Source organism: Podarcis pityusensis, assembly GCF_964106645.2.
Source record: "Podarcis pityusensis genome assembly, chromosome: 9".
Lineage (NCBI taxonomy): Eukaryota > Metazoa > Chordata > Lepidosauria > Squamata > Lacertidae > Podarcis > Podarcis pityusensis.
The window spans coordinates 73,927,908-74,069,504 of NC_138034.1; the positions used below are offsets into that span (position 1 = coordinate 73,927,908).

Genomic DNA, 141,597 nt, shown 5'->3' on the forward strand with positions numbered 1-141,597 from the left:
GGTAAACCAGCAGAGAGGTGGTGTGTCGAATGAAAGAAAGGATGCTCTCAAGGACCCCCTCAGCAGTGGGGGCTGTTCCATTTCAGGAGATGTGGCACTGCCCACTGACCTCTGGCTTCTCCTGCCGTTGGTCTCTCTGCCACTCTCTGCCCCTCAGCCAGCTCTGGCAGAGTGTGGCTTACTGGTAAGAGTCTCAGACTAGGACCTAGGGGAGCAGGGTTCAAGTCCCCACTCAGCCATGGAGCCCACTGAGGGTGACCTTGCAAGGAGGGGCAGTGGCTGCCTCTCAGCCTAACCTACCTCGCAGGGGTGTTGTGAGGATAAAATGGGGAGGGGGAAAGTATATACACCACCTTGAGCTTCCTGGAAGAAAGGCAGGCTATTGATGTAAATTATGATAATAATAATAATAATAATAATAATAATAATAATAATAATGTATTAATAATAATACTAATCTTTTAATGAGGTTGAAAGAGGAGAGCGCAAAATATGGTCTGAAGCTCAACATCAAAAAAGCGAAGATTATGGCCACTGGTCCCATCACCTCCTGGCAAACAGAAGGGGAAGAAATTGAGGCAGTGAGAGATTTTACTTTCTTGGGCTCCATGATCACTGCAGATGGTGACAGCAGCCATGAAATTAAAAGATGCCTGCTTCTTGGGAGAAAAGCAATGACAAACCTAGACAGCATCTTAAAAAGCAGAAACATCACCTTGCCAACAAAGGTCCGTATAGTTAAAGCTATGGTTTTCCCAGTAGTGATGTATGGAAGTGAGAGCTGGATCATCAAGAAGGCTGATCACCGAAGAATTGATGCTTTTGAATTCTGGTGCTGGAGGAGACTCTTGAGAGTCCCATGGACTGCAAGAAGATCAAACCGATCCATTCTGAAGGAAATCAGCCCTGAGTGCTCACTGGAAGGACAGATCCTGAAGCTGAGGCTCCCAAGCTGTGGGAGGCAGTGGAAGACAGGAGTGCCTGGTGTGCTCTGGTCCATGGGGTCACAAAGAATCGGACACGACTAAATGACTAAACAACAACAATAATACTAATATCATAGAATTGTCCAGCTGAAAGGGATCGCAAGGGCCATCTAGTCCAACCCCCCGCAATGCAGGAACCTTTTTGTCCAATGTGGGGCTCGAACCCACCACCCTGAGATTAATAGGCTCATGCTTTACCAACTGAGCTATCTCATGCATGAGTAACAGCAGCTCTCTGGCCTGAGAATGTCATGCTGTAGCGGAACCATGATCTCCTTTGCTCTGTTGGACTCCGCAACTGCCAAAAGAGGGCCCTATAAATGGAAGAGGCTCCTGCAGAAAGAGGAGCCTGCTGCTGGGAAAGGGCTACAGGGCCTAACTGAAGTCCCAGCCCAAGGATGGCTGCCTGCTGCTGAAGCAACCTCTATGCTCAGCTCTTCACAGAGCTGTCCATGGTGCTAGCAGAGCCTTGTCTCTGCACTGCTGAGGCCAATGCTCCAAACAGAAAACGTACCTACCTGAGATCATCTATAGAGGCTCTGCTCTGACTAGGGATGGGCGGATTGAGTTCAGTTCCCCACATTTCTGCCTGGGGTTGCATTTTATTATCTTGTTAAAAGTCCTCATGAAAAATCACCAGCAGTTCAGCGTGTGTTGTTCCTAAGATCCAGGTATTTGTATGCCATTTTGCCTTGCTTGCATGTCCTTGCAAGAATTTCCCCTTAATTATAACGCATTTTCGGCATGCTTTTCCCAATGCACACATTTGGTTATTCGGTCAGAGAAGTGTGGGTTTTGAGGGCTGACTGAGTTTCAGTTCACACAGAGAGTGTGAATTAGATAGGTTTTCAAAATTTGAACTGAAGCTCATTTCTCTCCTTCCCCTAGCTCAGAGTTCCCCCTCACCCTGGTGGGTGGCCACAAGAGACAGGGGCTTCTCAGTGGTGTCCCCCCAAAAAACCCCTCTCCCTATAGAGCCTTGCCAAACAACCACATTAATACATTTTCGGTGCCAGCAGGTCTTTTTCAATTCTCCCAGAATTCTAACTCCATGTTATTTATTTAATATTAATCATCTGAGTCTCGGCTGTTACGCGTGTATCTTTTGCCCTTTTGACTCTCTGCTGAGAGTCAATGGATTTTTAGTACTGTGCTGCAATCCTAATATATTATATTTTTTATTTTCTATTACTAATATTTACTCATTTATTACACCCACATACCACCTTTTCCTCCAAGGAGCTCAGAGCGGTACGCGTGGTCCTCCCCTCTCCTCATTTAACCCCCGCAACAACCCTGCGAGGTAGTTTAAGCTGAGAGGCACTCCGGCACTCTAACCGGTGCGCCATACTGCTGGGATTTATAAACCCCCCTACGGTTGGAGAGGGTCGTGCGGGGAACCGGGCTGCTGAATTAAGAACCTAAGAAGAGCCACGTAGGTGGATAGGGACAATGGCCAACCAGATGCCCAGTATGGGAAACGCGCCAGAAGGAGCCGAGGGCACAAGCGCCACTCTCCTCGCCCGCAGTTTCCAGCAACTGGTATTCAGAAGCAGAGCCATCGTTGCATCTTTTGGGGGGCGATTCCTCGGCTGCAAATCTGCAGCGCGGGTTGGCGCTCAATTCTGCAGTCGGTGCGATGCACGCGCAAATATATCGAGTGTGCGCGTCGAGTGACCTTGCGCCTGGGTGGGCAAGCTGGCACAAACACACACACACACCCCTTTCGCTCCGGGGAGGGAGAAAAGGAACGCAAAGGGGGTGTTTTGCAAAACGTGGAGAGGTTCTCGCTGGCCCTGGTGCTGTGCCGGCTGCCTCTCTGCCCTCCCCCCCAAAAAACATGGGCGCTTGGCACAGGGCTTAGACAGAAGGGCAACGCCCCCCCCCGGCATCGCAGCCCCGCAGCCAGACGGCGCAGGAGGGGCTGCCATGGAGCAGAGAGGCCGCTTCACAGCGCACAGCCAGCTGGGGTTAGGGGTGCTTGTTGAGTGGAAGCGGGGAGGCCGGGAGCCGTGCCAAACCCCCCTCCCTCCCCACCCGCCCTCAGCCTCTTGAGCAGCTGCAAACTCCTTCCTCCAGCCCAGAGAGACCCTTCCAGTTTGGCCTCCCGCATCTCCCCTCCTCCTCCTCTTCCTCCTCCTCCTCGCCCCCCCCCGCACCCATTTCCACTCCCCCTCTCTTTTCTCTGTGGCTCCCTTGGAAATGGAGGCACAGAGATTGCAGTCAGCTGATGGGTGCTGCTGAGCTCAGGAGAAGCATCCCCTCCTCCTTTTCTCTCCATCTCACCGCCTTCTCGGCCTCCCCAGCCCCGACAAAGGGTGCTCGCTGTCGCTGGTTTCCACCCCCCCCCCCACAAGGGGCGGTTGGGTCAGATTATCCTATCCCGCCTCCCCCCACCGCCACCTCCTTGGAATTGGAGAGAGGTTTTTGGTCTGGCGCGCCTTCTCTCTCTCTCTCTCTGCCTCCTTCCAAAGGCACAGCAGATAAGAGCTGCTACCGCCCTCTCTGGGAAGGAAAGGGATTTCTCCCCCCCTCTCTCCTTTGCAGGACCCAGAACACAGGTATGGACTAAGCAGGAGAGACTGTGCGTCCCCGGGCTCCGTCTCCTCATCCAGGCGCCGCGTGCGAGGAGGGCGGCCAGGACACCTGGGCAGGTGCGCAGCCTCCGCAGACCATCTCCCGCGCCCGCTGCCATCACCTGCTCGCTCCAGGACCTGTGAAAACGGGGAGATCAGGCAGGCCAGCTCTGAAGGTAAGGCTCTCTCTCTGTCTCCCCACGGGCATGCTGTCAGGCTGATGTGCAAAATTCTCTGGGTTGGGAAAAGGCGAAGAGCGAGAAAGGATGCTTCTGCCTTGCCTTGCACAGCGGCGCACGTCTCCTCTCAATGTGGGTGGGTGTTTTTTATTTTCTCCCCCATCAAGGAGCCTGTAAAATGAACAATTTTTCCAGCGCTCGGGTCTCTGTGCCAGCCAGGTGTAGGGTTAAAAAAAACCACCCACCCCACACTGGGAGTAGGTTGGAAATGTCACACTGTGGCCTTTGAAGGAACAGGCAAAAATAAGGAGGGGAGCGAATGTGTGGATCTCTGCTCCCCCATCCCCTGAAATCTTTCGCGTCTTTCCAGGCAGAATGGAAGGATGAAAAGCAAGGAGCAAATTCTAGAGGCGAGGATTGCAGAGGTTTTCTGTGTAGCTCTCCCCGCACAGACCATCCAATTAGCTGACAGTGACTCACAAAACAGAATTCAATACGGACTCCTTTAGTCTCTGCCGTAAGAGGTTCTATTATTCCAGTTTTCTTTTCTTCTCTCTCTCTCTCCCCCCCCCTTCCCCTCTATCTGATGTAGCTGGAGAAAAGAAAAGAGCCCCCCCCTCTCCCTCCCTCCCTCCCTCTTCTCCACTCTGCATGTGCAAATTTGCTATCTCAGTATCTCGTAGTAACCGTTGCATGAAATCCAGATTGTCGGGAGTGTTATCCATAAGGCAGTTATGAATGCTCGGAGGTTGAGATCTTGCTTTCTGGAGATGCGCCGCCTCAGTTGTAGCTCCACAATCAGAGCCGCCGTGGATGCGGGCCAGCAAGGGTTAACTGGAATGATGGCTGAGTATTAATATTGCAACTAGAGGGTTTGCGAACTACTTTGGGGTCTGTAATGAGCCAGGCGAGAGAGCTTAAGAAGAGCCCTGTGGTTAAGTATGCAAAGAAAATATGGGCGATACGTTTTCAGAAATATTGTGGAAGGTTTGCAGGGTCACAGAAACTCCCCCTGTGATCTCTTTTCTCAGGGAGATATTTAATGCAAAACCGACCTTTGTCATGTTTGCATTCTGGTGTGTGTGCGTGGACGGGAGAACCAGTTTTCCGAAGGAAATTTGCTAAGGAAGAATAAAGCTCCGTTTTCTAGCTAGAAAGGGCTGTAGCTCGCTGGCAGAACAGCTGCTTTGAATGCAGAAGGGCTGGGTTCAACCCCTGGAACCTCCAGGTGAGGCTGGGAGACTCTCCTGCCTGAAACCTTGGAGAGCAGCTGCCAGTCAGAGTGGACGGCTCTGAGCAAGGCAGACAAAGCAGATCCCCGGGTTCCTAGAGCTCACTATTTTGAATGGGAGAAGGCACCGTGCCATCTTTGACTTGTGCCAAGTGCTGTACAGTATGCAAAAGGGACATGTTCTTGCACACAGAGGCTTAGAGTTGAGCAAGTGCAAAGCCTATGGGAGGAATTCCTTTTGGCGGTTCGGCTTCCGAATTCCAAGTAGTGGATTTCTGTGGAAAGCCCAGCTCCGATTTCAGCATCAATGCTCTCAAATCCCATCTCAGTCGTAGTTGCACTGCATCACGGGTTCCCTTGTTTAAGGGGCTGCAGAAACCATCAAAGGGGAAATGTGTGTTTTCAGTCATTGGGTTCTAAAACATGAGGAAACATTAGGAAACATTAAGGGAAATGCGGGTGAGGAATTCGTCCCTTTTGGATGGCAATTTTGCTCACTTCGAAGAAAGTGGTTTGGTGCAAAAAGAGTGAGGTGTTGGGAGAAAGAATGGGAAGTTGCCAAATGGCGCTCATTCATGCAAGCAGGTCTCTTAGGCAGATTCATTGAATATGTGGTATATTCTGCAATGCCCACGGGATTTTCGTGCTAGAGTTTTGAAGGGATGGAACCAAGGACTGGGTTTTTTAAATCCTTATTTCAAAGGAAGGCATTAATGTTCAAGGTATGTCATTGCTGCGCCCATGTTACAGATGAGGAACTGAGGCTGAGTGATAACATGCCCAAGTTCGCTGCTCAGCATCTGAGCCACAACCCTCTCCTTGAATCCCCTCCAATTGCTCATTTCAAAGCAAAAACATTTAATATGGTATGCGATTAGGAAAACAATTGTTGTTATGGCCTTCTTGGTAGTTGTGGCTGCCCCGTGGAATGCCCTCCCACCAGATGTCAAAGAGATAAACAACTTTCAGAAGAAATCTGAAGGCAGCCCTGCATAGGGAAGCTCTTAATGTTTTGATGTTTTGTTTTATATTCTGCTGGAAGCCATCCAAGAGACTGGGGCAACCCAGCCAGATGGGTGAGGTACAGGTAATAAATTGTTGTTGCTGTTGGTTTGGAGGGGGGGGACCTCAGCTAACAAATCTGTGATTGCTGGAGGCAAAATGGAAATCTGGACCATTTTGGAATCGTAGAATTGTAGAAAGGGAAGGGGCTCTCCAGGGGTCATCTAGTCCAACCCCCTGTAATGCAGGAACCACAGCTAACAAACCCCAGACAGATGGCCATGCAACCCCTGTCTAAAAAGCTCTAATGAAGGGAAGTCCAGGCCTCCACTTTCTGAGGTAGTTCCAACAGCTTTTAGCATCAGAAATTTCTTCCTAATATATAGGAAGAGCAGGAGAAAACAAGCTTGCTCCATCTTCCGCGGGACAACCCTTCAGATATTTGGAGACAGCTATCCTATCATCACAACAAATACACGGGATGCGGGTGGCGCTGTGGGTGAAACCACAGAGCCTAGGGCTTGCCGATCAGAAGGTCGGCGGTTCGAATCCCCATGACGGGATGAGCTCCCATTGCTCTGTCCCTGCTCCTGCCAACCTAGCAGTTCGAAAGCACGTCAAAGTGCAAGTAGATAAATAGGAACCTCTCCGGCGGGAAGGTAAACGGCGTTTCCGTGCGCTGCTCTGGTTCGCCAGAAGCGGCTTAGTCATGCTGGCCACATGACCTGGAAGCTGTATGCCGGCTCCCTCGGCCAGTAAAGCGAGATGAGCGCCGCAACCCCAGAGTCGGTCACGACTGGACCTAATGGTCAGGGGTCCCTTTACCTTTATCCTATCATCTTTCAGTCTTCTCTTCTCCAAGATAAATGTTCCACTTTGGACACTCGTCTGCAGACTTCAGAATGTGGTGCACCAGTCAAATTCAGCATCTCTGCCAGGTGTCACTTACCGGAAGGTCCCTGGGTTAAGCGGTTTTTGTGGCATCCCAGGAAGCTGGTTCAAGTTGGTTTCCCTTCCATCTGGTTTCACCTATTGAAAAGAGACTGTAACCCCTTTCGGACAGGGACTGTGTTGTATTTTGCTTGCTCTTCTGATCAAGGGGCAGTAGCTACATAGCATACAGTGGTACCTCGGGTTACAGACGCTTCAGGTTACAGACTCCGCTAACCTAGAAATAGTGCCTCGGGTTAAGAACTTTGCTTCAGGATGAGAACAGAAATTGTGCTCCGGCGGCACGGCAGCAGCAGCAGCAGCAGGCCCTATTAGCTAAAGTGGTACCTTGGGTTAAGAACAGTTTCAGGTTAAGTACCGACCTCCGGAATGAATTAAGTACTTAACCCGACGTACCACTGTCTTATGCTATGTCATCACATTTTGGGGAACCTAGGAGTGTGTATGTGTCTCTGACACTTTGTCACACTTCCCTGCATTTCACACATTGAATGAGAAGGTGTCTTGTCACGAGTTGTGCTCCATCGCATCCGATTCAAGTTCACTTTCTTTCTTTCTTTTTTGCATTACTGGGGCAGGAGGTTGGTAGCGAATTTGCGCCTTTTCATACTAACCTCTGGGGCTTGTAGTCCCAGGTGGCATTGGGTGAGAGTCTGCCCTAGGTTTGTGCATTATGCTGTTACCAAGCAATACTTGTGGATCATGCCAACTTGCTGAAGTTATCCTGCACCCTCCCCAGTAAATGTTTTGAGAAAAAGGGGCTTACGAATGATATCTGCAGGGAGCAGCAATGAGAGCAGACATTCTAGGCAGGAAGAACTAGATGCAGAAATATATGATGGGAGTCACATGGCTTACTAGCAGAACATGTGAAAATGACCTAGATCAGGGGTCCCCAAACTAAGGCCCACGGGCTGGATAAGGCCCGAGGGACTTGTTTATCCAGCCCACGGCAACCCCTGCCGCCGCCCGCTCTTACCGGCGCTGCGCTGAATGGCTGCCCACTTCCAGGTCGGAGGAGCACTGGAAATAGCTTGTGCGCATGCGCAAACATTATTTCCGGTGCACATCCGGGTCAGAGGAGGCCCATGCACAAGCTATTTCCGGTGCTCCTCCGACCCGGAAGTGCGCTGGAAATAGCGTGTGTGCATGCGTATGGGCACGCACTCCCCCACCCTCTGGCCTGCCGCACGATCGGCGCTGGAGACACTGGCCCGAGGCGCAGTAAATTTGCTGACACCTGATCTAGAGGTCTCAGGGGACCACAGGCTTAAAGTGAGTCAGCAGTGTGATGCAGCAGCAAAAAAACCTAATGATGTTCTAGGCTGCATCAACAGAAGTCTAGTGTCCAGATCAAGGGAAGGAATAGTCCCACTCTATTCTGCCTTGGTCAGGCCACACCTGGAGTCCTGTGTCCAGTTCTGGGCACCACAGCTTAAGGATGTTGATACTGTAAGCTGGAACGTGTGCAGAGGAGGGCAACCAAAATGATCAAGGGTCTGGAAACTAAGCCTTATGAGGAGTGGTTGAAGGAGCTAGGTATGTTTAGCCTGGAGAAGAGGAGACAGAGAGGATAGATGGGAGCCATCTTCAAATATCTCCAGGGCTGTCACATGGAAGAGGGAGCAAGTTTGTTTTCTCCTGCTCCGGAGGGTAGGACTCGAACCCATGGCTTCAAGTTACAAGGAAGGAGATTCTGATTAAACACCAGGGAAACTTTCTGACTGTAAGAGTTGTTGAAAGCTGCTGGGGGTGGCTGGGGAAACCCAGCCAGATGGGTGGGGTAGAAATAATAAATTGTTGTTGTTGTTGTTGTCGTCGTCAACAGTGGAAAGGTCTCCTTCGGTGGGAGGTGGAGTCTCCTTCCTGGAAGGTTTTTAAGCAGAGGTTAGATGGCCCTCTGCCATGGATGCTTGAGCTGAGTTTCCTGCCTTGCAGGGGGTTGGACTAGATGACCCTCAGGGTCCCTTACAACTCTACAATTCTGTGCCAAGGCAGACCTTCCTCCTCTTTCTTATCTTCCACAGTAAGTGTTGCTGGCTAAAACTCTCTTGCTGGTGCCCAGAAGGAATTGTTTTCTCTGACCGAGGACCAGTGGGCCCATTATTCCAGCGGGTGCAGAATGCTGCAGGGAGGCTCCTCACGGGGTCCCTGCCATGGGAGCATATTCACCCAGTGCTTTTCCAGTTGCACCGGCTGCCAGTGGAGTATCAGGTCAGGTTCAAGGTGCTGGTTTTGACCTTTAAAGCCCTTTGTGGGTTAGGGCCCTCGTATTTACGGGACCGCCTCTCCTGGTCTGCCCCACAGAGGAGCTTAAGGTCCATGAATAACCATAGTTTAGAGGTCCCGGGCCCTAAGGAAGTCAGACTATCCTCCACCAGGGCCAGGGCCTTCTCAGTGATGGCTCCGACCTGGTGGAATGCTCTGTCCCATGAGACCAGGGCCCTGCAGGATTTAACTTCCTTCCACAGGGCCTGTAAGACAGAGCTATTCTGCCTGGCTTTCAACTTCAACTTAGCCTGATCTTTTATTCCCCTTCCTTCCCTTTTTATGAAGATTACCCGCTCTGGGATCCCACAGCCAATTCTCCCCTGGCCCCCCCTCTGGCCCAAATAGGACTCATTTAGCCAGCTAGCCCTGGTGATCATCTAATGTTTATTGGATGGATTTTCCCCCTAAATTGATTTTTGAATTCTGAATTTATTGTTATTCACATTTTATAATGTATTTCATGCTGTTTTCTGTTGCATCAATTAAGTGTTTTAAATTTGTTGTTAGCCACCCTGAGCCTGGTTTTTGAACTGGGAAGGGTGGGGTATAAATAAAATTATTATTATTATTATTATTATTATTATTATTATTATTATTATTATTCAGCTAAAGCAAACACAAGACAAACGTCCATCAGGGCTTCATAAAAGAGAAAGCTCTCCACATATTTGCAAAGATCTTTCAGCATCTCAAATGAGCATGCTGGCATCAAACATGCCAGCAGCATTGAAAAATCAACCGTCAGATCACAAATACGTGAATGTAGGGCACACTTGGCATGCAAATAAACATTTATGAAGTCTCTGTATATTAATTCAGAGTAATTGCTCCATACAACCAGGGTTTCTTTGGTCTAGAACTTGTGAAGCTCAATGCCGGAAGATTCAGGGCAGAGGAAGGAAAGTCTTTCACACCGTGCATAGTTAGACTGTGGAACTCCCTGCCACAAGGGGCAATGATGGCTTTAAAAGAGGATTAGATGAATTTATGGGAGAGGAGAGAGCTATCAGAGGCTACTAGACACAATGGCTCACCTCTACCTCCACAGTTGGGGCCAGCAATGCTTCTGAATACCAGCTGCAGGAAACCGCAGGAGGGCAGAGTTGCTCCTGTGTTCGAATCCTGCTTGCGAGTTTCCCACAGGCATCTGGTTGGCGACTGCGAGGTCAGGAAGCTGGACTAGATGGGCCATGGCCCTGATCCAGCAGCTTGGCGTTACGTTTTTATGCTCCGGCTGACGGTGAGGTCTTTCCACAGCTCTGTTTCCACAGCCAGGGCCTTTTCAGTACTGGCCCCGACTTGGTGGAACGCTCTGTCACAAGAGACTAGGGCCCTGCAGGACTTGACATCTTTCCGCAGGGCCTGCAAGGCGGAGCTGTTCCGCCTGGCCTTTGGTTTGGACTCAGTCTGACCCTTATGGTTTCCCTCTCCTTATGGTTTTGACTTTTAAAATGAGGCTGTATTTTAAATTGCATTTTAACCTGTATTTTAATTTTTTTTTCCTTTTTATTCTTTATTATGTTTTTATTGAAATTTTATTGATGTTAGCTGCCCTGAGCCCAGCTTTGGCCAGGGAGGGCGGGGTATAAATAAAAATTATTATTATTATATAATTACATGACATCCTGTTAGCCGGAGGTTCGAATGACCTCGCTCAGGACTAGCTGCATGCAAAGCCCACGCTCTACCACTGAGAGCTACAGCCCCTCCCCTACTTTAATTTTAGCTCCATTGGCTGCAATGAGAAAAATTGCATAACAAATCCTGCCACTCTCACCGCAATCAATGGGATTGATGGTCAGACTAGGCATGGTTTGCAGCGATGACCCAGTGCCCGCCTGATAATAATAATAATAGTTGTTGTTTAGTCGTTTAGTCGTTTAGTCGTGTCCAACTCTTCGTGACCCCCTGGACCAGAGCACGCCAGGCACTCCTGTCTTCCACTGCCTCCCGCAGTTTGGTCAGACTCATGCTGGTAGCTTCGAGAACACTGTCCCACCATCTCATCCTCTGTCGTCCCCTTCTCCTTGTGCCCTCAATCTTTCCCAACATCAGGGTCTTTTCAGGGAGTCTTCTCTTCTCATGAGGTGGCCAAAGTCTTGGAGCCTCAGCTTCAGGATCTGTCCTTCCAGTGAGCACTCAGGGCTGATTTCCTTCAGAATGGAGAGGTTTGATCTTCTTGCAGTCCATGGGATTCTCAAGAGTCTCCTCCAGCACCAGAATTCAAAAGCATCAACTCTTCAGCGATCAGCCTTCGTGATGGTCCAGCTCTCACTTCCATACATCACTGCTGGGAAAACCATGGCTTTAACTATACGGACCTTTGTTGGCAAGGTGATGTCTCTGCTTTTTAAGATGCTGTCTAGGTTTGCCATCACCTTTCTCCCAAGGAGCAGGTGTCTTTTAATTTTGTGACTGCTGTCACCATCTGCAGTGATCATGCAGCCCAAGAAAGTAAAATCTCTCACTGCCTCCATTTCTTCCCCTTCTATTTGCCAGGAGGTGATGGGCCCAGTGGCCATGATCTTCGTTTTTTTGATGTTGAGCTTCAGACCATATTTTGCGCTCTCCTCTTTCACCCTCATTAAAAGGTTCTTTAATTCCTCCTCACTTTCTGCCGTCAAGGTTGTGTCATCTGCATATCTGAGGTTGTTGATATTTCTTTCGGCAATCTTAATTCCGGCTTGGGATTCATCCAGCCCAGCCTTTCGCATGATGAATTCTGCATATAAGTTAAATAAGCAGGGAGACAATATACAGCCTTGTTGTACTCCTTTCCCAATTTTGAACCAATCAGTTGTTCCATATCCAGTTCTAACTGTAGCTTCTTGTCCCACGTAGAGATTTCCCAGGAGACAGATGAGGTGATCAGGCACTCCCATTTCTTATTTCTTATTTCCTAATATTAATATTAATAATAATAATAATAATAATAATAATTTATTTATACCCCGCCCTTACTGGTTCAAAAACCGAGCTCAGGGAGGCTAACAACAAATTTAAAACACTTACATAATGTAAAAGCAGCATAAAATGCAGTATAAAAACATGAATAACAAAATTCAAAGTTCAGAAATCAATTTAGGGGAAATCCATCTAATAAGCATTAGATAGTCCCCAGGGCTACCTGGCTGAATTGGTCCTACTTGGGCCAGCGAGGAGGCCAGGGGAGAATTAGCTGTGGGGTCTCAGAGCGGGTAATCTTCATAAAAGGGGAGAGGGGGAAGAGAAGGGAAATAAAAGATCAGGCTGAATTCAGATTAAAGGCCAGGTGGAATAGCTCTGTCTTACAGGCCTGACGGAAGGAGGTTAAATCCTGCAGGGCCCTGGTCTCATGGGATAGAGCATTCCACCAGGTTGGAGCCATCACTGAAAAGGCCCTGGCCCTGGTGGAGGATAGTCTGACTTCCTTAGGGCCCGGGACCTCTAAACTGTAATTATTCATGGACCTTAAGGTCCTGTGCGGGGCAGACCAGGAGAGGCGGTCCCGTAGACACGAGATCCCTAAACCACAAAGGGCTTTAAAGGTCAAGACCAGCAGGAGATCCCCAAGCCCATTCGGACCCCAGTTTCCTCAGTGAAAAGGAATTTTGTCAATTTGTCAGGAGAGACCCTTCTCTGCTAGAAGCCCCTTGAGAAAACTACCAGTCAGAATGGAGAACTACCGTATTTTTCGCTCTATAAGACGCACCAGACCATAAGACGCACCTAGTTTTTGGAGGAGGAAAACAAGAAAAAAAATATTCTGAATCCCGGAAGCCAGAACAGCAAGAGGGATCGCTGCGCAGTGAAAGCAGCAATCCCTCTTGCTGTTCTGGCTTCTGGGATAGCTGCACAGCCTGCATTCGCTCCATAAGACGCACACACATTTCACCTTACTTTTTAGGAGAGAAAAAGTGAGTTTTATAGAGCAAAAAATACAGTAATTTATATTCAATCTTCTCCTCCAAGGAGGTGAAGGCAGCATACATGGTTCTCCAGTCCTCACACAACGACCCTGTGAGGTAGGTTAGGCTGAGAGGCAGGGTCACCCAGAGAACTTCGTGATCTCTCAGGTCCTGATCCATGCAGGAATCACAGAACTGAAGAGTTGGAAGGGACCCTGAGGGTCATGTAGACCAACCCCCAGGAATGCATTAATCTCAGCTGGATGTTACATGGCAGGTGGCCGCCCAAACTCTGCTTGGCAGGGGGTTGGACTAGATGACCCTAGGGTCCCTTCCAACTCTACAATTCGATGATTCTATGAATAATCAAGGCAGACTCTTGTTTCCTTGCCAGGGAGCAAAATCCCAGGTTTCCCCCCCACCTTCCGCTTTCTTGTCTCTATGTGCCGTTCACAGCCATTTCCATGACAACCTTCTTCACCTGTCGTCTTCTTCCAGGCATAACAATTTAGCACTTCCTCCGTACACCTGGGCAATTGGGTCCCCATCGCTCAGGACCGGGGTGCATGCAGCAGGTCGGGTGTGTGATTTCCTAGAACAGGGTGGTGCCCACCCCCCGGTCGCTGCTGAACTACAACTCCCAGCAGAACCACACCTGGCATGGGAGGTTCAGTCCAAATACGACCGGAGTAGGGAACCATGTTGGCTACCCCTGCCCTAGAATCCCAGGAGGCCTGAGATCTTGGATGTCTATGAGTTCTAGAGCAGAGAAACCTCCAATCTGGTGCCGGACAGATGACCCGCCAACGTCTGACCAACACCAGATTGGGGGAAGCTACAGTAGACAAGTAGGGACACGGGTGGTGCTGTGGGTTAAACCACAGAGCCTAGGGCTCGCTGATCGGAAGGTCGGCGGTTCGAATCCCCGCGACGGGGTGAGCTCTCGTTGCTCGGTCCCTGCTCCTGCTCACCTAGCAGTTCGAAAACACATCAAAAGTGCAAGTAGATAAAAAGGTACCGCTCTGGCGGGAAAGTAAACGGCGTTTCCGTGCGCTGCTCTGGTTTGCCAGAAGCGGCTTAGTCATGCTGGCCACATGACCCGGAAGCTGTACGCCGGCTCCCTCGGCCAATAAAGCGAGATGAGTGCCGCAACCCCAGAGTCAGCCACAACTGGACCTAATGGTCAGGGGTCCCTTTACCTTTATCTTTACAGTAGACAAACCCTGGTTGTATGGAGCAGTTACTCTGAATTAATATACAGAGTCCTGGTTTCTGATCCATAATTGACTTCTGACTTCTGCTCAATGATTGAAACTAAGACCTTCACATTGAATCTGACTATGGACTAACATGAACTTATCTCGACTCATAAACTCTTATCTCTAATTCTGTAACAAATTATTGTGTTATACATATCCTCATGAGTTTGAGTTTGTAATCTCTGTTAGAGTTTGCCAGAATACACACTTTTGAATGGATTAGTTTTTGTTACAATTCACTATTGATTTGCGAGTAGGGCCCACTCCCACTACTGAAACTTACATTGGCCAGAGTTCTTGGTGTGCTTTTTTCTTGGTATATTTAACAACAAGAATTCCAACTTATTTAAAGTCAGTTTAGAGTACCATTGAATTGTCGAGTTGAAAGGATCCCCGCAAGGATCATCTAGGGCAGCGTTTCCCAACCTGTGGGTCTCCAGATGTTGTTGAACTACAACTCCCATCACCCCTAGCTAGCAAGGCCAGAACTCAGGGATGATGGAAGTTGTAGTCCAACAACATCTGGGGGCCCACAGGTTGAGAACTGCTGATCTAGGGCACCCGCAGTGCAGGAATCACAGCTAAAGATTCCTTGGCAGAAGCCCATCTAGCAAACGGGTCTCCATCACACAAGGGCAGACTTTGATAACCTTTCATAATATGGCATCCTTTATAAGAAGAAAATTCGGCATCTCCAAATCGATCGTCTCTTTTATGGGTCCTCTCAATTTTGCACCCTTCCAGGCGCTTGGAACTGCAGACACTGCCCTCAGTCCAGTGCTTCCGAGGCTCTTAACTTCCCAAAATCCTTCCTGATGTTGAGTCAGAATCTCCTTCCTTGTTATTTGAATCCGGTGCTCCCCCCCCCCTCAAAAAATGTTTAGTAAAGGTAAAAGGACCCCTGACCATTAGGTCCAGTCATGGCCGACTCTGGTGTTGCGGTGCTCATCTCACTTTACAGGCTGAGGGAGCCAGCGTACAGCTTCCGGGTCATGTGACTAGCATGACTAAGCCGCTTCTGGCAAACCAGAGAAGTGCATGGAAATGCTGTTTACTTTCCTGCCGGAGCAATACCTATTTATCTACTTGCACTTTGACGTGCTTTCGAATTGCTAGGTTGGCAGAAGCTGGGACCGAGCAACAGGAGCTCACCCCGTCACGGGGATTCGAACCGCCAACCTTCTGATTGGCAAGCCCTAGGCTCTGTGGTTTAACCCACAGCGCCACCCTAAACAAAAATGTTTAGGAGTACTCTAATGTTGACTCAAGGAAATCACCATTTTATAGTTCAAACAGGGAAAATAAATACAGTAAATGGACAAAAGTACAAAGAACATGCATTACCTCATATTACACAGCTGACAGCTCACAGTAGCTTCCACACTGGCATGAGGTTGTGTGCGCTAACATCTTCCCGATTCCTCTGCTTGCTGTCGGTGTCCGTCGCTAGATGTTGTCCTTTCAAATAGTCATTTTCCTATGGAAGTGAGAGCTGGACCATAAAGAAGGCTGATCGCCAAAGAATTGATGCTTTTGAATTATGGTGCTGGAGAAGACTCTTGAGAGTCCCATGGACTGCAAGAAGATCAAACCAATCCATTCTGAAGGAAATCAGCCCTGAGTGCTCACTGGAAGGACAAATCGTGAAGCTGAGGCTCCAAGACTTTGGCCACCTCATGAGAAGAGAAGACTCCTTGGAAAAGACCCTGATGTTGGGGAAGATGGAGGGCACAAGGAGAAGGGGATGACAGAGGACGAGATGGTGGGACAGTGTTCTCAAAGATACCAGCATGAGTTTGACCAAACTGTGGAAGGCAGTGGAAGACAGGACTAAATGACTAAACAACAACAACACTCATATTAAAATACTGCTCCTCAATGAGGACAGATTTTCATCAGTAAAAACACCACACATCCACATTCCACACTACTTCACATATTAAACGCTTGCTTCCGTCTGAGACTCAGGAAACACTGGAAAAGGAAAGGAAGCCGCCATCGGAGGTGGTAACAATGAAACTGACCAATCACCGTGCTAGATTCCAACTCCTGCTTCACATATTAAACACCCGCTTCCCTCTGAGACCCAGGAAACACCATGACAGGAAATGAGGCTGCCATCGGGGGTAGCATTCTACAGAAGAAACTAACAATTTTAATTTTTTTTAGCTTCTTCTCCTGTTAGATTCACAAAATGTTTAGGGGTACGTGTACCCCTGCATCCCCCCAGAAAAAACCACTGTTTGAATCCATTGATTCGGGTCCCACCTTCTGGAACAGCAGAAAGCAAGTTTAGCTTATATCAGCCAAACATCCGCATCCCTGGGACTTCCAAGGTTTGATAACAGTGGTTAGGAACCCCGTACCCAGGGCCAAATCATAGAATCAAAGAACTGTCAAGTTGGAAGGGACCACAAGGGCCTTATAGTCCAATTCTCTGCAATGCAGGAATCTTTTGCCCATTGTGGGGCTCGAACCCACAACCCTGAGATCCTTCCATCTCTCGGAAGACCACCCATTCTCTTGGCTAGGTTGACTGTAATCCAAGGGAAATCAGAGGACCCACTGTGCTGGGCTGCTACATACAACATTGACCTAGACAAGAGCTTTCCAAACTGTGTGTTGTGACACGTTAGTGTGTCGGCAGCAGTGTGTACAGTGGCGTCGCAACACGGGGGTGGAGAGCAGTGCGCCTCGGGTGCCATGTCTGTGAGGGTGACAAGAAGGAACCCATGGGGGCTTAGGGCGGCGCGAGCAGCTATTGCGCCATCGCCGCATGTGGAGGGTCCTCCGTTCGCGGCTGCAGAGGATCCTGGCGCCAGTGGTAAACTGCTATGTATAGCGCATGTGCGGTGTCACTACGTACGGCACATGCATCGTACATAGTGACGCCGCACATGCGCTGTACATAGTGACGCCTCGTCCTGGGTGTCACGACGCCTTCGTTCAACCCTGAGTGTGTATGTAGGTTTGTTGCACAAACCTGCACTCTTCCCAGGACTGGAAAGGGGCCGGTTCAAACCTCTGGTTTGCTAGTAAAACTGAATTACTGCGTCGCAAAATGATGCCCGTCTAAAAAGCCCGTTGCCAACATGAAAAGTTTGGAAAGCTCTGACCCAGACCAGTGGTTCTCAAAGGGCGTGGTGGGGCAGGAGAGGGCAGAAACTGTGGTGGGGAGATTCAAGGACAATCAAAGAAACATTTAAACATTTCAGTGCAGTGTAGTATAGCATCTAAATTTTTATTATTTGCGGAATATGGATCAATACCTTTTCAAAATGAGAGCGAGAGCTCCAGTGATACCAAGGCCAATCCTAGCTGTGTTTTCCAATGTATTTCTTATTGGTAGACAATTCGGCGTGGTGCAAGGAAATGTTTATTCTGAAAGCTTTATACCTACAGAACACACCTCTATCCTCCAGGTAAGCCAGAGCCACTTCTGCATTTTGTGGGTTTTTCCAGCCAGGACAGGAGTAGGGTCTGGGGCAGGGGCAGTGAGGGCTGTGATAGCCCCAAAGGCCCGGTAGAGGGGTCCGGGGGTGGGGACACAGTTTGTCCACAGGCCTGAGGTCACCAACCCGATATAATAGAAAAGCAGCCAAGGGAATCCATAGTTTGGATGTTAACAGATCATTATTATTCCTTGATGAGTTCCCTTGCTGGAGAAGCCCATCTTCCCTGCTCGTGTTTTAGCTTGGAGACCGGTTAAAGGTTTGTTTGCAGAAGGCCTTTGGGGTTTGCGGTCTGAGAAGTAGCTCCCAGGCCACGTTTTGAACGCAGAAATGCACATTAGCGGAACTAATGGTTGCTGCAAATGGGAAGAAGTGAAGTATTTTGAGCGCTTTGGTTTTTTTTGGAAGGCTCCGCATGGTGATTAGCAGCCAGAAGGATTGATTCTGCCCCAATCCTACACACCTTTCCCTCTCCAATAAGTGGAGAATCAAGGATATACATACTCCTCCGTAATACTAAAATGAATACACATCCCTACCTTGGGGAAAGGCAGTTGGTGGGGGAAGGCTCGATAGAGGTGTGTAAAATTGTGCACTATGTAGAGGAGGTGGAGGAACAAAAGTTTTTCTCCCCCATAGAATTGTAGACTTGGAAGGGACCCCAACGGTTATCTAGTTCAATGGCCTGCAATGCAGGAATCTCAGCTAAAGCATCAATGACAGACGGCCATCTAACCTCTGCTTAAAAACAGAGTTTTTAATCATAGTTTAGAGGTCCCGGGCCCTAAGGAAGTCAGATTATCCTCCACCAGTGATGGCTCCGACCTGGTGGCATGCTCTGTCCCATGAGACCAGGACCCTGCAGGATTTAACCACCTTCCGCAGGGCCTGTAAGACAGAGCTATTCCGCCTGGCTTTCAACTTGAACTTAGCCTGATCTTTTATTCCCCTTCCTCCCTTCCCTCTCCCCTTTTTATGAAGATTACCCGCTCTGGGATCCCACAGCTAATTCTCCCCTGGTCTCCTTGCTGGCCCAAGTAGGACCAATTCAGCCAGCTAGCCCTGGTGATCATCTAATGTTTATTGGATGGATTTTCTCCCTAAATTGATTTTTGAATTCTGAATTTATTGTTATTCATGTTTTACACTGTATTTTATGCTGTTTTTTGTTGCATCAATTAATTGTTTTAAATTTGTTGTTAGGTGCCCTGAGCCCAGTTTTCTGAACTGGGAAGGGCGGGGTATAAATAAAAATTTATTATTATTATTATTATTATTAAAAAAACCTCCAAGGAAGGAAAGTTGCAACATTAGATCTCACAGACATTCAAGGACGCTGAGTGCCAGGAGAGTCAGGACAGCTATCAGGAAGTTATTCATCAGGCAGCGCACAGTTAAAGTACGGAACTCCCTGCCACTGGAAGCAGTGATGGTACCAACTTGGGTGGCTTTAAAAGAGGAATAGACAAATTCATGGAGGAAGAGAGGGCTGTTGATGGCTACTAGCCATGTCTATGTTCTGCCTCCACAGTGGGAGCGTCAACAACGTCTAGGCAACACGATGACCATATACATATGTAATAGACAATCTTTATAGAATTCCTTCAAACCATAAAAAGTTCAAAATGAATTCTTTAGTCTCAAAGACTTTAAATGAAGCGAGGTACCAGACTTTGTACGATGAAAGACAGGCTGCGAAGCTTTGTGTTTTCAGCAAATATGATGTCCAACACTGAACGGTGACTCCGGATATTGACTACTGTTTCGTAGAATTCTTCGTCAGCGTGGTGGGAGGATATAGAATTGCTTCATAAACTGAAAATAAAATTTTACAGACGGTGACCTGCATGCACATATCACTTTACAAAAATTATAAACTATAATACAAACAGAAATGAGAAAGAGTATATACCCCATCTTATTTCGAATGAATGTATGTAAATGGAAATACCAAATGCTGTTGAACAGTGCTCATGTAATAATGTAGTCACTGCTACTAACAATATTTTTGAGAAACATATAAAGCAAGCTTCTATAAAGATTGTCTATTACGTACGTATATGGTCATCGTGTTGCCTAGACATTGTTGATGTTCTCTTTGCCACACAGGGGTTGGTTTGGATACTATCCACAGTGCTTCTCAAGACCAGTTCCTGGAAACCACAGGATGGTCTTGTGTTCGAATCCTGCTTGCTGGTCTTCAACAGGCATCTGGTTGGCCACTGTAAGACAGGATACTAGACTAGATGGACCACTGTCCTGATCCAGCGGGTCTTCTTGTGTCCTTATGCTCGTACTGCCCTCCCGGCTGAGGTCACACGCTGTGTTTTTGTCAGGCACGTTTTACCCAGGAATTCACTCTTTTTGCTAACATTGTTGGATCTCTTGGCATCTCTGTAACTCTTGCTGACGCAGCCAACAAGTTGCAGCACCCAGAATTAAAGTGTTGCTCCAGATTTTGTCAAAACCACCCACCCTTGGTCTCTGCAACACATGTGTGGGTTGGTTGTGGTTTTACCTGACTACAGGATACAACATCCTGATTTTTTTTTTTTATTTTTTTTTTGCATTCAATTATATAAGCTATACTGCAGGACTTGCTGGTTATATCCTGATGGGTGTAATATTGGTAGCTGGAATTTTTCTTGCCTTTCCTTGGGGTTTTATGGGTTATTTTCAGCCCTAAAATGGAGCTGTTCTTTTTAAAGTCCAATAAACAGATCACTTAATTTATAACAGACCTTTTGCAGTCCATCGCTTCTTTAAGCATCAATGGCTCAAAGCTTTGCGGTTTCCTTAAGTGGGTGGGAAGATCTTGTAGCATGATTAAAACAGTGATTAAGTATTGAAATAGCGGGTGACAGCGTTGCCTGTTTTTTCTTTTCTTTTTGTAAAGGAAAGCAAACCTGCGAACGGCATATTTCAGGAAGCCAGTTTGAAAACCTGACTTGGTTGTGGATAAACTAAGGGAAACAAGGGCGGAATTTTTAAAATAAAGCCAAGTTTTTGCTTCAATCCACCTTGCAAGATAGAGAGAGGAATGAAATGCAAATGGTTTTCATCATGGGTAGGCAAACTAAGGCCCAGGGGCTGGATCCGGCCCAATCGCCTTCTCAATCCGGCCCACGGATGGTCCAGGAATCAGCGTGTTTTTACATGAGTACAATGTGTTCTTTTATTTAAAATGCATCTCTGGGTTATTTGTGGGGCATAGGAATTCGTTCATTTCCCCACCACCACCCAAAAAAATATAGTCCGGCCCCCCACAAGGTCTGAGGGACAGTGGACCGGCCCCCTGCTGAAAAAGTTTGCTGATCCCTGGTTTTCATTGATCCGGGGCCTGTCAACAGGAGAGCTATGGGCAGAACAGGGACCGGCAGTTTGTTGCCCCGGTCATGATGAATTGCACTCCATCCCACCACTCAGGGCTAGGCTGAGCCTTGGGGGGCAGGCGGTAAGACAGGGGGACTCCATTGCACTGTGGGGCTGAAGCTCAGACTGCAAGAGGATTCCTGCAACAGGATTCCTGAATGTTGGAAGATTCGGGACAGATACAAGGAAGATACTACGGAACTCACTGCTACAAGATGGCCACCTAGACAAATTCATGGGGGCTATTGATGGCTACTAGCTAGGGTGATTCTGCTCTGCCTCCACAATGCTTCTCAGTTCCAGCTGCTGGAAACCCCAGGAAGGGAGAGATGCTCTTGTGCTTTTTTCCTGACATCATGGGCATCTGGGCAGCCACAGTGAGAACAGGATGCTGGACTAAATAATAATAATAATAATAATAATAATAATAATAATAATAATAATAATTTATACCCCGCCCTCCCCGACCAGAGCCGGGCTCAGGGCGGCTAACACTAATAAAATCACAGTAAAAACAAAGGGGGGAAAGAGAGGGGGGGAACCAATTTAAAATACAGGTTAAAATGCAATTTAAAATGCAGCCCCGTTTTAAAGTAGCTGGTAAATCAAGACCATAAGGGGAGGGAAACAGAAGTGTTAGACTGAGTCCAAACCAAAGGCCAGGAGGAACAGCTCTGTCTTGCAGGCCCTGCGTAAAGATGTCAAATTCCGCAGGGCCCTAGTCTCTTATGACAGAGCGTTCTACCAAGTCGGGGCCAGTACTGAAAAGGCCCTGGCCCTAGTTGAAACCAATCTAACCTCCTTGAGGCTCGGGACCTCCAAAGTGTTGTTATTTGTGGACCTTAAGGTCCTCCGTGGGGCATACCAGGAGAGGCGGTCCCATAGGTACACGGGTCCCCTAGGCCATTGGCCTGACCCTGCCGGTTCTTCTTATTTCCAGCGGAGCTTGGCTGCTGTTTTCAGGGATATTGAAAAATGAAGAGGCATGAATAATGATTGATCTGCGCTGTATGCTTGACATGCTTACCTTGCGACGGAGGCCAGCTCAGCTGTCTGAGTTCTGGGAAGGAAAGGGCTTGCAGCTTTCACTTGGCATCCTTCCCTCATCCCTCGCCTCTTTGCCATTCCCGTCAGGTTCCTCAGCTCACAGGTCAGCGCTGATAATCCTGCTTACTTTGACAGCAACAGGGAGAAGATCTGGCCTCACTGTATGCGACTTGAGAGAGGCAGGCTCTTCTGTTTACTGCGTTGGCTTTGCCGTAATTGCATTGTGGTTTTAAGCAGGGAGCTCTTTCCCTTCTGCTTTTCCCCAGTTAAGGATGGAGGAGAAATTTGCTTCAGTTCATGGTATTCAGAGGGACCTGCCTCATTCTCACATTGGGAAGCGATATGCAAACTAACAACGCAGGCATTCTTTCAAAAGAGCACTTCCCTGAATTTTGTAACACTGCTCTCCAACCAAAAATGTTAGGGGAAAGCATTCTCACATTGCATGCATTTGTGGAAACGTCGTATAATGCGTGTTATACATGGAGAAAGCATGGTGGAAATGTGAAGGTTAGGCAAATCGGCATACGAAAACGTGTAGATTAGGAGAAATTTGCACTAGGACGCAGGCGAATGTTCGTAAGGTCTTAAAAGTAATTCACAGGAACTGAACGGAAGATTGGGAAGACCAGAAAGGGAGAGGGAAAGAATCTTCCAGATTTGTCCAGTTGGCCAGTTCCAGAGTTACTCTACGGAACTCCCTCCCACAAGAGGCCGAGAAACCTAGATGGCTTCAAAGAGAATTAGACACATACGTGGAAGGAGAGAAGGCTATTGATGCCTACTAGTCAGGAGGGATACGCCCTGCCATTGCTGTCGGAGGCTGTGGCGTTTGCCCGTTCGTTTGAAAATGTCTGTACAGGGGGAGAGAAAGGGTTCATATGTAGACCAATAGGAAAGCCGGAGGCGGAGCCTACCTGTTTATAAAAGGGCTTGGCCCAAGGTTTGGGTGTGGGTAGTTGGTTGGTTTTAGTGGGTTGGGAAAGGCAGTTGGAAAAGAAGTTGGAAGGCAGTTGGAAACAGAGAGACAGTTAGTGCAGTTGGTTCTTGTGTGATGATCTCCTTCTACCGGTCCACAATAGAAGGTGTCCTTTCATACTGCATCATGGTGGGGGACGCTGGTTTGACATCATCTGATAGGAAGTGCCTACAGAGGGTGGTGAATACAGCACAATATATTATGGGCTGTCCCGTGAATCCACTGGATGAAATAGCGGAAGAACGTTGCCTCAGGAGAGTGAGGAAAATTCTCAGGGATGATTCACACCCTGGCCGGCACTTTCTTGATCTCCTGCCCTTGGGCAGAAGATATAGAAGCATGATTAGTTGCACCAACAGGGTAAAGAACAGCTTCTATCCTGGGCTGTTAGGCTGCTGAATGAAAAGATAACAACAGGGCAACTGACTTTCGGGTTTGGTGGGTGTGCGTCAGTAAACAAGGGGAATTCAGACTAAGCTGAGTGAGGGGTGCTCCTGTAATCTCACTGTAACAAGTTGTACTGTAGCCTTATTAGACTTTACCGATTGGTGGGCTCTGCGTTGCTCCTGGACAGGAGGAAGGAAGTCAAATGACACCGAGGGTTGGTCCAGAGAAAGAGTTCTTTATTTCTGCTCTCCGGAACAGCAGAAAGGCACCTGCGTGGTGTGTCCACAGCAAGTCCAAAGAAATGAGAGATTACATGCAGTATATATATCCTCCAGGCACCCTCTCCCCCCTTCCCCAGGAATCCAGCCACGTCAGCTTGTACACGCAGGTTGACATCACAGATGTTCCTGCTCTGGCACTCTTAACCATAAAAGGGATTTCCTTCCTGCACTCCTGACCATAAAAGGATATTCCTTTCTGTTCTTCTGACCATAAAAGGATCTTCCTGTTCCTACTCTTATCTTGGAGCAAGAGGTCACCATCTCCAAGAACACCCTCTGGCGCTGTTCCCAGACTAGGTCTGTGCGTCTTTTGTGGTCAGGATATAAGATAAGGCACAGACGTGTCTTCCCTGTTCTACTGGTACAGTCAAGGCCATCCTTGCCGTCACAAACTGATAAAGGAGAGGGCTCTAAGCACTTGTTTATACAGCTGGGTTTCGGCTCAAGAGCTCAAGTTAAAGCATTTTAGCTAAGGAAAAATAGGGATTTTGGTGCAGTTTCAAACTGCCTGCACAGTCAGTTTTGGGTCTGGGAAACCCATTCCTTCAGTACAAGTGACAATAAAGTATTTCAATAGAAGAGATAGAGACAGGATAAAATAAGACTAAGAAGGTAAAGAGTAACAGGGAACCGCAGAGCAGGAGAGTGTTTCTCATGTTCTCAGGCCGTGTTTGACGGTTTTCCTCTGTGGGCCACAGGGAGAAGAGACTGCTGGTCTAGGTGGGCCATTGGCTAGGGTTGCTGTATTTCAAAAAGCGACAATCCGGGGGGAATCCGCCAAAATCTACACTTCCGACACGGGTTGCCATACATCCGGATTTTTCCAGACATTTCAGCAATTTCTGCCCAGACACTGTATCTGATGGGCGAATCCTGGCTACGTCAGGGAAATTCCTGACATATGACAACCCTACCATGGCTCTCATCCAGCAGACTCCCCTGATCTTCCCAAGATCCACCACTGTCAGGCATGGAGAGTCCTCCCCTCCCTTCGGTAACTTCATAGATAAGAATTAGCAAGCAGTTGACAGATTTCTAGTCCTTTTATTATAGCATCATGTTGCGAACACAAATACGCAGCTCTCCACAAGGAGGGCAACTGGCTCGTCTAATCCTCCTTCCAGCTTCCGCTATCTTTTTCAGCGCCAATGGGAAGTTCCTCCCTCCCTCTGACTCCTTTGCTCTCTGATACGTTTGGACCTCTGAGTCCTTGGTGAGAGGGGGGGTGTTCCCCACGCTCTCGAGAGACGTCTCAACTAGCTGCCCCCTCCATTCTGGTTCTGTTGTCACTATATCAAAACTGGGTAACTCCTCCCTAAGCTGTTCGGCTCTGTCTCTCTCTCTCTCTCTGCTTCTGAACACGCTGTGGACGGGGGGGGCGATTCTTCCCCCTCCAGCTCTCCATCGGAGAGAAGCTAGTCTGTCATAGAATGCATTCCCCAGTCCTCATCTTCAGACCATTCCCTGACAACCATAGATTCACAGTTGGCAAGGACAGGTGGGGAGGGGGCAGTATCAGGAGACTCGGGGGGGGGCAAGGCCCCCGATTCCCAAGAAATGCTGACTTTTTTCTCTCTTCCAGTGCTGCCTGCTGTGCCCGATGCTGACCAGACCTCCTGCGGCCTCTCTGGGTCACCCTCTGGGATTCTTGCCCTCCACACCTTTGCCAGCCTGCCCCTAACTAGCAATGACCTTGTGGAACTGGCCGCCCGCCCCACCGCGCCCCCTTCCCCACTGCTACTCCTGCCCCGCTCCTCCTGCTGCCCGCATGCCTGCACCATGACAGGGGCCCGGCAGCTGGATTCCTGCGGAGGAGGGCTGCGTGGCCAGGAGCGTGGCTCGGGCTGAGGGATGGCCTCGCTGGACCTGCCCTACCGCTGTCCGCGTTGCGGGGAACACAAGCGATTCCGGAGCCTGTCCTCCCTTCGGGCTCACCTGGAGTACAACCACACCTACGAGACCCTCTATGTCCTCTCCAAAACCAACAGCATCTGCGATGCCACCGTTTTCCCCCTGGCGTCCGACACCACCCTCCTGACGCCCGCAGCCCGCCGGGACATCTTTGAGAGCACCTCCTTCCAGGGCAAGGAGCAGCGCTTCACCTGCGACCTCATCGCCACCGCCACCACCGAGGAGCTGGACCCGTCGTCCTCGCCCGTCGCTTCCCGCTACGTCCACGAGATTGAGATCCCCCTGACCGAGATCTTCACCCGCAAGGCCATGACCTCGGCCACCACGCCTCCCGCCGCCGCCGCCGCTGCGGTGGCCGCTGTCGATGCGGCCTACGAGGAAGGCCTGACCCGCCTCAAGATCCGGGCCTTTGAGAAGCTGGAGGTGGACAAGCGGCTGGAGAAGCTGACCGAGGAAGTGGAGCAGAAGATCGCCTCCCAAGTCGGCCGGCTCCAGGTGGAGCTGGACCGCAAGAGCTCGGAGCTGGAGAAGGCCAAGCAGGAGAGCATCCGTCTCAGCCGGGAGAAGCAGGAGCTGGAGGAGAGGGCCGTGGAGCTGTCCCGCCAGGTGGACGTCAGCGTGGAGATGCTGGCCTCCCTTAAGCAAGACCTGGTGCAGAAGGAGCAGGAGCTGAGCCGCAAACAACAGTGAGTGATGGTTTCTGTGGTGTCAGGGGGTCTGCTAAAGCAGGGGGTGAGGGGGTGGCCCACAGGCCTGATCCGTCTTCCTTCACCCCATCTTCTGATTTTGCCAATAGCAGCAGAGAAAAATGGAAGTATCATTGAGGAAGGCAGAGGTTTAAACACAGGAAGGGAAGGAGGGAGGGAGGGAGGAATCATGGACTGGTTGGGTGCAGAAGAGTGGTGGGAAGAAACAGTTGGGGGGCCACCAGGGGAAGAAGGCTCAGAGCCTGGGAAAAGGTGGTGGGACGACAGTGAGCGGTCAGAGGGAGAGGACTGGGAAGAGGAGGTGTCGGAAACTGAAGTGGTAACAGGGCTTAGTGAGCGGGGAGAGTCTGTGGCAGAGAGCAGCCCAGAATCAGAGGCAGGAGAGGAGGAGGAGACAGGTCAAGAAGCAGAGATGAGTCAGGCTGACAAAGAGTCACAGGTATTTCCCCCTCCTGCTGCGACCAGATCCCCTCCCCACAAAATGTGGAGTATACATTTCATGAAATAAATAATGATTTCACAGAAGGAGAAGATCGTGGTCAATAATAATTCCTGGAATACAATCAGTTCCAGCAAAAAATCATACGTTGCAGAAAATTGCCATCCACAAGTTTGTCTTTTGACATAAGTCATGAATGACCGCCAAGTATAGGTTTGGCTTCTCTCTTGGAAACTTGTAAAGGATGAGTGAGTTTTCCAGATATCACGAGAAACAAGACCTTCTTAAACCAGTTAGTCCTTCATCCCTGGGCAATGGTTGGCTGAGTGGTGACAGGCAACAGTTTTTCTTTTTTAGAAAAGTTTAAAGCAGTCACAGAGACTAAATGAGGGATTTTGATTTATTTATTTTACTTATTTCATAAAAGTTATACACCGCTTGATTGTTGAAAAAGAAAGGTTTATATCAGGTAAAACAGTTTGCAGAAACATCTACAAACCTACTTTAAATCAAAGCAGAATATTAAATCATATTGCCATTTCCCCCTGGTGTCAGAATAACAGGATGGGGCCAGATTCATAGTCTTCGGAGAGAAATGTCTTGGCATCACAAAGCCTGCACGAAACTCTCTTCCGCTTTCCCTGCCCAGCAAAAGCCTGCTCATTCTTTTCAGCTAGAGCCTGCAGTACACCTGCGTCGGAGTGCAGAAGGCAACCGGGTTTTCTTGGGGAAATCCTTTTGGGTGGCCTCCCTCTCAGAAACAGGCTGCTTCACGAAGAAAGCAGATAATGTGGGAAGGCACACAGGGGCGGAATTAATATTTGCATGATCTTAAGTAGAAAGATATCTGAGGAAATGGAGAATCAGAGGCAATAATCCCGTCTAAGAAAATATGGACTGAAATTTAATGATCCCAAGGCGCTCTGAGTATCGCTCCTCTCTTGGGTATCAGCCCAAACAAACAGTCATCACACATTCTCTTAGATGGGATTATTGCACCTCGCTCTGAATTTCCTCCGGTATTTCCAGCTTGCTCAAATATTCATTCTGGCCCTGTTTGCTTTTTCAGACTTTCTTCTCTTTGTGTGTGTGTGCGATTGGCATTGCAAAACTCATTTTTCTCTGGATTTGCAAAGAGTGAAGTCATTCTCAGATGTGGGCAAAAGACACACACACACACACACACACACATATTCCTCTGAACAATTCCTTCTGCGATCTTCCTTTGTCTTCACAACGCCTCTCGGTTTGGTATCGTCTGTGGATATAAACACCCAGACGTTTGTGCCTTTTTCTGCCTTCTCTGAAAGCAGGCGTTAAATAAGACCAGACATTTCCTACCATTCCCCCATTCTGAATCTCTTCCTTTGTGGTCTATAAGCCAACATTTCCCTCAAGCAACAGCATGTTCACCCCCAGAGGCTTAAATTAATTTTTCAAGTTGGATTTCATGCGTCGTTTTGCTGCGATCAGAACAGATTACATCCCCTTTCCTCCCAACTTCCTCACAACCCCATGGATGCGATGGGTGCCAGATAGCGAGTCGTGCTTAGATAAGCAAGTCATTTGCAAGACCTCCCACCACAGTCACTTGAGCACAAGAGTTAAATAATTGTGTCTATGGCAAAATCCATCCTGCCGTTTAGCCAATGAAACCAGGGCGAGGGGCGGGACCCAAAGTTAGCCCCTGCCTAATGAGTGGCAGATGGTTGGCTGTAGAAAAAGAATTCTAACCAATGGGGTCGGTGGGATTTATCTAAAGTCTTTTTCCTTTTCTTTTTTTGAAAACATTTTTATTTGATTTTACAATACAAAATTATAAAACATTCAAATACATATCCATATACACATCTGAAGGCAACTCTGTTTAGGGAAGTTTTTAATGTTTGATGTTTTATCGTGTTTTAACATTCTGTTGGGAGCCACCCAGCGTGGCTGGGGAAACCCAGCCAGATGGGCGGGGTATAAATAATCATCATGATGATGATGGAATATGCATATATCTGTAAGATCATCACTGTGAGGACTTCTTTGGAGAGCAAGATCTCCTTGCTCATATCCTGTCCTCTACAAGGTTTGCATTTCCTGCTATCTTTTGTGCCACCTGCAAAACTTGTGAAGAATACCCTCCCCAGCTTTCAGGATGCTGAACTCAGACCCTCCAAGTGCACCTATTTTCCAGAGACAGTCCCAGATTTACAGAAGATGCCCCAGTTTCTGATTTGATCCTGGAATGCTCCGCTTTTCCTTACGGTGTCGCTATTTTCATCGGAGAAATGTTGGAGGGTATGGAGTGATCTGACCCCAAAGCCATATGAAGGCAGCCCTGTATAAGGAAGGTTTTTTTTAATGTTTAATGTTTTAGTATGTTTTTATATATGCTGGAAGCCACCCAGAGTGGCTGGGACAACCCAGTCAGATGGGTGTAATAATAATAATAATAATAATAATGGAATAGAACGTCCCTATTTTCATTGGAAGGCCCGTATAGTTAAAGCTATGGTTTTCCCAGTAAAGTGGTACCTCGGGTTAAGTACTTAATTCATTCCGGAGGTCCGTTCTTAACCTGAAACTGTTCTTAACCTGAAGCACCACTTTATCTAATGGGGCCTCCTGCTGCTGCCGCGCCGCTGGAGCACAATTTCTGTTCTCATTATGAAGCCAAGTTCTTAACCTGAAGCACTATTTCTGGGTTAGCGGAGTCTGTAACCTGAAGCGTATGTAACCTGAAGCGTATGTAACCTGAGGTACCACTGTAGTGATGTATGGAAGTGAGAGTTGGACCATAAAGAAGGCTGATTGTCAAAGAATTGATGCTTTTGAATTCTGGTGCTGGAGGAGACTCTTGAGAGTCCCGTGGACTGCAAGAAGATCCAACCTCTCCATTCTGAAGGAAATCAGCCCTGAGTGCTCACTGGAAGGACAGATCCTGAAGCTGAGGCTCCAGTACTTTGGCCATCTCATGAGAAGAGAATCATAGAATCATAGAATCATAGAGTTGGAAGAGACCACAAGGGCCATCGAGTCCAACCCCCTGCCAAGCAGGAAACACCATCAGAGCACTCCTGACATATGGTTGTCAAGCCTCTGCTTAAAGACCTCCAAAGAAGGAGACTCCACCACACTCCTTGGCAGCAAATTCCACTGTCGAACAGCTCTTACTGTCAGGAAGTTCTTCCTAATGTTTAGGTGGAATCTTCTTTCTTGCAGTTTGGATCCATTGCTCCGTGTCCACTTCTCTGGAGCAGCAGAAAACAACCTTTCTCCCTCCTCCATGTGACATCCTTTTATATATTTGAACATGGCTATCATATCACCCCTTAACCGCCTCTTCTCCAGGCTAAACATGCCCAGCTCCCTTAGCCGTTCCTCATAAGGCATCATTTCCAGGCCTTTGACCATTTTGGTTGCTCTCCTCTGGACACGTTCCAGTTTGTCAGTGTCCTTCTTGAACTGTGGTGCCCAGAACTGGACACAGTACTCCAGGTGAGGTCTGACCAGAGCAGAATACAGTGGCACTATTACTTCCCTTGGTCTAGATGCTATACTCCTATTGAGGCAGCCCAGAATTGCATTGGCTTTTTTAGCTGCCGCGTCACACTGTTGGCTCATGTCAAGTTTGTGGTCAACCAAGACTCCTAGATCCTTTTCACATGTACTGCTCTCAAGCCAGGTGTCACCCATCTTGTATTTGTGCCTCTCATTTTTTTTGCCCAAGTGCAATACTTTACATTTCTCCCTGTTAAAATTCATCTTGTTTGTTTTGGCCCAGTTCTCTAATCTGTCAAGGTCCTTTTGAAGTGTGATCCTGTCCTCTGGGGTGTTAGCCACCCCTCCCAGTTTGGTGTCATCTGCAAATTTGATCAGGATGCCCTTGAGTCCATCATCCAAGTCGTTGATAAAGATGTTGAATAAGACCGGGCCCAAGACAGAACCCTGTGGCACCCCACTAGTCACTCTTCTCCAGGATGAAGAGGAACCATTGATGAGCACCCTTGAAGAAGGAGAAGACTCCCTGGAAAAGACCCTGATGTTGGGGAAGATGGAGGGCACAAGGAGAAGGGGACGACAGAGGACGAGATGGATGGACAGTGTTCTCGAAGCTACCAGCATGAGTTTGACCAAACTGCGGGAGGCAGTGGAAGACAGGAGTGCCTGGCGTTCTCTGGTCCAGGGGGTCATGAAGAGGCGGACACGACTAAATGACTAAACAACAACAATTTTCATTGGAGAAATGTTGGAGGGTGTGCGAACTAAGAGAGCAATGACAATTCTCTCGCTCGCTCTCCATCAGAAAAATCCACGGCTCTGCTCCCTGTGCAGGGAACTATTCTCCCAAACAGCAAATATGTGGTTTTCACATCAAGGAAGAGAAAACATCATAGATATTCACACAGCATCCTTTCTCTGCAAGAGACGGTTTCTTCCTTCCCCTCTCGCCCTTGCGGTGCAACTGCTGCAAAGGAGCTGAGCGTCTCTCTACTGCCGTTCCAACAGATCAGGAAGGATCAGGCCCCCAGGGAGGCAGTCTGAATATTCAAGAGAACAGCGGCTGCCTGAGAGCCTCTTTAGAAACAGCTCCCTCTGGTAACTCCCACCTCCCTGATCTTTACTTAAAACGGGCATTTGCATGGAGATGGGATCTGCACCTCGCTCTCAATTAAATTCACGCTGCAGGATCAAGCAGGTTCCCACCATCGCAGCGCCAAGGGAATGTTCGGAAGGGTTGTTTGGCAGGAAGCGAGACTTTCCTCCTTGTGAGTTTTTGACACCCGCCATGCTCTTTGCAAAAGTTGGTTTTAATTTTATTTATTTTTTTAGTAAAAAAATTACTTGTTTTTATATGAAAGGGGAATAGGCTGCCTTTATGAGCAAAATTACGCATTTCTTCCGTCTCGTGTTTCCGGCACAACTGTCTTTCTCCTAGCCAATCCCGAGCATGAGATGACTATGATGTCATCGCAAAGGATGCCTACCAGCTGGTGATGATGTCATCATGCAGCCGGCTCAGAAGCCACACCTATTTGAAGCCACACTTCATTGCAAATGAGAAATTCCACCCCATAAATTCCCAGAGAGTTTTGCCTGGTGCCTTCATTATACAGCTCTTTAGATGCAAAAAACGTTCCTTTTAACTAGGCCTTTGGCCAATTGACATCCAAGGCCCTTTTAAATGGGTTGTGGAAGAGGCGAGTATTGGCTCGTTCCCGTTCTTTTTTATCATGTATTTTGTGTTTTTTACATTATTTATTTTGTGTTTTTTACATTGTAATTTTATTTTGTGAACCACCCTAAGATCTACAAGTATAGGGAGGTATACAAATTAATAATAATAATAATAATAATAATACCTTTTGCTTTCTCTTGAGGTTTAAATGAGAGGATCTCTCAGCCCCGCTGCCACGTCTCGTCAACAGCCAATTACGCTGATGGACAGCTGGCTATTAGAAAACACCGAGGATAACGATTTAGTCTCTTATTGACAATGGCCAGGAATAAATACCGAGGGTTTGGTCTCCATGGTTTCCCCCTGAACTTGAACTTGCCATTTCAGCTCTCCTCCCGCCATGTGTCTGTCTCTTTCTCTCTCACACACACTTGTAGATTTGAGAGAGGAATCGTTAACAGAGGTGGTGGTGTTATTTAAATACTAACAAGGTCTAAGCCCCAGAACTCCTTTCTCTTTAAGCGCACCTAGGTGACCCTATCCCAAAACCAGTTGATTCTGCTGGGAAGTACTTTCCCTCCCAGGAACATTCAAGGGCACACAGTAATTATTATTATTATTATTATTATTATTATTATTATTATTATTAATATCCTGGGCAGCTAACATCAAAATATAGATACATTAAAACATAAAATTCAGCAGTCGACTGAAATACATCTTATAATCTGATTAAAATCAAATAATTTTAATTGGCACCAACCAACCCCCAAAAGGTTAAAAGTGTGGCCCTCACTGTAACAACTTCATGATGAGTACCGGCAACTTGGTGATTGATTGATTGATTGATTGATTGGCTCATTTGGTTGGGCAGGTGGAGGTACCATCACGAGGTCCACATCTGGATTGTGATTCCACCCTAGAACATCTGGCTCTGCAATCTGGCATTAGGCGGTGACATCCGTGCCACACCAGGGACCAAAATTTTGGACTCTGCATTATGAAAAGGGTTCTGCGCCGTAACCGATCCTACCCAACACAGAGACAGCTTCTTCTTCTTCTTAAGCACCTCATTTATCAATTTCTCTGTGTTTTAGTAGTAACCAAGATAATACAGTCATACCTCGGGTTACAGTCACTTCAGGTTGCATCTTTTCAGGTTGCAGACCGCCGAAACCCAGAAGTACCAGAACTGGTTACTTCCAGGTTTCAATAATCACGCATGGGCAGAAGCACTAAATTGCGCTTTGCACATGCGCAGAAGCACCAAATCGCAACCCACGCTTGCGCAGACGTGCAGACACGGGTTGCGAACACTGCAGGTTGCGAACATGCATCCCACATGGATCACGTTCGCAACCTGTGCATCCACTGTAGTTCTAAATGTGACCCAGTTTAGGGTAATTTATGTAGAAATAGCTTGCCAACAAAGGTCCGTATAGTAAAAGCTATGGTTTTCCCAGTAGTGATGTATGGAAGTGAGAGCTGGACCATAAAGAAGGCTGATTGCCAGAGAATGGATGCTTTTGAATTCTGGTGCTGGAGGAGACTCTGGAGAGTCCCATGGACTGCAAGAAGATCCAACCGATCCATTCTGAAGGAAATCAGCCCTGAGTGCTCACTGGAAGGACGGATCCTGAAGCTGAGGCTCCAAGACTTTGCCCACCTCATGAGAAGAGAAGACTCCCTGGAAAAGACCCTGATGTTGGGAAAGATGGAGGGCACAAGGAGAAGGGGAGGACAGAGGACGAGATGGTTGGATAGTGTCTTTGAAGCTACAAACATGAGTCTGACCAAACTGCGGGAGGCAGTGGAAGACAGGAGTGCCTGGCGTGCTCTGGTCCATGGGTTCACGAAGAGTCGGACACGACTAAACGACTAAACGACAACAAAGCTTTGCAATGGTTGGTCTTCAGCTAAGTTTAGACCTACTGAAGTCAATGGACCCAGCTTAGTCCTGTTTGTTAATTTCAGCGGTTGCAATGTACGGGCATACATTTTGCTCAAAAGGTTGAATAACCCAACTGTGCAGGAAGGAAGGAAAACGCCTCTCAGTTCGGGAAGATCCCTAAACGCTCCCTGTATGAATGCGAGTGATAACACTGGCCCGGCCATCTCCTCTCTGCGCCCTGGTTTCTCGGTGACCCCCTGGCTCTAGCTGACCCACATTCGGTGCCAAAAATACTCTGACCTTTTCAGAACCCCCTGCAGGCCTGGCAACTGCTTGGATGCCCCAGGGAGGCTGGTCTGTTCTGTGTGTTGGAGAGAGGAAGGAAGGAAGGAAGGAAGGAAGGAAGGAAGGAAGGAAGGAAGGAAGGAAGGAAAAAAAATGAGACCCTATGTGGTTCGGAAACTTCAGCTGGTGCAGAATTCAGTGGCCAGGTTGCTCACCGGAGCAAGACAGTTTGAGTATATTACACCGATCCTGGTCTGACTGCACTGGCTACCAATTAGTTTCCGGGCCGAATTCAAAGTGCTGGTTTTGATCCATAAAGCCTTAAATGGCTCAGGACCACAATAGCTCAAGGACCGCCTCTCCGCATATGAACCTACCCGGACCTTGAGATCATCTTCTAGGCCCTCCTTCGTGTGTCTCCTCCTTGAGAGGTCCTGAGGGTGGCAACACGAGAACAGGGCCTTCTCTGCAGTGGCTCCCCGTCTGTGGAATGCTCTCCCCAGGGAAGTTCGCCTGGCACCTTCATGATACACCTTTAGGGGCCAGGCAAAAACATTTCTTTTTAAACAGGCCTTTGGTTGACCTGATCAACATCCCATGCCCTTTTAAAATGTGGGTTTTTTTGAGGGGTTATTATTGGGTGATTGCTGTTATTTTTATTTTACATACTGTGATCCTTTTCTGTGAACCGCCCTGAGACCTCCGGGTATAAGTGGTATATAAATTAAATAAATAAATAAAGTAAGTAAGTAAGTAAGTAAGTAAGTAAGTAAGTATGTGTCAGGCTAGGACCAGGGAGATCAGAGTTCGAATCCCCGGTCAGCCATGAAGCTAACTGGGTGCAACTTCAGGCCAGACACTGCTTCTCAGCCTAACCTACCTCACAGGGTTGGTTGTAATGATTCAATGAGGAGTGGGGGGTGGGGGTGGAGACCATGTTTGCCACCTTGCTCTCCTGCCTCATGCGTTGTTTCTGCTGCAATAGCAGCACTGAAGTGACTTCCCCAGGGTGCAAGCCTGGAAGTCCTAGGCTGCCCAGACGGCAAGACCCCCCCCCCCTTTCGGCCTCGCTGATGGGGTCCAAAAGAGAGAGAGGTTGTAGAGAAATGGAATTCAGAATATACATACTGTACCAATTGTGTAGCAGCTATAATAACAGGAACAGGAACAGGAACAGTAATAATAATTTAGTTATATCCCACCCATCTGGCTGGGTTTCCCCAGCACTCTGGACAGCTCCAACAGAATATTAAAAACACAATAAAGCATCAAACATTAAAAACTTCCCTAAACAGGGCTGCCTTCAGAAGTCTTCTAAAGTGAGATAGTTGTTTATTTCCTTGACATCTGATGGGAAGGCGTTCCACGGAACTGCATGCTGAACAACTGCATCAAAGTTTTGCAGCGTCGGATGCCGCTGTTCACAGTCCATCAGACACACAAGCCATCTTCTAGGATGTTCCGTTCCATTTCTCTTGCTACAGGTTCTCCTGAACAGTCATACCTTGTGTTGCGTTAGGTTCATGTTGAGTCTTTTCGGCTTGCGAACGCAGCAAACCTGGAAATGTATACTTCCGGGTTTTGCCAAGCGCATGCAGAACCATTCTGCGCACTTCGCAAATGCGCAGAAGCACTCTGTCGCTCTCTGCGCTTGTGCAGAAGTGCCGCCGTAGTTGAGAACTTTTTGGGGTGTGAATGGCACCCCGGAACAGATCGTGTCCACAACTAGAGGTACCACTGTATGCCAATAAAGGAGATAGATAGATAGATAGATAGATAGATAGATAGATAGATAGATATAGATAGATTAAAGGAATCTTAACCACAATTCAAGTTTGGTTTCTGAAAACCACACGTTCCTTTGCGTCTTTCTGTGTATTATAAACCACTGTCCAGCGAAGGGTCCTTTAACTCTTCCAGCCGGGTGTTACAAAGTCAGAGGAAACTCAAAGCAAAAATTTGCTGAAAAATGGGATGGTTATAGAAGATATGTTCAAAAATGCAATAATAGTTTGGACTCTGTGCTAGCATTCGAGTGATAAAAGAAGTAAAAGGAGGTGGATAACCATTAAGGATTTATTATGTTTTCAGAATGTATTGGAAAATTTATATAGAAAGGTGTATTGTTTTGTGTACATTCGATTGTAAGATAAAACATATGCAAAGGGACTTGACAGGAAGTCAAAATTGAAGAAAAGATTTTGTAAGATAAAAGGGGGAAACTATTTACTTTCATTATTATCATATTTATGTGTGTGTGTCTGTACATATGTGTGTTTTTATATGGAATGCTTGGGAGGAAATAAGACGGTAAATAACAAATAACAAAAAAATCCAGCCGGTGTCACAGTTTGCCTGTCTCTCGCCTTCCTCCCCGCAGGGAAGTGATCCAGATCGACCAGTTCCTGAAGGAGACGGCTGCCCGTGAGGCCAACGCCAAAGTCCGCCTCCAGCAGTTCATCGAGGAGCTCCTGGATCGAGCCGACCGGGCAGAGAAGCAGCTGCAGATCATCAGTAGCAGCTGCGGGACGACCCCCAACTGCAGCCTGGGGAGGTGCAGCGTGGCTGGATCCAAGAGCACAGGAAGACCGGTACCCGAGCGACGCCCGTTCTAAGCATATAGGAAACTGCTCTATACTGAGCCAGACACATCGGTCCCTCCAGCCTCAGTGTTGCCTACGCTGACTGGCAACAGCGGCTTTCAGGCAGGGTTCACTCCCAACCCTGCTTGGAGATCCTGGGGGTTGAACCCAGGACACCTTGACATACGAGGCCAATGCCGTCCCTCTGAGGGGGCAATTCTGCCTAGCAAATGGCTCTGGAAGGGGGAGGGAAGCAGAGCCAAGAGGGGATTGACTGGGCGTGGGTGGGGTATGGTCTGAGGACAATGCCAGGGGTCAGAGAGAGAGCCTTGCGGACCACACCTGAGGTTCCCTACCCGTAAATTATATTTAATACCTCAAGGACCGCCTCTCCCCATATGAACCTACCCAGACCCTGAGATCATGTTCTGAGGCCTCCTCCTCGAAGGTCCAGAGGGTGGCAGGAAGACAGTTTGGATTTGATATCCCGCTTTATCACTACCCGAAGGAGTCTCAAAGCGACTAACAATCTCCTTTCCCTTCCTCCCCCACAACAAACACTCTGTGAGGTGAGTGGGGCTGAGAGACTTCAGGAAGTGTGACTGGCCCAAGGTCACCCAGCAGCTGCATGTGGAGGAGCGGAGACGCGAACCCGGTTCCCCAGATTACGAGTCCACTGCTCTTAACCACTACACCACACTGGCAACACGAGAAACAGGGCCTTCTCTGCAATGGCTCCCCATCTGTGGAGTGCTCTCCCCAGGGAAGTTCGCCTAGCTCCTTCATTATACACCTTTAGGTGCCAGGCAAAAAAACATTCCTTTTTAACCAGGCCTTTGGCTGATCTGATTTACATCCTATGCCCTTTTAAAACGTGTTTTCTTTTTTTGGAGGGGAGGACGCTATTGGGTTGTTGTTTTTATTTTTGTTATGTATTTTGTGGTTTTATATTCTTGATTTTATTCTGTGAACCACCCTGACACCCCCAGGTATAGGGCGGTATATGAATTCAATAAATAAATAAACAAATAAATTTACATATTTTTTCCTGCATTGCAGGGGGTTGGACTAGATGACCCTTGGGGTCCCTTCCAACTCTGCAATTCTACGCTGCTATGGTTTAAAACATGGGTAGGCAAACTAAGGCCTGGGGGCTGGATCAGGCCCAATCGCCTTCTCCATCCGGCCCGTGGATGGTCTGGGAATCAGCGTGTTTTCACATGAGTAGAATGTGTCCTTTTATTTAAAATGCATCTCTGGGTTATTTGTGGGGCATAGGAATTCGTTCATCCCCCCCCCAAAAAATATAGTTCGGCCCCCCACAAGGTCTGAGGGACAGTGGACCAGCCCCCTGCTGAAAAAGTTTGCTGACCCCTGTTTTAGAGGCAGGAATCATGTATCGCCAGGGTCTCTTCTGTGATGCTCATGTGGGGGTGCAAAAGTGGGGTGGAAATGGTTCTGCTCAAGCACTTTGTAATCTCATCCATTGAGGGGGTGAAAGAGTCTTCTGATCCCCAGTTTCTTGTCTCCACAGAGAGACAGGCACTCGGTTCCCGGAGCAACAGCACACAGTTCGTACGCGGTTTCCAACCAAAGATCATCTTCCAGCACCGGGTGAGGGATTGTTTGTTTGTTTCATAAAATTTAGACACTGCTTGACTGGGAAAACATACAACCGTTCTCAAAAACGATAAAACAATAAAATTAACCAACAAAAAATGAGAACAACAATTTAAGTGAAAATACAAACAGGCTAAAAAAAAGATGAAAACTCGCATCAACCTTCAAAACATCTGGGTAAAGGTAAAGGGTAAAGGGACCCCTGACCATTAGGTCATTAGGACGACTCTGGGGTTGCGGCGCTCATCTTGCTTTATTGGCCGAGGGAGCCAGCGTACAGCTTCCGGGTCATGTGGCTAGCATGACTAAGCCGCTTCTGGCGAACCACAGCAGCGCACGGAAACGCCGTTTACCTTCCCGCTGGAGCGGTACCTATTTATCTACTTGCACTTTGATGTGCTTTCGAACTGCTAGGTGGGCAGGAGCATGGACCGAGCAACAGGAGCTCACCCCATCGCGGGGATTCGAACCACCGACCTTCCGATCGGTGTGGTGATCACACAGGGTCCCCGGACGTTTCACCGTCTATTGATCCCTGTGCCACCACGTTATTTCTCGCTGCCACCACCCAGGCCCTACTTGGTACAATACTGAGTCCAGTCAGGGTGAAATTGGAACATAAACTTCTATTTATTGCCATTTAACAAGCGTGTGGTTTCATAAACGGTATTGGTCAATTGCAATCATGGGCTGCCTATCCAGACCTATAACTTCTGCTACCTGCTCTCACTCACTAAACCACCTCTCAGATATTTACTTGTCTTCCTAGCCCCTAACTGTTCCTGACTTAGCTTATTTCACTACACTAACTCAACCTACCCACAGACTCTATCCCAGTTCATTCCCACTCCAAACAACCACCCAGCTCCCAACGAACTCCATCCCTTCGTCCCTCCCAGAGCTGGTTTTATAGTCTCTCTGACTTCACTCCCTGGGTTCTGATTGGGCAACCTGTTTAACTATTTCACCATCACTCTCATATGTTAACGTCACAATCGGCAAGCCCTAGGCTCTGTGGTTTAGACCACAGTGCTACCCACATCCCTTGTCTAAATGGGAGTGTTTTTAGCAGGTGCCGGGAAAAGTGATGTGATGCTGCCTGCCTGATATCAATGGGCAGGGAGTTCGAAAACATAGTTCTTACAAATACAGAATAGGTATTGGCCCAGAACAGAAATGGGGCAGGCCAAGGGCTGGTCTGGATGGCCTTTGGGTGCCCCTTCCCGCTAGCGTTTCCCTTCTGTGCTTCCAGAGCCTCTAGCCGTGCCAAAGCCGTCTCCCAGAGCTCCGGCTGCTACGACAGCGACAGCCCCGAGCTGTACCAGGCAGACGAGAACGCCGACGGGCAGTCCTACCAGGGCGGGCAGAACAGAGGTTCGGACAGTGCTTTCGACAGGCCCGGTGGGGTGAGGGCTTCGGGTCTCCGCAGGCAGGCCATCCAGAACTGGCACCGCCGCCCTTACCGGAATAGCACCGAGGGCGAAGAAGGAGACATCTCTGACGTGGGCTCCAGGACCACCGAGTCGGAGGCCGAGATGTGGGAGACCGAGCCCCCGGCAGAGGCTCAGCAAGAGAATTTCTCCAGGTCCAGAAACAGCTCGAGGCTGCAAGGTGAGTCTCCTCTGTTGCGGAGAGCAGGGCATGGTGGATTTTCTTCCATAAACCATGTTTATTACAACATTTAAGGCAGCTTCTATTGGGTCAGAGCAACAGCGGCCATTGGGAACCCCCAAAAGCAAAGTCCGCGGGCCTAGAAATTCTGCTGCTTTTGCCATCCATCTGCCTCGAGAGAGCAGAGTTGAATTCCTGACCCCCAAAACATATTTTTAAGACTCCTCGCTGATTAAACTTGCCAAAATTAAGTCTCCCTCCTTAAGACGTGTTGATATTTAGAGCGTTAATTTTTTTGTGTACTATTATATTCCAAAAGATTGTTGACTATTGCTTTATTAGATACAAGTCATTCATTTTAAAGTTATGTTTGATAATGACTTCCTGCACTGGATCAGATTGTTGTAAGACGTGTGTCCTTTGTTGTATATGTTGTTGCCACATACCGCCTTGTGTATTGCAGTACAGTCATACCTCGGGTTACAGAGGCTTCAGGTTGCGTTTTTTCGGGTTGCGGACCACTGAAACCTGGAAGTACCGGAACGGGTTACTTCCAGGTTTTGGTGGTTGCGCATGCGCAGAAGTGCTAAATTGCACTTTGCGCATGTGCAGAAGCACCGAATCACAACCCATGCGTTTGCAGACACGCCGCTGTGGGTTGCGAACGTGCATCCCACATGGATCACGTTCACAACCCAAGTGTCCACTGTATACGAAGGCAGTACACAAGTACCTCAGTTTTCGGACGTCTCCATTGCTGAACTTTTCAGCTTTCGAATGCCGAAAACCCAGAAGTAAATGCTTCCATTTTCGAATGCGCCTCTAAAGTCAAACGGCTTCTGCTGTGTGTACCTGTTGTTTTTCACAATTTTCTCTACTGAATTGGCAGGCCGCTCGGCCTTGTAGCATTTCAGAAGTCGAACAGTCTTCCGGAACGGATTACGTTCGAAAACCGAGGTAACACTGTACCTACAAATTAAAAAAGTGAAAGGAAATGGAAAATGGAAAAAAAAAATGACACGCCCTAATGTGCCCAGACAACTTTATGGATCTCTTATGTCACAGCCAGGTCTGAAGGAGGGAAGGCAGTCCGGCCTGAGAGAGGCAGCCCGGCTCGCTCAAACGAGGTCATCAGCCCTGAAATCCTCAAGATGCGAGCCGCTCTCTTCTGCATTTTCACGTATCTCGACACCAAGACGCTGCTGAGGGCAGCCGAGGTCTGCAAGGACTGGAAGTTTGTGGCACGGCACCCTGCCGTGTGGACCCGGGTGCTCCTGGAGAACGCCAGGGTGTCATCCAAGGTGAGCCAAAGTCTTGAGATTGCTGTGGCTTACTGGCTTTTGTTGTCTATTTGTGTTGTTTTTCAAAAAATAATTTTTATTTGATTTTACAAGCAAAAAGTTGTAACAATACCAAATACATATCCATATATAGAGATTTCTCTGAATTCCTCGACTTCCCTCGATGGGTCCTATTGTCAACATTTTCAACTGCGTATTATTACAGAATCCATATTTTGTATCTTTCCATATTGTCCATCATATTAGTGACATTACAAGTGTTGTTAAAATCCTGCTAATGTTTTCATCTGCTTACAGTGGTCTCCTAAGGTAGATTATAAACTTTCCCCATTCTTTCTTGAAATTATTGTCTTCTTGGTTCCTGAGCTTTCTGGTCAGTTTTGCCATTTTGGCATATTCTAACAGCTTAATTTCTCATTCCTCTCTGGTGGGGATTTTATCTTCTTTCCATCTTTAGGCTAGTACCATCCTTTTTTTGTTTTGTTTTGTTTTTTTAAATTGAACTCTATGATCCAAATATTGCGCCCATTTTCTCATATGTGTATCCTGGTTCTGATCCAAGTTTAACCAGAGCTTATAGGATTTTGAAGTTATGCCTGTATCCAAGTGGGAGATAAGCAGAACGTCAGGGCCTGAAAGGATATGGAAGAGTGGCGCTTGCCTGGCATTTAATGTCCCTTGTCCTTCCACAGTTCCTGGTCATGCTGTCACAGTGGTGCACCCAAACACACTCCCTCACCCTCCAAAACCTCAAGCCCCGTCAGAGGGGAAAGAAGGAGACCAAGGAGGACTACATGAAAAGCACACGGTGAGTCAGACCGGTCAGGGAAACTGACAAGCCGGAAGGTGTGCAGAGGTGGGTGTCAGATGCTGGTGGTGGTTACTTGTGAGTAGCCAGGCAGGACTCCGACCTGTCTTTTACAGGTTTTATTCTGCAAACTATTTACAGTGCAGATCCACAAAGTTCATGTCTGTCTTAGTCACTTGCAGAATCCGGGAGTGGCCCCTTCTGGTTTCTCCCCCAACATAAGAACTTTGACACCTCAACCCTCCTCGTCCCCTCCTTGAGTTTCACCCCTCTGCGCAAGCTGGGTGACAGAAGGGCCGTGCGTCCCTCCTGGCCAGCCTGGCGAGGTGAGGCGCTGGGGCTCTCAGCAGCGTCCTTGAGCCCTTCCCCCTCTTCTCCACTGGAGGTGTGGCTTTTCCCACCGCTGGAAGAAAAACTGCTCCTCAGGAGTTTTGGAGGCTCTCTGTATCCCAACAGCCCCCCTGCCTCCCTCCCCTGTTGTGATAGCAGTCCCCTGACAGTGGGCAACCAATATGTTCAAGGGTCTGGAAACCAAGCCTGATGAGGAACGGTCGAGGGAGCAGGGTATGTTTAGCCTGGAAAAGAGGAGGAGACTGAGAGGAGCTATGAGAGCCATCTTCAAATATCAGGCTTAACACGAGTCCACAGTGTGAGGTAGCAACAACAAAAAGCTAATGCTATTCTAGGCTTCGTCAACAGAAGTGTAGTACCCTGGTCAAGAGAAGGAATAGTCCCACTCTATCCTGCCTTGGTTAGACCACACCTGGAATACTGTGTCCAGTTCTGGGCACCACAATTTCAGAAGGATGTTGACAAGCTGGAAGGTGTGCAGAGGAGGGCAACCAAGATGATCAGGGGTCTGGAAACCAGGCCGTATGAGGAACAGTAGAAGGAGCTGGGTACGTTTAGCCTAGAAAAGAGGAGACTGAGAGGAGATATGAGAGCCACCTTCAAATATCTCAAAGGCTGTCACATGGGAGAGGGAGCAATATTGTTTCATCCTGCTCTGGAGTGTTATTGGGTTATTGTTCTTATTTTGATTTTATATATTGTGATCTTTTCTGTGAACCGTCCTGAGACCTCTGGGTATAGGGTTACCAGACGTCCCCATTTCCTGGGGACAGTCCCCGGGTTTGCGAATAAGTCTCCGGACAAATTCCATCAACGGAATGTCCCTGGATTTCATCTGATGTCCCCGGGAAATGCAGCGGCGGCAGTCTCAGCAGCCCGGAGCAGTTGGATCTGGCTGGCTTCAGGAGCTGCTCAGAAGTCCCCATCTGATGGTGGTGCAGGGGCTCTAAGACACAGCTTCCGGGCTGCCTCCACCTTCCCTGAGCCCAACAACTAAGCTGCGAATGGAGGCTTCATGCTGCCTATTGGAGCAGCCTCCCAACTCCTACTTGCATGCAAGCAGGAGCGGGGCAGGGATCTCTCAGCTGGGAAGGGAGGCTTCACGCTGCCTATCAGAGCTTGTGTGCAAGCAGGAGTAGGAATGGAATTGGGGCTGCTCCAATGGGAAGGGAGGCATCGCGCTGCCCGAGCTTCGCCGCCACTCTCAGCCCTCCTTCTCCACCTTCCATGCCTGACCCACTTCGCACCGCTTCCCCACCACCACCACTGAAGAACCAACAACTCAGGGGCTGCCCAGGCTCATGGAGAAAGGAGACAGAAGCCTCGTAGGAAGGGGAAACGTGAGGTCAAGGTGGCAGCCGCCCCTCTGCCACCACCATCACTGCAGCAACAGCGGTGCCAGAAATCGCGTCTGCACACGCGCAGACGACGAAAATCGCGGACGCTCACACAATCCAGCCCACGGGGGGATCTCCACGGGACCGATCCGGCCCAGGCAAGATAAACCTTGCCGACCCCTGCTCTGAAGGAAGCCATCATCAGCAATGTCTAGGCAACACGATGGCCATGTACATATGCAATAAACAATGTTTTATAGAATTCCTTCAGACCCTAACAAAGTCCAAAATGAAATCTATAGTCTTAAAGTCTCTGAAAATCTTTAAATGAAGTGAGGTACCAGACTTTGTACGATGAAAGACTCATCTTATTTTGAATGAATGTATGTAAATGAAAATATCAATTATTATTACATGAGCACTGTTCCACAGCATTTGATATATTCATTTACATACATTCATTTGAAATAAGATGGGCTTATGAAGCAATTCTATATCCTCCCACCACGCCGACGAAGAATTCTACGAAACAGTAGTCAATATCCGGAATCACCGTTCAGTGTTGGACATCATATTTGCTGAATACACAAAGCTTCACAGCTTGTCTTTCATCGTACAGTCTGGTGCCTCGCTTCATTTAAAGATTTTCAGAGACTTTGAGTCTAAAGATTTCATTTTGGACTTGTTAGGGTCTGAAGGAATTCTATAAAAGATTGCTTATTGCGTATGTACATGCCATCGTGTTGCCTAGACATTGTTGGCGTTCTCTTTGCAACGCAGGGGTTGGTTTGGTTACTTACTGAAGGGAGCCATGGCAGTTAAAGACGTATAAAACTGCCCTGGGTTTTGTGGTGCAAAGATCTGCCCCGGCTGCCTTCTTCCCCTTCGCCATTTGGACAACTCGATGGTAGAGCACAAGACTCTTAATCTCAGGGTTGTGGGTTCGAGCCCCACATTGGGCAAAGGAGTCATGTATTAAAGGGGGTTGGTCCAGATGACCCTCTTGGTCCCTTCCAACTCTACAATTCTGATGATATGGACCTTTCCTTCGCAGGGGCTGCCTCGAAGCTGGCCTGGAGTCGCTGCTGAAGGCCACCGGAAGCAACCTCTTGATTCTCCGGATTTCGCACTGCCCCAACATCTTGACAGATCGCTCCCTCTGGCTGGCCAGCTGCTACTGTCGAGCGCTCCAGGCCGTCACCTACCGGTAGGCGGACAGAATGCAACTCTCTTTTTATAATAATAATAATAATAATAATAATAATAATAATAATAACAATAACAATTATAATTGCATTTTTTAAAATTTACATATACCAAAAAGAAAAAAACAATACATAAAAGCAAAAGAGAAAAAGAAAAAGAAAGAAAGAAAGAAAGAAAGAAAGAAAGATATTTGTCAAACACACAAAATTATTCAAGGAGTACAAACCATAATTTGAATAATCTATACACCAAATTCCTAGAAAGAAATTACCTTCATATTTCTCCTTTCCTTTTTCATTCTTTACAGTCACTTTCTTTCCTTTTCACTAAACTGGTTTGAGTCCCTTATATGTTTATTCACTTCCCCCTGTCTCTATGCGGCTTCAACAGTTCTCTTACATTAAAATTATCTGTATTCAACCGTTGAAAAAGAAAAATCCCTTATATCTGTGGAATTAATCTAGGCACAACCGAGTGTTGTTTTTGGAACAGTATTTTGTCAGGTCATTTTTAAAACAATCCCATTCCTTTTTTTAACCTTTTCGCCTGAGTGGCTTCTTATTAATTCTGTCATTTTGGCAAGTTCACAACAAAATGCGGTTCTCAACCAATTTAGAAATGTGGCAGTGTGGTGCAGTGGTTAGAGCACCAGACTGGGGCCTGGGGGAGAGCAGGGTTCAAGTCCCGGCTCGGCCAGGAATGAATCTCTCTGCCTCTCAGCCTAGCCTACCTCACAGGCCTGTTGTGGGGATGAAATGAGGAGGGGGAGAAACAGAAAGAAACACAAAAAAATCAGATAAAATACCGGTAAATAAGAAGCAGAACCTAACCTTGTTTTCCGCTGGCAAAACTGGACCCTAGGCAGATTCTCTTTTTCTTTCTTTCTTTTTTTAATTTACATTTTATTTATTTGTTAACATTCTTATATTACATCGGTAAACGTTGCCATATTACATTACAGGACTTACTGTAATATAATTTCCAACATGTATACAAAAATTATATACAAATTTTATATACCTAGAAAGAAAATGAAACAAAAAAAGAAAGAACAAAGAGGAAAAAAACAACACCCCCCCCCAAATCATACACATACCAACACACTAGACTTCCTGTCTTTCCCGTTGTATATTCCTTTTTTACAAATGAATGCACTCTTATTGTTGTATATTTCTTTACATATTATCTAATACATTCCTATATCATTATGTGCTCTTAGTCTTATTTCTCAACTCAGTCTCACTCCAACGTCAATCAAATGCTAGCATAGATAGCGAACCTTTGCTGTATTTTTGAATGTATGTTTTATATCTATCCCATTTTTCCATAAATTTTTGTTTTGAATTGCCTCTCAGGGTATTTGTTAACTGCGCCATTTCAGCAAATTCCTGTAGCTTGAAATGCAAGTTTGTTATTGTCGGGGCTTCTTGTTCCTTCCACGCTTTGCCACCACAGTCCGAGCTGCGGCCTTTGCATATAAGATTCTCAAAGACCTTCCTGAGTGGGAGGTCTTCAGCCAAAGATTCCCCCCCCCCCCCGCTGTCAATGGGCATATATGCAAAGCCACTTAATTACTGCCATTTATGCAAGCTGGGTGGGAGGCCTGTAGCCAACGATCGGGCTAGCCCGTCAATCGGCATATGCAAAATTACTTAATTACTGTAATTTATGCAAGCTGTAGAGTTCTTCTTTTTCTTCCCTGTCTTGGCATCAGATGTTGTCGCCTGGCCACAGAATTCTGTGCTGCAAATGGAAGAAAAACACAATTGGAAAGAAAATCCTAGTATGGCTAGGGATCACACTTTTTAGATGCAATTTTTTAAAAATAGTCCTACCTATAGTAGCATCTGGAGAGGCACGGAATGTTTTCCTGGCATCAAGAGAAGGGCGTGTGTGCTTTGCCAGCTGATCTTCTGTGTGTCTGGCTGAGCTGTTGTTTTGGGAGAAATGATTGCTTTTCTGGATCCGGGAGGAAGATGCAGCTGTGAGGTTTGGTGGGTGAAAGGGAGCAGAGTTTTGTTTGTTTAGTCGTTTAGTTGTGTCTGACTCTTCGTGACCCCCTGGACCAGAGCACGCCAGGCACTCCTCTCTTCCACTGCCTCCCGCAGTTTGGTCAAACTCATGCTGGTAGCTTCGAGAACACTGTCCCACCATCTCGTCCTCTGTCATCCCCTTCCCCTTGCGCCCTCCATCTTTCCCAACATCAGGGTCTTTTCCAGGGAGTCTTCTCTTCTCATGAGGTGGACAAAGTCTTGGAGCCTCAGCTTCACGATCTGTCTTCCCCTTAAGGAATAAATAATTTTTAAAATAGGAAATGGAATGAATGGAAGGGAGGGAGGGAGGCGGTGGCCAATTTTGCTGACCTTTTCTGAGGACCCAAGTCATCAGGCTGTTGCTGTTTGAACTCCCCATCTCCAGACAGGGCTGGGGAAAATTTGGCACATCCCGATTCTGAATAAAGCACCTTCCTGTGTCCCTATGAACGAAAACTGAACTGAAAGGACTCCCTTTGCTCCAATTGTTCATTCATTCGGAAACGAATCCATATTCCCCTGTGCGCCAGGAGATTGGGGAGAAGGAGGCCTTTGCCCTCCATCCCAGGCCGACAGCGGAGGTGTGAAATAATAAGGAACCTTTTCTTTGCTTCAAGCCTGGGGGTGTGACAGGTGAGTATCTGTAATAGAATTTTAAGGTCATATATATAATAAATCTTCATAAATATACCACCGTCTGGAGCGGCACAGGAAGACCTCCTGAAACCATTTTGACTCCCAAGCTGACCAAATGTGTCTCTGCAAGGAGGGAGCACGGTTAAGGGAACCTACATTGTCACAGGAATTAAGTAATCACCATTTCAAATGGAATGGGCAGACTACCAGGAAAGGCAATCAGATAAGGCATTATCAGAATCCCTGCCAGACGGGAAAAACAACAACACTCAAATTTCTGTTGTAGACCGCCTTTTCTGCGATGTAGGTATGATGTTTGTGGGGGGTGGTCTTAGGTTATACCCCTTCTGTGGTGTATGTATGATGTATGGAGGGGTGGTCTTGAGCTCCAGGACAGGGAATTAAAAATGTCTATATAAGGGCTTCCACACTGTTGTTCTGGGTTCCTCCTCCTTTCCTGCGGGTGAGGAGATCTTCCCTGTTGCAACAGATCAATAAAGATCAGGCTTACGAGCTGCTTTGCTTCTCAATATTCTCTGGTTGGTCTCTGTTATTTTCTCCTACCAATAGGGAACCCACGTAAGGACTCTATAAGAGCTCTTGTGTCCCCCATAAGGGAATAAGGGCAGATTTTGTTTACAGCACACCACGGCTGGGCTTTATCCTCGGCAAGACTGCCATGGCGGCTTAGCATGCCGGTGGAGGAGTGCACTACTGTCCTCGTGTCAGGACGTCTGGGAGAAACCGTGCAATTAGCCCAGCTTGAATGGGCTGGTGAGATTGTCTTAGATTAGGAGGCTGAGCTGGCGTGGAGAACACATCTGGGATGCGCAGAGGAGCTGTGGGTGGCTCTTTGCGAAACAAGTGGCTGGGGTGGGCTTGCTCTGAAAGGCTGAGCATCTCCCAGTGAGAAAAAGGTCACAGCATTCCCACTGTTATAAGAAAATAGGCTTCCTTTCCCTTATGGGGTATTCTGGAGCCCGTCCTTAAGTGGATTCCCTACACTGTTGACCTTTAAAGCCCTAAACGGCCTCAGAACGATGGGGCTGGAGACCCTCCTTCAGGTATACTGGGTCGAGGCCGTTTAGGGCTTTAAAGGTCAGCACCAACACTTTGAATTGTGCTTGGAAACGCACTGGGAGCTGATGTAGGTCTTTCAAGATCGGTGTTACGTGGTCTCGGCGGCCGCTCCCGGTCACCAGTTTAGTTGCCGCATTCTGGATTAATTGCAGTTTCCAGGACACCTTCAAAGGTAGCCCCACGTAGAGCGCATTGCAGTAGTCCGAGCAGGAGATAACTAGAGCATGCACCACTCTGGCGAGACAGTCTGCGGGCAGGTAGGGTCTCAGCCTGCATACCAGATGGAGCTGATAAGCAGCTGCCCTGTACACAGAATTGACCTGTGCCTCCATGGACAGCTGTGAGTCCAAAATGACTCCCAGGCTGCGCACCTGGGCACAGTTCAGGGGCACAGTTACCCCATTCAGGACCAGTGAGTCCCCCACACCTGCCCACCTCCTGTCCCCCAAAAACAGTATGAGGGACCTGGGCGTGTTCTGCCTGGAGAAAAGGAGACTGAGAGGAGATAGGATCTTCAACTATCTCTGGGGCTGTCACATGGAAGAGGGAACAAGCTTGTTTTCTCCTGCCCTGGAGGGCAGGACTCGAACCAGTGGCTTCAAGTTACAAGAAAGGAGATTCTGACTGGACGTAAGGAAAGACTTTCTGTCTGAAAGAGCTGTTTGACAGTAGAAGTGGTGGACTCTCCTCCCTTGGAGGTTCAGAGCTGGAGAGGGGAGCACAAGATGTGTTGGAAGAGGCAGGCCAGGCAAGTGAAGGGCTGGGTGTTTCCCCAGCCTCTCCTGCACCACTGTCTCCCGGAACCAGCGGCGGACTGAAAAGGGATGAGCAAAGGGAGCTCCATGCAGGCATAGTCTCTGGCTGCATGAGCACAGCCCCTTAGCGGGAGGTACATAGAGTTAACTATCTGCAGTGCCCATTTCACCCAGCCAGCCAGCCACCAGCTGGTGTCATCTGAAGGCTGCTAGGGTGGGGTTAAATCCTATGTCGGCTGTGCATCCCTGTTTCCAACAGCTAATGAATGGGGTTAAATCCTGCTCAGTCTGGCAGGATCATTAGCAAAACAACAACAAACCTATGATTACGTGAAACATATTCAAAAAACACATAAGATGTAATCGGCTGTACTTTTGAATAAATAAGGTGTACTATTTATCGTATCAAATGTAGATTTCAACGGAAGTCTTATAAAATTCAACGGAAAAAGCAGAAGACCGAGTGGATCAGTTCATTCTATATTCCATTCATGCATAAGGTCCATACATGTATAAATATAATAAATATTTATTATACAGTCTGGCGGGATTGCATAGAAACAGGTACAGTGAAGGGGCCTGTCTGGTCTCAATTGGCGGGGAGTTCCAAAGTTTAGGTGCCGCCACACTAAAAGATTGAGCGCTCACAAATGCAGAATGGCACCTGTCACGGAGTATGCCTGTCAGCAGATCACACCCTTCAAAGCTGGAGTTAACCCTTTATTGGCTCTTCACAGACTTGGCTGAGTTTCCTGCCTAATAAAACTGCTGCCACATTTTGCAAAGCTAAGCAGGGTCCAGGTTCAAATTGGATGGGGGACTTGAGTGTTGCGATACCTACATTGCATCGGGGTTGGACCAGCAGGCGCAATCAGCAACAAGTCTCTTGTAAGTGCGGCAGGGGATGCAGTGAAACAAATTCACTTTGAAAAGATGCTCGACTTTAATCATGAAAGAAATTCAAGGCAGGTGGACTCATACAGTGATAGGCGTGCAGACGATCGTGGGGTCTTTCGACTCTCCATTATTTGGATGATTTCCTGCGGCAGATTGCACGGGCACAGAAAAAGTGCTCGCCTGACATTTGCTCTGCCTGCTATTCCATGCATATCCTTCCCAGCTGAGACAGTGCTGTTGAACCCGATCTGGCTTTCGCTGCTGGCAACGAATCCTGCAAAACCATCAGCAGTCACTTCTTGCCATCCACTTTATTGCTTCAGGAAGAGCAGCTTTTGCTGTGACTTTTCCTTCTAGGCAGCCCCAGTCCACCTCCCAAGACTGCTGCTACTCAGCCCGTAGGAGGCTACTCGGTCTAGTTTAGAGAAAAGGCACGCGTACAAGCTGGCAGGATGATAAGAAAGCGGATGGGGAAACGTTTCCCTCCCTCTCGTTCTGCCCAGACACTGAGGTCCAGCGCCGAGGGCCTTCTGGCGGTTCCCTCCTTGCGAGAAGTCAAGTTACAGGGAACCAGGCAGAGGGCCTTCTTGGTAGTAGCGGCCCCCTGTGGAACGCCCTCCCACCAGATGTCAAAGAGAAAAATAACTACCAAAATTTTAGAAGATATCTGAAGGCAGCCCTGTTTAGGGAAGCTTTTAATGTTTAATAGGTTATTGTATTTTAGTGTTTTGTTGGAAGCTGCCTGGAGTGGCTGGGGAAACCCAGCCAGATGGGTGGGGTATAAATAATAAATAAATTATTATTATTATTATTATTATTATTATTATTATTATTAAATGCCAATGAACATCCAGTGGAGGCAACTGCTGGAGGATTATGGTCAGAAAAAGGAAAGTACTAACTTCCACAGTTAACTTGTGGAACTCCCTCCCACAGGAAGCTGTGATAGCAACCAGCTTGGATGCATTTAAAAGGGGATCAGACAAATGCATGGAGGAGAGGATGGGATGGATCTAGACACAGGGGAAAAACCACTATAAATAAGTCAGAAATTAAATTATAACAAAAGGGGGGGAAATCTGTATGGAAAATCGTGTTTTAAAATTTCCTGCTCTCTGGCACCATCTGGTGTTGCATGTTTATAGCGCATTCAAATCGCTGTTTCTTCACTAACGTAGCTGAGTCCCTAGATGCGGCAAAGAAATTTGTTTTCAGGCCTCACAATGGCGTGTTTAATTGCAGGGATCTCTGGTTTATTTATTTGAAGCTAAAGTCAGGCTGAGCAGGCAGCAGCCCACTGTTTTGCAGCTCAGAATCACCGTCCCCTAAGTGCTTTTCCATTCGCAGACGGAACCATGCAGGGTAGGGGTCAGCAAACTTTTTCAGCAGGGGGCCACTCCACTGTCCCTCAGACCTTGTGGGGGGCCGGACTATATTTTGGGAACAAAAATGATGCAAGAGCACCACGAGCCCCGGTGGCTGCTTACCTGTGTTTTGCGAGCGGCAGGGGCTGGTGGCGGCGGAACGAGGAGCGGCGCGCAAAAGTGCTCCGGAGAGGGGCTGCTTAAAATGGCGGCCACTCGAGAGCTGCTGCTGCTGCTGGCACCAACAAAGCCCAGCCCCCTTCCTCCTCTAGGCAGGGCGGGGAGAAGCCAGGAGGAGGGAGGGAGAGAGGAGGTGCGTCACCGCCATGGGAGGGAGAGGGAAAGAACGTGCGCACTGGCGATCCACGCAGCGATTCCCGGACCTTCCGCGGGCTGGATCCAGCAGGCAATTGGGCCTGATCCGGCCTGTGGGCCTTAGTTTGCCAATCCATGATCTAGGGCTTACCTTTGTCTTGCGAGCGGCAGGAGCTGGTGGCGGCGGGACGAGGAGCGGCGTGCGAAAGTGCTCCAGAGAGGAGCTGCTTAAAATGGTGGTCGCTCGAGCGCTGCTGCTGCTGGCACTAAAAAAGCCCATGCATGGAGGAGATGGATGTTGATGGCTGTTGGTATTATGGCTACGCTTTGCCCTTCACCGTCGGAGGTTTCTGAATTCCAGTTCCTGGAAACCACAGGAGGGAAGATGGCTCCTGTGTTCGAATCCTACTTGCGAGATTCCCATTGAGGCATCTGGTTGGCCGTTATGAGAGCAGGACGCTGGAGGGGCCATTGGCATAAGGCAGCTTTTGCTATTTCTCTGTCTCCAGGTTCTCTCTCTCCTTCCCGTCGCATCCTTCCTTCCCTTCTTCCCTCGTTCATCCCCGTCCTCCTGGCAGGATCAGGCCCACCTGGGCAGCTCCTGCTTGGCAGCTCAGCATCCTGCCCACGTGTTTTAATTAACGGCAAGCCAAGCCGGTCAGGGCGCCTTGGCAGGCGGCTTCCTGGGAGATGGATGAGCGTTCCAGATAATATGATTCTGCTTATTTTTAGGCTCAACCGAAGCGTAGAAGTAGGTCATTCACAAATTAGAAAACAGCAAAGCTTACCTTTTAGGTAGAGAGGGGGCACCAGGTAATTCTCACCCCGGGGGCTTTGCCTGGGCCTACCCTTTTGCCTCTTCCACCCAAAAGAGGGACGAACCTGAGACGTTTTTCATATCGGAAATCCAAATGGCACCTTCACCCTAGGTCAGGGTTGCCATATTTTGAAGAGCAAAAAAGAGAACACATTTGCCAGCGCCTGGGGTGGGAGGGAAGGGGTGTGGGAGCAGGCGCACGCTACAATGTCCCTTCAAAATGTACAAAAACTTGGCAATGGTCATTATTGGCACATGATGATGATGATGATGATGATGATGATGGCATTACCTGCTAAGGGCAGTACCTGTGGCAGGAGACACTTCATGCCCCTTCCAGGCTAGTTATTTATTTATTTATACATACATACATACATACATACATACCCTGCCCATCTGGCTGGATTTCCCCAGCCACTCTGGTCGTCTTCCAACAGAATATTAAAAACACAATAAAACATCAAACATTAAAAACTTCCCTAAACAGGGCTGCCTTCAGATGTCTTCTAAAAGTCAGATAGTTGTTTATTTCCTTGACATCGGATGGGAGGGTGTTCCACAGGGCGGTGCCACTACCGAGAAGGCCCTCTGTCTGGTTCCCTGCAACCTCACATCTCACAGGGAGGGAACCGCCAGAAGGCCCTCAGAGCTGGACTTCAGTTTCTGGGCTGAATGATGGGGGTGGAGACATTCCACCCCAATCAATCAAGCAAGCAAGCAAGCAAGCAAGCAATAATTTTCACTCGCCTTGCTAAATCCTAAATATAAATCATCCTCCTGCTAATTCCCATGAAACACAGTTCACGCTCTCCAGTGCTTCTTAGTTTGGCTATGCTTCTATTTTCATCAACGCAGAATCCACCTGCCAAAGGATGCCATTTTTGAGGAATCTAAAGAACACCTGAGTTGTGGGAAAGGGTGGATCAGACGCAATTTGACGCTCACCTGCTTCTATGGAGTTGTTCATCTCTTTCCCCCTTCCCATTTCTTCGTTGCAGGAGTTCCACTGACCCCGTGGGCCATGAGGTTATCTGGGCACTGGGAGCAGGCTGTCGAGACATCATCTCCTTACAGGTGGCGCCGTTGCACCCTTGGTAAGAATGCCGGAGCATGCAATTACCCTCGCTCCTTTGCTGGTATTTTCCTCTCTTTCCTCTGAACTTTTTTTTAAAAAAAACTTTTATTTTGCTTTAAACAGGTACATATAAATATAGATATATATTTCCTCAATGCGCACACACACACACACACACACACACACACACGCATGGAAATATCAACACCAGCAGGGCAATTTTCATGGACGAAATTGTGTGTGCAGGGAGGGTTCCAGCACTGCGGCAGCAGTCAGACTCTCTCACACACACTCCGTGGCTGATGTGAAACTTTTCAAAAACACCTCTCAGAGTGCAACTGGGAGGGCTCTAGACACAGGGGGAAAACCACTATAAATAAGTCGGAAATCAGATTATAACAAAAGGGGAAAAAATCTCTATGGAAAATCGTGTTTTAAAATTTCCTGCTCTCTGGCACCATCTGGTGTTGCATGTTCATAGCGCATTCAAATCACTGTTACTTCACTAACATAGCTGAGTCCCTAGATGTGGGAAAGAAATTTGTTTTCAGGTCTTGCAATGGCATGCTCTGTGGTTTATTTATTTTAAGCTAAAGTCAGGCTGAGCAGGCAGTGGCCCCTTCTCCTCCCACCGTTTTGCAGCTCAGAATCGCCCTCCCCTAAGAGCTTCTCCATTTGCAGACAGAAACATGTAGGGCAGGGGTCAGCAAACTTTTTCAGCAGGGGGCAGCTCCACTGTCCCTTAGACTTTGTGGAGGCCGGACTATATTTTGGGAGCAAAAATGATGCAAGAGCACCACGAACCCCTGGTGGCTGATTACCTGTGTCTTGCGAGCAGCAGGGGCTGGTGGTGGCAGGGCGATGAGCGGCGCACAAAAGGGCTCCGGAGAGGGGTTGCTTAAAATGGCGGCCGCTCAAGCGCTGCTGCTGCTGCCGCTGGGGCAAACAAGGCCCAGCCCCCTTCCTCCTCTAAGTAACCAAACCAACCAACCCCTGTGTTGCAAAGAGAACGTCAGCAATGTTTAGGCAACACGATGACTATATACATAAGTAATAGACAATCTTTATAGAATTCCTTCAAACCATAAGAAGTACAAAATGAAATCTTTAGCCTTAAAGTCTCTGAAAATCTTTAAATGAAGCGAGGGACCAGACTTTGTACCATGAAAGACAAGCTGTGAAGCTTTGTGTATTCAGCAAATATGATGTCCAACACTGAACAGTGATTCCGGATATTGACTACTGTTTCGTAGAATTCTTCATCAGCTTGGTGGGAGGATATAGAATTGCTTCATAAGCCCATCTTATTTTGAATGAATGTATGTAAATGAATATATCAAATGCTGTGGAACAGTGCTCATGGAATAATGTAGTCAATGCTGTAGTCACAGCATTTACATACATTCATTCGATATAAGATGGGCTTATGAAGCAATTCTATATCCTCCCACCACGCCGACGAAGAATTCTACGAAACAGTAGTCAATATCCGGAATCACTGTTCAGTGTTGGACATCATATTTGCTGAATACACAAAGCTTCACAGCTTGCCCTTCCTCCTCTAGGCAGGGCGGGGAGAAGCCAGGAGGAGGGAGGGAGGGAGGAGGCGCCGGCGCCGCTACCGTATGAGGGAGAGGGAAAGAACATTCGCACTGGCGATCCACGCGGCGATTCCCGGACCGTCCGTGGGCTGGATCCAGAAGGCAATTGGGCCTGGTCCGGCCCTGGGTCTTAGTTTGCCGGCCCATGATGTAGGGTCAACAATGGAGACAACAGGTCTTCTATAAGTAAGTAAAATACAGTCATACCTCATGTTACATTTGCTTCAGGTTGAACGTTTTCAGGTTGCGTCCCGCGGCGACCCGGAAGTACCGGAAAGGGTTACTTCCGGGTTTTGCTGCACGCGCAGAAGTGGCGAATCGCAGAGACGCGGGTTGTGTTCTGCTCATGTTGCAAACGGGCCTCCGGAACGGATCCCGTTCGCAACCAGAGGTACCACTGTAGATATATTTCACCGCAAGGGTGAGAATTAACTTGGTATCTCCGCTGTCAGAGGCGAGAAATGCCCCTGATTACCAGGAGCTGGGAACCACAACACAGGAGCAAAAAAAAATAATGGAAGTAAAACTTTGCCTTGTCCCTGCACATCGCCGCTAGAAGCAGCGCTGGCTTCCAGAAGTACATATGGGGATGTGGCGGGGTCGGAATTGGAGACTGCAAAAGTGCGAGGCAGGGAGGGAGCTCAGAGGGGGTGGGGCATGAGTGAGAGGGGGCGTGGTCTTTTTCGAGGTTGTGTCCCAATTTCCCTCCCTCGGGCGCAAGAGGGTCTGTGCCACCTCCCCCCTGGGAAACCCAAAGTTTGGTGCTTTATCGGAGCAGAAGGCAATCAGGTGTTTTGTGGACTGCTGTTTGTTCCAATTTATCACCAAAGAATTGGTTTCCCCGGGGGGGGGGGAGTGTTGACAAGCTCCACATCACCTTTTAAACACCCGTCGAAGACGCTCCTTTCCCAACAAGCCTTTTAAGTGGAGATCTGTATCCATACGGGACTTGAAATTGTCCTTACATACGAAATGTATTTTTAATATGCAAGCTGTCCTTAATTGCTTGCGCGGACGGAATGGTTTTGACGCATGGCGTTGTTGTTGTTTTTATTGCTGATGTCTCCACTGCAAAATTGCTTCAAGATCTTTAATGGGAAGTGGTTCCTGGATGGGGTTTAGGACGAACAAAGCTGCTCTGGTGTCGTTGTTGTGTTTTAGTTGCGATTTCTGGCTTTGCAGGGGGCTGAACTAGATGGCCCCTGGGGTCCCTTACAGCTCCGCGCTTCCACAAGGGTAAAGAACGGAGAGGCAGCAACGGAATGATATGTGACAAAAAGAGAGAAGTGCGTCTCAAGACCAGTGCCAGTTTGGGATTTATTTTTTATTGTTATGCAAAGGGGGGAAATCCAGCACAATCCGAGATATGAATTTGTATCCACTGCCTTTAGTTCTCTTCCTCCGACGTGCGATAAAACAAGTTTCTAAAAATGCCTTCTCTCTTTGCTTGTTACTCATGGGGGCTGGGAAACAACTGGAGCTAAATTACATCTATTTTCACTGCACAGAACTCCCATAAGCCAAGGCAGATGACACATTCTTCTCCTAAATTGTGCCTGTTAATGACATTATGCAAATTGGAATGCTTTGATCAGCTTCTCATCTGCATTTTCTTCTTCTTCTTCTTCTCCTTCTTCTTTTTTTTTCCCTTCCAAAAAATAAAAAATTCCCTTCCAGCCAGCAACCAACCCGCTTCAGTAACCGCTGCCTGCAGATGATTGGGCGGTGTTGGCCACATTTGAGGGCACTGGGCGTCGGTGGAGCAGGCTGCGGAGTGCAAGGATTGGCTTCCTTAGGTAAATCTAGCCTCAGGCTCTCCGTCTGTGAAATGGGCTTCTAGGGGGCAGAAAGCCGGGGGCAGAACAGCGAACGTTTTGCATTCTGGGAATGCAGTGGTGAATGCAAGAGGGTGTGTTTGCTTTCTTTCAGGCATGACCACCAGAATATGAAGCCAAAATGAGAAAAGATATAAGGAGGACTAGATATTATTTGTTGATTATATGAAAAATTACTACAAGCAGGCAATTAGCATAGCTGGATGGTCATATTTTCAGCTGTGTAAGTTAGAACGAGAGTTAACGGGAGAAGCAGAGAAAGATTGGGGAAACTAAGAAAACGCGAGAGGAAGTGGAAGATAAAAGGAACCATGGATTGAGAGCAAGGGAAGTCTGTCAATGGCTGGTTTTTCTCCTTGTGTTAAAATGTATTAGAATAATTTTTAAAAAACCATTAAACGATGTGTTTGCATGAGGACTTTAACAATAACAAGGGCGGTTCGCCTGGTGCCTAAATTATACATCTTTAGGCACCAGGTGAAAACGTTCCTTTTAAACCAGGCCTTTGGCTGATAAATATTCTAGGTAAAGGTAAAGGACCCCTGACAGTTAAGTCCAGTCGTGGACGACTCTGGGGTTGCAGCGCACATCTCGCTTTATTGGCCGAGAGAGCCGGCGTACAGCTTCCGGGTCATGTGGCCAGCATGACTAAGCCGCTTCTGGCGAACGAGAGCAGTGCACGGAAAAGCCGTTTACCTTCCCGGCGGAGCAGTACCTATTTATCTACTTGTACTTTGACGTGCTTTCGAACTGCTAGGTTGGCAGGAGCTGGGACCGAGCAACGGGAGCTCACCCCTTCGCGGGGATTCGAACCGCCAACCTTCTGATTGCCAAGCCCTAGGCTCTGTGGTTTAACCCACAGCGCCACCCGTGTCCCCATCTATATCTATATCTATCTCTCTATCTGTCTATATCATCTATCTATTATCTATCTATCCATCTATCTATATCATCTATCTATCTATCTATCTATCTATCTATCTATCTATCTATCATCTATCTATCTATATCTTCCATCTATCTGACTGTCTATCTATCTATCTATCTTCCATCTATCTGTCTATCTATCCGTCTATCTATCTATCTATCTATCTATCTATCTATCTATCTAATATATAGAATATAATGGTCATGCAATTCCTGGCTGATCCCCAAACATCTGTCTTTCTCCTCAGCCCGGAACTGCATGCGGCTGCAAGTGTTGGAGCTGGACCACGTGACGGAGGTGAACCAGGAAGTGGCGGCCGAGGTGTGTCGGGAAGGCCTGAAGGGGCTGGAGATGCTGGTCTTGACATCCACCCCGGTCACACCCAAAGCCTTGCTGCATTTCAACAGTGAGTGGGAAACCACCAACCCCCCAAAAAAGCGAAGCTACCGGGCAGGTGGGCTGCAGGAGGGTTCGTGCCACGTTCCTGGACCTAGGATGGCACCTAGGAAGCGGGGGAGACAGCCAGCAAATGATGGGATGGGATGTCTGGAAGGTTCTGGTCCAGTTGGCCATGGTGAGAAGGGGATGTTGGACCAAATGGACCTGATCCTGCAAGACCTTCATATGTTGGGGCTTAGTGATAAGATCCCTGGAAACCCAACTGGCCGGTCATTGTTGGGGCAGCAAAGGTTCTCCTGTCTTTTTTGGGGTGGCTGGAAGAGACTCAGAAGAACTGTCTCTACCGTGAGGACATATCAGTTTTGTAGTGGCTTAGCTGTCATGGCTTCCTCCAAACTTTTTTTTTGGGGGGGCACCAGGAAACAGGGAATTATGTTCACATGTGGTGGGGGTATAAATATGTACAAATTTTTAGGCAAAGGGCATTTAAGGAGACAACAGAAATCACTGGGTTAAAGCTGACCGAAAGTACAAAGATAGCATTATTCTGAATTTCCAATGGAGTGGAATGTCCGCAGGCTATGAAGGACCCGCTTGCAAATTTATTGTCAGCTGCACAAATTATTGTAGCTAGGAAGTGGAAGGGACAGGCAGAATATAAGATGGAAGAATGGTATAAAGAGGTGTGGGATATAGCTAGTAATTATAAAGTAACACGTGCCATTAAGGCAAGATAGGGAATATGCAGGAGAATTGATTTTGAGGAGATATGGATGGTGTTTGTAGAATTTGTGCTGTTAAAATGGAAAGGGGTCAAACCATCGCAAGAGGTGTTGAAATTTTGGGATGTTGGATAGTTGCAATGGAATGGTCTCGGTGGTGGGGTGCACATTTTTATTCTTATTTATTTACGATTATTACTTTTCCAAAAAAATAAAAAAATTTAAAAAGAGAATTAAAGGCACTTTCATTTTGGAAAAAACCTTTTTTGGGGGTGGTATTCATGGGTGCGCTGCTGAGGGTCCCAATCTGCATCGGGGCCCACGCATCTCCTTTGCATTTTTGAGAAGTTATCCACACAGTTCCTTAACTCAGATGGCTTTAAGAGAGGATGAGACAAATGCATGGAGGATGAGGAGATCGAGTGGCGATGAGCCATGATAGCTACGTTCTGACTCCATTTTTGGAAGCCTCTCAGTACCAGGAGCTGGTTTTGTGGGGAAATCTCCCACCATGGAAAATGGCAGGCAGGGCCAGCGGCATTGCGCTCAGATGCGGCTTGTGGGCTTCCCAAATGGGGCATCTGCTGGCCACCGCAAGAGGAGGGCACTGGACTAGGAGGGCCATTAGCAGTGTGACTTTTCCAGAAAAAGAGGTGCCAGAATTCACTAGGAACGCCTCCCTTGTTCTCTTATATAGGGGCAATGGCGCCCACCTGAAAGGAGCCAGAATAGAGTTCCATTGAGTTCAAGCCGGGGGGAGCCCTGGCCATTAGCCTGGCTTTTTTTTATTTTATCACAGAGGTTGCCAACATGGCACCCGTGGGTGCCAGTGTGCCAGCCAGTATGGCCAGTATGGCACCCACAAAGTATCTCAGTATTTTGTTGGAAGCTGCCCAAAGTGGCTGGGGAAGCCCAGCCAGATGGGCGGGGTATAAATAATAAATTATTATTCTTGTTCTTCTTCTTCTTCTTATTATTATTATTATTATCAGTAGAATCCCCTCAAAAATCCAGAGTGTATGGTACTATTTGCTCTTCTTCCTTATTTTGGGTTATGCCACACACACACCTTGGCAACCATTTTGTGTTATGCCACACACTCCATGGCAGCCATTTTGTATTATGCCACACACACCCTTTGGCAGCCATTGGTATTATGCCACACATACACCCCATGGCAACCATTTTGTGTTATGCCACACACTCCATGGCAGCCATTTTGTATTATGCCACACACACCCTTTGGCAGCCATTGGTATTATGCCACACATACACCCCATGGCAGCCATTTTGCACTATGCCACACACCCCCCTTGGCAACCATTTATATTATGCCACACACCCAATGGCAGCCATTTGTATTATGCCGCACACCCCGTGGCAACCATTTTGTGTTATGCTACACACTCCATGGCAGCCATTTTGTATTATGCCACACACCCCATGGCAGCCATTTTGTTCTATGCCACAAACCTCACGGCAGCCATTTTGTGTTATGTCACACACACCATGGCAGCCATTTTTTTATTTGTACCCATAGCACTAACTCAAAATAAAAAATGGTCCTATTGACACCCCCCCCAAAAGGCCTTGCAACCCCAGATCTTATGTCTATTTCGGCTGCTGACTCTGGATATGTGGGAAAGAAGAAAAATCTACTTTCCTCACACACCTTTTCTCCCATCAAGAGGTACAAAGCTTCAGAGAAGCTCAGGTTTTCTTTTCAGTTAAGACTTGGCTGTGAAGGAACAAGTGCCAAATAGAGTATTTATAGAGAATTTCGCTGTTAAAAATAGCAGAGGTTGGCTTTCTGCCAGAGCTGCTTCGTTACAGATATCCAGGAAGTTTGCTAGGCGACATACCCTACTGTTTTTTACACAAATAATCAATTAGCATCGCTGCCCAACAATTAATGACCTTTTAGTTGTTTGACCTGCTTGTGTTAATTAGGAAAAATAAAATGCAGTGCGAATGTTACCAGACCTCAATAAGCCTATTATTTTTGTTTTATTTCACGTGGGAATTTATAACCATTGTCAGAAGGAATGTCCACCAATAACATGACTTTCCTTCTCTTTTCCCTAGGAAAGAGCCAAAGCACATGCAAAATTTAGCAAGCACCCCCTTAACTCTGAGCCCCACTGATTAAATCTACTAATTTGGGGATCTATTAATTGATCTACTTTGTGGATTTATCTGCTAATTGAAAGCTCACGGCCCGATTTATTAAATTAAAAGTAGAGGAGGCACGGTTAGAGATATGAGCGGCTCAAGCAAACTTTGCCTCTCGCACAGCCGTATCAGCTGCTGCTAGCAATTTTCCAAAATAGTGATTACTAGCTCATATCGCAGATGATTATTAGCATTTAATTTAGCAGAATTCTGGCAGCTGGTACCCACAATTAATGACGTAGGTGATGCTTTAAATGGATTTACGCAGAGGGCTTTCCCTCTAGTTTTTTCAGAGGTGGAGGGAAGAACAACCAAGGATGTTCCTTTAAATAATAAGGGTGCTGGAGTTGTAGCAAATGTCCCGGTCTTCTTTGGGTTGTTGTTTTTTGTACAGTCATGAGGACTAGAACCCTGACCTTTCATGATCATACAAAGTGGAGATCATCAGGGTTCAAGGTGAAATAGCAGCTTCTCTCCTGCAGGGGTCACCAGTGTGGTACAACAACACCCTTAAGGTCAGGGGTCCCCAAACTAAGGCCTGCGGGACTCGTTTATCCGGCCCGCGGCAACCCCCACCGCCCGCTCTTACCGGTGCTGCGCTGCACAGCTACCCACTTCCAGGTCGGAGGAGCACCGGAAATAGCTTGTGCACCGGAAATAGCTTCCTGACAGTAAGAGCTGTTTGACAGTGGAATTGTCAGTGGCTGCCAAGGAGTGTGGTGGAGTCTCCTTCTTTGGAGGTCTTTAAGCAGAGGCTTGACAACCATATGTCAGGAGTGCTCTGATGGTGTTTCCTGCTTGGCAGGGGGTTGGACTCGATGGCCCTTGTGGTCTCTTCCAATTCTAGGATTCTATGATTCTATTATTCTACATGCACAAGCGTTATTTGTGCACGCGCAAGCATTATTTGTGCATGTGCAAGCGTTATTTGCACATGCGCAAGCGTTATTTCCGGTGCACATCTGGGTCAGAGGAGGCCCGTGCACATGCGCACAAGCTATTTCTGGTGCTCCTCCGACCTGGAAGTGTGCCGGAAATAGCATGTGTGCATGCATATGGGCATGCGTTGCCCCACCCTCTGGCCCGCGGTGTGATCAGCATCAGCGCTGGAGACACGGCCCGAGGCACAGTACGTTTGCTGACCCCTGCTTAAGGTCTCCCCCTGGTAGCCATGAAGTCCCCCCGCTTCCCCCCCTTGGGGAGTGCCTTTTTCTTCACATCTTATGTGTGTTTTTCCCCAAAAAAGAAGAGGAAATCTCCCAACCCAGATTTCATGCTGAAGACATTTTTCTTTCCTTAAAGGTGTTTGCCGGAACCTGAAGTCCATCGTGGTGCAGGTTGGGATCTCGGACTACTTTAAGGAACCAAACAGTTCTGAGGCCAGGAAGATGTTTGAGGAAATGGTGACCAAACTCCAGGTAATGAGTTTCCCACATGGTCTAATCCTTATTAGTCTTGTTCTGCTTCTCTTCCTTTTTAGCAATGGGCTTGCTTGAAGTGGCAAGAGCTCATCCTCAAAGATCCCAGGTTCAGTCTTTTTATACAGTGCTTTTTTCTGGGAAGGACACAGGAGTACGCATACCCCTAAACATTTTATGAATCTTTGTACTTTTGTCCATTTACTGTATTTATTTACTGTGTGTATATATATATATATATATATATATATACATAATTTTTATTAAATTTTCTGTTTTACAGTTTAAAATACAGTGGACCCTCTGGATACGAATTAAATTCATTCCAGAGGTCCGTGCTTAACCTGAAAAGTCCGTAACTGCAGGCGCCGCTTCTGTGCACATGCGCAGCAAAACCCAGAAGTATACACTTCTGGGTTTGCCGCATTCGCAACACAAAAGTTACGTATCCAGAGCGGTATGTAACTCGAGGGTCCAGCAATGACTTCCCTTCTTCTCTTTCCATGGTTCATTATTCATATCTTAAATCCCTGCATATTTTACACAAACTAAACCATTCAGTATTCCATTATTACATCCATCAAAACTTATTTACACTGCTGAATTTATCTTAATAATGCCAACGTTTTCAAGTGTACACAATTCTGCCCCCATATATTATGGTGTTACCATAAAGCACCAATGCTGCAGCAAGCAAAGGCTCTAGCAGCTCAGCCAGCTGCTTGTGGCTGGAAAGCCAGACAGGATGTTTGTGACTGTTGCCATGGGAACAAAGGGGCAGTCCATTCTGTACTGAGCACCGGATGTTAGCTCAGTGTGTGTGTGTGTCATATGACCCGTACTGGATGTACTTGGGAGGAGTTTCTTCTTGCTGTTGTTGAGTGCAGACATGATTCTCTGTACTGATGTAAGAGGCAGAAATAAATGATGTAAATAGTTTTCTGTCTGCTTCTTTCCCCTCCCTGGGGACACCAAAGGGGAGAGAGGAAGAACGGTGTGTTCCTCTCATACATCTGAGAAGAATCGCCGGACCTCGCCTGCTTATCAGCAGAGTGAAGACGCGGGGAGGTCGACAGGAATATCTGCCGGTGCCTACGCTGTGGCACATTCCTCTGACCCAGGCAGAATTCCAACAGTGGCAGCCTTCGGATGGTTGCGATTCATCGGACATCTGCATGAGAGGCTGGTGGATTGTCCTCCTCTGCTCCAAGGAGGAAGAGAAGCGTCTGAAAGAAGCCAGAGGCTCCACAGACAGCTGATGGAAAGAAGAGGTGTTTTCCAGAGCAACAAGGTTCAAGGTATGCTGCATTTCGGGCTAAAAGAGTGAACGCAGGAAGATTAATTCCCTGGTTCACGGAGCTGCGTTTCAAAGAAAACAAGAGCTCCGGAGAAGAGGCCTGCAGCTTGAAGGCTGAAGCCTGCATTCCACAAATTTTTGTGGTAGATAAGATGTCCTATTGAAATGCATTGTTGCTAGGTAACGGTCCTGGAAAGTTACTGGCAAAGGGGCTGGACTCTGAGTGTGAGCCTGGGAAAGCGAAACAAAATCAGAGAATGTTTTGGCTACAAGGTTTACGAGCTCTTGGAAGGGACTTTTCAATAGCAGCCTGAGTTTAGCTGCCAGGTGCAAAGAGCGTAAACAATTTGCAGTTTGCTGCGTGAGAAAGGAAAAAACAACTGTTGGATTTTACAGTTTGTTTGACATTGTGAGCTGGAGGCTTGGCTTCAAGATGGATGCCAAGAAAGGGGGAGGTTTGCCTTGCCCACCTCCCTTAACCAATGACAATTATTCATCTTGGTCTGTAAAGATGAAGGCCCTGCTGCAGAATCAGAGGCTTTTTGATGTAATTGAAAACCCCATCCCTGCAGCACCAACCAGAGGTTGGGAGTCACAGAATGTAAGGGCCAGGACTGCTATAATTCTGTGTGTCTCAGATGATCAGTTGGTGCATGTTCAGCATTTAGAAAATGCGAAAGAGGTATGGGACACGCTGCGTACAACGCATCAGAGAGATGCTGGTTCTTCAGCGTTGCTGTATTTTGAAAAATTGACCAATCTGAGACTTGCGCCTGATGGAGATGTTCAAGCGCACCTGACAGAAATGAAGTTTCTGCGTCAACAGATGGTGGAACGCAATTTTCGTCTTCAGGAGGAAGTGTTTTGCTTCATGATGATAAACAGCCTTAGCCGCACCTACAAGGTTGTTGCCAGTCAGCTTGGTTCCCTACCGGCCGCGCAGCTGACCGCGGAGAGAGTTTGTGCTGTGGTCCTGAATGAACACGACAGACTTGCTGCACTGGAAGAAAAAGACAGGGGGAGGGAAGAACAGAGTTCTAATTCCCCCACTGCTGGTGCTACTGGAGAGCATGGTGTAGCATTGAGTGCTGTCCGATGCTACTATTGTGGACAGACTGGGCATCTACAGCGAAACTGTAAGAAGCCGCGCCAGTCAAGAGGAGCAAAGAGCAGCTCTACGAAGCCTCAGGCGTCAGGCAAAAGCCGTACCAAGTGCCAGGTGAAACCTGCAAAGGCTATGATGGCGAAAGGAACCACGCCAGATGTTGGGAACGCATTCATAATCGACACGGGCTGTACAAAACATTTGTGCCCGCACAGAGGACTGTTTTCGACGTTGAAGAAGCAAAGCTTCACTGTGAAACAGGCCAACGGTCAGGAGTTGGAAGCGACTGGAATTGGGACTGTGTATCTTGAGAGTCTGAACTTGACTATAAGTGATGTTTACCTGGTTCCAGAACTGAGATTTAATCTGCTGAGCGTGTCGCAGATTGCAAAGAAAGGACTGAAACTGTCCTATGATGCTAAAAGCTGCAAGATCTACAAAGATGGAGAACTGTTTCTTACTGCCAAAGAGAAAGATGGACTGTATTTGTTGACTTTTGATCAAAGTGATTACATGAAATGTAATTCTTCTGTTTCTAACGAAATCTCTCTTGCAGGCGTGACCAGTGTGAGCACCAAGACCAAGAAGGTCGACAGAGCATTTCAGCGGGTGTATGCTGATGTGATTGGTCCTCTAGAACCATCTAGAGGCAGTGCAAAGTATTACCTTTTGTGTGTGGATTGTTTCACTAATTATTCTTGGGTTTATATGATGGAGAAACCGCAAGAAACTTTAGAAAAGTTTCAGGAGTTTTGTGACAAGGTTAAAATTATGCATGATGCTAACATTGATTGTCTTTTCACAGATGAGAAGCAAGTTTTTCTGTTACAGAAGTTTCAGAAGTTCCTGGATGGAAAAGGGATAGACCACAAAGTGGCTGTTTCGCAAGAAGCGTGGAACAGGGGGGGTCTGTGTAAAAGTGAACAAAGAATTGCAAAAGGGGATGAATGCGCAATTGCTGAGTTCACATTTGCCACATGAATATTGGGCCGAATCGCTAGCGTCCTATCTTCATGTGTGGTTGAGAAAAGTCTCAACAGAGTTGGGATGTTCTCCTTTTGAGAAGCTGTTCAATAGAAAACCTTCTGTTGCCTATTTTAAGGTTTTCGGGTCTCATGTGAGAACAGAAGCTCCAGGTGGTGTAAAGAATGCCAGAGGCATTTTTGTGGGTTATGAAAAAGGTCTCTACAGAGTAATTTTGTCTGAATCTGGTCAGGTGATTCTCACAAAGTTCCCAGAGAGTGCTCCTGAACAGGAGAGGTTGATTGTTCACGCATTTCCCACAGAGGATTCTGATGATGATGAGTTTGATCTTATTGAGTTCAGTAGTACTGATGATGACAGCGATAGCTCAGACAGCTCAGTTGTCACAGTCATTGAGAGGAAATCTCACATAATGACTAGACCCTCAGAAGAGGAGGATGAACCATTGATTAAGCTTAGTACTGGTTCTCCAGAGAGTCCAAAGGTTGAACCAGTGAGCACAGAGGATCAGAACCTCTTACGTAGGTCTGAGAGAGCAACGAAGGGTGTACCACCCAAGAGGTATTCAAAGGAGTTTGCTAAGCTTGCATATGTTGCTATTGTAAACGACCAAGGTCAGATTGAAGCTGTGTCTGAGTCAGAGACAAAGGCACAACAGAGAGTTGTTAACCGAGGTAATGCGAAGTCACACAACCAGAGAGGTACATTGGTTAAACCAGTGGCGGGTAGTTCCAAGGGTGGAACTGAAACAACAGGGGAATGTTATAAATATAACAACTGTTTGTTTTCTTCTCTGGATGACGCTTTGCTCGCAGCACACATTGATACTTTAGGGGGAGTATGTTACCATAAAGCACCAATGCTGCAGCAAGCAAAGGCTCTAGCAGCTCAGCCAGCTGCTTGTGGCTGGAAAGCCAGACAGGATGTTTGTGACTGTTGCCATGGGAACAAAGGGGCAGTCCATTCTGTACTGAGCACCGGATGTTAGCTCAGTGTGTGTGTGTGTGTGTCATATGACCCGTACTGGATGTACTTGGGAGGAGTTTCTTCTTGCTGTTGTTGAGTGCAGACATGATTCTCTGTACTGATGTAAGAGGCAGAAATAAATGATGTAAATAGTTTTCTGTCTGCTTCTTTCCCCTCCCTGGGGACACCAAAGGGGAGAGAGGAAGAACGGTGTGTTCCTCTCATACATCTGAGAAGAATCGCCGGACCTCGCCTGCTTATCAGCAGAGTGAAGACGCGGGGAGGTCGACAGGAATATCTGCCGGTGCCTACGCTGTGGCACATTCCTCTGACCCAGGCAGAATTCCAACATATATATATATATATATATATATATATATACATAATTTTTATTAAATTTTCTGTTTTACAGTTTAAAATACAGTGGACCCTCTGGATACGAATTAAATTCATTCCAGAGGTCCGTGCTTAACCTGAAAAGTCCGTAACTGCAGGCGCCGCTTCTGTGCACATGCGCAGCAAAACCCAGAAGTATACACTTCTGGGTTTGCCGCATTCGCAACACAAAAGTTACGTATCCAGAGCGGTATGTAACTCGAGGGTCCAGCAATGACTTCCCTTCTTCTCTTTCCATGGTTCATTATTCATATCTTAAATCCCTGCATATTTTACACAAACTAAACCATTCAGTATTCCATTATTACATCCATCAAAACTTATTTACACTGCTGAATTTATCTTAATAATGCCAACGTTTTCAAGTGTACACAATTCTGCCCCCATATATTCATTAAACATTTTACTATCTTCATGAAACGTATGTTCTTCTTGTTCTCTTATTCTGTATGTTAAGTCAGCAAGCTGCGCATATTCTGTCATCTTAAGCTGCCATTCTTCTTTGGTTGGGACCTCGCTCATTTTCCATTTAGGGACTAACAAAACACTGGCCGCAGTAGTGGCATACATAAATAACCTTTTTGGACACTTGGGAATTTCTGTCTGGATTATCTGCAACAGAAAGGACTCTGGTTTTGGGGAGGGGGAAGTACTTTTAAGCATTTTTTTCAGTCTTCAGCTGGCAAAACCTGGAGTGCCACTGCCAGTCAGTGAAGGCAATGCTGAATAAATGACAAGCAGAGCCACCCCATGACTGGCTGTAGGTAAGAATGCAGGCAACTGAGGACTGACTTAGGCAGGCTGAGATTAGAGGGCCAGTCTCATTCACCCAAATCAGGGGTGTGGAACCTCTGGCCTGCAGGTCAGATTTGGCCCATAAAGCCTTTTTTTTTTTAACACTGGCCAGTCACTCCAATATAATGTGAACTTACCTGAGATCCTACTTCTTGGAAGAAAAACAATGACAAACCTAGACAGCATCTTAAAAAGCAGAGACATCACCTTGCCAACAAAGGTCCATATAGTTAAAGCCATGGTTTTCCCAGTAGTGATGTATGGAAGTGAGAGCTGGACCATAAAGAAGGCTGACCGCCGAAGAATTGATGCTTTTGAATTCTGGTGCTGGAGGAGACTCTTGAGAGTCCCATGGACTGCAAGAAGATCCAACCTATCCATTCTTAAGGAAATCAGCCCTGAGTGCTCACTGGAAGGACAGATCCTGAAGCTGAGGCTCCAATACTTTGGCCACCTCATGAGAAGAGAAGACTCCCTGGAAAAGACCCTGATGTTGGGAAAGATGGAGGGCACAAGGAGAAGGGGATGACAGAGGACAAGATGGTTGGACAGTGTTCTCGAAGCTACCAGCATGAGTTTGACCAAACTGCGGGAGGCAGTGGAAGACAGGAGTGCCTGGCGTGCTCTGGTCCATGGGGTCACGAAGAGTCGGACATGACTAAACGACTAAACAACAACAACAAGTCACTCCAATATAATGTACTTACCTGAGATCTGCTGCTGAAGGGTGGTATACGAATTTAATAAATCATAATTATAGCAGGTTATGTCAGTGGGTGCACAGGAGGGCAGAGATTGATTCTATCTAAGCTGCGAGTGCCAGTTCCCCTGTTTGCAAAAGGGCTTTCAAACAGCCCCCATTCTGCGCTTTGAAGTCCCGGTAGTCGGGGCGTCAAAGCGCCACATCACCTGCCACTGCTTTGGCACAGGGTGATTGACAGATGGGCAATCCTGCTCACCTGTCAAATTTGCCTCTCGCCCAGGTAGAGGATATAAGGATCTGACCCGCCCGGCCAGAAAACGTTCCCTCTCTTTGGCCCAAACATTTAGAATTTATTGGAACTCCACGGCGTTTGTATAGAAAAGAACTGTCTTGTCGGAGACGTAATAAGGATAATATTTCTTTGAAACACCTGTTTTTACAATGACCTATACTTATTACGTTTTGGGAGAAAGTAGTGGATTATATAAATATGACTGTGTGGAAAATAAAATAAAATTTCCAGAGGATAATATTCTTTTGAGCTACATACCTATGACATGGAATTTGAGAACTGAGGAAAGTAACTGGATTCTTCCTACCCTTACTATGGCCAAAAGACTTATATTGCTGCATTGGAAAGATAAATTGATGCCTCCATTTAATCAATGGATTGAAAACATGATTGCACTTACCACTTATGAGTGGATTGCTTATAGATGTAGAGTTTGCGGGGGGAAATATAATGAAATTTGGAACCCGTTCAGGTTAAAAAATAAATACATACCGTGTATAAGATGCCCCCATGTATAAGATGCCCCCTATTTTTGGGGACTCCAGATTAAGAAAACACCCCTCAGCACTACCCGTGTATAAGACGAGCCCCAATTTTAAACCTAATTTTTTGGTTAAAAAACCTAGTCTTATACATGGAAAAATACGGTATGTATTTGGATAATGCCAGTATCTATATATTAGGTAAGTATGTATGGAATTGCAATTGTTATTTCTTATAGGGTTATAGTTTATCCTTTCACGTTCTCCCTTTTTATTTTTTATTCTTTGTTGTTAAAAAGAATTAAGAAGCAGCAGCAGCAGCTCTGGCCCAACTGGAGCAGCCTGTTTCTTCTGTCACACCACTTCCCCTGAAATTTATTGCCGTCTCTCTCTTCTCTATCTCTTCCAGGCCCTGAAGAAGAGGCCGGGCTTTTCAAAGATTTTACACATTAAGGTGGAAGCTGGCTGTTAACCTTTGCAAGGGGAGAGACCAACGCGCACCCCAGATTAACATCTCCTGCCCGTCTGTTAGTAAAGACATCCTGGCGCCAACACCAGCAGCCTGCCTGCCAGCCTCAGTTCTCTGGACTGGCGCTTTCAGAAGCACCCAGCCGAGCGCACGCATCTTTGAGCAGGCCTTCCGGACTGGGCGCGACGAGCTCCTTTTCCGTGCGGTGAAGGGTCAGCTGTATCGCTGAGATGATGGTGCTATGAAAACACACACACAAAAACGCCCGGCAAAGGAATTTCTCCAGACTGCCAGCGGGAACATCCCTTTTCCTTCTCCTCCTCCTCCTTTCATCTCGCGGAGGCAGCTGTGCAAGGGAAGCTTGGCCCTTCTTTGCAGATCCTTCCTTTGCCGTCAAGACTCTCTCTTTCTTTTCGCCCTTCCAACAACTTCTCGGCCAAGGGTGACAAATCAACGGGGCTCGCTCGACTCCCTAGATTCGCCTTCCTCCTTTGTGGAAACGACTGGTCGTTCCTTCCGTCTGAAACTCCATCGCCTCGGAGCCTCATTTCATCTCTTTCCTTTCAGGCTCTTTCTCTCGCTCACTCTTACTCTTGGTTTTTTAATGAGGGAGGGGCAGTTCCTGTTGTGGGGAGAAGCAGGGATTTCTCTTCATTTTGATTTCCCCCCTCTCTCTTATGAAAGAAAAAGCAAATCCGAATTTCCCTGCGGCCAGAGACCGCTACAATCCTAAGAAAACAAATCTCCTACCTTGCAGAGGAACCCTGGAATGTTCTCCCCTCTGACCAATTTCTGTCTTGGAGCCAGGAACATAGGAAGTTGCCTTATACAGAGTCAGGCCCCGGGTCCATCCAGCTCAATATTGTCTATACACACTGATAGCTGCTCTCCATGGTTTCAGGCGGGGAGTCTCTCCCAGTCCTCCCAGGAGATGCTGAGGATTGAACCCAGGACCTGGGCCACTGAGCCAGGGCCCTTGTTCTCTCTCCTGCACAGGCCATAAAGCATCTTTGCCTGCAACATCCTCTTTTCATCTCTTGCCACCAACTTTTTCCTGATTCATGGAAAGCCGCCGCCTTCCTCTTCTGGCAGGTGGCTTCACCGAGTGATTAATCGTTTGGCAATTGGCACAGTGGAAAGGAGACATTTCTGCTTTGAATGTAAGCCTCCATCCATCATCCCTAGCTTGCCTGCTTTCCAGGAGGCAGGGAGATCCAGTCTCTCCCCCCCCCCCCCACGATTTACAGATCTGCAAGTGCTCTCCAGGTATTAACTGGCCCTCGACATTAACCAGTTCCCAATCCCTGCCGTTTATGCCAAGATTTAGGGAGCACATAGCTGCCAGAAATGAGAGGAACCAGCTCTGCCCGAATTTCTCAGGCAGATGGCTTTGCTTCAGTTGGATTTCTTGGGGAAGAAGGATGGAGTTTGCAGTCAGCATCCTGCTGTGGCGATGGATCAGCAGCAAAAATGACACAGCTAGCAAGTGCAGGTTCCAGATCCTGCAAGGAGGAGCCTGGCTTATAAGCTCACGGCCAAAACATTTGATCAACCTGAGGAAATCCTTTCTGGCATAGCATTTATGCTGAATCCCCAGAGGCAGTCGAGGGCTGGCCTTGAGAGAGGACTCGCGGGAAGCATTTTCTAGTCTAAGCCAAGGGTCGCTACGCTGTGCCTTCATCAGCTGGAATTATCCGAAGCTGTTTTTATTCCATCAGAGCATCTCCATTCTTGGGGGGGGGGGAGGCTGACCTGTTGGGTTTCTGCCTGGTGTGCAGCTGATGAAGGCACAAGCTCCATCCCAGAAAAAAACAAGGCAACCCCCATCTCAGAGCCAACGCTTATCAGAGCCAACCCTTATCAAGTAGCTGTTGGACTCCTGGTTCAGTACAGTAAGCCCACAACTTATACAACTTTATGCACTTTGGAAAAAAAAAATTAAAAAAATAATTTAAAGGGAGCACGAATCCAGGAAAAAAGTATTTGGCAATCCTATCCACCATTGCACCCCATGTGTTTTGACTATACACAATTTTGGGTTTATGCCCAGTGCCCAAAATGCAATGTAAGTTGCGGGCTTAACTGTAGTTACAAAGATAAGTTATTTGAAAAAGACAGATAGGACTATATATGGTGGGTTCTAAAGCTTCTATTACTTGAGTGGTATTACCTGAGAGAGAAAACTGATAATCAGTCTTCCCCCCCCCCCTCCCCTCAAAAAAAGGAGGGAGGATCCTTATTCCTTATGTTGCACACAAAAAGCACCAAGAATTCTGTGGCAAGAATAAGTTGTGCAAAGCACACTTGATGATGACACCACGCTTATTTTGGGGGTTCTTGAACACAGAACCCTCAGTGAACAGGAAGGCTGCAGAAACTGCAAATTAGTTTAGGCTGCATCTGGGCTTCTTCAATGCACCATTCAAAGTGAAAAGGTTAATCCTTCTTATGGCTGTGTTATCATTTGCCACTGAATCGGAGCCAATGTCAGTCGGGTCTTCTCCAATGGACAGTTCCTCAGATTTATCGCGAAGGAACGGGTGTTCCACAGGGGAAGGCGGTGGAGCAGAAGCAAAACCACTCCCACCCATGCTTTTTAGGGACGAGTGGAAGTCTGAATGGGCCCTGAATCAGAATATTTCAGGACCCTGGACAGAGCCACACAGAGGAGAGAGTAGTTGCCTGAACAAGATGCAGAGGACTTTTTAGGGCCAAGTGGAAAGTGTGCCTTTAATGTAGATATTTAAAATAATTAAGAAGAGTGTGTAGGCAGGTTGCAAGCTTCAACCCAGCAGGAGCTGGCTGCAAATTAGAGAACAGATAGTATGCAGGTTCTGCCCTCCTCTACTCACCCCTCCCAATTAACCTCCGTCTCCAAGACATTACAAAGGCCAACTCTAGGCATTTAGGCCCTGAAATCTTAGGTATGGGATGCTGCTGATTCTAGTGTTAGGAGAAATCCAGACTCAAAAGCTGGTGGGTTTTCATGAGGACTTTAAAAAATTGACAAATCTACTTGCAGCTCCCGGCCAAGTGACACATTGGGTGGAAAACCTACGTTTGGTGCCATGTGAAGTGTTAAATTGCCCTAAGAAGATCTCTCAGTTTGGGCAGGCAATAAATAGTCTCTGAGAATTCATATAGCAACACTGGGGAGAGTGAGAATTCAGAGAAAAGGAGGGTCAATGGAACCCTCACTGAGATATTGGATCTGCAAAAATCCAGTTCTGCTTCGCAGAATTATTGCCTTTTCCAGCAGCCAACTCTCACAGGTAGTGATTTTTATTTTATTTTAATCCTGATTCCGAAAGACTTGCACAACCTTTGGGGGTTTTTTGTTTTCCTGTCGTGGGGGCACAAAGGTCACAAATCCTGGAGTAAATGGAGAGCTTTTGCAGGAAGGAGGCCCCAGAATGCATTGCTCCAGCTGCAGCTTGAGATGCACTGCATTCTGAGAAATGCAGTCTTCAAGGAGCTGGGCACCCTTGTGTTTACAAGGAAGGCAGCCATTTTGCCAAAGTTTCTTTTTTCATCACGGCCCTGGAGGTGACACTGAAGGGACAGGAGGAGGAAGGGAGCAAAGTGTTTGATGTGGCCAGCTTAACTGTCTGAAGAGTCTAAAAGGATGCCTAAAAAACCAGCAAAAATTAAAAATAATCATCCGATAAGAAGGAACGAAACAAAAAGCAACAAGGATGGAGGAGAAAGTGAACACGAGCCTCCTAAATTCCACATTTTGATACTTTTTAAACACAAGAGTTTTCTGGCAGTGGCGATAAACCATGACCTTGAACAGTCGCCTTTGACACAGTGCAGAAACTTGAACAAACGTTACCTTAAATTCAAGAAAAGTCAGTATTTATTTCTATAAAGAATTAAAAAAATAAAAGACGAAGAGAGATTTTAAAGCAAAGTTATTTACTCAGCATGTGTCGCTATGCTCTGTTCTTAGTGAGGGATTGCTTTAACTGAGAGTCATTTCGGGGACTGATTTATTTATTTTGGTTCCTCCTCGTTCATCAAGGGCAGAGAAGGTCAGCTCACGAGGATGTTTGCTGCTGCTATGACTACAATTTCCATTACTTTCTGCCCCCTCTCGCCTTCTTTTCCTTTTTGAAAGAGAGTGCCAGAGAGGAAACCAGCCCATCGGATGTGAGGAGGACTCGAGAGCCAATTCTGGCCTGATACTATCTTTCTTGCCCTCGTTCTAATGCATCCTTCTGCAGAGTCTCTGGTAGTGGAACAATCTAAGGTTTGGGTCCCCCTGATTAATCCAGGGATGTGCCCTCAGGGCTGTGGATTTAGCTGGAACATTCTTTCATTTTTGGAAGCGGGGGGCAGCTGTGACAGCATCCACCTACGGCAAGTCCTCCAAGCAATGGCAATCGACTGGATGGAGTGGCTACCGGGAGGGGGAAGCTTTCCCTCCTTTTCCTCTTGTTGCCCCCAAGATCGCATTCCAAGGGATGTGTGAACAGAGGGCAGCGGTCAAGAACTGCGCATGGTGCGCAGCGATTCGCCTGGGAAGCCACAATTTCATGTTACCAGGACATATAACTGGGAGGGAAGGTGGAAGAGCAGGATTAAAAGGTGTGACTCAGAGGAACAGAGACCAAAGTGTCTTCTAAGAGATATTTCATCTCTAGGTTTGGAGGGTTGTTGGGGGAGGGCGAGGAGAGCAAGATGTTTATTTATTTATTTATTTATTTACTTACGTGTTTATTTATTTATTGGGTGGAATGACATCACTATTTATTTTCTCTTTTTTTAAGAAAATAAGAATGATGATGATGATGATGATAACTGTGAGATTCTCTGCCTGTGAACTTTGGTCAAAATTGAGCTATGGGTGTGTGGTCTCCCTCCCTTTTATTATTATTATTACCATAAATCCCTGACTGGTTCATGGTGTTCCCTTCTTCCCTGTCCCCCACCCCATCAGTCTCACAGCTCACTGTGCTGCGAGGGCAGGAAAAAAGAGGTTTGTAAGTGGATGATGATGTGATGTTCGCTGGAAATTATTTCCCCTCCCATCTCTGCAGTGTTAACCCTTGCACCCTTTGAACAGGACCTGAGCACTTTTGATATATGTTTTCTTTCCTGTTTAAAACTTATTCTTATTCTTAACCCAGAAATCAGATAGTTGGGGCCACGATCCAGTTAGCACCTGCAAACCTCACAGATTCCAATCGGAAACTGCAGAGCCTAGGCTTAACTTTCTCCTAAGGGCATCAATAAGACTTAAAAGTGTTTTACTTTGTTCTGCACTTATGGTATCTATTCAGAAGTAAGTCTAACTGAGTTCAATGGGAAGCATGTAGAGAACTGCAGACTAACAGGAGCTGGATCAACCCCCTGACCTTCTGGGTGTCATAACGTAAATTTGAGCCAAAAACTTGTTTTGTGTTCTTTTTTTAAAAAAAAAGCTGGGTGGGAGGCAGAAAATGTCTCTGCAATGCTTTGAAGGCAAATGAATTTTTCTTAATGTGATCATTTGTATTACTGGGTTCCGTGAGGATGTTCTAAAGGCCTTTGGGGAATATAAACATTAATTGAACGGATAGGGCAGGAAATGGTATGCTCAGGTTGAAGAGGTGCTTAGCACATCAGCGTGCCTCAGTCGATCGCTCCACCCTCAACGGCTCACAGCTGAAGCCCTGCTCAGAGGTTTGGGTTGCCCTCCATGCCTTCAATGGGTACAGTGTGGGGCAACAGGCTCTGCTCTCCCTACCCACATCTGCTAAATACATGGAGAAGAACCCAGATTTATGAAAAGGGCTTGGATGTGTGAGCAGTTTTCCCTTAAAAAGCAAGGGGGCATACGAACATCCTTTTCTATGGGGATTGCACTATGATGGCAAGTTCATACACACAGGCTATGACTTCATGGTGCGCTCATTGAGAAATTTGCATGCAAGTGGAAGTTGAGCCACAGTGTATTGGGGGGGGGCATTTCCCAACAGCAGTTCACCTTCTGCAAAACTGGGGTGGCTATTTTTGCGCAGAGAGGCTATACCAGGGGTCGGCAAGGCTTACCAGTCATGGGCTGGATCACTCCCGCGGAGATCCTCCATGGGCACGACACTGGAAATCGCATCTGCACATGCCCAGATGCCGAAAATCACACCTACGCAGAAGCGGTTTTTGGCATCTGGGCATGTGCAGACGCAGTTTCCGGTATCTGCGCATGCACAGATGTGATTTCCAGTGCCACTCGGCAAGTCCCCATGCTGCGCTGCACTGTTTTAGCGCAGCGTGTGGGGGACTCGCCAAGGGAGCTGCTTATGGGCCAGTAAAACGGTCTTCATGGGCCGCATCCGGCCCATGGGCCACACGTTGCCGACCCATGGGCTATACTATGCAGTTGCTACCTGTATAGTAGCAAGGAGTGGGGGAGGAATTTGGTTCAGATTGCATTCAAATTCAAATTTTCCAGATTACGTTTTTCCAAAACAGCACAGGAACTTTGAAATCCACATATCCCCTAATTTTGCAATGCATTTCTCCAGACAAGTAATGTGTGCCCCCCCAAAAGGGAATTGTGTTAAATGTGCATATAAATGTATACATCAGTGAAAATAGCACAATCAGGGGAAACGCTGTGGAAAAATGTCTTCGGTCTGTGAAATTGCATACAAATATGTGTTTATTAGGAGAAATTTGCATGAAAACGTGATGGGTTTTCATGAGCACTTTTTTTAAAAAAGAAAAAAATTGCAAGTTGCTGCAAAATGTTGAGAAATGATTAAGATTGGAACACTGAGAAACTGGAAGAAATCAAAATTGACAGATTCCCCCACCCCTGAAAGTACCTGCTGCCCCTTTGAAGGAGACTGCCCAGCACTGACCGTGCTTTGGAGGGAGATGGGGACAGATGGCGGAGTCGCCGCAAAAGGCAGCAATTTATCTTTCACTCTTTCCGAGCAAACTTCACACCTCCCTTTGCAATGTCACCTTCTGCTGAGCAAAATGAACCCGAGGAAAATCTGGCACAGCTGGTGCACGAAGCGCCTCTGCCACCGCGTGGGTTTGTTTTAACGTGGTTTGCAAAGTGGAGATGCCTCTTTGCATTTTGCAAAGATCAAAGCTCGTTTCTGGTGGCTGCAGCTGCCCGGCTTGTTGGTGCTGTTGCTGCTCCGATGCGCTTTTGTAGAACTGTCAAATGTTGAAGCTTTGTGGTGTCAGTCTGCGCGGGAAGAGGGAAACTTTGAGCGTGAAGCCTTCTGCGTCATGTCGTTTAGCACGTGGCGCTATCTGAACGAAGTGAAACGTACGCCTCTGCCATTTGCGGCATGGGATCTGCTTCTAAGATCCAGGGCTGGCTCAAGCATTGGCCAGTGGGAGCACATGGCACCAGAAGAGGAGGAGAAGGAGGAGGGAGCAGTTTATGGGCAAGGATCATAGGTTGGCAGTAGAGCATCTTGCTTGCATGCGGAAGGCCACAATGTAGATCTGGAAGAGACCCCTGCCTGAGACTGCAAAGTCACTCAGCTGCATTGAGCTGCATTGAACTTTGGCCAAGTCCCACGTAACTAGCTTGGATTTTGAGTATGGGTAGAAGAAAGTTCCCTGAATGCCACAGTCGGCTACTAAGGGGAAGAGTGTCAGACCAGATCCATGGTGGAAGTTTACGCAGCCAGTGCAGGAGATGGGAAATGCCAGAGGGATGTGGTCAGTGCACATCTTGGGTCCATGGCATCAGCTGCTGTCCCAGAAAAAATGAAAACTGTCTACTGATCAGGATCATGGCCACAGAGGAGCCCACGAGCAGGGCATGAGGGTAGCAGCAATTTCTTGCTGTTGCTTCTCCCATTAACTGGTATTAACTGCTCCTGCTCATAGATGCTCCATTCTGTTGTTAGACCTGTTCCTCGATGTATTTGCCCATGCTTCTTTTAAAGCCAGCAGGCCAAGCTTCCTTTTCTTCCTTCACCTGCAAACGTCATCACCCCTTGGGCCAATTTCAAGGCATCTGTAAAGCTTCTATCTGCATTCCTTCCGTCTTTTTGCAGTTTCTTTGCTTGTTTCATAAAATGTATATGCCACTTGATTGTAGGGAAAAAAGCTCAACGTGGTTTATACCTCCAAGGTGGGCCCTAACTGCCGTGGGCAGAGTTGTCTTTCTGCACATTCCCAAAGTGTAGACAATATTGCAGTTCTGTTGAGCAGGGCTGGAAAATCTCCAGAGCTTTCTGTGTTTCCCTGCTCTTGCTGGTGTTGAGGGTGCATGCTTGTCTGCGTCCCAATCCAATAAGGATAAATGACCATCCATATTCCCATGTTACCGTTGTATACAGCCTCCAGGTTGTGAGGGGCCCCCAAACTGCGAGCTGGGAGATATTTTAGGAGTGCGAGCATGCACCTTGGGTTTGAGCTTCCTTGGTGGTGTTTTGGTGATATAGGTAAAGGTAAAGGTAAAGGGACCCCTGACCATTAGGTCCAGTCATGGCCGACTCTGGGGTTGCGGCACTCATCTCGCTTTATTGGCCAAGGGAGCTGGCGTACAGCTTCCGGGTCATGTGGCCAGCATGACTAAGCCACTTCTGGCGAACCAGAGCAGCGCACGGAAACGCTGTTTACCTTCCCGCCAGAGCGGTACCTATTTATCTACTTGCACTTTGACGTGCTTTTGAACTGCTAGGTTGGCAGGAGCAGAGACCAAGCAACGGGAGCTCACCCCATCGCGGGGATTCGATCCGCCGACCTTCTGATCGGCAAGTCCTAGGCTCTGTGGTTTAACACCCAGCGCCACCCGCGTCCCCAGTTTTGGTGATATAGATAGTTTTATTTGCACATATCTGTACAGACCGAGCATCAGATTAGAAGGGCTCGAAGCATTAACTAACAAGAGATCTCGCTACTTCACTGGGTTCCTAAGGAAAAGCCCCCCGAGCGATAGTGTCGGTTTCTGCGCAAAGAGCAAGTCAAATCTCTGTGTCTCCCAGTTGCAGCTCAACAGGGGAGAAAACATGACAGACCCCTGGCCTATTGCTCTACTACAACCGACAGTCATCACCGCCAACGTGGGGTGGGGAAAACATTTTATGGCAACGCACCTGCGCTTGGCCAATTCTGCAGTTGTGTCAAGAGAAGCTGAACAGATTTGGACAGGGCCGCTGCCTTGTTTTATTTATTTTATAAAATTTTATACAGTGCTTGATTGGAAAACGAAAACGAAAACCCTCAAAGTGGTTTACCAAAATGGTAAGCCTAAGAAAAATGTGCAGTAATTGAAGGCATGAGAAAAATTGCAAAATTGCAGGCTAAAAATACCAACTTTCTAAACCTCTGGATTGGCTTGTCTAAACACATACACAAAAATGAGCAGGCACCGAAAATAATAATAATAATAATAATAATAATAATAATAATACAGTGGAACCTTGGTTGTCAAATGCTTCGGAAGCCGAACAATTCAGAATCCAAACGCCGACAACCCAGAAGTGAATGCTTCCATTTTCAAACGTTTCTCCATTTTTTAAAAGGAATTTGCCAACCGGCAATTGTGCCTCGGTTGTCAAACCTTTCGGAAGTCGAACAGATTATGTCCAACAACCGAGGTTCCACTCTAATAATTTATTACTTATACCTTGCCCATCTGACTGGGTTGCCTCAGCCACTCTGGGAAGCTTCCAACATAATAAGAGTCATTTTAAAAAGAGTACAGTGAAGGCAGCTGCCTAATATCAAGCAACAGGGAGTTCCAAAGGGTAGGTGCTGCCACGGTAAAAGATTGAGAATGTGGAATGGGTCTTTTGTGGCCTCTGGGATACTTCCAATTCCGCTGATCCAAGTGGCTGAGTGGCTTCATTGCAGGGGAAAGGTGGTCTCTTGGGCAAACTGGCCCCAAGTGGCTTAGAGCTTTGAATAGTAGCAGCAATGCCTTGAACTTGGCCCATTGTCTCTCACAAAGGTTACTGGCTTGACCACCTCGGCCGTCTCTTCCTCTACGAAATTCAACCTTAGAGATCTAATACCACAGGGCTGCAGGGGACCCAAAAGAGACGTTCTGAAAAGACGCTGTGATTTGAGTTAGGCGCCCCGGCAGCGCATGTGTGATGCTGTTGGATTCTGGAGCTGATGATTTAACAGTACTGATCCAACAAATTGTGGGGGGCTGCTTCGGTTCCCCCACACACACAGAGAAAGACACCATAGCTGCATCTCTTTAGGGGAAGGAGAGTTTTCCCCGCACAACTGTATGCAGGGCTCTCTGGAGAGTGGCATCATCTCTTTCATTGCTGCCATGGAGACATTTATTAAAAGATATGAAATCTTGTCAGCAGCAAGATCAATTGGTTCGGGTTGTCAAATCTTCCACAGGCTTTCGGAGGCCTTTCTTCCTTAACAAAAGGGGTGGGGTGGGAAACGGATTTGCCTGTCAGCACCATCAGATAATCCGCAGCAAAGGTGCAGAAAGAGAAACCTAGATATGTAAAGAAGATCCCTTTACACAACCTCCGCTTCAGGTGAGCGTTTGGCAACCGGTCTTGCCGACGTCTCAGATAAAGCAGCGGCAGGCTGTGAGAAACTGACACTTGGAAAGTGAAAATTCTGCACTTAGGCAATCTATAACCCTGCCAACCGGGTCCTGTGAGCTGCATAAATTAGGCAAATTAGCAACTGCGCCTCATGCTCCCATCCCGTGGACTTAATTCCGCAGTGTTATTATCGGGCATCATTTATTGTGGTTCCAATATCTTGTGCAAAGGACAGAGAGAGGTATTGCAAGGGGTTTGGGCCCAGACCTTGACATCTTCTTCTAGATTCTGAGAATCCACCCCAATGACCACTCCCCACATTAAATAGGGGGCGCCCTTTGCATGGTCACGCGCAGCCCCCTGGACCCTATGAGGCACCATTAGCACAGGCTTGGCTTGGCCTTCCCCAGGTGGAATACCTGGAGGTCTCCACCTACCCCAGCCAGTTGACCAATCCCGCTGGGGGAGGCGTTGCCAAGGTGATCAGGCCAGGTAGGGGGAGGAACCACCCAAGATCCTCCCCCTATTGTGTGGGCATAGGGTCCAGGGGGCTGCGCACGACCACGCAAAGGGCACCCCCCCATTTAATGTGGGGAGCGTCATTACGTGTTAAGCAAATCAAATAATAGATACTAACTATGCTTTCCAGGGGGCTATAAACTTGGTGTCAAAAAAAAATTTAAAAGCTGAAAGTTTCGGGAAGTTGAATTCTGCACTCCCTTCTGTGCTTTCCTTTGCTCCTGCAAAAATAAAAATAAATCACAGTGTATGCACATAAATTCTATCCCTAAATATACGTCTATTTGCTCTGTCTGGCACGCCTCTCCAGCTGCTCCCGCTCCAAGCCTGTTCATCTTCCCTGAATTTGGGGGTCGAGTTGTGAATTAGGGTTTCTACAAGGCCACATTTGTTAAAGCTTATCTGTTTTTTGGCTTGGCGCCGCCTTTAGCCTTGTGTTGTCATGACAATGGGTTAAAAGAGCCTGCTTGCAGGAATTGCCTCAGGATCAGCCTTTCTCAACCTTGGGTCCTCAGATGTTGTTGGACTACAAGTCCCATCATCCCTAACTAGCAGGACCAGCAGTTAGGGATGATGGGATTTGTAGTCCAACAACACCTGAGGACCCAAGGTTGAGAAAGGCTACTCTGAATGGACACCATTGGTAGACAGCCTGCCAGATGAGATGGGCCATGGATCTGGCCCTGATCATCTTCCTCACAAAGCGGGGCATCCAGAGGAGGTCCAGAAAACCCAATTCCCATCTCTTCACACCAGAAGTCACACCGGATCCTCCAAACATCCTATTTATTAAGCGTTCCCCCTGATCCGCTTTGCAAAACGCCTACGCAGAGGTAATATTGCATCCAGTCTTTATTGCGCATTCTGATTTGTTTGCAGAGAGGTCACACCATTATAATACAGTTATATAATGTGCATTTATCCTGATTTGCTTGCTGGGTGTCTATACATCTTCCCATTAATCATTCATTCGTCCTTTTCTTAACTGCATTTCTTCATCGCTTCCCCAACCGCAAAAAGTCAGCTTCTTTTTAAACATGGATTTGGTGTGCTTGAATCCATTTTAGCTGCACATAGCTAAATTCCTGCTGGCATGAATCCATGACATTCTGGAGACGCCTGTGATCTCTTTAATCCGGAATAAATCCATTATGGCAAAGGGCACCTCCCTCCTAAGGATTTAAACCACATTAACAGTCATGGCTTCCCTCTAAAGCATTACTGTAGTGAGATGACTATTGGTCTGAAAACTCCCATCAGCCCTTCAAGGGACTACAGTTCCCAGCATGCCTTGAGGAAAACCAAGACAGCTGAAGTGACAAAAATCCAAAGGATAACATTATCTTTAAAATATGACCAGGGGATGCCTCAGATGAAGTGGAAAGGGATTTTTGGGGAGCGGGACACTGATAATGGTTGAATATTGGAGCGCTAAGGAGAAATAATCCAGTTTGTTGGTGAAACAGGATCTTGAGACCCAACTTAGATGAGATCTCTTTGGCAGATTCCCAAGACAGGGGGTACGTAATGGGTGGAGACCCTGGTACTTTTCAGGGCCACAGATATCCCCATCTCTGATATAGGGTGCAAAAGTGTTGTCAGAATGGCAGAGAAGCGGGCTTGACTCCGCCAGTGCCTCGTGAGCTTTTGGACAATCTTTGTTCACAAAATAGCTAGGAGATAAGGAGATCTTCCCCTCCGCATGCAAAAATTAAGAAGAGTCCTGCTGGGTCAGGCCAGTGGCCCATCTAGACCAGCATCCTGTTCTCACAGTGGCCCACCAGATGCTTGCTGGAAACCAGCAATCAGGATTCGAACACAAGACCACCCTGTGGTTTCCAGGAACTGGTCTTGAGAAGCATTGCTGACTCCATCTCTGGAAGCAGAGCCGAGCCATTCTGGCTAGCAACCATTGATAGCCCTCTTCTCCATGAATTTATACAATCCTTTTAATCCTGTGGGAGAGAGTTCCATAGGCTAACAATGTTTTGCATGAAGCAGGGTTTTCTTTACTGCATTATTTTGGGCCACCGAACCAACCTCATGACGGTCACGCTTTCTGGGCATCCTGTTTGCGTCATTTGGCGCAGAGTGCCGCAGAAGAAGAAAAAAGGGGTTTCGAAAGCTAGCCTAGCATCTCGTTCCACCGCAATTTTCCTCCCAGAACAGGTTTTACATCCAGAATTAATTGCAACCCGTCATGGGGGGTCGAGGGCAAGGCATGAGAGGGACCCGAAGATAACCGAGGGAACTGTGTGGGGAAAACTCGTTTCTCAAAGCACTTGTGACTTTCTGCATCAATCATTATAAGAAAATGTGTTAGTGTGCCAGAAAGAAAGAAAGAAAGAAAGAAAGAAAGAAAGAAAGAAAGAGTCCAGCAATTAAGCTATTTTTTTAATTATATAAATATATGTATATTTTAGTCTTTAGAGGAAATGTGCCAGTGTTCTGAGAACCAAAATGTTTGTTTCCCTCTGTGTCTCGAGACAGATCCCAAATACCAAGTGGGAAAATGGCTTTATGGGAGGGGGAAAGCTGTGAAGGGGGGGAGAGAGGAGGGCACGGAGGGGGTGGGGGGGAGACACGACATGGCAATCAACAGGTTAAATCTCAGCCAGTTCCCCAAATGGCTGGTGGTTCTCAAACGCTGGAGTCTTTCCCTTGCAATCAAATTTTGAGCCTCGCTCAGCTAGATGCTATCAGGATTGCGATAGGATGCTGAGGAGTGGTGTCATTTTAGGAAGCAGGGTATTATTTGTTTCTTGGAGTCCAAAGAGATTTCATTCCTCGCAGCAAATCTGAAACATGCAGATTCAATTCTCTGCCCACCTGCTCCTCCAAAAAATCACCACCACCACCAGACTGAGTGGTGGAAGATTTCAGCACAAAATGTGGATCTCAAATTTCGGGCATCCCGCAAAACGCCGAATTTCGTCTCCAGAAATCCAGAATTTGAAAAATTCTGTTTGATTTCAGGAATCTGAATTTTTGCTCTGCTGTCGTCAGGTTTTTCACAACGGTGTCCTGGACACCTGTACTCAGAGCCATCTCTGGGCCATATTCCCAAACTTGGGTCTCCAGCTGTTTTCGGACTACAACTCCCATCATCCTTAGGTAGCAAGGCCAGTGGTCAGGGATGATGGGAACTGTAGTCTGAAAACAGCTGAAGTTTGGGAAACGCCAGACCGCAGCCGAGCTACTGCATCAGATCCCTTTGCTTAACTAATGCAGAACATGCTCAGGCCATGGGATGTGGCATTTGCCAGAGGGAAAGGGAGAGAGCTTTGCTACAGCTCAGCTTGATTTTGTTTTCCACATTTGGCTAGGTGTGCAGCCATAGAATCACAGAACAGTAGACTTGGAAGAGACTCCAGAGTTCATCTAATCCAGCCCCCTGCAATGCTAAAGAATCCTACACTGGTGTTCAGAAGTGTGTGTGTGTTGCACAATCAAAATGAGGCAAAAGGTTCACAAGATGTCGAATTTGAATCTCATCTCAAACTACATCGTGGACAATATCCAGGGATGCAATTGCATTCCACGTAGAAATCGTAGCAGCCACAAAAGCATCGTTTGGAGAAAGCAAATCCTCCCCCTAAAAAAAGGGGGGGGGATAGAAAGTTCACACTTTCTTTTGTAGCTTCTCCAAGAGATGACGAGGACACATGCAGAGTTATTGTCAAAAAGAAAGATCCTTATTTAAGAACCACCACAATTCAGGAGCCTGGAGATTTGCCTGTGTGGGACTGGGAGGAAAAACCTTTGCACTGCAGACGGGAAGTTAAGTTTTCTTTCGTTATCAGCCTTGGCTCGGTTGGGGCCCATCGGACGTCCGGGACTACAAATCCCATCAGCCACAGCCAGCGCGAGCTCTTGCTATGGCTGATGGGTTTTGTAGTTCAAGACGTCCGGAGGGCCTTAGCTGGGCCAAGCCTGCACTAGCGGGTGAATTGGCAAAGGGCAAAGCAAGAACGGTGAAGCTTTAAGGTGCAGCAAGAAGATGGGAGCTGAGACTGGCCGAGGGAGAGACTTGCAAACCTGCCGCCTTTACGTTAATCCCAGTGACTCTCTTGAGGCCTCTTCTCCCATCAAGAGACCGTCATACTTTTTTGTTCGACATTTGCGGGGCAGAACTGTCATCTGTAAAACGCACTTTGATGTTGTTGCTTTGAAACTTTGCCGAATGTAAACAATGCGTATTTAAAATTAAAAAACCAACAAAAACCAACTCTGTGTTCTAAGAGCTATTTTATGATTCAGTGGTGAATAAAGGTTCTTGAATTGAACAGGGCGTGATTTTTTTTTCCCCCATTCGAGGTGCCCAGTTAACAGACAGAGCCATTTTGGCTGAAAAGGGAGGAAGACACCCTCGCTTTTCCCCAACAGGATTCATGGCTTAAATAACATTTTCACACATTAGAAAAAGAAAAGCGTCCTTTCAGACCTTGAGACCTCCTTCCTTCCCTCCATGGCTTCCAATTCTAAATTTTATTCCTGCATCTTTCACTGAAATCTATCTGTTATATAATCATAGTATCCAAAATCCATGTCACATTACAAGTGTCATTGTATTCCTGCCACTGGTTTCAATTCTTTACAGTGATCTCTCAAATAGGTTAAAAAGTTATTCTAGTCTTTTAAAAAATACTTGGTCTTCCTGATTTCTGACTTTTCCCATCCATCTTGCCATTTCCGCATATTCCACCAGCTTGATCTGCCATTGTTCTCTGGTCGGTAGTTCTTCTTTTTATCTCTGGGCAAGAAGCATCCTTGCTGCTGTCATTACACACAGGTTACAATTCTGGCCATCATGCAAAATCACGTGTTACCAGATTCCCTAGAAAAAAACATTTTTCGCTCCATAAGACGCACCTGACCATAAGACACACCTAGTTTTTAGAGGAGGAAAACAAGAAAAAAATATATTCTGAACGAAACAGTGGATGCTTGATTTTTGTGGTTCATGCTGTGGCAGCCTCCTTTATCGCTAGAGTCCCTTATCTCCCCTCCCGATCGCTTGCTGATCAGCTGCTAAGCGGCTTTGTTTCAACACCCCCTTCCCTCTTTCTAAAAATAAAAAGCATGATCTGCTTTTCACCCCTGGGCAATTTAGCTCCAGGGACCACACATTCACTCCATAAGACGCACAGACATTTCCCCTTATTTTTAGGAAGAAAAAAGTGCGTCTTATGGAGCAAAAAATACAATGTTTCCAAAGTCCTTCAAAACTCTCCGCAACATCCTTTGCAATCTCTTCCTCCCCTCCGCCAACACTCTCCCAACGTCTGGCAGATTGCAAGCCATTTCCACACAACACACACTGCACACACACTCTCTAGTTTATACCTTTTTAATAATAATAAATTTTATTTATACCCCGCCCTCCCCGGCCAGAGCCAGGCTCAGGGCAGCTAACACCAATAAAATAAAATCACAGTAAAACCATACTTTATTTTTTGCACCATAACACTCACTTTTTTCCTCCTAGAATGTAAGGGGAAATGTCTGTGCGTGTTATGGAGGGAATGCCTATGGGTGGCATGCCTACGGATTTTCCTCCTCTAAAAACTACGTGCGTGTTATGGTCCGGTGCGTGTTATAGAGCGAAAAATACGGTAATAGGGGGGAAAGAGAGGGAGAAAAAACCCCCAATTTAAAATACAGGTTAAAATGCAATTTAAAATGCAGCCTCATTTTAAAATAGCTGATAAATCAAGACCATAAGGGGAGGGAAACATAAGGGTCAGACTGAGTCCAACCCATAGGCCAGGCGGAACAGCTCTGTCTTGCAGGCCCTGCGGAAAGATGTCAAGTCCCGCAGGGCCCTAGTCTCTTGTGACAGAGCATTCTACCAAGTCGGGGCCAGTACTGAAAAGGCTCTGGTCCTAGTTGAGACCAATCTAACCACCTTGTGACCTGGGACCTCCAAGGTGTTGTCATTTGTGGACCTTAAGGTCCTCTGCGGGGCATACCAGGAGAGGCAGTCCCGTATAAGTGAAATCTGTATGAGATCGTATAAGTGAAATCTGCTGAGAAGGTGATATCTGTCGGGTTGGGCTAGATGACCTTTGGGGTCCCTCTACAACTACAACTCTATGATTTTTTTATGCTTGCTTGTATTTGCCACACCAGACACGCTGCGTTGGCTCCAAAGGTTGCCTTTTTGAACTGCGGCGCCTTCATTTCACCAAAGGAGCTGGAAAAGGGTTGTGACACGGCCACTCCAATCTCTGAGCAGCAACAGGCTCCAGGGGTCCCAAGAGTTTTCCCCAGAATACATATCCCTTGGAACGAAGACCAGCTGCTAAATTAATCAACCAATAACTGATAAATGGACGCACAAGGGTTTTGCGGGCGATGTTGCAGCTGGAACAAAATGTAGGTCACGGGAGGTTGAAGTTGCTGAATGCAGGATGCAAATAATATTTCTAGGGAACTCCAGAGAACGCCTTGGGGCAGCCTCCGTTTTTAATTAACAGACCCACAAACAGGATGAAAAACAACGCATGTCAAAATCTGGGCCAAATCCCTGCAATTCACCAGACTGTTTTATGTCTAATAATAATTCTGATTCTCTAGAGGCGCTGAGGAATATCTCTCTACCAGCAGCAAGTAACTTGAGAGATTTCCCCGACATCCCATGTGCTCTACGTAGGATTAAGCTTGGGGTCCCCCAATGCAGCCCCCATGGGGGCCACCACCCCTAGACCCTCCCAATTATTATTATTATTTTGCAATGAATATTTGGGCAGGGGCTCCTGGCATTTGGCAGAGGCACTTGTCTTCAGCTGCTGGGCTACAGCCTGATCCAAAGAGGGTCTCAACAGGAATGTAAAAAAAGCTTTCAATCTGTTCTCAACAGCAGCCTTCCACATGCCGACACAGAAATCCAGCAAGATCCAGACCCAAGTCCCCACTCCTGCCAGGGACGCTTTAGTTGTGATTCCCACATTGCAAGGGGTTCCCTTCCAGCTCTTTGGCTCTGTGATTCTCTGGGAGAATCCCATCCTCACTGGGCTTGTCGGGCAAAGCCATAGGATTGCAGACCCTCCGAGTGCCCCTGTTTTCCAGGGACAGTCCCAGATTTACAGAAGCCGCCAAAACTGGGAGCTTCATAAGCTTTCTTCTTCCCGAACATCACAGCGACTGATGCCAACCGACACCGGCTCACTTAGGGATCCGCAGAGTCTTCACAGCTTTGGGTAACAGACCTCAGCAACTCAGCATTTTGGCTAATCTACTTTATTTACATATAAACACACACGGAGCACTGAAACATGGCTCCCTCTCTCTCTAGCATCAGACAGCAAAGAGAAAAAGACAAAGGGCAATAGTCGCACTTTGCGGAACACAGTAACACAAACATCCTGTCTCCGTCACTTCCCACTCTGTGGAGTCAAAACATACACCGTCATGTGAAAGACAACAATCCCATGACTGCAATCACGGAGCAGGAATTCTAACAGTTTCTGACTTGAGCCCAGAATGTCCCGTGTTTCCTTAGGACGCCCCTATTTTCATCAGAGAAATGTTGGAGAGTTTACAACCCTCGAGCCAAGGAGATAAGTAGCTATATACCATTTAAAAGACATCGGAAGGCAGCCCTGTATAGCAGGCATAGGCAAACTCAGCCCTCCAGATGTTTTGGGACTACAACTCCCATCATCCCTGACCACTGGTCCTGTTAGCTAGGGATGATGGGAGCTGTAGTCCCAAAACATCTGGAGGGCCGAGTTTGCCTATGCCTGCTGTATAGGGAAGTTTTTCAGCATTTAATGCTTTGTTGTGTTTTTTATATATGTGGGAAGCCACTCAGAGTGGCTGGGGCAACCATGTCAGATGGGCAGGGTATCAATAATAAAATTATTATCATGAGCATGATTATAATGGAATAGGGTGTCCCTATTTTCATCGGAGAAATGTGTGGGGTTGACCCAGCCGCATCTGTCAAGGCAGCTCTGATCGCAGTTCCAGCTGCGTGTTTGCTTTTAAGCTAGTTTAAATATTCAACAGGGGAACGGAGCTCGTGGTGAAAAAACAGCCCACAGTCGAAAGGGGCGGGGGGCAGGCATGCGAGATTTCCCAGTGCACAGAAAGTCCTGAGTAAGCACCAGGTTGCTCCCCACAGGCAGAAGTCAAGCTCCGCCAAGCCTTGCCACACCATGTCAAGCGAAATCTCCCTCGCATTTTGACATGCAGATGTAGGTCAGCTGTTTCCAAGAGCAACCGGAACTGAGGAAGAGAACCCAGGCAGAAGGAAAAATTCCCCCAGGATGTGCTCCCACCCTTCTTTTCCCTTCAGAAACTCCGATTGCAATTTTGAAAGTGGTTTTCTTTTGGGGTGCTGGGGGGGCAGGAAGCCTGGAGGGATTCCCCAATAAGCTCCTAAATCTCCTAAACAAAATTCACTGGTGGCTTACAGGCTTCGCGGAACATGTCCGGCGTGACGGATATTCTTTGTGACAACCTCTGCGGGAGAGGCGTTTTGTGGTTTCATATAGGAAAGGGGAGACCTCATGACAGGCCTGCGGACACGGAGAAGGGCTTTGGCTTGGGGACACAGAGATCATCTGCTTTGAATGCAGAAGGTGCCCATGTTTGATTCTTCGTATCTCCAGGTAGGGCACAAGCTCTGGAAAGCTCTGGCCTAAATGTTCATGAAAATGGCTTCGCCTGGCGTCAAAATGGTGGCAAGGTCAATGTCAGGCAGGCCTCCATGGGGAGAACATTTGACATAGATAGGGAGCCACCCACTAAAAAGGCCCTTTCTCTTGACACCACCCTCCAGACCTCTCTCAAAGGTGATATGTAGAGATTAACCTCAGATTAGGATATTGGGGTCGAGGCCACCTTCTATAGGGAAAGTTGTCTGTATTCACATGAAATCAAGCTGGCTTTAACAAGGAAGGAAAGAGGTATCTCTGCACTGGACCAGACCGTTCCCAAATTTTGCCAAAAGCTAAATTAAAAACAAAATTGATGGTCCGTCGATGAGAATCTAAGGATTTAAATCAAGGATTCACAAACTTGGGTCTCCCAACTGTTTTGGACTAGAGTTCCCATCATCCCTGACCACTGGTCCTGCTAGCTAGGGAAGATGGGAGTTGTAGTCCAAAAACAGCTGGATACCCAAGTTTGGGAAATGCTGATTTAAATCAAGAAAGCGCAGGCTGCTGCTCTGTTGGCATGGAGAGGGTGTCACAAAACCAAGCACCTCTTAGGAAAAACTAAGCTTACTTTTTAAAAGGAATGTCAAGAGAAGTATGGATTTTCTTAGCTGATGGGCCGTTCCCTTGGTTACGTTCTCCCTTGGCTGAGCGTCGCACCACACGCACCCGAGCTGAACGGCAATCGATCTAAGTGTGCTGCTTTTGGGAGCTGTTAAAATCGCAAATAAATGCAACCACCTGCACTGTTCCTTCAGAAAACAGCCTACATCTTTTACCCTAAAAAGTATCACGGCTATAACAACACTTCCTGTGTAGGACCAGGAAATAATTGCTGCCTAGTAGAGTAAAACCGGGACGCGGGTGGCGCTGTGGGTTAAACCGCAGAGCCTAGGGCTTGCCGATCAGAAGGTCAGTGGTTTGAATCCCCGTGACGGGGTGAGCTCCCATTGCTCGGTCCCTGCTCCTGCCAACCTAGCAGTTTGAAAGCACCTCAAAGTGCAAGTAGATAAATAGGTACCGCTCCGGCGGGAAGGTAAACGGCGTTTCCGTGCACTGCTCTGGTTCGCTAGAAGCAGCTTAGTTCTGCTGGCCACATGACCTGGAAGCTGTACGCCGGCTCCCTCGGCCAATAAAGCGAGATGAGCGCTGCAACCCCAGAGTCGGTCATGACTGGACCTAATGGTCAGGGGTCCCTTTACCTTTACCTTTAGAGTAAAACCACATAGCTGAACTGGTTCCTTAGAACAACAAAAATCCACAAAATCAGCATGCATATATGGGACGCGGGTGGCGCTGTGGGTTAAACCACAGAGCCTAGGACTTGCCGATCAGAAGGTCGCGGTTCGAATCCCCGCGACAGGGTGAGCTCCCGTTGCTCGGTCCCAGCTCCTGCCAACCTAGCAGTTCGAAAGCACGTCAAAGTGCAAGTAGATAAATAGGTACTCCCTGGAAAAGACCCTGATGTTGAGAAACATGGAGGGCGCAAGGAGAAGGGGACAACAGAGGACAAGATGGCTGGACAGTGTTCTCGAAGCTACCAGCATGAGTTTGACCAAACTGCGGGAGGCAGAGGAAGACAGGAGTGCCTGGCGTGCTCTGGTCCATGGGGTCACAAAGAGGCGGACACGACTAAACTTTTTTACCATTAATTTTATTGTTCCAGTCTCTGCAAGCCTACACATTGAGGTTGAGGTTGTTTGGGTTTTTAAAAATGAAGCAGTGTGTACATTTTATGAAATAAAGTTGTTGTTATTTCAATTTATACACCACCCTATACCCGGAAGTCCCAGGGCGGTTCACAACAAGACCATAACATATAAAATCAAACCAAAAGCAATAACCTAATAACACTCCCCCCCTCCAAGCCACCTTCTAAAAGGATGTTGGATGTCGATAAGATCAACCAAAGGCCTGGTTGAAAAGGAACGTTTTTGCCTGGCGCCTAAAGATATATAATGAATGCGCCAGGTGAACTTCCCTGGGGAGAGCATTCCACAAACAAGGAGCCACTGCAGAGAAGGCCCCGTTCTTGTATTGCCACCCTCCGAACCTCTCGAGGAGGAGACATACGAAGGAGGGTCTCAGAAGATGATCTCAGGGTCTGGGTAGGTTCATATGGAGAGAGGCGGTCCTTGTGGTACTACGGTCCTGAGCCGTTTAAGGCTTTATAGGTCAAAACCAGAACTTTGAATTGGGCCCAGAAACTAATTGGTAGCCTGTGCAGTTGGGCCAGGATCGGTGTAAGGTCTGCAACCTGCGGCCCACGGGGGTCATTTAAACAGCCCACGAGCCACCCACTCGGTGAGTCCCTGCGCGCTGCGCTAAACCGGCGCAGCACAGAGCGAGGACTTGTTTCCACGGCGCTAAAAATCGCGTCTGTGCAGACGTGATCCGGCCTAAGGAGCAATCTCCATGGGAGTGAACCAGCCCAGGCAAGGTAAACCTTGCCTACCCTGGTGTAAGATACTCAACCCGTCTTGCCCTGCTGACGCTGAATTCTGCACCAGCTGAAGTGTCCAAACAGTCTTCAGACGCAGCCCTACGTATAACGCAAAGCACGCTTTTCTGTATTCTGCAGGAACTCGCTGTTTTGACAGCCGGACAGAATGCCTTTCCCCCGAAAACCTGCCTTAGGTCTTGAGCTGGTACGAGGTGTTCTTTACCCTCTGTTCCTCGTTTTTGTTTTTTTATTATTCAGGAAGCAAATTGCCTGTGCTAATTGTCAATTTGTACCGAATCATTTCCAGCTTCTTTCCCCGGTTCCTTTGAAGGCCTGGCTTATTTAGCAGGTCATTAAAATTGCGCATTCCGGCTAATGAAGCTCCATTTAGATTCTGCTCTTGCGGCTTGTCGTCCTCGGCTCCTGGGAGTGGGCGTGATTGCGCGTGAAACTCCTGCAGGGGCGCAGGAGATGAACGATTGCGGCGCCGCAAGAAGAGATCCCTCCTGCTAGGATGCAAAGCGGCAGGTGCTCTCGGGCCCCCCTTACCTGTCCTCCATAAAAACCCTGCCCAGATTTTGCTCCCTGAAGTGATGATACTTAAATACAACGACAACACGAAGTTGCTAGTACACAGAATAACTTGAGTTTTGCCTCGGCACCGGTAGACCTGAAGGAGTGTCTCCACCCCCATTGTTCTGCCCGGACACTGAGGCCCAGCTCCAAGGGTCTTCTGGCAGTTCCCTCCCTGCGAGAAGTGAGGTTGCAGGGAACCAGGCAGAGGGCCTTCTCGGTGGTGGCGCCCGCCCTGTGGAACACCCTCCCGTCAGAAGTCAAAGAAATAAACAACTATCTGACTTTTAGAAGGCATCTGAAGGCAGCCCTGTACAGGGAAGTTTTTAATGTTTGAAGTTTTGTTCTGTTTTTAGTCCTCTTTTAGGAGCCGCCCAGAGTGGCTGGGGAAACCCAGCCAGATGGGCGGGGTACAAATAATTTACGAATTTATTTACGATTTATGATAATCTTTATTGTCATCGTCCCATACAGAACAACGAAACTGGAAAAATCTACATGAGACATTCAAAAACCAACAAGCCTGCTATCCCAGCCTGGTTAGCCCCCTAAAAACGCTGATACCCCATAATTAAATACAATATACCGTATTTTTCGCACCATAGGACGCACCGGCCCATAGGACGCATCAAGTTTTTTGGGGGGGAAATAAAGAAAAAAAAATTATTTCCCCCCCAGGCGCTTGTGGGGCCGGCAGTGGGGAGAAGCGCTCTTCTCCCCTCAGTCCGCCTTCAGATCAGGTCCGGGGACAGCGGGAAGACGCGCTGCGTCTCCCAGCTGTCCCCGGAGCTTGGGGGCAGGCAGCGGGGAGAAGCGCTCTTCTCCCTGCCGCCCGCCTTGCGATCAGGTCCGGGGACAGCGGGGAGACGCGCTGCGTCTCCCAGCTGTCCCCGGAGCTTGGGGGCAGGCAGCGGGGAGAAGCGCTCTTCTCCCTGCCGCCCACCTTGACATCAAGTCCGGGGACAGCGGGAAGACGCGCTGCGTCTCCCAGCTGTCCCCGGAGCTTGGGGGCAGGCAGCGGGGAGAAGCGCTCTTCTCCCTGCCGCCCACCTTGACATCAAGTCCGGGGACAGCGGGAAGACGCGCTGCGTCTCCCAGCTGTCCCCGGAGCTTGGGGGCAGGCAGCAGGGAGAAGCGCTCTTCTCCCTGCCGCCCGCCTTGCGATCAGGTCCGGGGACAGCGGGAAGACGCGCTGCGTCTCCCAGCTGTCCCCGGAGCTTGGGGGCAGGCAGCGGGGAGAAGCGCTCTTCTCCCTGCCACCGGCCTTGCGATCAGGTCCGGGAACAGCGGGGAGACGCGCTGCGTCTCCCAGCTGTCCCCGGAGCTTGCGGGGCCGGCGGCGGGGTCTCCCCGCCGTCAGCCTCCAAACCACTTCGGGAGACAGCGGGATGGCGGCGTTCCGCCTCCCTCTGTCCCCCGACCTTGTGGGGCTGGCGCTGGGGCTCTCCTGAAGCCTGGAGAGCGAGAGGGGTCGGTGCGCACCGACCCCTCTCGCTCTCCAGGCTTCAGTGAAAGCCTGCATTCGCACCATAGGACGCACACACATTTCCCCTTCATTTTTGGAGGGGAAAAAGTGCGTCCTATAGTGCGAAAAATACGGTACTCCCACAGAGACTACCTTACACTGCGTTTAAAACCAAAATTGTATTTGGATAGAAACTGTTTCTCAGGCGGCTAGTCCTGGTCTTTATAGCCCTGTACCTTCTTCCAGAAGGCAGACGCTGAAAGAGATCATTTCCGGGGTGCGCACTATCCTGCGCTATCTCTGCCGCTTTCTTATGGCACCTGGAAGCGTAGATTTGATCCAAGGTGGGAAGAGTGCACAACCAAGTTATTTTCTCCGCAGTCTTTACAACCCTGGACAGCATTGTTTTTCCCCTGACCGTCCAGCTCCCAAACCACTCACACAGACCATAAGTCAATACACTCTCAACAGTATGGTTTCTGTGTGTGGTTTGGGAGTTGCACGGTCAGGGGAAAAACAATGCTGTCCAGGGTTGTAAAGACAGTGGATAATAATAAATAAATCATCATCATCATCCCCCCGATCTCAAATCCTGTTCCTGAATCTCTGGATATTCAGAAGCATTGTTGACTCCCAACTGTAGCAGCAAAGCGTAGCTAGAAGCCATGGATCAAATCTCCTCCACATCCTTCTGCCTGGCCATGTGGCAAAGAGGATGTTAGACTAAATGGGCCTCCTTTGGCCAGATCCAGCACTGCTCTCCTCGCTTCCCTTTGAAACGCTGCCCGCCATCTGCAGGCTTCTAAAGCATTTTATAAATATTAGCATACCTGTTAGGAATAATTAGAACTGATTTTGTTAAAAGAGCGTTTTGCCAGATTAATTAGGGATGCCTTTCTGGGAGGCTGGAAAGACTTCTGTCTAATTGCTTCAGGCAAATTTCCTGTACCAAGATTTCTGGGAGTGAGTGTCGCTAAAGCCAACGGCGAAGACTGCTGTGTGGTGAAGGATGGGACTGTGTTGTAAAGGTTGCAGTCCTTATTGAGAAGCTTTGTGCTTGGGGCAATGGGAGAAGGCATGAAAGGTTCTACCTGTGGCATCAGAGAGCAGGTAAGGGCTTGGATGATGGAGTACAAACACAGTTTGTAAAAACACATACAGACACAGTTCCCCGCACGTAGAAAGCTAGCAGGCTGGAAATACTTCAGCCTGGCTTTCTACATGCAGGGATTTGGATGGGGACAGAGGAGACTATTCCATTATGTGATCCCCAGGTCCAGGAACAAGCTTACTGTCCACTGAGAACTTAGCCAAAGCATTCTGTGTGAACGTGAAAGCTTGCATACCTTATCATGAACACCTCTAGGTCCTCATTATATATATAACCAGGCCTTTGGTTGATCTTATTGACATCCAACACCCTTTTAAATGTGGCTTTTTTTGAGGGGGGGGGTGTTATTAGGTTACTGCTTTTGGTTTGATTTTATATGTTGTGGTCTTGTTGTGAACCACCCTGATACCTCCGAGTACAGGGCGGTGTATAAGTTGAAAATAAAACAACAACAACAACTTTATTTCATAAAATGTATACACTGCTTCGTTCTTAAAAACCCTAACAAACTCAACCTCAATGTGGAGGCTTGCAGAGACTGGAACAATAAAATTATTGGTAAAAATAACTCTTTAGGACACCCAGAGTGGTGACTCCAATGACAATTTTGTTGTTGTTTAGTCATTTAGTCGTGTCCGACTCTTGGTGACCCCATAGACCAGAGCACGCCAGGCACTCCTGTCTTCCACTGCCTCCTGCAGTTTGGTCAAACTCATGCTGGTAGCTTCGGGAACACTGTCCAGCCATCTTGTCCTCTGTCGTCCCCTTCTCCTTGCGCCCTCCATCTTTCTCAAAGTGGCCAAAGTATTGGAGCCTCAGTTTCAGGATCTGTCCTTCCAGTGAGCACTCAGGGCTGATTTCCTTCAGAATGGATCAGTTTGATCTTCTTGCAGTCCTTGGGACTCTCAAGAGTCTCCTCCAGCACCATAATTCAAAAGCATCCATTCTTTGGCAATCAGCCTTCTTTATGGTCCAGCTCTCACTTCCATACATCACTGCCAGTACAGGAACAGTTGTGGCCGACTCTGGGGTTGCGGTGCTCATCTCGCTTTATTGGGCTCTCACTTCCATACATCACTATTGGGAAAACCATAGCTTTAACTATAAGGACCTTTGTCGACAAGGTGATATCTCTGCTTTTTAAGATGCTGCCTAGGCTTGTAATGACAATTTATTGGTACTCTTTGACCCACAAGGTAAGAAGAGAATTGCAGGATCAAGCCCATGTTCCATCTACTCCAGCATCCTGTCCTCACAGTGGCCAAACAGATGCCTGTGGGACACTGGCAGGCAGGATCCGAGCGCAAGAGTAACTCTCCCTTCCTGTGGATCCAGTGACCTGCATTCAGAAGTATTGCTGCCTTCAACTATGAGGACAAGGGCATAGCCATGATGGGAAATAGCCATGGATAGCTCTCTCGTCCCTCACCGCCCCTCCTTAGGGTCACATTCCTGCTGTGCTTACAAACATGCTCACATCCCAGTTACAGATAGGTAGCCGTGTTGGTCTGCCATAGTCAAAATAAAAAAATCCTTCCAGTAGCACCTTTAAGACCAACTAAGTTAGTTCTTGGTATGAGCTTTCGTGTGCAAGCACACTTCTTCAGATACACTGAAACAGAAGTTGCCAGATCCTTCTATATAGTGAGAAGGTGGGGAGGGGTATTACTCAGAAGGGTGGTGGGAATGGGAGATTGGCAGATAGCTGACATGAGCCTGCTGACGACTCTTAGCTATCTGCCAATCTCCCATTCCCACCACCCTTCTGAGTAATACCCCTCCCCACCTTCTCACTATATAGAAGGATCTGGCAACTTCTGTTTCAGTGTATCTGAAGAAGTGTGCTTGCACACGAAAGCTCATACCAAGAACTAACTTAGTTGGTCTTAAAGGTGCTACTGGAAGGATTTTTTTATTATGCTCACATCCCAGTTGTTCTTTCGCCAGCTCCACCTACACAGCCAGACAAAAATAAAAATCCGGAGGAGCAATTGCAAGTTTGGGAAATGACACACACACCCTTTATGCAACCCAAATCAATGTGCATGCAAACTGCTCCTATGTAAACACAGCTGTGTTATGTTGTGATTCTGCACAACGTGCAGAGAATCTCGGGCTGGGCTGCCCGAGAAACTCCCCTTGCTTTATTTATTTGAATGCAAACGCTTCTAGTTGGAAAGATGCGCTCAGAAAACGCTAAGATTGTTACTTCGCATTACCTCTGCCACCCGGGTGGCGCTGTGGGTAAAACCTCAGCGCCTAGGACTTGCCAGTCGCATGGTCAGCAGTTCGAATCCCCGCGGCGGGGTGAGCTCCCGTCGTTCGGTCCCAGCGCCTGCCAACCTAGCAGTTCGAAAGCACCCTTAAGTGCAAGTAGACAAATAGGGACCGCTTTATAGCGGGAAGGTAAACGGTGTTTCCGTGTGCTGCGCTGGCTCGCCAGATGCAGCTTGTCACGCTGGCCACGTGACCCGGAAGTGTCTTCGGACAGCGCTGGCCCCCGGCCTCTTAAGCAAGATGGGCGCGCAACCCCAGAGTCGGACAAGACTAGCCCGTACGGGCAGGGGTACCTTTACATTTCTTTTTAATGCGAAGTATGTAAATCTGCTAAATTTGTGTGTTTTGCAGGCTGCAGAATTTAGAGTAGCGCTGCAGGAATTCATTCTTGTGTCAGCAGATGTACACAGGTGAATATACTCAATGTTATGAGCTGGCTCAGTTGATACCATTATTAATCACCCATCCCCTCCCTGCACGGAACCAGGAATTACACAACTTATATTTGAGATATCCCTCCACAAGCCAGTTTTCCTTCTCCTAGAGGAGCTACCTTCCCAGATTTATTAATGCAGCTGTTTGACTTCACCCCTCGAGGCACGCTCCACTGTCTCGATACAGAAGGATGCAAATAATTTTTAAGGACTAGCAAGGAACCCCACACAACAGAATAAACAGGGCTGGTCTAAGAGGTTGAAGACTCTGTTTCTCTTCTAAACCCCCACCACCACCAGCAAGGCCATATATGTAGCCACCCACTTGTCAATCATCATGAGATTTACACCTGCCTAAGAGCAAAGGAAGGGACACAGGTGGCGCTGTGGGTTAAACCACAGAGCCTAGGACGTGCCGATCAGAAGGTCGGCGGTTCAAATCCCCGCGATGGGGTGAGCTCCCGTTGCTCGGTCCCAGCTCCTGCCAACCTAGCAGTTCGAAAGCACGTCAAAGTGCAAGTAGATAAATAGGTACCACTCCGGTGGGAAGGTAAACGGCATTTCCGTGCACTGCTCTGGTTCGCCAGAAGCGGCTTAGTCATGCTGGCCACATGACCCGGAAGCTGTACGCCGGCTCCCTCGGCCATTAATGATAATAATAATAATAATAATAATAATAATAATAATAATATCTTTATTGTCATTGCCCCCTTCGGGGACAACGAAATTACTAAATTATTAAAATTATTATTATTAAAATAAATTATTAAAGCGAGATGAGCGCCGCAACCCGAGTCGGCCACCACTGGACCTAATGGCCAAGGGTCCCTTTACCTTAACCTAAGTTCAAAGGAGCCTGCTGTATACCTGGCAGTACAAATTGCCCAAGCCTAGTGAGGTGCACCTTCCTCCATCATTAGTAACTTTCCGGAGAGATTTAAAAGCCTTCATGTTCACCCAGGTGGTTGAAGAATACAGTCCTAGCAACTGCAAGATTACCGGGTGGAAGAAAATGTCGTAACTTTTAACTGTTAACTGCTTTTAGGTGAATAATGATTCAGGAACCTGGAGTGCTCATGGGCCACAGAGAAGCGTTCTTGGTTCCATCTACAGGATTTTAAACAAGCTGTCACACCAGGCAAATGGCCAGGTGTGTACTCTTTCTCTCATGGGCCACAAATTACATTTCAAAACCTCCACTTTTCGCCAGTTTTCCCCAAGAAAGGTTCGAGTAGAGAAGACAGGCAATGAACTGTGTTTTTTTAATTGTTTATTGTGTTCATGGCTGGGTTTGACCCCCCAGTAGAAAAAAAAACCACCAATAAATACAACACATTCCTGGCTCCTTCAGCAGACAAGCGCCGTGCCAGCAATGCAGAGATCCAGGGGGCCCCTTGAGAGTAGAAGTTGAAGGCTATGGAGAAACCCAGGAGGGGAGAAAGGTCAGGAACCACCAAGGATGGCTGGACCTGAATGTTGGAGGACGCACCATCTGGGATTTCCCAGAGTTTTCTCCCATTTCATAGACTACGGAAGGAGGAGACCCACTGCGAGCAGAGCAGAAATACTGCGAGCGCCTCACTCCCCCTTCCCCCCAGTGTGAAGGTTGTTTGAGGACTGCCAATGGGGAAAGCATTTTTCTAAGGGGTCCTGGGACCGGGTCTTGTTAAGAGAGGGGCTCCCCGTGTCTTGCGCTGCTGGCGACGCCTGCCCCTCAGTGGTTATGGGGCCGGCCTCGCCCTCTGCCGCGGCCCGGAGGAGGGGCGTCTACCGTGGAGCGGGGGTTCTTGATGGTCTCGTCCACAGACACGATAAGGCAGGCGGCCTCGGATGCCGCTGTCAGGGCGTTGATGCGCACGACTGCCGGCTCCCACACGCAGGCCACAAAGTTGTCGGCGATGTCTTCGTTGTTCACATCCACGCCGTACCACTTGCCACCCTGAGGGGCAGACAGAACACACCCGGTGAGGAGGTCAAGCGACGGCCCCTTAACTCTGCCCCCACTAACCTGGCTCCCCCCTCCAGTCCAATGGCACCATAACTGTAATGTCTGTACAGGCATTTATGTGCCTTCCCAGGGCATTCGTGCATCACCGTGAACATAGGAGGGGCATGGAAAGGGGACAAACCAGCCCTAAAAGAGCACGGAAACACCCAAAGTGGTGCAAAAACAGCACCTCGTAAACCTACGAGCCCTTGCGCCAACCTTTGTGGCTGGTGGAGAGCTGGGAGTCTGAGCAAGGTTTGGAGGGAGAATGTGGTGTTTGCAGGCTTTTTCAAGGGTGTTCCCAATATATGTGGTTTCACTTAAAACACGTGGTGCTTCAGAAAGTAACCCTCGCATAAATGGGGAGTTGCCTATATATTATACAACATATATTGTGCTGTTGCTTTGTCCATATCAAGTTTTACTTCAAGTTGCTCTACACCAGTGTTTCCCAAACTTGGCTCTCCAGTTGCTCTTGGACTACAACTCCAATCATCCCTAGCTAGCAGGGATGGTGGGAATTGTAGTACAAAAACAAATTGAGACCCATGTTTAGGAAACTGGCGTAGAAATTTATATACATATTCCACATTCTTTGTAACCCGCTGATGAGTTGAAGCAGCACGCAAATTTCATTAAGTAAATAAAAGGAAAACGTTGTGGACCTTGACTTTTGTGTTTGCATGCAACGAGAAGAGAAGCAGCATGTAGTTCCTATCTACCCTGAGCAGAACCACCAGAAAGCCTGCCATGAAGATGCAGCAGTATCCAACCTGCCCACTGCTGGGAAGTGATAGAAGTGGAATCTGCTGCTCTGAAAAGGCCACAGAACGGGCCCTGCAAGCCTGGCTAAGGTAGCTCACCTGGGCGTGCTTGGCTCGGAGTTTGTTGAGGATGTTGGTGGCATCGAAACCGGCGTTGTCGCAGAGCTGCCGCGGAATGATCTCCAGGGCTTTGGCGTAGGCTCCAATCAGCAGCTGCTGCTTGCCTGGAATGGTTCTGGAATAGTCTCGAAGGTACTTGGAGATCTCCATCTCTATAGCTCCACCACCAGCGACGACAGAGTCATTCTGGAAGCACACAATTGAGCGGGGAAAGGTCACCTCTCTCTCTCAAAAAAAAAAAGTCAGTTATCGCAACAGGTCTAATTTATGCTGTTCTCATAGACGCCACTGGCAGTTTGCCTCGCACGGATCTGGCTGACACCGTTTGGAAGGAGCGACGGCACGTCTGTCGAGTTCACACAAGCCAATGCTATCCACCAGCCTGCTGGCAGTGAGGGAGGCACAGCTGGCGTGTAATCCAAAGCTAAAGAAATCTGAAATCCATGCAGAGAATGATATGCAAAACTAGCTCGTGTTTTGCATACTTTAAAAGTAGACACGGTCTATTTACTGTACTGCTTAGTACATTTAATAAAAAGTCCCTAAGCCACGCACATCAAATAAAAAAACACAACAACAAAATAATCTTCAGTAGGAAGGCTAATTCAGCATGGGAAGGCCTCTAAGCAGAGACTAGGAAGAGTGGGATAGATTCATGGTTAGCAATCCACAAAGATGGATTGCTAGCGTGTTCTAAAAGTATGTGGCATATGCGTATATTATTTTAGCAAAGGACACAGGATCCCAGCTGAACTTCTTGAGCTCTGGGAGCTCCCTGGACTGCAGATGTTAGGCTGCATCAAAACGAACATGGGAAAAGCACACCTGACCCAGAGTTAAGGGAACTCTGTTAGCAGAAGTCCCTTTACAATATCCCTGGAGAGTCCATTCACACATTATGCGGCAGTCAGTGTCTTCGGGAGAAAGCTGAAATCGGGGTTCCCTCCCACGCTCTGCCTGCAGGATTTCACATTTTTAGGCGAGTGCTGAAGCCACGCATAAAGCATGCCCAGGACGCAGCAACAGACTGACAGCTTTGCTGCTCTCCTTAGATGAGACGTGGGGCCAACAGGCTGCAGTTCCAGCATCCTCTGGCATGTGGCGGACACGAACAGAGAGGCTGCTTTGGGGGACGCCAGTAGCCAGAAGGCAGCCACTCTCATTGAAGGGCTCTTTGGCTGTTTGATCGCTTGGCCATGTCTCCCCCATTCCCAGCTTGCTTCAGCAAACAAGAGACCGAGGTGCTGCTGGGAGGAGCAGATGGCTCTCAAGAAGGTCCAGGTGGCCAGACTTTCATCTGCAGAGAGCCTCGTTTTGATGCCACAGCTGGTCCTTTGGGTCCCAGCACAGGGCTCTGTGCTCCCCCCACGTAGGATCCTTTGGAGTCCTGTTTCCAAGGATACGTGTTTCCAGCTCTTGAGGTAGGGATGCGTGAGAAGAGCTGTTTGCCAAAGCTCAGAGATGAGAGGAGCTATGTGTGTGGATTTCTATGCATGTCACACAATAGCTTCCCTGCAGCTTGCCTGCCTGCCTTCTCCTGCCCCATTTACAACCCCAATCCTCATGGCAATACAAGGCCCAGAAATCTACCCACAGCCAGTTCCCCCCCAAAAAAACCTTCTACCACGAAGAGAAGCTATTCAAAGGCTCCACATGACACATATGGGTTTAAGCGCAAGCGGCAGAATTTTGGAAGAGGCTTTCTGGAACAGCCAAGGAATCAGAGAATTGTAGAGTTGGAAGGGAACCAAGGGTCATCTAGTCCAACCCCCTGCAATCTGCAAATCTCAGCTAAAGCACCTCTGACAGATGACCACTGATCCTCTGCCGAAAACCCTCTAAGGAAAGAGAATCCACCACCTTCTAAGGGAGACCATTCCAGAGTCCAACAGCTCTTACAGTCAGAAAGGTCTTCCTTATGTTTAGTCAGAATCACCTTTCTTGCATCTTGAATCCATTGGTTCAGGTCCAACCCTCCGGAGCAGCAGAAAACAAGTTAGCTCCATCTTCCATGGGACAGCCTTTTAGAGATTTGAAGATGGCTATCATATCTCCTCTTGGTCCCTTCTATTCCAGGCTAAACATACAGTCATACCTCGGGTTACAGACGCTTTGGGTTGCGTTTTTTCAGGTTACGGACCCGCTGAAACTCGGAAGTACCGGAACGGGTTACTTCCGGGTTTGGGGGGTTGCGCATGCGCAAAGCACTAAATCACTCTTTGTGCATGTGCAGAAGCACCAAATCGCAACCCACGCGTATGCAGACGCACCACTGCAGGTTGCGAACGTGCATCCCGCACGGATCACGTTCGCAACCCAAGCGTCCACTGTACCCAGCTCCTTTATCATCATCTCCTCTGCATACATTCCAGCTTGTCAATACCCTTCTTACAACTGTGGCATCAAGAACTGGACGGTGTTCCAGGTGAGGTCCAAAAGGTAGCACTGTGCCTTGATCAGCTGCTCACACAGTGACCAAGCAGAACTTAACTCCCAGTGCATCAGTTGACATGCAGGAAGTTCAATCCTGCTCTCTGCTGGATTAGGCTATCTCCCGCCTCCCCCAACCAAATCACTATTATGTCATATGATTGACAGGCAGGTGGTCCTGCACCTTAAGCTGTGGCACATCTGAACTGGGAAGGCAGAGGAGAGACACTCCCAGTTTACAGGAGCCCCTCTGGCTGGGCCATGATCTCTGGTTGATCAAGACATCCAGGAGGGCTACGGAACCCCAAGTCAGCCTAGCTGCTCAACCCGCACCTTGATTGCTCTCCTAACAATCATGATGGCATCGTGGAGAGAACGCTCCGTCTCCTCCATGAACTGCTCCGCCCCTCCACGCAGGATTATCGTGCAGGTCTTGGCCTTCGGGCAGCCTGTGAAGAAGTTGTACCTGCCAGAGAAAGGGGGAAGCGTGTCTTAGTGTCAATGGGGATCACAGCCGCGCCACACCTTAGCAGAGATGCCCTCTGAGGAAAGGGCAGATTCAGACCCATATTTACGTCCAACCACCTCAAGAAACCCCCCAAATGTGTGTAAATTAAAAGCAAGCAAGGCAACTCCAAAGCTTGTCCTGTGCCTCCGCCATCCTGGCCAGGCTGCCTTTACCTGTCGCCTCCGATCTGAGTCTCCTCGAAGAGGTCGCAACGCCCAAGGACCTCATCGGTCAGGGAATTTACGCTGGTCTGAATGGATCCACCGCAGGCCTACAGTGCATGGGGAAAGAGCACCATTTTAGAGAACTACTGATCTAGCATCAAACAAGCGAAAACCGAGCCCTGTTGACTAGGTTTGCTGCTCCGCTCCCTCCACCCCCCATCACGAGAATGTCGTTTTCATATATAAGTATCACTACAAAATAATAGTCTGCCTATTGCATTGACTTATTCATTCCACATCAATGGCCTGGGATGCATTGGGAGGAAGGTCAGGATATAAATTCAATAAATACTGTATTGCCCCAAATATAAGCCACACCCGCAAATAAGCTGCACCTTTAAAATTCGGGGGGGGGGGGAGAGAAAAAAAGACAATACCCGAATATAAGCCACTCCCTTAAAATTCCTGAGACACTCACACCTGTAAATGGCAAATGTTCCGTTTTACCATATGTATGTTTCAGCAGTGATACCATAAAAGCCAATTTTTGTAAGGTCGCAAGTTTAAGCCGCACTTTAAATTTTTACGGTCCGAATTTGTGAAAAAAAGTGTGGTTTATATTTGGGTCAATATGGTAATAACAAAGCACTCTTTACCCCTTTAACAGGGCAGCGTTGCGAAATTCTTTATCAGAATTAAACAGGGAGTTCCAAAGCGCTGGTGATGCCACACTAAAAGATCTACTTCTTATAAATGCGGAGCAAGTACTGTGAGGCACCTGTGAGAGCGCCAGTTCTGCAGATTGAAGCGGTCGAGTGAGTATATAACCAGTAAGGTGGTCCCAAGCTTTATATTAAAAACGGCATCCCTCAATGTCCTGGGATTAATCAAGGCAATAAACCCTAAACAAATGAAAGGGGATAGCAAGAGCAACCACTGCAAATTGCAATAAAGGAACAGAAATGTTGGGAGGCGCGCACACACACCCCCCTCACAATTTCAAGCACAAATGGAAGACATTCCGTTCCATGGTAACAGAATAGCATACAGTCATGTTACGTCTGCTTCAGGTTGAGCGTTTTCAGGTTGCGTCCCGTGGTGACCCAGAAGTAACGGAACGGGTTACTTTCGGGTTCCGCCACCCGCACATGTGCAGACGCGTAAAATGATGTCACGCGCATGCGCAGAAGCGGACTGCGTTCTGTTCAGGTTGCGAACGGGCCTCCGGAACGGATCCCGTTCGCAACCAGAGGTACCACTGTACAGGCATTTTGCTGCTCTCTGCAGCTGCGCTCAATGTCCAAGAACTGAGCTCAGCAACTAGCGACTTGCAAGGGGTCCAGGCCCACCTCTCTCTCTCTCTCCTGTGCTGCTTCACCAGTTCCTCTAACAGGGCTGCTGCCCAAGGCAACTGCTCAGGCTAGTTGCATAGGCAGGGCAGCCCCAAGCACCTGGCCAACAACCTGGGAAAGCGAACAGGGGAAACCTCACCATCATGGTCCTCTTGAGATCTTCTTCAGGGACTCGGCCGGCACAGAACATGTCCCGGTCAGCAAAGTACTGGGTAGCCACGTCGCCAATCGGAAGCTTGGAGAGGATGACTTTGGCCCCTGACTTGTGGAGCTTATCAAGCTTGTCGTACAAGATGTTCCACTCAGCATCCACGATGGCCTGGTAATCCTGCAGAGGGAGATTGAGGCAAGAAGCTATCGGTGCTATTTCTTTAGCCAAGGGGGGGGGGGAGAATCTGTTTGGCTTAAAATAAAATAAAAACAAGGTGCCAACATAGCTGTCTACTGCAAAGGGCGTTAGGAGAATGACAACTCTGCCAATACAGTAAATCTCGACATGGAAACAGGACCAGGGGCACCAATGTTCACCCAAGGTGTGCACGTTTAGAAGCGTTCCCCAACCATTGGTTTTAGATCTTCCCTGTCACAGAGGTGGCACCAGTTAGCTGCTGGAAGGTGGGCGCCCACATCAGCACCCATGTGAAGACCACCTGGTGGAAACCCTCACACATATGGTTCTCAATTGTAAACTGTATGCTGATCTCCGCCAGCAATTTCTAGATCAACTCTGTATCCCCAAATGGAAACCAGAGTCAGAAGTCATACATTTTCTATTACTGGGGAATGATCAGGAGCTCACCAAGTTAGTGGCTAAATATCTCTATTTGGTTTTTTGTGGTCGAAATACGCTGCAGACATCTGATCTCCCTGGAGACCAAGAGATGTGACGATAGACTGCTCTGCCGCCTTTCTTTTAGCAAATGTTTTGTGCCTCTGGGGAAGTGGTAATTCTGTATTGATTTGTTTTGGATGTTGTATGCGATGCCAATAAAAGGTAGGTATATCTATCTATCTATCTATTACATCAGCACCCTTCTCCATTGCTCTTGCCCACCCAAGAAGCTGCCTTGTAGGGCAGCTGCCACCCTATGGGGACAGGGTGAGGGCAGAAGAGAAAGGATGGGAAGGGCCAAAACTCAGTGGTAGAGCGTCTGCTTTGCATGCAGAATGCTCCAGGTTCAATCCCTGGCATCTGCAGGTGGGGCCGGGAGAGAACCCTGCCTGAAACCCTGGAGAGCAGCTGCCGGTCAGTGTAGACAGTACTGAACTAGCTGGGCCACTGGTCTGATTCAGTGTAAGGCAGCTTCCTTTGTCCAAGGCGGCTGCAACCATTCTGCAGTCCTCTGCTGTGCTCACATTCCCTTGAACTGAGGTGCTTCTTATAGAAGAGCTTTCCAAAGTTTTCATGTTGGTGACACTTTTTATACACGCATCATTCGTGACACAGTTTTACTAGCAAACCGCAGATTAAACCAGCCCCAGGAAGTGTGTGGGGAGTGTTCATGCAGCAAACCTACACTGCAGCCAACACATTAACATATCGTGACAAAGCTTGGGAATGCTCTGGGTTAGGTAATGAGGTTCCAACTGTCAACTTGGCCAAATGCCGTGTGGAAGTCGAACATTACCCCGCAAAGCACACGGCTCTTTTGGCAAGATGTTACATTTTCACAGCTTCTCTCCCCAAGCGGTTCTGGGCCTTTACCTGCACAGTGTGGACTCTGACTTCAGCATTGTCCTTCTCTGCCTTCAGCTCCAGCTCAATGTTGAGCAGAGCGATCCTGGGGGACTCATACTTCTTGGGCTGCATCTCAAAGCCGGCGTAAGAGAAGGTCTTCTTGAAGGCAACACCTGCCACCAACTGGGAATCCTGCAGGAAAGGAAAGGTCATTTCACTCCTCACGCCCACTCTCGGATGGCAGGCAACCCTCTGTTGGTTCCTACTTAGGTCTTGATCTTGTTTACTCAAGAGGAAGCCTCGCTGAGTTCAATGGGGCTTACTTTCAATTACATGCATACAGGATTATTGCATACAGGATTACATGCAGCCTTAGTGCATCCAACTAAATTGTACCATAGACCCTGCAAAGTCAATGGACTTGTCCATTAATTTCAAAGGGTGTGCTCTATGAAGCAGGCAAGGCCTTCACAGTCCTCTTTCTGGTGCCTGCAAAAAAAACATTCTTGTTTAGACAAGACTACCTAGATGCTTAGAAAGCTGAGGTAATTTTAATCTATTTCCGTATTTTAACTTTCATGTTTTAAAGTATGACTGTGAATTTTTCTTGATTTTGGTTATAACTTTTGTAAATGACCTTTAGGTTTTTTACAATAAAGCAATGTATAAATTCTGTGATCATTATTCTTTTTTAAGTACAACAGCCTGGCTTCTTAGAAGGAGGAAAAGATAGAAATATAGTATTTTTGAAAGTCACATGATGTGCAGTGATGGGCCTGTTAAAGAAATCTGGGGTGGGGGAGTGGGGCTGTTGTTCTTGTTTTTATTATGTGTTTTTAATCTTCTATTTTTATGTTGTGAACCACCCTGAGATCTACAGATGAAGGGTGGTATAATCATCACCATCATCATCTAATACTGGACACCACCCAAAGCGATTTTATCCTCTTTCATGTTCCTCCTTGCACTCCCATGATCTGCTATCATTCCCTTTCTCCGTCCCTACAGTTGGGCAACCAAGACAATTGCTCTGACTTTGCCAGCAGCTCCCAGTTCACTCGCTACCTGAACAGCGGTCTTGAAGGGTCAGATTGCAGGGTTTCCCACAGACACCTGGTTGGCCAGGGCAAGAACAAGACAGGCCACCGGCCTGATCCAGCAGCCTCATCTTATGTTCTCCACCCTTTTTACACTTGGAAAGGAATTCCAGCCTAGATTCCTCTGAGCCAAAGGGAACTTTAGGAGGCCAGGGACTTTACCTCCAGGGCTCCTCCCTGCACCTTCTTGATCCCAATCATTTTGATCTGCAGCAACTCGTCCAGCATCATGACGGCATCCACCACCATCTTGGCAAAGAACTCTTTCTGGTGGGAAATCAGCTTCGAGCTCAAGGCTGTGCTTGCACACTTCTCCAGCAGGCTTCGCAGCTCCCTGCAGAAAAGGAAAAGATGGAGCCATTTCTTGCCTGCTCTCAAAGTACTCTGGAGCAATAGCCAGCCCCGAGGCTAAAGAAGCAACACACACAGCGCAAGTCTAAAATGAGCTCATTAGGCTACAAAAAGGAAATGCTGCACTTAGTTAAGTGATTCTCACGACTGCATTGAAAATGGATCGCTTTCTGTTTTTACGCATTAGGCCAGCCACTGGCTGTAGTGCGGGGCGGCACAAGCAGAAGAACTACTTTCCTGCTTATTGCTACTTCTCGTGAACTACTATGGACATCATATAATGCCTACAGAAAGTAACATTTCCATCAGGCATGGTTTCTGAACACCTGGGAAAGACAGCATGCCCGTCAAAGAAGAACACTTCTTTTTTAAAAAAAGAAGTCAATTATATGGAAGTGTTGTTAATTACAGTTCCTTCATTTAAAGATTAACTGGCATTTGCCTGAAGATTTAATTGCATCACCAAAACATGTATCTTCTTAGCTGGAATCTATCAGCTCAGGCAATGTCCTCCACGCAATCATTAATCATGGGGCGTGGGGGGGGGGGAGAGAACAGAAATGAGCTATCAACTAACCCAACCCATCAGCTGTGCCACCTGACTGGGCACTGGAGGGGAGGAGTGAAAAGGGGAGGCTTGCCCTATGCAGAGGCCTCCCTTTGATTTACAACTCTGTGTAATCGGGATTCTAAACTCCCGGGCCTTTGACTAATTAAAACACCTATGACCTTTTAAACTGTGGCGGGGGTGGTATGAATTTCGTTTGCTACTACGGTGCGTATTCTTGTGTTTTTATATTGCAAACTGCCTTGTGGTCCTCAGCTGAAGCGTAGTGTAGAAACATAATCGATAACAGCAATGATAAACCACAGGCGGAGCCCCCTCAATGCAACGAGGTCCCCCTTCTCACACCTTCCCCACACCCAGCTGCACATGCATCGCGGGAGGGACAGGACCCACCTCTCTCCCTCCGCATGATTCTAATTGCATAGAGGATAACAGTCAAAAAGGGCTGATGTAGACCAGCATTAAAGTTCTGTGCATTAAATTTTTGCTGTTGCAATTTGCAAAAGGTGGGAAGTTGTCAAACAGCTGTTTCTTACACAAATATTTTTTCATAGCCTGCTTTTTTCTAGGAAAGGTAACATATCCCCCCTGTATACATAAAAAACAACAACTGCACAGTCCTCCACCTGCCCAGGAGTTGCATCCATCAATCATGTTGGGATTAAGAATGATTGTAAAAAAAAAAAAAAAAGAGCCTGAATAGGGCTATCCAAACATTCATTTCCAAAGATTAGACAGCAAAACTTTTGAAAAGACTTTCCAAAGGACAACATTATCAACGGAGAGCCTGGCTGCCAATCGTATCCTAAACTAAGCAAGGTGGCGATGGGTCTATACTGGCTCTACCCATCAGCTAAGCCCCATATAAGACAAAACACAGGAAATGGGTTGCTTAAGCCCATTCCTCCCTCCATCCCGCACGTAAGCTCCAATGTTTCCTTTTCTGATGGCAACTGCCTCCTGTCATGTCTGTGACTTGGCATAAGCCTTGGACTGAACGTCTCACACAGAGACAAGGGAGGATTCTGGCAGGGCCTCTGTTGATGTTTGCACTGAGATGGGTGAAGGGTAAGCTGCCCTTTCTCAACCTGAAACTGTATTGGAGGGGGATAAGGAGCTATGCTGGAAGACTTTGGGGGAGGGCAGATTTTGAACCCAGGCTTCCAGTTACCTATTGCTACGTGATAGGGATACATGTGCACAGAAATGCAATGTTGTTTTCCATTTTGTTGCATTCCTGCTTTTCCCCGCAATATATCCATCCAGAGCTTACTGCTGAATCCATGGTACTTAAATTTCGTGAGCAGTAAACGTGCTGCCAATGCCCCAACCGCAGAGGGGCGCTGCATGCACCCAATCCACTTAAGAACCACTTGCACACACGTAGGTGCACACATTTGTGCAGAGCGTCAATAAAAACATGCACCCAACTGAGCCAGCAATGCAGGGAGGTTGTGGATTTAACCTTTCCAATTGAGGCATGGAGGAAACTTACTCTTGGTCGGTCTTCTTGATCGTAACGGCAATCTTCCTGATCTTATTCACTGCCTGCCAAAACAAAGCAAGAACCAGAATTAAGACTTTGCTCTCAACCCCTGCCAAACTCCTGCGCCAGTGCAGCGATGATTCAGCCGCCATGTGCAATTACCCAGCCTGAAGTCTGCACCATTTACAGCAGGCATAGGCAAACTCCGGCCCTCCAGATGTTTGGGACTACAATTCCCATCATCCATAGCTAACAGGACCAGTGGTCAGGGATGATGGGAATTGTAGTCCCAAAAACCTGGAGGGCTGGAGTTTGCCTATGGATGATTTACGGCAACCCCTTTCTGTGTCAGCCTCACCAACATGGACACAAGCATGGTGTCCTATTGCCATCTTGAGTTACGTATTTTGACTTTTTTATTACTTGTTGTCAAAGCAAGAAGGAGGTGGAAGCACAGAAGTGGGACAATGGTCTGCCTTAAAGGCATGTATTTGATTCCAGGTTCCACGTAAACAGGATTAGTGCGAGTCTCTGCCCCAAGAAGTGTTTGGTGTGATAGGCACCACAGCAGATGGCAGTCTTATAACACCACTGGAGATGCAAGAGGGTTACTGGGAGGCCGGAGGGACATTGCTCGAACAACTCTTGGGTTGGAGCAACTGGCTAAAATGTTTTTAAAGGTTTTAAACGGTTTTAATTTTGGTTCCCATTTTGTTTTTGTTGGGTTGGTTAAATGTTTAGTTGAGGTGGTAAAGAATGTATAAAACTGGCTCAAATATAAGTTGGAAATGTAAAGAAAAATAAGGTACTTTGTATCATATGTGGTATGTAGAGAAGTTTAAAAAATTGGGAGATTATATACAATGAATTGAAAAAAAAGTTCAAAACAACTTTTGTAAAAAAAACCAAACCAGAAGCATTTTTGTTAGGGATTTTAAGACAAGAAAAACATAGAACTTATTTACGTATGCTGCAACAGCGGCAAGAGTCTTGTTAGCACAAGGATGGAAGAATGAGGAAGTCCCAACGAAAGAAAAATGGCAAGAAAAACTGATGAGTTATGCAGAGATGGCAAAGTTAATACATAAACTGCGTGAGGAGGACAACCATGACTTCAAGGAAGAATGGGAACTATTTATAAACTATTTAAAAAGACAGCAAAAGGATTTGGACTCCTTGGCAGGTTTTGAATAAACATCCACAAATTCAGTAGTAGAACATATGACAGATAAGGTAATGATATGTACAACTTTACAACATGCAGAGAATATGTATGAACAAATCAGAGAGGGGAGCTGAGGGAAGTCTCTGGAGGGTGGGAGAGGGAGGGGAAAATGTAATAGGTTATATTTGATTTATAAACTGATTTGTTAAATTTGCTTAATAAAAATATTTTTAAAAAAATGTCTAGTTGGAGTGGTGGTTATTTTAATTTGGGTATAACTGTAAACTGATTATTATTATTATTATTACACTCAGCTCAGAGGTGCATATTGCCCAGTGGCTGGGACTGTTTGAATGAGCCTTTGCCAACGTGGTGCCCTCCAGATGTTTGGAACTCCAACTCCCATGATGGGGGAGGTCTGGTAAAAAACACCTGGAGGGCACTAGCCAGGCCTGACTAGAACCCATTTGTAAATATTGTTTCTTGTTCCTTCACTCCCCAGGTGCAAAAGAGCTTCCACAAAGGAAGGCAGGGTGCAGCAGATTCCCTTACCAGCTGGGTTGCAGTGCGGAAGGCACGGATGATGATCTGGGGATGCAGCCCTTCTTCCACATAGGGCTTGATTTGCTTTAGGAATTCAGCAGCTAGAAGTGTAACAGAAGTGGTGCCATCACCAACCTGCAGGAAAAGAGAAGGAAAAATGACGTGTGCCTGAAAACCAGAAATCTCTGCGAAGGGAAGTTCACAAAGCAGCGGCAAGTGCCCCAACTTTCCACGGAGTAAATTGCACCCCATTCTATCCACCTCGCCCTGCCATCTCTTGTCCAAAATCACAAGCGCTAGAAATCCAACATCTGGCACAAAACTCTCCCATCACCCTTCAAGGGAGCGGATGTGTGGATTACCACAAGATGGGGCGCTAGAAAAATCAATGGCAGCTTGCCACTGTGACAGAGAAAGAGACGTTGGATCCCAGCTACAGATGTTGTAAAGCTCAGAAGACACAGGCACGAGCAGGAGTACCAACATCTACCTACCACTGAAAACTATCAAACCTCCCACACCCACCTCCGCATCCTGTGACTTGGCGATGTCCACAAGTGTCTTTGCAGCAGGGTGTATCACATCAAGAAGCTTCAGGATGGTGGCGCCATCATTAGAAATGGTTGCTTTGCCTGCAAAGATTAACAGAGACAAAGTTCAGGAACAAAGTTGATTCCTGCACTGCAGGGGGTTGTTCTATGCATCCCAACCAGATGCACCTGCAACATCTGAGCAGGTCAATCAGGACTCTGAAGTTAGGAAGAGAAAGATGAGCCCTACAGGATCAGACCAAGGAGAGTCCCACCTAGTCCAGCACTTTGTTATCAGCCGTGCTCTGCCAGATAACGTCAGAAACTTCCTGTGGGTTTCCTAGAGGCAACCGCCCTCCCTCTTCGGTAGTCTCCTCCCATAAGGCCACACATTTTGGCATGGAAGCCATCCAAATATTGTGCTAACCTCCAACCCATCCAGTCCCCCAAAGAGGGCAGAGAGGCTTTCCTGTGACCACACAGTGAGCTTCAGAGGCACTCCATGCAATTCCAAGACCCAGAACAAGGTGGGAGGAAGGGGAGAAGCCACCACATAGCTTCCATTCCCATACTGGGCCTGCTAGCAAACTGACGCCCCTAGATGTTTAAGTGCAAGCCCTTGCCCTTCTCTGGAGCTCAGAAAGTGGCAAATCTCCATGGCTTTACATTGAGCTTCAAACAGACTTTACCAGCTTATGCCTTGACAGAGTGTCATACCAAATCAGATGACAAGCTGCCCAGAAGGATGTGGCAACTCATTCCCTAGCAAACCATGAAGGGGGCGGGGTGATCCCGCTGCTGAAGGAGAACCACCACAAATACTTCCATTCCAACCAGGCACTCAGGTAGTTAGCATAGGTCTTTGCCTCCCATAGATGGAGGAGGCCCTGCGACTACACACACTGGTACATTTGGACTTACTAAAAATTCTGCAGTAAGTGGCAACTAAAGAGGTTCCAGAAATAAAGTCACCTTGCCCTTTCATGATCAGGACAGGGTCAGAGGCATTGTGGGAGTCAGGTAAGACCTCAAGGGTGCCACTGCACCCGTGAAGATGACCATGCCACACTCTGGATTCAGGGAAATTAGTATCTTTAGGGTCTTCACATTAACAAAAAAGTTAGGTAGCAAAGATGTACAGTGGTACCTTGGATTAAGAATTTAATTTGTTCCGGAGGTCTGTTCTTAATCTGAAACTGTTCTTAACCTGAGGTACCACTTTAGCTAATGGAGCCGCCACGCCGCCAGAGCACGATTTCTGTTCTCATCCTGAAGCAAAGTTCTTAACCCGAGGTACTATTTCTGGGTTAGCAGAGTCTGTAACCTAAAGTGTCTGTAACCCGAGGTACCACTGTACAGGAAATTTCCAAAACATCTTGATATGAAGGGTTACTCTTTCACATAGTTATCCTTGTCCAGTATTCCAGTCTCAGGTGAACAATGGCATGGCGGGGGTCTTCTGTCTTCAAAATGGACAGCGACGCACGGACAGTTGCTCATCCCCCTCCCTTCAATGTCATCTGCCATTTCTTTGTAGGACAAAACCTCCCCAAAGACCTGTGCCACTGACTGATTAAGATGGCTAGAGAGTAACTAGAGAAAGGTTGCCATACAGAGACACCAGAGGCAGAGCAACTCAAGTTCACAGATGGCAGCAGGCTCACCTCTGTCATCAACAATGAGCTTGTCCATGCCCCGAGGGCCGAGAGTGGTCCGGACGGCCTCTGCGATGACTTGGCAGGCATTGATGTTACTCACAAGCTGAGGGACCCCCTGGGAAGTGTCTGTGCCTTCCTTCAGTAAGATAACAGGCGTGGGCTGCAAGTAAAACAAACGGTCTGACAAAAGACCCTCCAGGACAGTAACAAAAGTTTTTTTGTCCTGAAAAGGCAGCGCCGAACAGCACAACACAATATTTTCACTAGAAAAATCAGCATTGTTAGCCAGACTTCCTATACACAGATGCAGAAACACTAAAGCAGGAAACAGCTGAATTGGAGAGCAGATTCCATCCTTAAATGCTTCAGGAATGCATTTGTTGGGATCCACAAGGCGCCAAGAACTACCACCTACAAGCCCAACGCAAGTCGCTGGCCAAGCTGGCATGATGCGACAGAACATTCATAGGCACTTTTTAACGGCTCAGGTGCACTCTGCACCACCTCAGAGACAGAAGCAAATGATCAGTTTGGGTTGGACACAGCGTCCTGTTGTTGTTGTTGTTATTTATATTTTAATCAATTCTTTTTATACGCTTTTAAAATTCTATTAGTATTTAACTACTTTTTAATGATTATGTTTTCTATGTTACAGGTAAGTCTTGCAAGGCAGCTTACAGATTTAAGTTCTTGAATTCTGGTCTGGGAAAAAGGCAATACAAATATAATCACCACCATTCTCTTTTGATGACCTGGCCCTGCAATCCTAGGTGCATGAACCTGGGAGCAAGCCACGGTAAAGGCACCATGCAACTACAAGGACTGCAGAGAAGGCACCGCCCAGCATGCAAGATTTATGGGGCAGCTGCGACGAAGGAAAGCAGGGCCCTTTCTGCCCATTACAGAAGCAGAAGAGGACATTGTCTCTGCCATACAGCTTAAGCTAACCAAGCCAGTGTTGGGGAACCTCCAGTCCCCTAATGTAAAAAGAGCTCTGTTGGATCAGGCCAATGGCCCATGTAGTCCAGCATTCTCTTCTCACAGCAGCTGACCAGATACCTGTGAGAACCCCACTGGGAGGATTCACAGACTCACAGAATTGCAGAGTTGGAAGGGACCAGTGTTCAAAACTCCCACTATTCTCGGCGCATTTTGCGACAGGGAATTTCATTAGCTGAAGCAGTTTCTGAGCTCTGGGCGCATGATTTCAGATTAAAACTGCAGAGTGGAAGGAAAGGAGGACCATTTTCTGCCTCCTCACTTGCAGCTACTCTCAGAAGACTGGAAAAGAGACCCTCTGAAGAATATCAAGGAGGTGGGCAAGGGAAGGACTAAAGCATAATATTTTAGCTGCAGTTCATTCATTTTCAGCTTTGCATTCTTGTTATTCAAAAAGTGCGCCTAGACATTCAGTTGTTTTACCCGTAACCTAAGTCTAAGGTGCCATTTAGCTCCTAGCTTTCATATCTCTGTTTCTAACACTGGAAGGGACCACGCTGGTCATCTAGCCCAACCCCCTGAAATGTTGTTATTATTCATGCAGTGCTGAGTTCAGCTATGGAACTCCCTCCCACAGGAGGCAGCGAGGGCCACCAAGCCAGCACCTGCCCACTCATACCAGTGCCGGATTTACGTATAAGCTAAATAAGCTATAGCTTAGGGCCCCACTCTCTTGGGGGGCCCCAAAAATTTAAAGGAAAAAAATGGATGTACATTTCCAAAATATAAAAATTGTATTTCAGTTCAACAATTACTTTGATAATATACATATTTTGTTATGTGAAAATGGCTTTAGACACCCATCAGGTCCTTAGATTACCATATATGGCGGCTAACAGACTGAGGTTGAATCCTGACAAGACAGGAGTACTGTTCTTGGGGGACAGGGGGCGGGCAGGTGTGGAGGACTCCCTGGTCCTGAATGGGGTAACTGTGTCCCTGAAGGACCAGGTGCGCAGCCTGGGAGTCATTTTGGACTCAGTTGACCATGGAGGTGCAGGTCAATTGTGTGTCCAGGGCAGCTGTTTACCAGCTCCATCTGGTACGCAGGCTGAGACACTCCCTCCTTGCGGACTGCCTCGCAAGATTGGTGCAGGCTCTAGTTATCTCTCGCTTGGACTACTGCAATGCGCTCTATGTGGGGCTACCTTTCAAGGTGACCCGGAAACTGCAACTAATCCAGAATGCGGCAGCTAGACTGGTGACTGGGAGTGGCCGCTGAGACCACATAACACCGGTCTTGAAAGACCTACATTGGCTCCCAGTACATTTCCGAGCACAATTCAAAGTGTTGGTGTTGACCTTTAAAGCCCTAAACGGCCTCGGTCCAGTATACCTGAAGGAGCGTCTCCACCTCCATCGTTCTGCCTGGACACTGAGGTCCAGCTCTGAGGGCCTTCTGGCAGTTCCCTCATTACGAGAAGTGAGATTACAAGGATCTAGGCAGAGGGCCTTCTCGGTAGTGGCGCCTGCCCTGTGGAACAACCTCCCACCAGATGTCAAAGAGAACAACTACTACCAGACTTTTAGAAGACATCTGAAGGCAGCCCTGTTTAGGGAAGCTTTTAATGTTTAATAGGTTATTGTAGTTTAGTGTTCTGTTGGAAGCCGCCCAGAGTGGCTGGGGAAACTCAGCCAGATGGGCGTGGTACAAATCATAAACTATTATTATTATTATTATTATTATTATTATCATCATCATGCCCAGTGGCTGGGACTGTTTACATGAGCCTTTGCCAACCTGGTGCCTTCCAGATCTTTGGAACTCCAACTCCCATGATGGGGGAGTTCTGGTAAAAAAACATCTGGAGGGCACTAGCCAGGCCTGGCTAGAAACAATTTGTAAATATTGTTGGGGAAATATGGCTGGGGAAACCCAGTCAGATAGGCAAGATATAAATAATAAATTATTATTACTATATAGCATATATTCAACACAAAAAACAGCGAAAGTTTGTTGCTGACGAAGGACAGCTGGACATAGAAAGGGCCCCATTACCTTCAGGAGCTGAGGGCCTCATCAAACCTAAATCCGGCCCTGGCTCATACAAAGCAACTCCTAAGGGCCGGCAAGGCGGGACAGCGCCATGCGATACGCGGGACTACAACTCCCAGAACGCCCCGCGCGGACTACTGCCTCCGCTTCAGAGGAGCCGGCTCCCGAACGGCCTGACGGGACTGGTAGTCCCAGAGGCTTTCCGCGGACCCTGGCCGCGGAAGAAAGCCCGGCCTGGCCTCACAAGCGACGAGGAAGCCGCGGCCTCGCAGGCTCGCCCCCCGGCAGCTCCGGCCGCTCAGCTGCCCCGGACCCCGCCAATACCGCCCCGTCCTCGCAGGCCAGGCTTTCCTGAGGGCCGGGGAACCGCCAGTGAAGGGAGCGGGCCCGTCCTGGCGGCGGATGGCGGCGGATAAGCGCGGCTCCCCCACCCGACAAGCGCCGATTCATTCACTCACCATCATCTTGGCGGCAGCCCTGTTGCTAACGGTCCCTCCCCACAATGCACCGCGCCCGTCCAGAAGCTTCCCCTCCGCGCCTGCGCGGTGGGGCCAACGGGCGGGGTTTTAATGGGGTGGGAAAGGCTATTGGTTGAAGGCTTCGTAGAGGTACGAAAAACAAAGACGCTATCTTGCGTGCAGGTTAGAAGACTTCCGGGTTTATATGAAGGGATTTGTTTATGCGGTGAGAACCGCTCGTGGGAACCGATGGGGAAACGCGGGGTTTTTAGGTGCGTGGGAGAGAAAAGGCAGGGATTCCCGTTCTTTGGAACTCAGGCTTTTATCATTAAAAGAAAATAAGCGTATTAAATTGGGAAAGGTTTATGACAAGGCTGTATATTGTCTCCCTGCTTATTTAACTTATATGCAGAATTCATCATGCGAAAGGCTGGGCTGGACGAATCCCTAGCCGGAATTAAGATTGCCGGAAGAAATATCAACAACCTCAGATATGCAGATGACACAACCTTGATGGCAGAAAGTGAGGAGGAATTAAAGAACCTTTTAATGAGGGTGAAAGAGGAGAGCGCAAAATATGGTCTGAAGCTCAACATCAAAAAAACGAAGATCACGGCCACTGGGCCCATCACCTCCCGGCAAATAGAAGGGGAAGAAATGGAGGCAGTAAGAGATTTTACTTTCTTGGGCTCCATGATCACTGCAGATGGTGACAGCAGTCACGAAATTAAAAGACACCTGCTTCTTGGGAGAAAAGCAATGACAAACCTAGACAGCATCCTAAAAAGCAGAGACATCACCTTGCCAACAAAGGTCCATATAGTTAAAGCTATGGTTTTCCAGTAGTGATGTATGGAAGTGAGAGCTGGACCATAAAGAAGGCTGAGCGCCAAAGAATTGATGCTTTTGAATTCTGGTGCTGGAGGAGATCCTTGAGAGTCCCATGGACTGCAAGAAGATCAAACCTATCCATTCTGAAGGAAATCAGCCCTGAGTGCTCCCTGGAAGGACAGATCCTGAAGCTGAGCTCCTCATGAGAAGAGAAGACTCCCTGGAAAAGACCCTGATGTTGGGGAAGATGGAGGGCACAAGGAGAAGGGGACGACAGGACGAGATGGCTGGACAGTGTTCTCGAAGCGACCAGCATGAGTTTGACCAAACTGCGGGAGGCAGTGGAAGACAGGAGTGCCTGGCGTGCTCTGGTCCATGGGGTCACGAAGAGTCGGACACGACTAAATGACTAAACAACAACAACAATACAGTAGATTTCTATGGGCAGTCATCATTCCACTCCCAGAAAGTGATATGGGGTGTCCCGGAAGTTCTATTATCGATGTGAATCTCTGTTATTAGATTTATGGTTGATGTCCTGTGAGCTCTATGGAAAGAGCAGCTCCCGTGAGCCGGAGCCCTTCCTCAGGGCCTTACCATAGAGAGAGGGAGGCATTCCCTAGCCAGACTGCAGGCAATCCTGTGTGCAATCCTATGAGCAGGAATGGGAGGGCCAGGTGCCCTGCAGATAGGACTCCATTTCCCATCAGCCCCTGCCACCAGCAGCGTGGTCAAGGATGATGGGACTTGTAGTACTTCAGGAACACCTGGAGGAACCACAGCTTATCCCCATCAATGCTAAATGTGCCTTACATGTCCCGTTTAACCTAGAGCTTCCTTCTGAACCATGTAGGACAATGGTGCATAACAGCGGGTTGGGCTAGATGACCTTTGGGGGATCCCATTCTGACCCTTCTAATTTACAATTCTAACTGGAGTTGTTTTTTCCCTTGCTAGGAACCATTGGCTTAGTAAGAAGGTTGTGCAGTTTGAGTGAAAGCCATTTCTGGAGGTCAGAACTGCCCCATCCCAGCGATGTGCAGAAATTCAAGAGGTGAAGCTTTTGCTGAGATGCTTCTCCTGGGCAACCATCACTTGCTGAATCGCTGTTTCAGTTGCAGGGATAGTAAAGCAGGATGTTTCCCCCACCACTCAGGATTACCCCCGCAGGTTAATCTGCAGCTCTAATATATTCTCACTACTTGGGAGTAAAGCAATGCAGACTGACTTCTGTCAGGGATTTCTCTAGCTGTGATTCCTGTATTGCAGGAGTTTGAACTAGATGACCATTTCCAAGGCTAGGGTTATATAATACGAATCCTTGTTTTCCTGGTACGTGAACTACACTTTAATCTTGAACATCACCCCCTTGATATTCTTCAGAAAGTCTCTTTTAATTTATATTTATCAGGCTCTGATGACTCCAAACCATAGCTGTCAATTTCCCCCTTTTCTTGCGAGGAATACTATTCAGAATAAGGGAATTTCCCTTTTAAAAAGGACAACGTTGACAGCTATGCGGATGACTCCAAACCCTCAATCTTTACAAAAAGGAAGTAAATTAACCTCTCGCTGTTCTTTTCCCCCTATTAGGAGCTTGTTGGTAGGATCTCCCCCGCCCCCCAAAAAAGAAAACACCAATATGGGTGGCAGCTGATGGATTCGAACCCTCCACCAATGGCATCATGAAGAGCTTGGTCTCCTCCAATGAGAGGAAGCTGGAGGGCGGGTTTTTCCCTTATCAGCGAATGTCAGCGTGAAGAGTGTTGCACAGCTGATGCACCCAGAGAGCGCTTGCAGGCCCTTGGCAAGCAGCTGTTGCGGCTCCCCCCCCCCAAGCAATGCTCCCCATTTGGCCCAGATGTTTGTGCATCTTGCTCTGCTTCGGCCCCTTCGCTCACAGTGAGTATCCCCTCGGCTTCCTAACCTGGGACTGGTGCAGTCATTGGGGACAGAAGCTTCTGGCTGACAGCTGGCATGGCAGAAACCCTGCCTTACCCCTCTCGCCCAGGCTGCAGATGCTCAAATCGACCTGATCTTCCTTCGATCTTCCTTCCTCTTTTCACATTCATGTGTTTGCCTTGTCTAGCCTTAGTGAGTTGCATGGGTCATTTTATAAAGAGGTTCCTTTCTCAATATCTTGCAATGCTTTTTAATAATAGTAATACAGTGGCACCTTGGGTTAAGTACTTAATTCGTTCCAGAGGTCCGTTCTTAACCTGAAGCACCACTTCAGCTAATGGGGCCTCCTGCTGCTGCCGCGCCCCCGGAGCACAATTTCTGTTCTCATCCTGAAGCAAAGTTCTTAACCCGAGGTACTATTTCTGGGTTAGCGGAGTCTGTACCTAAAGCGTCTGTAACCTGAAGCGTATGTAACCTGAGGTACCACTGTAATAATAATAATAATTTATTATTTGTACCCTGCCCATCTGGCTGGGTTTCCCCAGCCACTCTGGGCGGCTTCCAACAAAGATTAAAAATACATTAAAATGTCACACATTAAAAACTTCCCTAAACAGGGCTGCCTTCAGATGTCTTCTAAAAGTCGGATACAGTGGTACCTCGGGTTAAGTACTTAATTCATTCCGGTCCGTTTTTAACCTGAAACTGTTCTTAACCTGGAGCACCACTTTAGCTAATGGGGCCTCCTGCTGCTGCCATGCCACCGAAGCACAATTTCTGTTCTCATCCTGAAGCAAAGTTCTCAACCCGAGGTACTATTTCTGGGTTAGCAGAGTCTGTAACCTGAAGCGTCTGTAACCTGAAGCGTATATAACCTGAAGTGTATGTAACCCGAGGTACCACTGTAGTTGTTTATCTCTTTGACATCTGATGGGAGGGCGTTCCACAGAGCGGGCGCCACCACCAAGAAGGCCCTCTGCCTGGTTCCCTGTAACCTCACTTCTCGCAGGGAGGGAAGCGCCAGAAGGCCCTCAGAGGTGGACCTCAGTGTCCGGGTAGAACGATGGGGGTGGAGATGCTCCTTCAGGTATACTGGGCTGAGGCTCTCCCTTCCTGCAGTTTCCAGCAACGGATATTGATAAGCGTTCCTGCCTCCAGCTGTGACCCCGTCCATTTAAAAGCACATTCTCTCCCCACCCACCCAAAGGATCCTCAGAACAGTAATTTTCTTATGGGTGCTGGGAATTGTAGTTCTGTGGGGTAAACTATAGTTCCCGAGATTTTGACGGTGAGGTTTGGGGAGGATCCAAACGATGGATTCAAATTGCAAAAGGGAAATTCCAACATTAGGAAGAACTTTCTGGCAGTAAGAGCTGTTCAACAGTGGGACAGACGTCCTCAAAAGGTGACAGACTATCGGTCAGGGATAGGTTGTCATTGGCAAGACACCGGTTTCCAGAGCGGCCCACGTGCTTCTTGCAACTGCTCCAGAGTATATGGTGTGTGGGCTTTGCAATCTCAAGCCTATTTATAATCCCTTGCTCCCCCCCACCACGCCTCCTATTTGCAGCGTGGCAACAGCCGGTTGCATGGAATGCGGCCAGGCAAATTGTTTCCATTCTTCCTCTTCCTATCGCAGTTATGGGCCGGCTTGAAAAACGTGGTCTCCCAGGATTGGCATAGAACATTCCAGGGGGCCGAAAATGGAGGTGGTTATATATTCAGATATCAACTCCCCTCTTTTTTCCTCCAATAATCATCCTATTCAGTGTTTCTCCTACAGAAGCGTGAAGCACCAGGGAACTATACTTCCTGTCCCCAGACCCTTCCTTGATTTCCAAAGGTGCTCTGAGATTCCCTTCGCAATCCCACAGACCTACAAAATCCCAGCCGCTGTCATAAATTTGTCTTGGTTGGTAGCTTCAGGTTGGCGTTTCTGCCGGAGGTGGCATTCAGCTAATTTCCTTTCGGGTTTGGACCCTGGAATGCAATTGTGGATAGGGCGATTGTGCTGGAGAAAACTGGATATGCCTGCCACCTGATAACATTTTTTAAAAAACCCTTCCAGTTTAATTAGTTTAGCCTTTGCCAGTCTGGTGCCCTGCAGGTGTGTTGGACTACAAATCCCATCAGCCACAGCCAGCTGATGGGATTTGTAGTCCAAAACAACTGAAGGGCACCAGGCTGGCCAAGGCTGAGTTACTGCATGTTTAAAAGGGTTTAAGGTCAGTGAGAAAGAGGAGGATTGGTTTGAGAAGATATTGAATTATTTGGGTAGGTTTGAACAATTTGGGGCAATTAAAATGTTAAAAGTTAAATAAACCTTGTGGATGGAGGAGTGTTAACGTATATAAAATTGTACATATGGTTGATTTGAATATGTTATTATTGATTATGTATACCCAATGTATCAGCCGCCTAGGGGGTTTCACTGTTTGTATTTGGTTGTTGGTAAAAAAAAAAATTAAACTAAAAAAAAATGCACTTAAGATGCGACTGTGCTGTAATGAAAATAGTCAGTGTATCCCAGTGCTCCCTTCATCTCTGTTTTCTTCGAGACTCTTTTGGCACAATCTGCCCCAAGAGTTCATGCTCTCATTCTCTCTTGGCACTGCAGGCTTACGTATCCAGGAATACCTCTACTTCCAGGTATTGAGCCCTGGCGATATCCGCTACATCTTCACTGCCACCCCGGCCAAGGATTTTGGAGGGGTGTTTGTAAGTATGAGAACCAGGCTCCCGTCCCCTCCCAGCGATGCCCAACATCATTTTATTTTTTTACTTTTATTAATCACATTTGTATACCGCCTTTATCTTCCAGGGATCTCAAGGTGGTGTATATGGCTCTCCTCCTCCTCCTCCTCCTCCCCCTCCCCATTTCATCCTCACAACAACCTTGTGAGGTAGGGCTAGGCTAAGAGATGGTGACCGACTCCAAGGTCACCCAGTGAGCTTCATGGCCGGGTGGGGATTCGAACCCTTCTCTCCCAGGTCTGAGTCCAGCGCTCTAACCACTACGCCACACTGACTGCAAAACAGTCTTCATTTTTTGGAGGGAGGGTTTAAAATGTAACTGAAGCGTTCCCAAAGCCAGGAAGGATTGGACTCTGATTAATAAAATACAGACGAGGCTTGACCAGCAAGACTCTGGGAGGGGTGCCAATAATAATTCCCTCCACCCCTTGGCCCAGGTCATTTTATTCACAAAAGAACTTTTTACAGTGTTCGTAAGAACCAATCAGATTTCCTCTGAGCATTTTAAAAACCCCACGTGGGGCAAAGTCAGATCAGAAGAAACTCTTTTACCTACAAAGAAACTATTTCCTACTTGAGCATGCATATGTAGTTCAGAGTAAATAAAATAGGAATAAAAGGAGGAATGCAATCAGCAAAACCCCAGAGGTCATAATCAGGAATAAACAGGAGAGGCGAGATGGCAGTATTTACCAACTCCTTGTGAACTCTCTTCCTGGCCTTTAAGATCTATCTAATTAACAAACTACATCAAAGTAACCTACTATCTTTATGGACTGAGGATGCCCGGTGAAGCAACTAGCCTGTGTTTCAGAATGCTTAGACGTGCCTGTCAGGCGTAGAGAAAGCAAATGGCAAAGGTGCAGAGGCTTGTGGGATTCGATCAGAAATTATTGTCAATGAATCAAACCCAGTCAACACAATGCTTTCATTGCTGACACAATGGCTTGCTTCATATTTCATAATTCCTCATAGCAATCCCACCTGACCCCCACAGTAACAGAGAGGATAACAAATTTATTAGGACGCAAGCTTCCATTAACAATAGCTCATTTCATCCAATACTTGAAGTGTTATCCTGAGTCACTGGTACATTTTCACATGGTTGGATGTGTGTGAGATGAGTCATAAGCTAATAATGGCGAAAATTGCTTTTAAAAAGAGGGATAATTTGCAAAAACAGAAACAACACACTAGTAGCTGATAATACAGACATCCTGGCATTGATATGCTAGTTCACCATTGTGCTACACTGGCTTCTCATGGTGCCAGAAGGAGAAAGCAAGAAGCCCTGGCGCTTCTATCTGAGATATTCAGCAAGTTTTAATTTTGCTCTGCTTTCTTTCTGCCTCTCTTTCGCCTGCCCAAGAACACGAGATACCAGCAGATCTACCTGGTCCCAGCAGACCCTCCGGAGGCTTGCGGGGCTCTGAACAACGGGGTCTTCATCGAAGGCCAGATCGCCTTGGTGGAGCGCGGGTGAGTTTCCTCGCATGGGAAGAGGGCCGGGCTGTTTTCAAGGGCTACGTTTTTAATTCATGGGATTGCTTTCATATGCATTTTGATTAACCTTCCCGTGAGTCGCTTGTTCGCCCGCACACTTTTTGACGCATTTCCCTGTCTCTTTCCAAAAGTCTGCGCACAAAGCCCTTGACAACTAAGGACCCAGTTTGCCTGCCGTGGGCCCTAACTGGTGACAGCAGTCACAAAATTAAAAGACGCCTGCTTCTTGGGAGAAAAGCAATGGCAAACCTAGGCAGCATCTTAAAAAGCAGTGACATCACCTTTTGAATTCTGGTGCTGGAGGAGACTCTTGAGAGTCCCATGGACTGCAAGAAGATCCAACTTATCCATTCTGAAGGAAATCAGCCCTGCTCACTGGAAGGACAGATCCTGAAGCTGAGGCTCCAAGACTTTGGCCACCTCATGAGAAGAGAAGACTCCCTGATGTTGGGAGAGTCCATGGGACTCTCAAGAGTCTCCTCCAGCACCATAATTCAAAAGCATTTTCGGCGATCAGCCTTCTTTATGGTCCAGCTCTCACTTCCATACATCACTACTGGGAAAACCATAGCTTTAACTATATGGGCCTTTGTTGGCAAGATGATATCTCTGCTTTTTAAGCTGCTGTCTAGGTTTGTCATTGCTTTTCTCCCAAGAAGCAGGCGTCTTTTAATTTCGTGGCTGCTGTCACCATCTGCAGTGATCATGGAGCCCAAGAAAGTAAAACCTCTCACTGCCTCCATTTCTTCCCCTTCTATTTGCCGGGAGGTGATGAGCCCAGTGGCCATGATCTTCATTTTTTTGATGTTGAGCTTCAGACCATATTTTGCGCTCTCCTCTTTCACCCAATGATGATGATAGCAATAGCAATAGTACCCCTCCCATCTTACTGGGTTTCCCCAGCCGCTCAGGGCGGCTTCAGTTATAAAAACATAATAAAGCGCCATACACTCCAAACTTCCCTATACAGGGAACAATACCTGTCTAGTTTGGATCTGAGCGTCTTTGGGGGCGCAGGACTCAAAACTCTCTTGCCGCCTTTCCGGCAGGGGCTGCTCATTCCTGTCCAAGACTCGCATCGTACAGGAACTCGGCGGCCGTGCGGTGATCATCGCGGACAACGCCTATGACAATGACAGCTCCTACGTGGAGATGATCCAGGACAGCACCAGGCGGACGGCAGACATCCCTGCCCTCTTCCTGCTCGGGAGGGACGGGTAAGTGGCTTTGAGCTGGCGTAAGCAGAGGCTTCCAAGATCAGGCAAAATCCCCTCCGTGGCTGGATCTACACTCACCTTTTAAACGTTATTAGAACGATATCGGAAATATCGTTCTAAAACGTCAAGACAATAAAGGTCCCTTTTGCTTTCTTTCCCCACCGTCTTCCTGGTTTCTGGTTGCTCTCGTGTCACATTTTAATTACGCACCGTGGACATTAAAACATAACGCCACGTGGCGATGTGGTTAACAGAATCTTCCTTTGACTTTTTCTTAGCGTTAAAAACCATGAGTGTAGATCTGCCCTGCGTCTTGGAAAAATAGAAGACAATCTTGGAAATGAAACAAAATAAAAAAATTCCTTCCAGTAGCACCTTAGAAAGGTAAAGGGACCCCTGACCATTAGGTGCAGTCGTGACTGACTCTGGGGTTCCGGCGCTCATCTCGCTTTATTGGCCGAGGGAGCCGGCGTACAGCTTCCAGGTCATGCGGCCAGCATGACTAAGCCGCTTCTGGCGAACCAGAGCAGCGCACGGAAACGCCGTTTACCTTCCCGCTGGAGCGGTACCTATTTATCTACTTGCACTTTGACGTGCTTTTGAACTGCTAGGTTGGCAGGAGCAGGGACCGAGCAACGGGAGCTCACCCCGTCGCAGGGATTCAAACCGCTGACCTTCTGATCAGCAAGTCCTAGGCTCTGTGGTTTAACCCACAGCGCCACCCGCGTCCCAGTAGCACCTTAGAGACCAACTAAGTTTGTTATTAGTATGAGCTTTCGTGTGCATGCACACTTCTTCAGATGTGAAAGCACACGAAAGCTCATACCGATAACAAACTTAGTTGGTCTCTAAGGTGCTAAGGGAAGGAATTTTATAATTTTGTTTCGACTACAGCAGACCAACATGGCTACCTACCTGTAACTAGATTCTTGGAAATGCTAAAGAAATGGGGGGTTTTATCAGTGCTGGCTCTGTTGGAGGGAATCGCCCCTTGAGTACCTGTTTGCTGGAAATCACAAGTGGAGAGAGAGGACGGTTGAGCTCAGGTCCTGTTACTGGCTTCCTGTAGACACCTGGTCAGTTACTGTAAGAAACAGGAAGCTGGACAGATGTAGCCAGACCAGTTATGTGGCTTCCCTTAAGTGCATAGTATTAAATTTGAGTGCAGTAACTATTGGGTTATGGTTATGATATAAAAAGAGTGAAGATTGGGTGCAGCAATGAGATTTAAAAAAGAAAGCCACAGAAAAGGGGATGAGAAGTCTATAAAACAGAAGAAACATTGGGATTTTATGTGAAATTTGTGGAAAGTTTAATAAACTATATTATAAGAAATAAATAAATTTGAGTGCAGAGAGCTGGTGTGCAAATCTGCTGGCAGCAGTAACAATCCTTGCAACAACAACAACAAAATCTAACAATGGGAGAATGGAGGAGAGCTTGCCAAATTTTAGGAATGCAGAAATTTACCCGTTTTAAAAGTGCATTGGCACACAGAAGCAGCAAAACCAGTTCCTTTTTTAAAAATGGAAAACGGAGTGAGTAGTTGGCAGGTTCCGGAACAGGATCAAAGCTCTGGAAAACATCAGCCCCAAACTCCTGAGAGATGTGGAGATAGAACACGTTTGTTTATGTCACGAGTCCGACTTGGAATAAGGACGCTTGCTGGGGATACCTGGAACGGAGTAGGCCAAAAGGGAAATTGCAGGCCACTTGGAGACGGCTGGCCACTTTAGTGTGGCCCCTCGAGTTTCCACCAGACTCCTGCAAACATTGGTCGAACCTTGACAGGCTGCTGGGATCCTGGCTGGTTGGTTGGTTTGGAAAAATGTAGATGGGGCAAAGGCAAACCCATCGCTGATCCAGAATAGAAATTGATCAGCTGTACTGCGCTATGGAGGACAGGGGTGGCGCTGTGGGTTAAACCACAGAGCCTAGGACTTGCCGATCAGAAGGTCAGTGGTTTGAATCCCCGCGACGGGGTGAGCTCCCGTTGCTCGGTCCCTGCTCCTGCCAACCTAGCAGTTCGAAAGCACGTCAGAGTGCAAGTAGATAAATAGGCACTGCTCCAGCGGGACCAGATTGGGACAGACAGAAGTACTGTTTTGGGGGGACAGGAGGCGGGCAGATGTAGAGGACTCCCTGGTCCTGAATGGGGCAACTGTGCCCCTGGACTCACAGCTGTCCATGGAGGCGCAAGTTAATTCTGTGTCCAGGGCAGCTGTTTACCAGCTCCATCTGGTACGCAGGCTGAGACCTTCCCTGCCAGCGGACTGTCTCACCAGAGTGGTTCATGCTCTGGTTATCTCCCGCTTGGACTGCAATGCGCTCTACGTGGGGCTACCTTTGAAGGGGCCCTGGAAACTACAACTAATCCAGAATGCGGCAGCCAGACTGGTGACTGTGAGTGGCCAGACCACATAACACCGGTCTTGAAAGACCTACATTCGCTCCCAGTACGTTTCTGAGCACAATTCAAAGTGTTCGTGCTGACCTTTAAAGCCCTAAACAGCCTCGGTCCAGTATACCTGAAGGAGCGTCTCCACCCCCATTGTTCTACCCGGACACTGAGGTCCAGCGCCGAGGGCCTTCTGGCGGTTCCCTCCCTGTGAGAAGTGAGGTTACAGGGAACCAGGCAGAGGGCCTTCTCGGTGGTGGCGCCCGCCCTGTGGAATGCCTTCCCATCAGATGTCAAGGAAATAAACAACTACCAGACTTTTAGAAGACATCTGAAGGCAGCCCTGTTTAGGGAAGCTTTTAATGTTTAATAGGTTATTGTATTTTAATATTCTGTGGGAAGCTGCCCAGAGTGGCTGGGGAAACACAGCCAGATGGGCGGGGTATAAATAATAAATTATTATTATTATTATAATCCCGCAAGCAGGATTCGAACACAAGAGCCCTCTCCCCTCCTGTGGTTTCCAGCAACTGAGATTCAGAATCATCGCTGCCTCCGACTGTGACAGGGAATTCCGTAGGTTAACTATGCGGTGTGTCCACCGGCCAAAGTCACTATGGCTTTGCCCCCCTCTTTCCAGGTACATGATCCGCCGATCCTTGGAGCAGCACGGACTCCCCTGGGCAGTCATCTCCATCCCCGTAAACGTCACCAGCATCTCAACCTACGAACTGATGCAGCCTCCGTGGACCTTTTGGTAGCAGAGAGCAAGCAGGGCAAAGGATGCTGGCGAGGACGGACCACAGACTGGCCGGCTGGCCTTTCCGAAAGGAGCTGCGATGGGGCTTTACGAACTAGAAACCTCCTGGATGTTCCAGCATCTTGCCTCTTTCAAGAATTGGAGCCACCGTTTTTGGGTGGCTTTCGTAGGTCAAAGGAGCTGCCCGCAGCGACTCAGCCCTATGGGCTACGTACTAAGCGTGGCACTGGCTTCCCCGTCTGGCGCAAATCTCCAGGGGCCCAGCCACAAGTCAGTCCTGGACCCGTGGGCACCAGGTACCACCAGTGGACTGTTCCAGCAAAATATACCTTCGAAATCCTGTGATTCAGCAGAGGCAGTTTGCTCTTTCTTGTGCTGTTCCCACTGGGCTCAGGATTGTGCCCCCATTTCACTGGCTGCCTGGATGGAGCACCTGCTTGGAAAAGAGAGGCAGAGTGCGTCTCTCTTGGAGGACTGGGGCTGTGGATGATTTAGGTTACCTTTTTCTATCCATGGGGAAGCATCCCTACAGCAGTTTTGCAGTCCTGCTTCTTGTTCCGTTTTTGTTTTTTGTTTGGCTATGCCACAGCCTTCCACGGCACCCTCTCGGAATTTCGAATGTGCCCATTGGCAAACTCTGTTTAAACTGGGGGAGGGAGTAGCTGATGCGGAGACCTCTGGGACGCAAATCACGTGTGGCTGCCGGGAGCTGCCAGCGTGGTACCCCCAGGCACACAGCTGCCCCACACCAAGCCCCCCCTTCCCCAATAAAATAGGTTGTGGGGTTTTGTGTGCATTTTATGCATAGCAGTTTTCCTACTTTGCAAACTGAGCCCAAGGGGTCAACAAGTTTGGCACCTCTTGCTGGTAAGTGCTGGTTGGCTCACGGCCTTCTCCAAACCTTATTTCTAGCACATTTGAGTACAGTCATACCTAATGTTGCATCCACTTCAGGTTGCGGACTGCCAAAACCCGGAAGTACCAGAATGGGTTACTTCCGGGTTTTGGCAGTCGCGCATGCGCAGAAGCGCTGAATCGCAACCCACATGGGTTGCGAACGTGCCTCCCGCACGGATCACGTTCGCAACCCGAGTGTCCACTGTACCTTGGTTCTCAAACAGAATGCGTTCCAGGAGTCCATTCGACTGACAAAACCGTTTAAAAACCAAAGCATGGCTTCTGATTGGCTACAGGAGCGTTGTGCAGCCAATTGGAAGCCGCGCCAGACATTTGGCTTCCGAAAACCATTCAAAAACCGAACCCTCACTTCTGGTTTTCGATCATTCAGGAGCCAAGAGTTCCAAGGCGTTCAGCAACCAAGGTACGACTTTAGTCCTTTCACGGAAGAAAAAAAGAGGCGCTCAGACCCTCCTGAAATACATCTAAGATGAAAGGAAAGCAGAATTCGCCTCCAAAGTTTCCCCAAGGAAACAAAAAGCACAACCTCTATCCCTGCAAAAGTAGGCAGAGTGCACTCTCTACCCTGGTGCACAGAAGCATTTGGATGAAATAGAGGATGGGTAGGCAAACTAAGGCTCAGGGGTCGGATCCAGCCCAATCACCTTCTAAATCTGGCCCGCAGACGGTCTGGGAATCTACATGAGTAGAATGTGTGCTTTTATTTAAAATGCATCTCTGGGTTATTTGTGGGACATAGTAATTCGTTCATTCCCTCCCCCCCCCCAAATATAGTCCGGCCCCCCACAAGGTCTGAGGGACAGTGGACCAGCCCCCTGCTGAAAAAGTTTGCTGACCCCTGAAATAGAAAGATGACTGGATGGCTGGGTTTTGCATTCTCGCCACTTCTGGCTGCAGAAAGAAATCCCTCAAATTTAAAGTAAATAAATGGGAAGAGGAGGAGGAGGGTCTCCGCAGCTGACAAGGGGTGGTGGTCATAGAATCTTAATTGGAAGGGACCCCATCAGGTCTAGTCCAACCCCACTGCCCCGGTGTCCTCACAGTGATGTCTGAGGACACCATGTTATAATAGCAAGAAAGATTTGGGAAATGATATTGGCTCCACCACATCAAGAAGTGAGTGAAGGACCTGAGCAGAGACCAGTTGCCAGCTGATCACCCTGAGTTAAGGGCTATTGGAGAGGACACGGCGATAATAATGTGCTGGATCTAGCAGCTATAGGGCCTGTTGGGAGTCATGAAACTTTTCATAAAGCTCCTGACAAAGGAGACTTCCCTGAAACGCGACAAGCTATGGTTTGTAACCAGATGTGCCAGAGCTTGCCTCCTTTTCTCCCTCACTGAGGGCTAGAAACTTGGTTTTGAAAAGAAACGAAAATCGGGACACACCAGAATTGTCACGTCCTATCGTGGGTGGTGCTGTGGGTTAAACCACAGAGCCTAGGGCTTGCTGATCAGAAGGTCGGCGGTTTGAATTCCCGCGACAGGGTGAGCTCCCGTTGCTCGGTCCCTGCTCCTGCCAACCTAGCAGTTCGAAAGCACGTCGAATGCAAGTAGATAAATAGGTACCACTCCGGCGGGAAGGTAAACAGCGTTTCCGTGCGCTGCTCTGGTTCACCAGAAGTGGCTTAGTCATGCTGGCCACATGACCCGGAAGCTGTACACTGGCTCCCTCGGCCAGTAAAGCGAGATGAGCGCCACAACCCCAGAGTCGGTCATGACTGGACCTAATGGTCAGGGGTCCCTTTACCTTTTATGAAATCACAGCGCCCCACAAATCATATGATCCATCGCCCCCACAAACCTGCTTCATGGGTCTCAGTTTACCCCAGGTAGACTCACAGAATAAGAGAATTAAAAGAGCCCATGAGGGTCATCTAGTCCAACCCCCTTGCAGTGCAGGAATCTTTTGTCCAACGTGGGGTTCAAACCCACGACTCTGAGATAAAGTGTCTCAGGCCGTACTCACTGAGCTATCCCAGGGGATAAACTCTGCCCCACCCACAACACACACAAAAAAACTCCTTGCAAAACTAGCTTCTTATTGCTCTGTTAAAACAGCAAAGAACTATTCCCGCATTGCCAGGGGTTGGACTAGATGACCCTTGGGTCCCTCCCAACTCTAAAACTCTTTTCCAGACTGAACATACCCAGCTCCTTCAACCATTCCTCATACGGCTTGGCTCCCAGACCCTTGATCATCTTGGTCACCTTCCTCTGCACATTTTCCAGCTTGCCAACATCCTTTCTAAATTGTGGTGCCCAGAACATAAAATTGTGCAGCCCTGTTTAGGGAAGTTTTTAATGACTGATGTTTTAATGTATTTTTAATCTTTTGTTGGAAGCCGCCCAGAGTGGCTGGGGAAACCCAGCCAGATGGATGGGGTAGAAATAATAAATATTATTAATAATAATAATAACTGGACACAGTATTCCAGGTGTGGTCTGACCAAGGCAGAATGGAGCGGTACTATTCCTTCCCTTGATCTGGACACTAGACTTCTGTTGATTCAGCCTGGAATAACATTAGCTTTTTCTGCTGTTACATCACCCTGTTGACTCATGTTCAGCCTGTGGTCCACTATGACCCCTAGATCCTTTTCATATTTTACCACTGGCAAGCCAGGTGTCCCTCATCTTATAATTGCGCAACTGGTTCTTCCCAGCTAAGTGCAGAACGTGACATTTGCCCCTGTGGAAACACATTTCCTTAGTTTTAGCCCAGAACAAAAGGCAAGAGCAGGGGTAGGCAAACTAAGGCCCGGGGGCTGGATCCGGCCCAATTGCCTTCTCAATCTGGCCCGCGGACGGTCTGGGAATCAGTGTGTTTTTACACGAGTAGAATGTGTCCTTTTATTTAAAATGAATATCTGGCTTATTTGTGGGGCCTGCCTGGTGTTTTTACATGAGTAGAATGCTTTTATTTAAAATGCATCTCTGGGTTATTTGTGGGGCATAGGAATTCGTTCATTTTTTTTCTTTTCAAAATACAGTGGTACCTCGGGTTACATACGCTTCAGGTTACAGATACTTCAGGTTACAGACTCCGCTAACCCAGAAATAGTACCTCGGGTTAAGAACTTTGCTTCAGGATGAGAGTAGAAATCGTGCTCCGGTGGCACGGCGGCAGCAGGAGGCCCCATTAGCTGAAGTGATGCTTCCGGTTAAGAACAGTTTCAGGTTAAGAACGGACCTCCGGAACGAATTAAGTTCTTAACCCGAGGTACCACTGTATGTAAGAATGCAGCCAGACCCCCAAACTGCTAAGAACCAGCTTAGGAGGAAACTAGTGATGACTGTTAAAGTAAAAACAAAAAACCCCCCCACAACTCCAGATAAAGTACAGTGGTACCTCGGGTTACAGATGCTTCAGGTTACAGACTCCGCTAACCCAGAAATAGTACCTTGGGTTAAGAACTTTGCTTTGGGATGAGAACAGAAATTGTGCTCCGGCGGCAGCGGGAGGCCCCATTAGCTAAAGTGGTGCTTCAGGTTAAGAACAGTTTCAGGTTAAGAACGGTCCTCCGGAACTAATTAATTACTTAACCCGAGGTACCACTGTATAGTCCGGCCCCCGACAAGGTCTGAGGGACAGTGGACCAGCCCCCTGCTGAAAAAGTTTGGGCAAGATCCTCTCCCTTATTCGCCTTTCCCACCGCGTGAACACAAAAGCCGCTCTTTGCGTTGCAAATCGTTTTACTGTACCCAGGCAAGTGGCAAAATGGTGATCAAGGGGTTCCTTCTGCCTGTGCCCCTCTGCCCCACGGGCTTGGGGGGCGTGTTGCATGTTGGAGAACTGCCCCATGGCAATTGGTGGGGAAGATCCAGCCCTCTTTGGGGGGTTAACAGCTCTGATACAATGCAGAGAGGGGAGGCGTCAGTAAATGGGGCACATTTTCCCAAAGGGACAGACTCTTCGCATCGCATCCTGGCAAAATCTCTGCCCTTCGCTCGGCTGCCGGCACTGGCCGCTCACGAGTCCAGGAATCTCCTTCCCAAGCCGATGTCGCCGCCTCCGCCTCCAGAGACAAACCCCCAGCCCAGCCCCCAGGGTCAAACGTCCGTCATCTCGTCCTCCAGTTCTGCGTCGTCCGGCTCCCCTTCGACTTCTTCCTCCTCCTCGTCTTCCTCTTCCGACGTCACGTCCGGGTCGTTGGCTTGTGCCAGGCACTTGGGGCAGGAGCAAACAAACAGGTAGTTTTCCCTGGAAGGGGGCAGAAGAGGGGGAGAAATAGGTGGGTGGCGGTTACGACGGCGGTGATTTCAGTTTGTTATCCTCCCGACACATAATAATAATAATAATAATAATAATAATAATAATAATAATTTTTTATTTATACCCCGCCCTTCCCGGTTCAGAAAACCGGGCTCAGGGCGGCTAACAACAAATTTAAAACACTTAGTTGATGCAACAAAAAACAGCATAAAATACAGTATAAAACGTGAATAACAATAAATTCAAAATTCAAAATCAATTTGGGGGGAAATCCACCCAAAAAACATTAGATGATCACCAGGGCTAGCTGGCTAAATTAGTCTTATTTGGACCAGCGAGGAGCTCAGGGGGGAATTAGCTGTGGGATCCCAGAGCGGGTAATCTTCATAAAAAGGGGGAGGGAAGGAAGGGAACTAAAAGATCAGGCTAAGTTCATGTTGAAAGCCAGGTGGAATAGCTCTATCTTAGAGGCCCGACGGAAGGAGGTTAAATCCTGCAGGGCCCTGGTCTCATGGGACAGAGCATTCCACCAGGTCGGAGCCATCACTGAGAAGGCCCTTGCCCTGGTGGAGGATAGTCTGACTTCCTTAGGGCCCGGGACCTCTAAACTATGGTTATTCATGGACCTGAAGGTCCTCTGCGGGGCAGACCAGGAGAGGTGGTCCCGTAAATACGAGGGCCCTAAGGAATCTCCAGAATTTCAAAAGCATAAAGCGCGGCAGAGAGTAAAGACAATGCAACCATGTGTTATACAATACATTTGTACTGTACTTCTGGAACTCCCTGCCTGTCGATACACTTTTCTGTGCCTGCTAAAAACCATTTTTAGCGGAGCAAACCATTTTAATATAATAATAATATAATAATATATTTATTGTCATTGCCCCCTTCGGGGACAACGAAATTACTTGACTGCTCCATAAAAACTCTAATTAATCAATACAGTATAATACAGCAAGGGAGATTAGATGACTTTCAGAGTCCGGGCTTCCCATTCAGGGCCGAGATCGCTCTGGAGAAGAAGCTGTTCTTAAGACGGCTCGTTCTTGTCTTCATCGTCCTGTATCTCCGTCCCGACGGCAAGAGCTCAAAGAGACAGTGACCAGGATGCGATGGATCTTTTACTATGTCCAGTGCCTTCCTATGGCACCTTGTGGCATAAATCTGCTCTAAGGTGGAGAGTGGGCAGCCAACAATGCTCTCTGCTGCCTTAACAACCCTGCACAACCCCATCCTGTCCTGGGTAGTACAGCTTCCGTACCACACACATAAGCCATAAGTGAGCACGCTCTCAATGGCACAGTGATTGCTCTGGAAGGTAGGAGATTCCAACTCAACATCAGGAAAAAACTTTCTGGCAGTAAGAGTTGTTTGACAGTGAAACGGACTCCCTCGGGAGGTGGTGGACTCTCCTTCCTTGAAGGTTTTAAAGCAGAAATTAGGTGGCCATCTGTCACGGATGCTTTAGCTGAGATTCCTGCATTGCAGAGGTCAGACTAGATGACATTTTGGGGGGTACCCTTCCAACGCTACAATTCTACGATTTCGTTTTAGACGAGCCTCCCGAAGCGTTCGGAAAGCCAATGCGAGATTTAAGCTGCTTTTTTCTGTGGATTCTTGTTTAACACTTCCGAAAGTCTTAAATTACAGTTAATCATTCCCAGTAATCATTTCATTGCATTCTCTTCTTTTGTAAACCACTCTGAGGGTTTTCCTTTTGAAGCCAAGTGGCGTATGAATTTTGTGAAATAAATAATAAACCCCGTAGGATCTACTACATATTTTGGAAGATGGTTTCTCTGCCTCTCTGCTATGTATTTGCCTAAATCACGACCCAATTTTGCAGGGCAGCCTCTGAGACAGAGGAGCTGGTTTCTTGCCTATATTGGGGAGCTGTTGGGCGCCATTTTGAATCCCAATGGCAGACCAAACCTTTCAAAAAATAACTTATCTGCCCATTGAAGATCAGGCGGCAACCAAGAGCTAGGCAGATGCCATTATTATAATTACAGCAAGTGTTCATTTTTATTTATATCCTGTTTTTCCCTCGGACCAGGACCCAAGGCGGCTTAAACAAATCAAAAGAACAGAGATTTTTTGGTGGTTTGAGCCCACACAGCAACAGCTGTGGGCAGGATTCATGTATTTTCAAGGGGTTGGACGACACGACTCTTCGAGGTGTCCCTTCCACAATTAAAACATGCAAAAAGCGAAAAACATATACAGTCGTACGGAATCCGATCTGGAAGTCCGTTCGACTTCCAAAACGTTCGGAAACCTAAGCGTGGCTTCTGATTGGCTGTCAGACGTTCGGGTTCCAAAGAACATTCGCAAACCGGAACACTCCTGGGTTTGCGACGTTCAGGAGCCAAAACGCTTGAGGACCAAGGCGTTTGGGATCCAAGGTACGACTGTAAAAGATAATAGCTAAAAAGCAATTAAACTGCAGCAGAATTAAAACAACTGACAGCTGGAACACCAAACAGACCCTTTATATTATTATTATTATTCCATTTTTATTTGATACAGGTCAAGTAGGGCTACCGAACACCCCCAGGCCTCTTCTAATATTATGTTGGCATCCGTTGGCATCAAACATTGCTGCCCAGGCTTACCGGAGGGTCTTGTTGCGGCTGTGGCGGCTTCGCTCCCGTTGGCAACAGTCTAAGTAGCTGATGCAGATCTCCTGTTTGGGAATAAGGAATGGCACACATTGAAGGCAAACATTGACCCAAACAGAGTGGCATGCCCAAAATTTCTTTTTAAACCTCTGTGTATATTCCTCTACCTATTTTCTTTTTAATTTCTATGTTTAAAAAAGAGCTTGCTATTCGATGTTTATCTTTGAAGGTTATTTCATCTTTGTTCTATCCAGCTTTAAATTAAAAACAAACAGACAGACAAACATATACTGTGTTTTTCCGTGTATAAAACTATACTTCCCCCCAAATTTTTAAAGTTTAAAATTGGTGGTCATCTTATACACGGAATGATGCAATTATTTACTTCTCAATTTTGGGCTCAAAAAAAGGTCGTCTTATACACGGATAAATACTGTATTTATTTATAATAAAACATAACGAAACATAGTTACAGATGCCAGATTAAATAAAAGCAGAAGGGAATATCTCGAACCGAGCGCGTAGGAACGAATTCCCATACCAAGATAATTTAATATCGCATGGTTCCAAGTAGCACAAACAGATTTGCGTTATGCTGTGCCTTATTGCTCCTGTACATAATAAAAAATTATATTATAAAAATAATAATATTCTGTTTTGTTATTGTTTGGTGGTTTCTCTTTTTATTTGTGTTTTTATCTTGTGAACCATCTTGAGGTCTTTTGATGAAGAGCGGTATGTAAATCTAGTAAATAATAATAATAATAAAAACACGATAAAGGTATTCTCTTGGATTGGATTCTTACAAATACTGCAATAGGTTAAGATCTGGTGAAGTACAATAACAACTTTGTAAAATATACAGTTTGGGTTTATTTTCCCTTCTACACGGGTTGTTTCTCTTTTTCTTTCTCTCTCTTTTCTTTACTTCTCACCACGTTTAGTGCACATATAATTATGTACATTTGAATTTTCAATAAAGATGTTAAATAATAATAATAATAATAATAATAATAATAAAAACGATAAAGGCATTCTCTTGCTCTCTGGTTCTCAACATACTTAACCGTAAGCTTAGACATGCATACTGTGTCCCAGATTTTCGTTACCCATTCCTAACTTTGGGACACATCCCAGCCCAGGAGATGCCCAATTTTTTTGCAACAGGGCTCAAAAACTCGGGCTCCTCTCACTTCCTGGAGGCTGGTCCATTTAGGAGACTGAAACACCGGCCTGCCCACCTGATTCTGGCTTAAAATCACAGAATTGTAGAGTTGGAAGGGACCCCCCCTCCAGGGTCATCCAGTACAACCCTCTGCCACGCAGGAATCTTTTGCCCATCACGGGCCTCGAACCCATGGCCGATTGCAGTGGGTTGGACTAGATGACCCTCGGGTTCCCTTATGGAACTCATTCTCTCTTTCTCTCTCTCTTACTTAACAACCAGCCCAAGGCCCTTCAGCTTCCTTCTGGTCATGAGTGCGTGCAGGAGCCAGGCCCTGTGACCAGTAGGGCTTCGCAGGACTGGGGCCTTCCTAAGTTTGGTCTGAAGAGGCAAGGTGCGGCCGCACAGGTGAGGCCGCTTGGTAACTCACTGCACCTGGTGGCAAGAGCCGGGAAGGGATATTAGGTCAGCATTTCCCTTCGGCTCTTTGCCACAGCAACACGCTTCCTGCCTTGCTGCGTTTGGCTTCTTGCTTCCTGATCCTCGGACCTCGGCTTCTTGACTCCTTGCTTCTCGACCCTCGGACCCCTGACTTCGTGACTCCTTGGTTCTCGACCCTCGGACCCCTGACTTCGTGACTCCTTGATTCTCGACCCTCGAACCCCTGACTTCGTGACTCCTTGATTCTCGACCCTCAGACCCCTGACTTCGTGACTCCTTGCTTCTCGACCCTCAGACCCCTGACTTCGTGACTCTTTGCTTCTTGACCCTCGGACCCCTGGCTTCTGGACTCTCATTCCTGCTCCCACCCCGCCATCTTGCCCCCAGTCCTGATGTCCTCCACCAGGAATTCGATCGCCCGCAGACCGGACCGTGACACTCCTCCTCCTCAAGTTTCAGCTTGCCATTGCAGAACTCATCCGGGAAGAAGAGGAGGATGCACGTCCTCTAGCGCCACCTAGTGTTGGTCTCCTGGACCCCTGCCCTACCGGTTTCCGAAGGGCCACCCCACAGCCCCCAGGGCTCTCACCTCTCCCGGCCCGATATCCTCCAAGGCCGTCAGGTGCAGGAGGAAATTGTTATCCGGGAACGAGGTCTCGGCATTGGGAATGCAGCTGTGGTTACCTGTGGAAGGAAGCAAGCAGAGCAGCCATGAGCTTCAAGGAACAATTTCCTGTGTGATATATATATTTTTTGAAATATGAGAGCCATCTTCAAATATCTCAAGGGCTGCCACGTGGAGAATGGAGCAAGCTAGTTTTCTCCGGCTCCGGAGGGTAGGACTCGAACCCGTGGCTTCATGTTACAAGAAAGGAGATTCCGACTCAACATCAGGATGAACTTTCTGCTGTTCAACCGGGGAATGTTCTCCCTCAGGAGGTTGTAGGCTCTCCTTCCTTGGAGGTTTTTAAGCAGATGTCGGACGGCCATCTGTCATTGATGCTTCAGATGAGAATCCTGCATTGCAGGGGGCTGGACTAGATGACCCTCGGGTTCCCTTCCCACTCAACGATTCTATTAAAAGTGTTTGGGCAGATTATTCCTCCCCTGATACTTACAGCAACTCTGCAGCATGTAGAGGCCAGACCCTTCGCAATTCAGAAACTCCCCTGTCTCTAAATCGAAGAGGGAGGAAAGAAGATATGAGAGGCAATTTCGGTCTCTTAATAATCCCCTTTCCCAAAGAGAATCCTAAAGGCAGGAATTGGGCACAGTATGACCCTCACGTGGGCCGTGGTATAGACTCTCCATCCTTGGAGGTTTCTAAGCAGAGGTTGGATGGCCGCCTGTCAGGGATGCTTGAGGTGCGATTCCTGCACTGAAGGGGTTGGACTAGATGACCCCGGGTGCCCCTTCCAACTCTAGGATTCTATCACTATACCTGAAGGAGCATCTCCACCCCCATCACTCAGCCCGGACACTGAGGTCCAACGCCGAAGGCCTTCTGGCAGTTCCCTCCCTACGAGAAGCAAAGTTGCAGGGAACCAGGCAGAGGGCCTTCTCGGTGGTGATGCCCTCCCTGTGGAACGCCCTCCCGTCAGATGTTAAAGAAATTAAGAACTATCCGACTTTTAGAAGACATCTGAAGGCAGCCCTGTTTAGGGAAGCTTTTAACATTTGAAGAATCATTGTATTTTAATATTCTGCTGGAAGCTGCCCAAAATGGCTGGGGAAACCCAGCCAGATGGGCAGGGTATAAATAATAAATTATTATTATTATTTTCATCATTATTATTATTTTCACCCGAGGGACTCAAGGTAGTCCTCTTCCTCCCACCCGTCCCTGGGCGACGTCAAGGTTTGATCCTGTTTCACCAGAGCGTTGGAGGAGATCAAGCACCCAGCCCATCAGGCAAAACAAGAAGCTGGATCTTTGGCCTGATCCTGCAACGCCTGGTCTTCTGCTCTGCAAAGCCGAATGGGCCATGCATGGACCCAACACAGTTCAGCATCCTTCCCAGTTCCTCAGTGATGCCAGGCAGTGGCATAGCATAGGATGCCAGTGCCCGGGGCAAGACCACTATCAGAGCCGGGCAGCGGTCGTGATGGTGGAGGGGGGAGTTTATTTTATTTTATTATTTTTATTTGGTGAAATTTTTACACCGCTTGATTGTTTTTAAAGAAAACCCTCAGAGCATTTTATTTTATTTTTAAATTTTGCACACGCTTCCCAAATTTTGCACCCGGGACAACAGTCTCTCTGGCTCCCCTCATGCTATGCCACTGATGCCAGGCACATGATGACACTGCCACAACCAGGGGTTGCTGAGCGCTGGACACCTCCCACCCATGAAGGTATGGACCCCCGTCGTTCGAAGGCCCCCCCCCCATTTCCCGTTCACTGACCTCTCTCCATGTCCTTGTATAGCTGGTTTA

General features: G+C 47.7%; 4 protein-coding genes and 2 long non-coding RNA genes across 11 annotated transcripts in view; 3 read left to right on the forward strand and 3 right to left on the reverse strand.

The window, feature by feature from the left end:
- The first annotated feature begins 3,137 nt into the window (after positions 1 to 3,137).
- FBXO41 (F-box protein 41) lies at positions 3,138 to 77,582 on the forward strand. Of its 3 annotated transcripts, XR_013990463.1 has the most exons (14): positions 3,138 to 3,738; positions 25,443 to 26,457; positions 36,641 to 36,851; positions 38,377 to 38,456; positions 39,715 to 40,073; positions 41,139 to 41,374; positions 42,067 to 42,182; positions 44,925 to 45,077; positions 53,972 to 54,067; positions 57,327 to 57,445; positions 58,660 to 58,818; positions 63,008 to 63,123; positions 70,553 to 71,772; positions 71,821 to 77,582. XR_013990463.1 is itself a non-coding variant. In XM_081020776.1 (13 exons), exons 2-13 carry the CDS (start codon positions 25,712 to 25,714, stop codon positions 70,613 to 70,615), a joined length of 2,454 nt encoding a protein of 817 aa, XP_080876902.1. In that variant the 5' UTR covers positions 3,138 to 3,738; positions 25,443 to 25,711; the 3' UTR covers positions 70,616 to 77,582. The 3 variants fall into 3 exon arrangements, 2 of the variants coding, with proteins under 2 accessions (XP_080876902.1, XP_080876903.1); XM_081020776.1 differs by having other exon boundaries at positions 70,553 to 77,582; XM_081020777.1 differs by lacking the exon at positions 3,138 to 3,738 and adding an exon at positions 23,751 to 24,157 and having other exon boundaries at positions 70,553 to 77,582.
- LOC308485579 lies at positions 50,505 to 53,157 on the reverse strand. 3 transcript variants are annotated; one of them, XR_013990627.1, is made up of 3 exons: positions 52,945 to 53,157; positions 51,965 to 52,520; positions 50,505 to 50,892 (listed from the first exon to the last, which is right to left on the reverse strand). It is a non-coding gene; the product is annotated as an uncharacterized lncRNA (long non-coding RNA). The 3 variants fall into 3 exon arrangements; XR_013990628.1 differs by lacking the exon at positions 52,945 to 53,157 and having other exon boundaries at positions 50,505 to 50,751; positions 51,965 to 52,646; XR_013990629.1 differs by lacking the exon at positions 52,945 to 53,157 and having other exon boundaries at positions 51,965 to 52,646.
- Positions 77,583 to 84,184: 6,602 nt separating the features above from the next.
- Positions 84,185 to 85,898, forward strand: LOC308485623. The gene is made up of 2 exons (XR_013990658.1): positions 84,185 to 84,780; positions 84,989 to 85,898. It is a non-coding gene; the product is annotated as an uncharacterized lncRNA (long non-coding RNA).
- A 13,936-nt stretch (positions 85,899 to 99,834) lies between these two features.
- On the reverse strand, positions 99,835 to 118,587 carry CCT7 (chaperonin containing TCP1 subunit 7). The gene is made up of 12 exons (XM_081020915.1): positions 118,436 to 118,587; positions 114,989 to 115,142; positions 113,320 to 113,426; positions 112,804 to 112,929; positions 111,096 to 111,148; positions 108,844 to 109,015; positions 107,612 to 107,776; positions 106,046 to 106,234; positions 104,564 to 104,661; positions 104,216 to 104,348; positions 101,432 to 101,638; positions 99,835 to 100,520 (listed from the first exon to the last, which is right to left on the reverse strand). Exons 1-12 carry the CDS (start codon positions 118,439 to 118,441, stop codon positions 100,296 to 100,298), a joined length of 1,635 nt encoding a protein of 544 aa, XP_080877041.1. The 5' UTR covers positions 118,442 to 118,587; the 3' UTR covers positions 99,835 to 100,295.
- A 2,437-nt stretch (positions 118,588 to 121,024) lies between these two features.
- PRADC1 (protease associated domain containing 1) lies at positions 121,025 to 129,940 on the forward strand. 2 transcript variants are annotated; one of them, XM_081021275.1, is made up of 5 exons: positions 121,025 to 121,168; positions 123,786 to 123,886; positions 125,292 to 125,401; positions 126,475 to 126,642; positions 129,681 to 129,940. In XM_081021275.1, exons 1-5 carry the CDS (start codon positions 121,108 to 121,110, stop codon positions 129,799 to 129,801), a joined length of 561 nt encoding a protein of 186 aa, XP_080877401.1. In that variant the 5' UTR covers positions 121,025 to 121,107; the 3' UTR covers positions 129,802 to 129,940. The 2 variants fall into 2 exon arrangements, with proteins under 2 accessions (XP_080877401.1, XP_080877400.1); XM_081021274.1 differs by lacking the exon at positions 121,025 to 121,168 and adding an exon at positions 121,690 to 121,980.
- Positions 129,941 to 133,557: 3,617 nt separating this feature from the next.
- SMYD5 (SMYD family member 5) overlaps positions 133,558 to 141,597 on the reverse strand; it is a 21,598-nt gene continuing 13,558 nt past the window's right edge. Inside the window, exons 9-13 of the mRNA XM_081020929.1 lie at positions 141,568 to 141,597; positions 140,280 to 140,336; positions 139,751 to 139,845; positions 137,550 to 137,620; positions 133,558 to 134,922 (exon numbers count right to left, since the gene is read on the reverse strand). The exon at positions 141,568 to 141,597 is cut by the window's right edge and continues 77 nt beyond it. Of these exons, the coding sequence (XP_080877055.1) occupies positions 134,772 to 134,922; positions 137,550 to 137,620; positions 139,751 to 139,845; positions 140,280 to 140,336; positions 141,568 to 141,597 (404 nt within the window). The 3' untranslated portion in view covers positions 133,558 to 134,771. The remainder of the gene's footprint in view (positions 134,923 to 137,549; positions 137,621 to 139,750; positions 139,846 to 140,279; positions 140,337 to 141,567) is intronic.

What these genes read in the sequence shown, in the direction of transcription:
- CCT7 (XM_081020915.1), bottom strand. An exon ending in TGCAGGGAGGAGCCCTGGAG is followed by an intron (nt 107,777 to 108,843) that starts GTAAAGTCCCTG and finishes CCTTTCCTGCAG; the next exon opens with GATTCCCAGTTGGTGGCAGG. An exon ending in ATCTCAAGAGGACCATGATG is followed by an intron (nt 104,662 to 106,045) that starts GTGAGGTTTCCC and finishes CATGCACTGTAG; the next exon opens with GCCTGCGGTGGATCCATTCA.
- FBXO41 (XM_081020776.1), top strand. Translation starts at nt 25,712, where the DNA reads ATGGCCTCGCTGGACCTGCCCTACCGCTGTCCGCGTTGCGGGGAACAC. An exon ending in GAGCTGAGCCGCAAACAACA is followed by an intron (nt 26,458 to 36,640) that starts GTGAGTGATGGT and finishes TCCTCCCCGCAG; the next exon opens with GGAAGTGATCCAGATCGACC. An exon ending in CTCCAGGCCGTCACCTACCG is followed by an intron (nt 45,078 to 53,971) that starts GTAGGCGGACAG and finishes TCTTCGTTGCAG; the next exon opens with GAGTTCCACTGACCCCGTGG.
- PRADC1 (XM_081021274.1), top strand. Translation starts at nt 121,905, where the DNA reads ATGGGGCCTCCTGCTGCTGCCATGCCACCGAAGCACAATTTCTGTTCT. An exon ending in AGCAAAGTTCTCAACCCGAG is followed by an intron (nt 121,981 to 123,785) that starts GTACTATTTCTG and finishes TTGGCACTGCAG; the next exon opens with GCTTACGTATCCAGGAATAC. An exon ending in ATCGCCTTGGTGGAGCGCGG is followed by an intron (nt 125,402 to 126,474) that starts GTGAGTTTCCTC and finishes CCTTTCCGGCAG; the next exon opens with GGGCTGCTCATTCCTGTCCA.